General features: G+C 41.5%; 1 protein-coding gene and 1 non-coding gene across 4 annotated transcripts; both read left to right on the top strand.

Annotated features, from left to right (window-relative positions):
- Nucleotides 1–45,784: 45,784 nt before the first annotated feature.
- On the top strand, nt 45,785–106,915 carry AMOT (angiomotin). 3 transcript variants are annotated; one of them, XM_015248827.3, is made up of 14 exons: nt 45,785–46,198; nt 54,330–54,407; nt 60,735–60,883; nt 62,802–63,735; nt 69,994–70,516; nt 74,947–75,091; nt 75,702–75,794; nt 78,316–78,461; nt 91,481–91,630; nt 92,384–92,574; nt 99,839–99,961; nt 100,730–100,962; nt 102,103–102,828; nt 103,155–106,915. In XM_015248827.3, the coding sequence occupies exons 4-14, from the start codon at nt 62,864–62,866 to the stop codon at nt 103,250–103,252; spliced, it is 3,300 nt and encodes a 1,099-aa protein (XP_015104313.1). In that variant the 5' UTR covers nt 45,785–46,198; nt 54,330–54,407; nt 60,735–60,883; nt 62,802–62,863; the 3' UTR covers nt 103,253–106,915. The 3 variants fall into 3 exon arrangements, with proteins under 3 accessions (XP_015104313.1, XP_015104314.1, XP_006215488.1); XM_015248828.3 differs by lacking the exon at nt 60,735–60,883; XM_006215426.4 differs by lacking the exons at nt 60,735–60,883; nt 62,802–63,735.
- TRNAA-AGC (transfer RNA alanine (anticodon AGC)) lies at nt 74,378–74,450 on the top strand. Its single transcript has one exon. It is a non-coding gene; the product is annotated as a tRNA-Ala (tRNA).
- Nucleotides 106,916–144,179: the final 37,264 nt, after the last annotated feature.

The following is a 144,179-nucleotide window of genomic DNA, read 5'->3' on the forward strand; positions in this document are numbered from 1 at the left end:
TCACCACCATAATTCCAGTTCCTAGTATAGTTCACAGCACATAACAGGTGCTCAATAAATATTTTTGAAATGACATCAATAATGAGCAAAGACACGGGGGCAAGAAGGCATGGAACATTTTAGACAGATAAAGAACAAAGAAAAGAGTACATGAGATGAGAAATAGTGGAAGCTAATGTATCTTGCAGGCAGAGGATGGAGGGTTGAGGCTGTCTTAGATTTGCCCCTTTCCTTAACCATTCCTTACCTCCCCAATCCTACAATCATAACAAAATCAAACAGAAGATTTGACATGGTGACCTACAGTCTATCAAGTGTACACTTGAGTGACAAAACAAACTAAAAGTCATGGGTCAGAAACATTACTGTGTGGCTTGAGAAACCCAAATATCACAGACAACATTAAAATAATAAATTCAGCACCTGGAAAGTGACTAATTCTGCCTCTCAGCCTAGATACCATACCCCAAACCTCCACCCCAACAACTTTTTCTGGAGACAAGAAATATGCCAGCCTTGAGAAAGGCTCACTTTCTGCTAAGTGATTGCTTCTCTTCTGTTAACAATTTCTTGGAAAATGAGCTCTGACACCTTTAACAATATTCTTTTGCAGTTGCCATATCAAGTGCTCTGTTCTGAGACAAAACAGCTTACCAGGAGCCATTACTTGCACAAATATTAGAATTAGCAAATTAAGAATATTTTCTTCAGTGCAGTCAAAAGAGGTAATTTTATAATGTAAAATCACATATAGATGTAGTATAGTAAGCATCATCTGGAATGAGATTTATCCACACTGGAGAAAAGAAAAAGTTAAGATTGAATTGGAATGCATGAGACAGATCTAATCCTCAGAAAGTAAATTTTGCCCCTCACCGTTTTCTAATCCCCAATTCTACTCCACACCCTACACTGTCTTAATCTCTCTCCCTACAATTCTAGCTCAGGAAAGAGTCTGAAACTAATCCATAGCAAGAAATCAGTGACTGTTAATACCGACAACTACCATTTATTGAATGCTTTTTCATGTGCCAGGTACTATTCTGAGTGCTTTACACACATTATCTTATTTAATACCCACAATCCTATGAGATAGGTGTAATTATAATCTCACATTTTACAGCTGAGCAAAGAGAGGCTGAGAAAGGCAAAGCAACTTAGCCAGCATCCTGCAGTAAGTGGTAGGGCTTATATTTGAACACAGGCTTTCCAACTGGAGATTTAGCTTGTCTACCATCCTATGCTACCACACTTCTACATTTGTTTTGCTTTTTAAAAAAAATTTTACTGAAGCATAGTCAGTTTACAATGAATGTTCTGTTCATTTCTGGTGTACAGCATAATGTTTCAGTCATACACATACATATGTATATTCCTTTTCATAATCTTTCCCATTATAGGCTATTACAAGATATTGAATATAGTTCCCCATGCTACACAGTAGAGCCTTGCTGTTCATCTATTTTATATATAGAAGTTAGTATCTGCAAATCCCAAACTTCCAATTTATCCCTCCACCCTCCCCTTCCCCCACCCCCAATATCCATAGGTTTGTTTTCTATGTCTGTGAGTCTGTTTCTGTTTTGTAAATAAGTTAGTTTTTTTTTTTAGATTCCACATATGAGTGATATCATATGGTATTTTTCTTTCTCTTTCTGGCTTACTTCACTTAGAATGATGATCCCCAGGTCCATCCATGTTGCTGCAAATGGCATTATTTTAGTCTTTTTTAATGGTTAATGAGTTGTTGTTGTTGTTTTTAAATGTCAGAGATAAAATCTTTTTTTTTGGTGGGGCAGGGTGAGGCAATTTTTAGAGGTGGTACTGGGGATTGAACCCAGGACCTTGCTGTTGCTCAGCATGTACTCTACCACTTGAGCTATACCTTCCCCCACGACAAAATCTTTTAATGGAATTTCCAGTATCAGGTGTTGAGGAGGGTGTAACTGACTTGGTATTCTATCACCTTTCAGTTCACGTTGAGTATGCATTAACTAAAAATCCCCAGACTGAGCCCACTCTTACAGTTTTTTGTTGAGTTATTTTTTTCAAAAAGATTACTTGGCTCTTGAAATCAAGCACATAATTTGATTGGTGTTGCTGTGAACCATCTTGTCACAAAAACCTATCAAATTGCTCATGTGTTGACTTGGGTTTGAGTTCATGCTGATTTAATAGGTCGTCTTCATTATCTGAGTCTCCATTATCCACGTTCCCAAAATTAAGAGGCTATGAGTGAAAACAAACACAAATCATTCACTAACAAACTGACCATCTATAAAATCGTCTCTACTCAAGCATCTCTTTCCGCTTAGAATGAGCCTATGTAGATCATTATGTGGTAGATTTTCTAATATTGTCAGATATTACAATGCAAAATCAATTTCAAAGTGAAACTGCAAATCTTGCAAAACATCCAGGATTGTATGCAGTAGATGAAAGTGATGATGAAGAATCAATCTCATCACATGCAACACCACTGACAACTAAAGGTCTGGCAGAGTAAGACCAGTTAACAAGTGAAGAAAAGAAAACTAACAAGGATGATACAAAGGGAGACACATCAAAAGAAAATGATTTGAATATCAAAGTTTTAAGAAAAGTCCTTGGAAATTTTGTCCTTGACTATTTCAGTCTTTTAAGCTTTTTGTCCTAAAAACAGTACAAAATTACAAGTTTTGCCCATGTTTTGGTATATTTTGGTGAAAATAAACTTTATTTTCATATTTCTATTTCTATTTTTTTGGAAAATTGGAATATATTTTCACTATCAAGGTTTGACTTGTATAGCCATCATTTTCAGTCAAGAAGAACAGTCCTTTATTCTGCTTGGAAAATTAGCCAAACACATTGCATCTTCTAAGCCATTATGGGAAAGAATGGTTGAATTTGGAGGCTTCTTTGTTTATTTCAGTTTGCAAATATCCTAGACATCTGCAGGTGCCAAATATCTGAGCTCTAAATAAGTAGGTTTGCATTCTATTTCACTTATCTCCCTTTCCAGATGTAATATCTGGCATAATACTGAGCAGTTAGTCAGGGCCAAAAAAAAAAGATTAATTTAATTTAAGCCCCTTCCCTGAAGATTTACAATCAAGAAACTTAGCCACTTTGATTTCCCCAGCTTGAAAAACAGGTCCCAGTACACGTACAACTGGATACTTGTTCAAAAAAGAACTGCTAGGCTCTCTCTCAAGATGCAGTCATTCTGAGGACTTTGTGGTGCTACAACCTATGAGGATAGAATGAGTGATTCCTGAACAATGTAACAGTTTGAGTATGTAAGTGGGGATACTCTTTAGCTTCCTTTGATATATTCATAAAGGGCCAAAGCATGTTATTTGTTAATTAAAATTAACATTATGTAGACATGATCTGAATTGGAAAGAACCAAAGGGTTATAACTTCCTTTCTATCTTTTCAGAATAGTCATGTTTTTACAAATATATGGTATTTAGATGAACTAAATAAATTATTTAGTATCATTTGTGAAGTACAACAAATTTATTGATGTGTTTTAAAAAATGAAACATTTAAATTTCTTTTACTATTCTTGATGAAATGTCTGCAAGGACAGTTTTTATCCACAAACTTAGCACAGGGATTCATGACAACCATATTTACTTAAAAATTTCCCCCTTTGAGGAGGTTATTTCATCCATGATACAGAAGGTAAAGGGGGATTCTAAAACCACTGCTACTCCTAGAAGTATAATTTCCTCCACAGATTAGTTTTGAAAAGCACAATCAAGGCAATTAAAGAGGTTTAGACAATGATTAAGTTACCTTCCTTTTTCTTCTCAACTTCTCTGTTTATACCTTCTCAACTGCTCTGACTGAACATTCAGTGGGATTACCAATAGTAAACATGGTACCTGTCCAAGAGGGGAACCAGACAAAATAAGTCGTACATTTTTACTCATCACTGGAGAAAAGAAATTATGAGGGAAGAGAACTTTATGACAAAAGGAAATATGGATCAAAATTACTTATACTTTAAATGGACAATTGATGGCTCCCTTTATTAAATACGTGGCATCTTAAGGGATATCGATATCTATGCCAGAAAGTTCTATTATATATAGCACTTCTCAAATTTTCTCCTTCTTCAATAACAAGCAAGCAAAACAAAGCAAAACAATTCAAGCAAAAACAAAGTCTCACTATCTATACTCACACCCATGTGCTTCTGCAGCCTCTTCAATTCATCTATATTTCCACTCATGTAGGCGGCATCATTTAATGAGCAGTTTACTACTGCCATTTTAAACTGGGATTTTGAGATGGTTTAAAGATAAGTCAGTGTCCAAAAAATTTCAGGCTAAGATATTCAAAACTCTTACGATATCCAGAAAGTTCTTAGAGGTAATTCTTTCACAGGAGACGTTTTCTAATGCCTGTTATTTTAGTTCATGTTTCACTTACTCAGAAGACATTCAAAGTAAATGCTAATTTGAAAAAAAAAGCATTAGACTCATACCTCTTTTTGGCTTTGCTGTAAAAAAATATAATCCTGAGAGGAATATGTGCTCAGTGTACCACATGTTGAAGAAAGGGAACATTCATTAAGTTTACTTCCTGCAGAGCAAATCCTCCCACACCATTCAGTCCAGCCACAACATCTGGATAATTGGCCCCAGCCTGGTGGGAGCCCCCCACCACAGGATTTCTGGATAATTCTTGATCATTAGGCATGCAAACTCTCCTCAGTGCTCACCTTGAATGTCTTTTCACCCTTCTGTCTCATCTACTCTCTGTAGCTTCAGCTGCTCACCAACTAACAAACCATTTGAAGAAACTTAGGATAATGCTGTTTGAAACAAGCTCTCTTTAAGAAAAACAGCAATATCCAGAAGGATCTAAAAGTGTCTTTTCCTCATGGTGAGGGAGATGAGACTCTCTCCTTCCTAGGCACTACTCTTACGGATATGGTTAACTCAACTCTTCCTGTATAGCTCTTTGGGGCTCCAGAATGGAGAAAAATCCTAAATCCTTTTCCTACTGATATTATAAAAATGAAAACCCAATGCTTATCATTTTTAGATTGTCCAAATCATCAGGACCATAGTTTTCCATCAGCCTGCAGTATTTTATCTTTCTATACTTAAGAGAAAATTTAAGGTGTTTTCCAATCCTTACATAATTATGGAACTAGCTTATAAATTCCTTTAGCTCATAGGGCTTATTATAGCCAGTACTTTACACAGTGTGTGACAATAATAGGCTTGCAATAAATATTTACTAAATGAATGAGTGAAAGACTGACTTTATGTTTATAAAATTCTTTAGTATTCATCTGGTGGAAAGGTTATAGCCAAGGCTGATATTCAGCTGATATGCACAGTTACAGCCTTAAAAGTTTTTAGGACTTGCAGTCACCTTTGACTGTTGGTGTTCATTGCGTTCTGGTTGTTAAATATTTGAATATCTCTCTTAGCAACAGAATGCCATAGCATGGAGAACTGTAACTTTTTTTTTTAACTCCAGACATGTTTTCATTGAGTGTTTAGGACCCAGGCCCTTCCTTCTGAATAACAGTGACTGTTTATCAAAGTTTGGAAGTGGTCAGGGATCACTGGAGAAGTGAAACTACAAGGGGAAGAAGGGCAGATGGTGGGGGTGGGGGTGAAATTCTCATATCATGCCTGGGTATTAAAAAAATGGAGATAAGAATGCAGAGTTACAGTTTTCCAAAGGTGAAAGTGTCAGGGACACAGGAACTCAGAGTTATATTGCTATTTATAGGTCAAAAACAAGGGAGGTCAGATAGCTCTTTGAAATCCTGTTTTCATTTCCTTTGGGTATATACACAGAAGTGGAACTGTTCCATCTTATGGTAGATCTATTTTTAATTTTTTGAGACACCTCCATACTGTTTTGCACAGTGGCTGCACCAATTTATATTCCCACCAACAGTGCATAAGGGTTCCCTTTTCTCCACATTCTTGCCTGTACCTGCTGTCTCTTGTTTTCTTGATGACAGCCCTGATAACAGGCTTGAGGTAATAGCTCCGTGTGGTTTTGATTTGCATTTCCCTGATGATTAGTGATATTGAGCATCTTTTCATGTACCTGTTGGCCATTCTGATGTCCTTTTTGAAAAAATATCTATTTAGTTCTTAAGCCCGTTTTTTAATCAGGTTGTTGTATGCCCATCAACTGATGAATGGCTAAAAAAGATGTGGTAAATGTACACAGTAGAATATTATTAAGACATGAAAAAGGAGGATATCCTACCATTTGCGACAACATGGATGGACGTTAGCACATTATGCTAAGTGAGATAAGTCAGAGAGAAGCAAGTATTGTAAAATACCACATGTGAAATTTAAAAATTTAAACCCTTAAAAACAGAATCTAATGGTGGTTACCAGAGGGTGGGAGATAAGATTGATGTTGTTTAAGGATACAAACTTGTAATGAGTAGTAAATAGACCATAGAGATCTAATGCACAGCATAGTGAATATAGACAGCAATACTGAACATTGAACTATAATCACATAATGTAATAAACATTGTTACAATGGCAATCATATTACAATATATAAATGTATCAAACTAACCCATTGTACACTTTCAATTTACACAGCTATATGTCAAATGTATTTAATTTTAAAAAAAGAACAAGGGAGGTCAGAAGTACAAGCTAAAACTGTCCCCAGCAGAATGTTTAGCTCTGCCAACCCTAAGCACCCACTCTTTATCAGCCTAGGTCAGGTTAACCACTTGTTGCCCCATCAGCCTATTCCCCCACTTTGGACCTTATTAACATCTCAAATCTAGACTGCCAGATAAATAGAAAGTTTCAGCTTTTATCCTTCAGGGCCTACTAAATTTTCCTCTTCCAGGAAGCTAGGTGACATTTCCTACAATTTGTGTGTTGGAGGAAAGGGATGACACTCTGGTTAGTACAGTTTCTTTGCATGCTCAGTGAAGTCAAGCTTGCCGAGATATTCTATTTTACTTTGAAATAGAGTTTTTAAATGCTAGGAAGACTCATGCAGCATCCTTGACCACTGGTAGACCACCAAATATATGCCATTTTAATAGCCCTCACCTTACTAACTTTAGCTGAGGTCAATATATTGTGTAAAATTCTTGAAGTACTAAAGAAGCCTATTTCCACCCTGAGTTCAGAAACGTAAATATCAAAATCTTAAACAACAGCTCTCAGTGCTTACAACCCCAGGTTGCACCATCAGATTCAATATTGCTTGATGATTCCTTAAATAATATTCTGCAGAATCACCTTGTATATGGAAGACATAGTACAACTTTTGACTAGATTCAATTTGACATTTTTAATGGCCCAGAAAAGGGTTCTAGATGGTGAAACAGTATTGCTAAATGTCTCCTAAATCAAAAGGGTAGTTACCAATATTAATCCTGCTCAAAATATGCAGGCAGAGAGTTCTGACCAAGTGAATCAACAGAACACAGGTGGCGCCTACCCCCAAAAATCTACAAGTCATTTCAGATACACTAACTTTCGCTCTGGAGGATTATATTAAAATACTGTGCTTACTAATTCAAGATTATAGAGTGCAGATCCTCAAAGAGGATGAAACATTCTTGGAGTTCACCCTTCAAAATCCATTTTTAAAATGTCCTAGCACTAATACAACATTGTAAATCAACTCTACTTCAATAAAAGTAAAAAAAAAAAGCCTTAGTGGTATCACATAATCTCACATTACCATACTTTAGGTAAGCATTTATGCGTCAAGGGGACAAAAGAATTAGTAGCATATTCAAGCATATTCAGAGTTGACAGCAAGACACCTCTGAAAATTGTAATACTTGCAGCAGTACTAAGCAGTGGCCATGATTATAAGATGCTATGGCCCTAACTTGTTAAGACACTTTCCACAATTCCGTTTCAAACCACCACTCTCTAAGACTAATGCCCCTTCAGTAAAATAATAATAGAGTTGATGTGGCTGGAAACTTCCCAGATATATGTAGTGTGGCTCATCCACAGAGATGCTTGCACCTGTGACAGTAATGGGGTGGTACAGAAACCTCTTAGGAAGTGAGTAGGAAAACATTAAAATCCTTAGACATGCTGGTTATAGGAAGTGCTAACAAATTTCCTAAAGTGTCGTCCAGAAAACTGGAAGGTTATAGGAAGTCCCTGATATAGACACCTTTTGTATGTATTTATTTATCACCCATCTCCTTCCACCAAGGATGTGAAGTCATACGCATGTATAAAAGGAAAAAAATTGTTTAAAGAAACTGGGAAAATGGAAAATAATAAAAACAAGGAGGAAGATCAGCCACCAGAAAGGTATACCTGTGGATATATGAAGTTTTTGAAAGTCAGTTTCAAATTATGTGTTAAGCTACCTACTGGCTAAAGTGAAGAAGGAAACTTGGTCAGTTATAAAACTCACTGTGGGCAGGATATAACTATCTGATTGCAGCCTTTGCATCTACGTGCTTGAAAGTTAAAATTGTATCTTTACACGAATAAAATGTGGTCGTATCTTAGCTTCAGGAACTCGTACCCAAAGGGTTATAATAATAGTGTCCATCCTAAATTTACTGAACACAAAGGACAAATATGTGAAAAAGTAATTTAAAATCCATAAAAATAAGCTTGACACTTGATGAATTAATTCTCAAAAATCAAAATGTCTTGCCTTACAAAAACAAAAAGCAAAAAACCTTGAAAATCTCAGCAATAGAAGTTCAGATTTTAAACCACACATTGAAGATTTTATAAAGAATTCCATTGCTGCCAAAGAGCAGAATGTAAGGGAGAAATCATGAGGAACTACAAGGGAAAAAAAAAAAGCTTTTGTTACAAACTGGCCAATACAAAAGCTACAGGCTAGCCCAGAGTCAAAGGAAGAACTGAGTATTAAATTTGGTATGGGGGGAGGGTATAGCTCAGTGGTAGAGTGCACGCTTATGCATGCACGAGGTCCTGGGTTCAATCCCCAGTATCTTAGGTAGGTAGGTAGGTACGTAGGTAGATAGATAGATAGATAGATAGATAGATAGATAGATAGATAGGTAGATAGATTGATTTCATCCAGACCTAAAATGGTAAGGTTCAAAAATTGCTTCAAAGGGACGAGAAGTAAAAGGAAAGAGATCCTGAGGATGAAATCTAGATGTTAACAGCCATTTAATTTTCTATTATACTTCCTGAAAATCCTCTCATGCCACAAAGAATAGAAAGCAGTACTTATCATGTGGCTACTACAGCTGCAGAAGAAACACCCAGAAATTCTAAGCAACCTCTTCTAAGAAACATCCTCATACTAGGGTACTCATTCTCCTTACCCGCTCCCGCAACACACACACTCTTGATGATTACAAAATAGTGTTGTCGGGGGTGGCATGAGTGTTGTATATTTTAGAAGCCTAGTATAATTTACTTGTGTGCTGGAGGAAATGGGGACTACATGATTGCGTGGTTCTTAGCTGGAGTAGAATTCAATTACTGAAATCAGTTCAGCTTCTTCCTATTATAAAAATCCCCAAACTGTATGGAAAATGGACCAAATCAAGTTGAAACTTTTGGCTCAGATTCAGTCCAGTTGCTTCCATGCAGGGATAGAATGAAACCTTTCCTTCTCAAAAAAAAAAAAAAGAGGCAAAAAAGTGAAAGTACAAATCCAAAAAACACCAAAAACAAAACCTTACTAAACAGCTGTTTAACAAAGGCTGATTATACTCACACCCTGGAATCCACAGGGCTACAAATGTGATAGTTACTTTTGCAAGGTGTGTGGCTATAAAACAGTAATTTACTCATTTGAATTATTGTGTTGAAAACACTAAACCATCTCTTTGCTAGATTTAAATTGTTATTGCCTTAGTGTTGAAGAGTAAATGAAATAAAATTAATTACACTCTGCCAAAATGGCTACTGATAATAACAAACATTCTTTGAACTTGACATGATGGTACACCAATTTTTAAAAGTGCTGCTTGGTTCTTAAAAGACTTATCTATATTTCCTCCAGTTTTTGTATTAATGGCTTAAATTCTTACAAGTATACAAATTTTCTTAGAAAATAATTTCAGAACTCCAGGAATACATGAAACCCTTAACCAAAGGCTAAGGCCAATTGGCCTACTCTTCCACACCACAGATGAAAGATGGAATGTTCTATAAAGTTGTTCTTAATCTTTCCTGTTCAAATCCTCAGCCCCATCCATCCTCTCCAACACCGAGGATACTTAAACCACCTGAAGTGAGATCTCTCATGTCCCCTTTTCTATCTTCAAACTTCACCTTTGCCACACTTCCCTTGCACTCAGAGGATGAAGTGTCTCACTTGGACTCTCTTCTTCCCATCTTGTTTCTCCATCCATCCGTGTTCCACCATTCGCTCCTTCTCCTAGTGCAGATTCAATCTCTTTTCTCTATCTTCTCTCTACATAAAAACATGCCTTGTCCCATCACCTCCACATTTTCTTAAAGGCCTTTTGTTTATCCAGTGACTTCTTTCAGTTATCAACCTAATTCTCCCACCTGTATTATAACCATGTTCTCAACTGGCACCTTCCATCCTCTCATTATCCAATTTACTCTTTACCTTTTGCAATCTGTTTTCTGTCATGGAAACTCCTCTTTCCAATGTCCTTTTCACTCACTTCTTTAACGGCTTACATTGACCACCTACCATGAGTCTGGCAGTATGCTAGGAAAATGAATGTAAATATTGATAAAACTCAATCCTTGCTACCAAAAAGCAATCTCACAAAAATGAATAGACTTCTCAATCTAATCATCCTTGATTTCTCTGCAGAAGTATTTGAAACCCTTGACCCTTCTAAAAGCTATTTTCTCCCTTGAGTTTTGTGGAGGTATTCTAGTTCTACTTTTATGAGCTTTGGTACATCCTTCTCTGGCTCCATAAATGTGGGTCTTCTCCAAAGTTGAGGCCTGACATCCTTTCCTCTTTCTGTACTTTCCCCCGAGGTATTCTCTTTTCTCTTTTAGCTTCATATCTCATGTCTGTACAGCTTTCTCCTTAGTCTCTCTCTCTCAACAATTCAATTACTGATACCACTGTACATTTAAAACAAATTCCTGGATGGCACTAGAGAGTATTTTACCAGCACATTAAACTTAGCCTGCCAAAAACAGACCTACCATCTTTCCTGACAAACAAGCAGCTCTTCTTTGAGAATTCTATCTATCTGCTAATAAAAATCTTTATAATAATAATAATGGAAAAAATAATAACAGGAAACATTTATCAAGCACCTTCTGTGTGCCAAGCCCTATTATAAAATGACTTACATTTAACATCATACATGCCTCATAATAACTTTACAGAATAGAGACTGTCATTATAATTTTACAGAGAAGGAAACCAAGATATTAAAGATTAAATAACTTGCACAAAGTTAATGGTTAAGTAACTAAGGAAGGCAGACTACAAAGCCAAACATACCAGGCTAAACTATGAAGGACCAGTAATCCAAGCATCAAGAGTTTGGATTTTTTTAAAAAATTAATGCTCTGAAATGATTCATTTTCAAACAGTCCAAGGACATTATGACCCAGCAGCAGGGATTATAAGAAGCTGACTGGAGAAAGGAAGGTTATGATACTGTTTTCTTTCTTTAATGGGTACCAGTGAGACATTTAAATATATCCTTTATTGTATAATTGCCTCTGAGTTCATCTATTCATTCATTCATTTACTACACATTTGTTAAATAGCTCCGGTGAGCCTAAATTAAACTAGAATTTGAAGTCAATTTGCAATTTGCCATGAAAACACAGAGAAACAAACAATTGAGGGGGTGGGAGACTCTTTTATGAACAGGGTGCTTTTGAATTTTCATGACCAATAAATACTTTGGCACGGTAACTAAGTGACTCTGTTTGTGCCCTTTGATCATAAAGGCATTAAAGACTCTCTTTTTATGTCAATACAAGCAGTGACATATGAGCCTAACAAGAAATGTCTTCACATTAGTCCTTTTCATATGGGAAAGAGAAGAAATACATTGAGATTTATCAAATCTATGTATATATCCCACACCCATTCTGGATTCACAAAAGCCCCAAGGGAATGGATCAGAAAGAACAAACGTATCTTGACTCAACTAAGGTGCACAATGATGATAATAATTCATATTTACATTGACACTCCAAACTTCAAAGTAAGTTCACAAAGGGACATCATCTCATTTTATACCAAAGAAAACACAAAGTTTGCCTTTGGCAAAATAATAAGCTCCACTAAGTCTACCTTTTAGGCATCTGTCCAGGCCCCACCAAGTTATGCCCTCAAATTCAATCCCCACATCCTTCTGCCATATTCTTCTCATTCTACATATCCTCTGGATTTTTTTTCTGTCTCTATGGACAATCACTCAACTCAGAAGTATAGGTCTTTAAGAGAATTTGTTTTAATAAATTCATTCCTTCAACAAACATTTATCAAATTCCTACTTTGTGTCAGGTACTATGCTAGATGTTAGACATAAAATTGTTTGCAGAAACATACATTGTCTTCCTTACTTGGGGCTTGCTCTATCACCAACACAGAACACTACAAACTTGAGTATTAAGTGTTAAGTGTCCTGGCTCCTCTTTATCAATTCTTTTATCAGATTTGTCCCTTCCAACTCTGATTTTTGTTTGCTTTTGCTCAGACTTAGAGACACAGTTTCTTGACTTGGGTATCAGAGCTTGGCTTATCAGCAACTCTACTTTTACACGACATCCAGTCTTTGACATCCTGTATCCTGTCTATAGTATTCATAGAATCTACCAATCTCGCTGTGCTATTCCTACCTCAGCAGTAAGGGTTCAACTGGTCTGCAAGCCCATTACTGAAACTAAGTTCAGATCCCTGCCTCCTTTCTTTGAATTCCTGCTCTTCCATCTTTTTTTTTGTTTTATTATCCTCTCATCCATATTGGTCTCATTTCCCTCTTCCATCCCTCTTGCTTCACCTTCCTTGTTCTCTGGCCTGCACCGTTTTAAAGCCCTGGTAATCTCCCAAGTCACTCTATGAAAAGGCCTGAAAAGCCATAACACACTTCTTAATGGACTGTGCATATTTTTCAGACTTCCTGGATCCCAAAGCTGGAGTAGCTATGATGGAATCCAGCCTGCCCAAACAAAGAAACCTACTTCAGTGAGGTCATCAGAGTCTCTCAAAGCCAACTGATTTTCTCTAGATTGTAGGAATATTCTGTAATCAGCTTTCTTAAAAACATCATCATCTGGGTCATTTGCTCTTTGTGCTCACCATTGTCATTGGGCAAATATCCAAGCTTCCTGCATTGGTACAAGTAATGCTTTGAATTGTGGTCTTTCCCAAGAAGTTCTGAAAACCTCCCAGATTTCATGGCATAAGAAATGCCTGTACTGCCTGTATGAAAGGTCGGGGACCCTAGCACTCAAACATCTCTGGGAAACAAAGTAACATAGTAGAATGAACACAGATTGGATGTCAGAAAATCTGAGCTCTCCTCCTAGCTGTGTCACTGATTTACATAGAGGCTTTGGACAAGTTCTTTACTGCAGGCTTCTGGTAACTCATATGCAGAATGTAGAGGCCATTCTAGGTCATGTTTCCAGCTCATCCTATCCACAAATCTATTTCTGTAGCCTCTGTAACCAATAACAACAAATTTCTGTAGCCTTTTTATTCTATGTGAAAAGCCCCATCATGTTTATGGTTTCCTAGACTGTTGTGGCTGTGCTGGGTAGAGCTACATAAACCAAACAAATAAGCAAAACACAACAGTCCCGATTAAACTCTGGCTGCAGGTGCTTCTGTTTTACATTCAGACGCAACCGAATTTCAGAATAGCAGGGTTCACGGTGGTCAGTGTCATGGAAACTGCTGCCTGGAAGTGTAATAAGAATCATCAGAAAACCGGAAGTACTGTTGCTGGTTGACAAGCTAGAAGTGGAGAAGCCTCTGTGCAGAGGAGTTTCTCCTTTTAATTGACCCCCTCCGGTAGCAGGAACCAAACTGAAACTCCCTTAGACATTTAAATGACTTTCATAGTTTCACACTTGAACATCAGCTCTGTGAATACCTAAAATGGGACTAAGTGAAAATTGGATAACATTTGCCTGACATTGTCATCGGCCTTTCTCTAATGTCAAAGATGGATTTGCATAATTACGCTGGAAGCTAGAAACTGCACACAGCAGGAGGTTTCCTGGCTGGTGTTAGGTTTAGTCATGCTCCAGCTGTGACTCTCAAGATGAAGAAAATCTCCTTTCAGAAATGAACAGACAGTTACAGTGCACACTTTCTCAGACAGTAATAGTAACAGCTTAACGATAATGTAACTTGCATACTGATTTCCAAGGTATAATTAAGATAGGTCTGATAAGCAACTGATTGACTGAACAACCTTTTGCTTGGGCTTCAGAGAGGAGAGTTTGAGCAATGTTACAGCGTAACCCTCTTTCTCAATTAAAATTCTTTTAAGCTGGCCAGATGCCTGATAGAAGCAAACTTCTGAGGACTGCTCTATAACAGGTGTGTGCAATTGTGCAATCCTGTCTTTCCAAGGTCACAGCAATCATAAAATGTCTCTTTTGAATGTCTAGAAGGGGGAAAATGGTGAAGTAGGTGAGGCCTCTTTTCCAAGCTTCACCCCTTCTGTGGGGCTCTTAGTAACCCCAGGCTCTCTTTCCCCAAATTTTTTTTTCATGATCCAACCCTGCTCCTCTGACACAGAGATTTGCAGGCCCTTAGCCCAGAAGGATCACTTCTCTTAGGCTGCCAGAAGATCATCTTTTTTTTTCTTAACACATTCAGTTAAAAATAACAGTTCTGTTTTGTATAATCTTGAATAAGACACAAATACTTGCAGTACATGAATAAGAAAAATTATGAGAAGAGTAAAATTCATAATGTCCTGGAAAGAAGCTCCGACTAAAAGGGAACCTGCAGACTGTGGTCAACTAGTGGAAAGTCACATTTCTGAGGGCAGCAGGCTCACTTGGCACCTGGAAAATCATAGCATTTGGGTCAGCAGTAAAATCTGCTTTCCAAGGAAATATTTTCATGCAGATCTAACAATATATTGCATATTGAGATTCACGGGTTACAAAGCCTTATATGTTTTTTATATAATAGAACACAATCTATGTTTTTCATTATCTCTTTGAAAGGATTTCTATATGACACCTGGGCTTCACTACAGAATTGACAAGTATCTGGGATTATTTCATGGGGAAAAGCAAAGGTGACAGGTAACCCTTTTTCATTCACTCACACTCCTTATTAAGTTCAAAACGTGATGTTTTCTTTGTTCGCTTTTCCTGCATACGGGGCATGTTGGATAGAAGCTGCATGTGTAGTTCAGCTCTGACCGTGTTCTCCTGTCCTGTACAGAAAGAACTTTTACCAGACTTCAAAGGCCACAGAGAACACCTTCCAGCTTATTTCTGGTTTGAACTGGAGGTTACAGCTTGTGCAATTTGCTAAACAGCAATTCGCCTTGGAACAACCTCATAAACACAAAGTAGGCAGATAAACTGATTCAGAATTTCTGATTTTTTTAAAGGGCAAGAAGGCAAATGCCTAGCTTCTCTAAGGCAAAAACAAAGCAGCAGAAACAAAAGCCACATCCATTTTTTTAATAGATTACTATTATTATTATGATATTACTATTAAAACATTGTACTTTTACAACAGTGTGATTTACAAAGCCCTTTGACAACCATTATCTCATTTGACACTCACAGCAATCCTGTGGGACAGGTATTTGACAGATTAAGAAATTCAGGCAGAAAAGGTTAAATGACTCACCCAAGGTTGCACTGTGAGTTGGTATGCATAAGAATCATTCGCCTTTTGTGCAAGGTAAATGAGGAATGGAGGTATCAGAAGAACTCACAACTCTATCTCCTGTGAGTCCTGATTGTGAAGAAATCTCACAGCAGTATGTGGCATGCTCATCTTTACTTTGACTAGACGAGTGTTTTCAGGATGTTAAACATCGTGCAGAAGCAGCAGTGTAGTTCGCTCAGTGAAATTGACATGATGCAGATGTGATAGCTTATGTTCAATAATGAGCTAGTGCTCAACATCATATGACAAATAATCAATGTGCAGTGTGACCTGAACACCACAAAACACCCTGATTAAGGTGTGACTTCGTTTGAATTTCATGATTGTTTATTTTCTGATAACGTTCGTAAATTAAAATCTACCCCTCAAGCAAGTCACGGAGTAATTTTCTTAGGGTTTGATTTTTACTAACCCTCAGCCACCTCACCTAAGAAATGTCAAACATTAGCCTATTGTTGAACAGTCACCATGAGAGACACATCTCAAAACCAAGAGATTCCGCGAGATCTATTGGGATTAATTTCCAGCACCTAAAATAGCCATGTTCCCCAATCTCTCTGGAGTCTAGTAGATGTCAATTAACAAAAATATGGGGATACCTTCTGCTCCTCTTCCTGTTCAATTTTTTTCCAAAAAGGAGAAAAAGAATAGAAATGGAGATTCTAGCATATTCTAGGAAGGCAGGCTTTCAAAAATAAGAAATGGGGAAGTTTGTAGCATTTGTAGCAAACTTTGCTCTCCTTAGAGATGGTTTTAAGATAACTTGATATTCTGTATTTTAAGGGCTATTTCTACAAGGGAAAATTAAGGTTTATTTACCAAATTTTACTGTTGAAAAGTCGCTACTAAACCTGCTAGATGAAATGTGTTTATGTGAAAAGCTGCACTTTAAAGAAGGCAATTACTACTTTTATATGTTTCCATCATCACTGCTCAATTCTCAGTTTAAAAAGAAAAACAGGTTTAAATAATGCAGTGCTTATTAGCGTATGAATATGGACCTGATTGTCCCTTTTTGACTCTCAGAAGTAATTAGCAACGTCTTCTGTGTAAGTGGGTTAAGGAATGTGCTACATATGCAATTATAACTAAAAACTTTCATTTGGAAAATTGTAACCTTATCTTGTCTTTCAGTAACACAATAGCTGCCTGTCACTCTGCACTTTCCTTAGGAGATCTGTTATAAGAATATGTGTAGAACTGTGAAAACAAGTATATCCAGTGTATTGAATTATAGCAGAGTCGATCAGTGCCCTGTAGCAATCTGTATGTAATACCTCACATACTCTGGTTGCATCAAAGCCAAAATAAGAGCAAAATGGTTATTTAGCATGAAGCAGACCTTGAGATAACCCCCAGTTTTGTTTTGTTTGGATTCAGTTTCTTTTTCAACTGGACATACTGATTCAGGAAGTGGCATAGCCTGAATGTTCTAGAAGTTTCTCAGAAATCTTTTCAGTGACCTTTTCTAAGACTCAACGAAAAACGTTTCCGCCTAACACTGCAAGTTTCTTTTTCCTACCAGCTTAGAAAATGCCTGTCACATTTCAAAACATGTGCTAGAAACTGGTGAGATTTTAAATTTGCTTGAGGATTATAAACATTCATTTTTAAAACATTAAGTTCATTTTCTATATATGATTGCTCAACTTGTGAAAATGAAAATTTCTCTCAAATAACCAGATCTTTTTGGTTGCATATTGCCAAATATTAGTTTGACTGTGTTTAGTTGGTTGGTTGTATTTTTATCCAGAATGACCAATCACATTGCAATTTCATAGACCCCCCATATATGTGAATTTCAAAATATCTTTGCTATGCACACTGCATCCCATGAAGCCAGTTTTCAGTATATTTGTTTTATGTTATACTGACATCTATGGACTCCATAAAAGAAATTCAGCTTTTTAGAAAAATTCTGCTGGCTGCTTGTAAGCAACTTAAGATGTGACTCAAGTATGTAGAATAAGGGTCTCCAAATCCACTGTGAGTACACTACTGGTTGATCTTTGAACCTTATCATTTAGATCAAATTCATTACAAAGCTCTTCTACCTACCTACAACTAAAACTTAAGGGAGAAGCACTCAGGCTCCATTAGTAAAGAATTCACATCTCCTCTTTAATTAAGAGTGATCCTTACTAGTGAGACAATAAAGGGGATCCTGTCAGTGCATATATGTTTGTTTATTATACTCTTGCAATAATGTCTATGATTGTAATTATTAACATTGCACTAAACACTAGTAATACAATAATGAATAACTAGACACTGGCCCTGACCTCAAGGAACTCACAGTCTTAATGGAGGAGATAGATATAAAATAAAACAGGCAATTTACAATGGAGTATAATAAGTACTATGATAGGGTGAATTTGTCGGGATAGGCTAAATGCTGCAACAAACCTCAAGATATTAGTAGCTTAACTCAGTAAAGCTTTTTTGTTGTTGTTCATTCAAGTTAAAGTCCAATGTGGTCAGAAAGAGGCAGAGGGGCCTCTACTCCAACAAGTCATTCATGGACCCAAACTCCTTCAATCTTATAATACCACCATTTTCATCACATGGTCTCTGAGATCATCACGGAGGGGAAAGAAAGTATGGAGAAAACATCCACTCTTACCTACTTCTGCCCAGATGAAACACATCACTTCTGCTCACATTGCAGAGGGGAAAACCAATCAGGTGGCTCCACTTAGACAAAGCTGGACTGGAAAAGATAGTTCAGCTGTGTCCCTAAGAAAAGTAAACAAGCCTAGTGAACAAATATTGATAAGTAGATGTAACTTGTGGTAACTTGGTAACTAGAGGTAACTAGAAATAACTAGATGAAGCCAAGAAACTAAAAATAAAAAAAGCTTCTCAAATCTAATTTCTTATTTCTTGTTAAAATAAGTGAGAACTAGTAGAAAACAAGAAAAATAGAGGAGAAAGTTAACCAGTAACTAGCTGACTAGAATAACTGGGTAAGCCAAGAGGCTCAGAATGATACTTTATCTTCTCAACTCTAAATTTTTATTTCTTGTTGGAGTTGGTAACTAGACATAATTAGTCTTGATTAGAGCTTAGAGTAACTAGAGTAAAATAAGAAGCTAAAAACCTCATTCCTCTCCAATCTAACTTTTTTTTTCTTATCAGAACAGTGAGTGAGAATTATAGAAAACTAGAAAGAATAAATTATGTAATTAACTAGTAACAAGCTAACTAATAGCTACATACTACAAATGACCAGAATAACTGGAGTGAGCCAAGAGGATCCAAATTACACATTCCACTCAATTCTAACGTCTCCTTTCTTATTTGAATAACTATGGGTTACTAGATATAACTAGGGTAACTAGGTAAATAGCTAACTAGAGATAACTAGAATAACTAGAGGGCACAAAAAAACTGAAAATCACATTTGTCTCAACTTTAACTTCTAATGTTCATGTTCTGAGCATTGTCCACCTCTGAATTTCCTCATTATTGTAATATGTACCCTATTAGGATGCCCCATTGTTTCATTGCAAACACTATCTGCTCCTACTTCACATGATCCTGATGTTGAAGAGCAATTTCTTGACTAGATGGCTACTTTCAAAATGTCTGCTCCATTACCAACGGAGTCTAATACTGCTGAATTGGTGCTCAGTGGTAGTGGCCACAGAGAGCCAGGTATGAAATGAGGTCCTGTTTATATAAAAGGAGAAGGAGCTGCTGGAACACAGAACATATCTGAGGTATGGAGAGAGCCAGGCAACCAGATAGACAATGGAAGTTATGAGAAAGTACATTTGCAAATGACAGAATCCCAAATCAAAGTCACTTGAAAAGAAAAAGGGAAATATTGGCTCATATAACTGGAAATCTTAGGTAGATCTAGAATAACCGGACCAGAGCTTCAAATGATGCTATCAGGGATATCTCTGTCCATATTTTGGTTTTGGTACCCTTTCTTTGTTGGCCTCATTCTCTTCTAATGAGGTAGGTTTTTCCTTATGGCAGGGATGATAACTGCTTGTAGCTCCCTTTCTCCTTCTAGATTTTTGACCTAAAAAGCAAGACCAGTTTTCTCTAGCTCAAAATTGAAAACCCTAAGGAAACACTTGAACTGGCTAAGTTGGTCACGTGCTCGACCCATAACAATCAGTGTGGTTAGAGGAATGGAGTTTTGTTTGCTAAGGCCTGGCTCAGAAGCCAACCTTGTGGCCAGTGAGAGCACTGTGCCTAGCAGCTCTCTCTCAAGAATCACATGATTGGAGAGGAGAAGGAGCAGTTCCTCAGTAGAAGAGAGGGTGCTAGGCAGAAAAACCAAGATAGAACCAATACAAGGTCTAAGCACTTACAATCTAATGTTCTGAGCATAAGAATCCAGATTCAGACCTCTATTCAGAGGTTCTCCAGGAATTTGACACAAATTGAACTAAGTTTGTTCTGAAGAATATTTGTGCTGTTAGAACCTTTGTCAGATATTCATGTCTAATGATCAGCAGCGGGCCTGGTTGGAATTGGAAGATACAAAGATGAAAACCACACTTGGTGTAGAATGGAGTATTCTTGGTATATATGTAATCAATAAAATATGTAATCTTACAAGAAGTCCAATGAGGGTAGTAAGGCAACCTTACTATCTAGCATATTTTGCTATAACAGGTATAGACATGGAGTCATTGCTCAAAGATATGGGGATAATGCACAGAACAGAAGTGTAATATAGTGAGTAAGTCGTCAAAGATGATCCCTCCAGATCCAGGAGGTGAATTTGGGTCACAACTGGAGATTTAATAGTCAAGGAAAGATAGGGAGCAGGACGTTGGCATACATTTGTGGATATTTTTGAGAATCCAGTTTCAAAACAGTGAATGCCATCACAGCTCCAAAGTTGTGACACATCCATGATCAAATCCAGAATTATGAAGGCCCATGCACAAGATGGTGTTGGATACATTACTTTATAAAATGTATATAAAGTACTTAGCACAATGAGCCAATATTAAGTAGTCATTCAATAGTTCTATCATTATTATTATTATTACTATGTGTACGGCATCATGCCAGGTATTTTACATACATTATGTGAAAATAACCCTATTTAGATAGGTATTGTTACACTATTTTAAGTAACTGGCTAAGATAACAGAAGTATTCAATTTCAGAGTCAGAATTTAAATCTAGTTTATCCAACTCCAAGGTTTGTGTTCTTATCATTATGCCACAGGCTTCCCACGGAATGCTGGCCATATCCCACAAAACCCGGGAAGACTAGGCAATCTATGGTATATTTTTGATGTTTACAGCATGATGTGGACCTTGGTCATTAGCATCTTTATTCCTTATAGTATGATAAACCTTATGTTTAGAAGACTAAATTTATATTTCTGGAGGTTGTTTTTTTTTTAACATAGAATTGATGCTGTCATTAGGTCTGTCCAGAATGGGGTGTTCTATTCACTCAAGCAAGGACATTAGAGTACATCACATTTTTGCTAAAGTAGACCGATAATCCCATGCTGTTCTAGTCCACAATGGAATTCAATGTTCATAAATTTCTGGGAGACTTCTGTTATACAGAGGAGAGTGAACTGCTATTCACATTGCCTGTATTCAGTTGGAAGGTGGTTTTCTCCTCATCTTCCTTCCAAATTCATATCAATTTGTATGTCTTTCAGAGACCTACATAAGAGAAAATGTAGCCTAGGAAGTCACAGATTATTGAAGTGTCAGTAATAGTTATGCAACTGGAGTGGGAAGTAGGAAGTGGTAGGCTGGCTCTGCATTAGAGGTTTAAAAACCTGGAACTTATGGAATTGAAATGTAGTTAAACCTTCAGGAAGAAACTGTCACCCCAGGCATTTTGGAGATAGTCTAATCACACTCGAAGCTGAGGATATCTCCTTAACTTTTTGCTTATTGAGCTCAGTTTTGAAGCGTATGTATCTGGGATGCTGCCTCAGAGCAACCTCTCTCAACTCCTGGATGGCTGAGATAGCCTAGTCAAGGTGCTACCTACTTAAACTGCATTTCTGGGCTCCACAGAATACTAGGGTCCCATCACTTATACATCGATATCGCTAGGGAAAAAAGAAAAAAGTATTGTGGCCAAAATGTTTGGGCAATAGTGATTTAAATGTTTAACAGGTTTCTTTCTTATTATAGGACTTCCCAGAGGTTTTAATAAGCTCATATGTGCTATGACTTTTTAGGAGAAGCATCTAGTATAAATTTTCCAAATGTATTTGACCTGGGTTTTTTGTGGTTTTTTATTTGTTTCTTTTTGATAACTACGTATTAACATCTTAGAAAAAACTAGTGTTTCCATGAAATATAGTTTAAAGAATGCTAGTCTAGGCTAATGTAGCAATAAGTATGACATATATTAATTGGTATCTCTACCGGAGGACCAAGATACTTTCAGAAGTTTCTTGCAGCCATCCTAAAAGTTCTTAAGTCAACCCAAAGAAAGCTTGATAAGAACATCAACCCCACCAGGGAGCATGTCTGACAAGTCTTTCAAGCTCAGGAACCAGTGTGTCTGAGGAGGGCCCTGGCAACTCCAAGGCCACCTGGGCTAATAACCTCCTTCTGCCTTGCTCTGTCCTGGTCAGTGCTGAAGGCTGGGCTTCCTTGGTTCCTGGAGTATATTCCAGCTCTCTCACAGGCACACAAGCTCTTCTCTACATTCTAGTCTTTACAGCATTAACCCTGACTGCTTGCCTACTTATTGTCAGATCCCTCTCCCTGGGGACTGTAGATGAGTAAATGATAAAGTATGATCAGTAAATGAAATCACATATGTCCTAAGAAGCAAATAAAATTATGTATGTAAAGCACTCAACACCATGTCATACGGCATATACTTAGCAAATGTTAGTTTCCAAATGGGCTTCACTGAAAATCTCCTTAACAAAATCTACCATCCATTCCGTGTTTGTACTTTTCATTTTGCACATTTTGGTATTATTTGGAATTTTCTTAAACCACAAACATGAATTTCCTTATTTTAAAATTAAAATAACTAAACAGGTCAGTTACAAAAGGACAAATATTCTATGATTCCACTTACATGAGATACCTAGAGAAGTCCAATTTGTAGAGACAGAATGTAGAATGGTGGTTGCCAGGGAGTTATTGTTTAATGGGTAAGGAGTTTCAGTTTGGAAAGATGAAAAATTTCTGGAGATCAAGTGTTGACAGTTGCACAACCGCGTAAATGTACTTAATGTCACTGAACTGTATACTTAAAAATGGTTAAGGTGGTAAATTTTGTGTTAGGTATATTTTTACCACAGTTTTAAAAGATTTTAATTAAAATTAAAAAAATAAAATAACTAAATGAAAATATTTCTCTCCTTTCCTCTTGTCCTTCTTAAAAGATCTGTCTCCTTTTATTTCCCATTCAACCTATTTCCCATCCTGTCACTAGAATGGTGACTCTGACCACAACACTCCTCATTAACCACTATAGGATAAAATGCAGTTTCCAGCCTGACATGCAAGGCTCTTCACCTAAAGCCCCTGCCCGGCCCCCCCTCCTAGCCCTGCGCTATTTTGTTATCTGTGGGCAAACCATACCAAGTTGCTCTTACTTTTCCAAACACGTGGTTTTTCATGACTTCTTGTCTCTGCCCAAAATGCCTCAGAGTCCCTTATCTGCCTGATGAACACCTCATCATTCAAGACTAGGCCTAGTGTCTCCCTGTGGAGCCTTCTTTGACCCCCACCCCTCAGACCAACCAGAACACTGCCTCTTTTGTACCCCAATCTACCTAGTATAGCACTCTACCACAGCAGGTAGCACACTGCATTGCAATGGTTTGTTTACATGTCTGTGTCCCTCACTAGACTGGGGGAGACCTCAAGGGCTCATTCATGTTTGTACCCCTAGAATTTAGATTGAATTAGAATGCTGCATAGGAACTGATTAATGCATTGCTGAGTGAGTGAATGAATACAGAGAAGTGGAAGCAAGATATGTTCATTTTTATCCCAGTTTCTACCATTACTATCAGTAAAAATCCTAAAAAAAATAAAATAAAATTCTTAAAGAGGCTGTGTTGTCAGGGCATCAGGCAGTCCAATACCTGATGATGGAAAAGAAAAGGGGTAGCGAGCCTAAAATGCCTAAGAATCCTCTCCCTCGCTTCTTTCCTGCCTCTAAAGAAAGCACATCAGTCTTCAAGCCAAAGGTGTTTCCCCTTCACATGGCCTGACTGATAAAGGACTCAGAGCTGGGGTAGGGGCGGTGCTAGAGGGGAGTAACTGAAAAGAAGGAAAATTTATCCTAGTCTTCTCATGTTGGAACTGAACTTGTTTTTTTTTCTCCATAGAAATGTCATTATATATGATATACATACTTTACTTCAACACTCTATGGGTTAAATAGCCTTGGGTGGACTGATTTGGGAATATGCCCGTAATTTATAACATTGTTTTTATGGGAAAATTGTTTCTGAGTTCAAAAAAACAAACCTTTGGAACCTAACTTGGGGACTTCCTGAGTTCTTTTTGTAAGTACAGTGAGTGTATCAATGGGAATTTAGAGATCTATGAAAATGAAGAGTTTTAATCAAGGGAAAAGTGATCGTGGCCCTATTTAACTATAACATTACAGGTATTATGACTAGATTATGCCAATCCTACTCTGCAATTCTTGAAATACCCATTATCACAACTGGTAGTATATCCTATAACAAAGTAATTGAAATAAAGTTGAAAAATGTAAGTTTCTATTTTAACGTGGTCTCATAAAGGTCCACCATCCAATATAATCTAATTGTCATACATGACGCCTGCAACTTTACTTCAGGATACAAGCCGCCTGTGAAAGTGACGTACCCTCTCTCAAGCACTTTTACAGCAAAATGTCAGACCATGAAAATGACTCACTGACTTACAGTTTGTCATCAGGGTAAAATATTCCCTGAAATAAAACAGTCTTCTGTAGGGACCCTCTGTGCGTAAACAGATGCATTTGAAAGCCCGTCTGACCTAAATGGTTATTTCTGGCCATTCCCCTTCCCACAACCAAATGTTTGTGATATACGACTACGCGGTCAAAGGCTGAGAGGCAATATGCATGATTTGAGAGGAAACAGTTCATCCACTGACACTACACAGAAAAGTTGAAGAAAGAGGCTTTCTTCTTTAAAAAAAATAGACGCAAAAATCTAAGACTGCTTTTAAAAATCACCATTTTCCTGTTAGAAAAAACAATCATGGATATCTGTCAAATACTAATGACAGTCTGTCAATCACACCCCAATCCCGCCCCTCCCTGTTTTCAAGAGCTTGTCTTCTTATTGTAAAACTAGCTTTTAACTATTTCCAAAGCAACAGAATTATATTGCTGCTATGTGTGACTGAAATGTGTGACAGGTTGTTTGGATTGTAATTTCAAGGCCTCAGTTATGACCCTACCAGCGAACACACTCTCCTCATTCAATAGAGCCTTGTGTCTACATAATGTCAAACAAATGGTAGGGCACTAAACAAATAATGAGCTGATTCAGTAACCTGTGGAGCGTCTCAGGTCATGCCTACACCATAGGCTGGCAACTTGAAATTATTCTGAGAAGCACAGTCAAGCCTGCCCTACGGCAACACTGTGAAGCTGAGGAACTGTCTGGGCCAGCCTCCCACATTTCGTCTTGATACACCGTCCTGAACACGCAGAACACATTCATTTGCTAAATACTTAAATGAATGAACCTTAAGGAAAAATTCTTGGGTCGTTCTGAAATGGACTCAATTGCCCATACAGTATTTTCTTAAATGTTCCCCATAAAGACATCTTCAGCTAACGCAAATTAAGGGGACTTCTCTGGCTGTCTAGTGACTCAGGGCACGGCTATATTTAAAGGGAGTGATATATAAAGGGTGGGGCCCATGGAGGGTAGAAGCAAGCAGTGGGCTGAAGGGTTCAGGGAAGGTGACAGAGATGATATAGGCCTTGGGCCCTGCTTTTTAACAGGTAGACTTCTCTTCTCTACCACTAGCTCTATCTGTGAATTCATCTTTCCATCCTTCCTACCAATCTCAAAATAAGATGTGCACCCAATCATTGTTCAAGCTCAGGATTCCTGCCTTTCCTGTGATCATTTCAAGCACTTATTGCCACATTTGGTATGGACAGCTCTACTGACTACACAACTGGATTATCATCTACCTGGAAGAAGGGACTTTGACTTCTACCCCCGAGGACAGCTAAACAATGCTGGACATGTCCTCTCTTCCTGCTCCAGCTAGATGTTTTAACTTGCTCTTCTTTGCTTACTTACGGGCACAGGACTTTCTGACTGGTAAAAACAACAACAAAACCATGACTCTGCCTTCCCTAAGCTTTTATCACCAATCTGCTTCTCTTCTTACTGTCTGCTTTTCCCTCTGTGACATCATCCACTCTCAGAATTTCAACTCTCAGTTATGAAGACGGTTTCTAAGAGGCTATCTCCAGCTCTGATTCTGCCTGAGTTCCAGTCCTACCTCTTAAAAGTGACTGGTGACTTTGATAACTTACTGCCATCTCCTATTTGGCCTAGGAACAAAATCCCCTTCTTCCTCCCAAACTGATTTTTCTTCCCTGATTTCTGCTAATGAAGTGTGAGTCTCTAAATTATGCTATTAAGTTCAGTTTATTTCAACAAACATTAATTGGGTGCTTACCAGGAAGGAGACATTGAGCCTAGAAATCATGCTGGTGTCTTTAAATCTTCCTTCTCATTCTGTCTTCCGTCTATCCCGAAGCTCAGTAAGTTCTTCCTTTGTAATGTAACCCATATCCAAACCTTCCTTTCTATTTGCTTTGTCACGCACTCCAGCAGCCCCAGAATTCATAATTTTAAGCTTTCGTTATAACAGCCTTCTAGCTGGTCTCCACGCTCGTATCTCTCCCGCCTGCACTGCAGTAGTTCTCAAACTTTGCTGCATATTAAGAATATCTGGAGATCTTTTTGAAATCGTAAGGCCCAAGCTATATCCCACACTGCAGGGAAAATGGAGTTAGTCAGGCTCCCTCGCGGGACGCCAGTGCCCAATGACTCAGCTATATTATCCCGCATGCGCAGTACCCGTGCGTTGTTACGTAATGACCTGCGCTACGCAAGCGCACTGGTTAGCCCATAGGTCGCAGTTCGATGCCGCTTTGTTTGCCTTGCTATAGAAGGCGGGTGGGACTTTCCGGGGCCGCCGCCGCTGAAACCTGTGTATGCCTCCCGCAATAAAGGCACGTCAGCGATACCTACAGCTCGGCGAGTGTTCGGTCTGCCCGAATCCCTGAACCTGCCAGGCCTCGAGTGCCTGCAGTACACATACCATTAAATTTGAATCTCGGTGTTAGGACCGAGGCATCAGTATTTCGTAAAGCCACCTGTTGTTTTTAATATACATCCAAGGTTGCGGATCAGTGCTTATTCCGTTCTACTCACTATTGCCAGGACTTCTACAAGCACTGCTTTCGTTATGCAACTTACCAGCTCAAAATTAGCCTCCATTAACCAACATCAAGGCTCCTTAAATCTGGCTCGAAACCTAGGGTTTCTCACCTTCATGACCGTATGCTGGAATTCCTTCCTTCTGCCTATCCAAATCTTACTCACCCTTTAAGGTCCAGTTTATCTGAGAATCTTTCCCTAAGGAATTCATGCCGCAGTAATTATCTACCCTCAGGGCACCTGTAGCACTTTTGGCCTATATAGTCATCATCTAAGCATTGCCTCATACTGTAGCAATATTTTGTTTCAATGTCTCATTTTCCTAATTAGTGTCTTAAGTCCTGAGGCCATAGTCTGCTTACCATACATCTCCACTGTACTTAGTTCAGTGCTATGAATATTGCAGACATACAGTAAATACGTTGATTGGTTTATGTTCATCTTATCATAAAGGGTGCGTCAATCAACTTGTAACTAACTTTATATGTTTGTCCCATGTTGTAATATTATAAAACTAAGCAGTATGTTTAATCTCTACTCTTGTCGGTAGACAGACTAACAGAAAACAGGACAGCATTACTTTCAGGTGGGGCTGCTTGTCTTGAGTTACATCCTGGGTATAGTAAGGCATGTAGATACACTACACATGATAAACCCTAGCGAGGCTATTAACAATTCAACATTTCCTGCTCGTGTGAGAATGCTAATTCCGTTTATCAAACAAGGACAGAAACATTGTTCCTTTAGACTGATCCTCCCTTTTTGGCTCCTCAGGACTCAAGGCTATAATCACTAGCAGCCAGAGAGGGGAGAAAACCCTCCCACTGACCTTCTGACCACTGAGTCGGAAAGTCAGGCTGATAATAGTTAAAGATGTCTATGTTCAGAAATGTTGAAATGGACCACTTGTAATTGGAAGTAGTTGTGACGTAGGGTGAAAAGTACTAAACTCGGGGTCAGAGAAGCTGGCTTCAAACCCCAGCTCTGTCACATAATTGTCCTGAACTTTAAGAAAATCACTGGGCCTCTACTGATCTCAGTTTCTTCATCAGTAAAATGGGATTAAAAATAAATAGCATAGAAGACATACAAATGGCCAATAGGCACATGAAAAAATGCCCAATATCACTAATTATCAAAGAAATGCAAATCAAAACTACAATAAGATATCACTTCACACCAGTCAGAATGGCCATCATTCAAAAGTCCATAAATGATAAATGCTGGAGAAGATGTGGAGAAAAGGGAACCCTCCTACACTGTTGGTGGGAATGTAATTTGGCACAGCCATTACTGAAAACAGTATGGAGATTCCTCAAAAAACTAAAAGTAGACTTACCATACGATTCAGCAATCCCACTCCTGGGCATATATCCAGAGGGAACTCTAATTCAAGAAGGTACATACACCCCAATATTCCTAGCAGCACTATATACAATATATATATAGTGGAATACTAGTCAGCCATAAAAAAGAATGAAATAATGCCATTTGCAGCAACATGGATGGACCTGGAGATCATCATTCTAAGTGAAGTAAGCAAGAAAGAGAAAGAAAAATACCATATGATATCACTCATATGTGGAATCTAAAAAAAGAAAAAGAAGACACTAACAAACTTATCTACAAAACAGAAACAGACTCACAGACGTAGTAAACAAACTTATGGTTCCCAGGGGGGAAAGAGGGTGGGAAGGGATAAATTGGGAGTTTGAGATTGGCAAATATTAACTACTTTATGTAAAATAGATAAAAACAAATTTCTAATGTATAGCACAGGGAATTATATTCAATATTTTGTGGTAATCTCGAATGAGAAAGAATATGAAAATGACTATTTCCACAGCTGTTCTTTGTCTTTTATGACATTGGATGCTCCATAAATTTTAAATTTTAATATATGTATGTATATACATATATATGTGTGTGTGTGTATATATATATATACTGAAGCATTATGCTGTACACCAGAAATGAACACTTTGTAAGCTGACTATACTTCAATTAAAAAGATAATAATAAATAAATAAATAAATAGCATAGTGTTTGGAGGAATCATTAAATAAGACAATATATGTAACTGTTCCTAGCACATAGTAGGTACACAATAAATGTTAGCATCTTTGAATAATAAAGTGAAAACATGTAATTTGTTTGTTTAGCATAAAATGCAAATATCTTAACAAAGGGTAGCCATCTAGTTCCCCAATGAATGTTCTACACATTCAAAACAATAGCTTTTTATTTGGAAATAGTTTCAAACTTAGAAAAATTGTGAGACTAAAATGGCACAAAGAACATCCACACACCCTGTATCCAGATGCACCTATTGTTAGCATATTCCTCTATTTTATCTGCCTGTCTATATAATCTGTATTCCTGAACCATTTGAGAGTAAGTTGCATACATCATGACCCTTTGCCCCTAAATGCTTTGGTGTATATTTCCTAGGTATAAGGATATTCTCTTACATACCACAATACAGTTAATAACTTCAGTGATATTGACATTGGTACAATATTTTATCCAATCTACTATCTGTTTTCTAGTTTTGTCAGTTGGCCCAATAATGTCCCCTATAGCATACTGTCCTCCTTGAATACAAGACTCAGTCTAGCACGGGGTATTTAAATTAGCTGTTTTTTCTTTTTAACCTATTTCGATAGCTGTTCTTTATCTTTTATGACATTGGATGCTCCATAAATTTTAAATTTTAAACAGGTTCTTTCATAAAGTATAGCAGTTAGGAACATAAGCTCTGAAGACAGGGTGGCTGAAATGAAGTCTTTGGAACTGCCCTCCAGAAAACAACAACAACAACAACAACAACAACAACAACAACAACACTGTAATGGGTTCAATGGTGGCTCCCTAAGAGATACGTTCATGTCCTAATCCTCAGAACCTGTGAATGTGAATTTAACTTGAAAAAGAGTCTTTGTAGATAAAATTAAATTAAGGATTTTGAGATAAGGAGGTTATCCTGGATTATACAGGTGGGCCCTAAATCCAGTAACAAGTGTCCTTACAAGAAATGCACAGAGGAGACAGAAGAGAAGGAAGCAATGTCAAGATGGAGGTAGAGATGTGGCTAAAAGTCAGGGAATGCTGGCAGCCACCAGAAACTGGAAGAGGCAAGGAATGGAATCTCCCCTAGAGCCTCTGAAAGGGAGCACAGCCCTGCTGACACCGTGGTTTTGGACTCCTGGCCCCCGGAACAATGAGAGAATAAACTTCTGTTGCTTCAAGTCATTTAGTTTATGGAAATTTGTTACATCGGCCACAAGAAACTAATAGAAACACATGTAGTTATTCACAATCTTGTGGATTTCAGTTAGTTTGTGAACCCCAGATTGAGAAACACTGATCTTATCCTACTTTTTCATTTCCTGATCAGCAACCAGGAATTCAGGACCCAAAGCTACATAATGAACTAAGAGGAGGGAGGGGTGATTATGGCAACCAAAAGGCCCTGATATGGGATAGGATATGGAAGAATCTACAGGAACACAGGCATCCTAGCTGGGCTTAGCAAATCAAAGGGTAGGACTGGAACTTTTCCCATGTACTTTGTCAACAGCTCAGTACTTCCTGCTTCCTCAAGAGTCCTCCTTTCCCCATTCCAATATTTGCAAACTAGAGAAAATAAACACACTGTCACACTGAAAGAATTTGAACAAAGAGAACTCAAAAAAAAGAAAGTAAGCAACCTAACACAATGCGGATGAGTAGACCATTTGACCAAGTAAATTAAGATATTAAAAACATGGCCATTCAAAAAAGATTATACATATTTTTTTCCCTTAAAAATGTTAGGGAGTGAAAATGAGAGCTTGACTGTGGTAGAGATCAAGCTTGAACGTAGGTTCAGAGAAAGTTTATGCTTTCCAAACTTAATAACCAGGAAATGCTGTCAGCCACCTGGGTTAATTTGGGCCCTATTGTGGCTTGAACTATGTTCCCTAAAAAATATATTGGAGTCCTAACCTCAAGTACTTGTGAATATGACCTTAGAAATAAGGTCTTTACAGATATAATCAAGTGACCATGAGGTCATTAGGGTGGGCCCTAATCCAACCCAACTGGTATTTTTATAAGAGGAGGAGAAGAGATGGAGAGAGACACAGAGAGGAGAATACTATGTGGTGACTCAGTGCCACACAGAAGGAAGATGGTCACGTGAAGACAGAGGCAGAGGTTGGAGTTGAGCTGCCAAAAGTGAAGGAATGCCATAAGCTAGAAGAGACAAGAAAAGATCCTCCCCTAAAAGCTTCAGAGGGAGTGTGGCCCTGTCAACACCTTGACTTTGGACTTCTGGCCTCAAGAACTGCAAGAGAATCAATTTCTGCTCTTTTAAGCCACCTCATTTGTGGCACTTTGCTATGGCAGCCCTAGGAAACTAAAACAGTTACTGAACCTCCTATGTGCCTGGCACTCTGGTAGGAACTGGGGAAACACAAAGAGAAGACAGGGCCTATTGCTTTAATGCAGACTTCAGTTTTCTGTGATGGATTAGTACATTTCCAGGGCCTCACAGATGCCTTTCAGATGCCCCATCTTATTTTTGTCTTATTTGCTCATATATGTAGAACATGTAGGTGCACTAAAGACCAGATTTCTCCTGGCATCTCTGCCTATTCCATTTACTCAATGACAGGGTCATTCATGTAGCTCTCTGTCCCTCTGAGGTGCTCATGGAAGGAGACTGGGGAAGGGGAAAGGAGGAAGGTTCTAAGACAGCTTTCATTTTGTTTCCTTCCTGTATCTTTTCCAGTGAATCCATGTTCCCAATGACATACCTCCTGCTCTAAAATGAAGAGTTCCTCTCACATTTTATGAAACATTATGCAGGGACCACAATGTGGCACTGTTTTCATTCCCAAAATTTAATAAAAATACACAATTCAGTTAATGTCACAATATAAACCTCAGGGTTTATGATGTGGTGCCAGGCAGTGGGGGAGACTGTAAATCTAAGGCCAATTACATGTCAACCTCAGTAATAAAGCCCAGGCTGGACCTTGCTGATGCCATGATAAGCCTTTCGCAAACTGATGAAGGAGGCAGTATTTGTTTTTATTCCACTCCCACGTTCATAGCTAGAGATCTCATTTTCTATCATGCTCCACCTTCTCCCATCTGCCTACCCCTAGTTAGGTGCCCTTACTCATGTCCCTGTCACATTCTTATTTTGGCTGGCTATCGTAACCTTGCCTACTAAGTTACTAACTGATAACAAGATATCAGCTTGAGGTATGACCCCCTCAGAGAAGTTATTTTATTTTTAAAGGGGGCTATTTTAGAGATCATAAAGCCCTCAAAATCAAAAAGAATATAGCTCTAGTGATGGACTGACACACGGTGGATGAATCCTTTGGGGCAGGGGTTCTTTAATCTCCCATATTCATTTATTCAGTTCCAACTGACATGTATTGAGCATGTACTCTTTGCCACATATTTTCTTTCACTTACTCAGCTCATTGTGTTCTTCACAACAATCTTGTGAAGTAGATATTGACATCTTCATTTTAAAGAAAAAGAAACAGAGACAGAGAAGTGAAGTGACTTCCCATGGTCAGACAGCAAGAATTTGTAAAAGTTAGTACTAGTTCCCAATGTCTCTCTGACTCCCAGTCCAATATTCTTTCTTCTCTACTACACTGCTTTGTTAAACATGCTATAAATCTAAGGAATGCCTCCTTATGTACAAGACTCTGCCTTGTGCCTTATGGGATAATGTAGAAATGAGTAGAGCATCTACATGACCTCTAAGAATTTAAAATCTATTTCCTTCAAATTATATCATGTAGTCAGTGCCTCAAGGCTAGTCCTGCATCCCTCGAATATCACGTTGATGGTTTTAGACACAGGTCTAAGGCACTTGTTTTCCAGAGAGTCACTCAGGGTTGGGGGCAAAGGGGGAGATAGTTGATGATACCTTCATTTGGATGCTTTCTTGAGACCAAAAATCTGAAAGTCTTCATCCTTGTCTAAGCACTGCCTACTTCTGCCTGAGGAAGCAGTAGCCTTCTGTTTACACCCAGCATCCTGCTAACCTCCTAACTCTTTCTCTGTTGTAACAGAAATGCTTCTACTGTCAAGGCTGGCCCTCTCCAATGATGGGCAGTTTCCATGGAACCTTCAATAGGACCTTTTCTCTGCTCATAGCATCCCCTAATGCTCCACATACCAACATCCCCAACCCCATATTTTCAACCCTCTGTCACCATGATTTCCCTGCTCTCTACCTATCAAACCTATTTTGCAGAGGGATCAGGTATTGAACCTTTACATATCACTGTGAATATGTTCAAATTCACTTATTCACCCATTCCAGTATTCCATTCCAAACAAATACTTTGAAGAATGTACTAGATGAAGACATCATTAATGGAAAAAAATTCATGGCACTTTCTTTCATCTTATAGTGGGAAAGATAAACAGACCATTACAGTATAGTAGAATGTCATTAGCTTTATACTCAAAGTATAACCAGAGTACTGTAGAGGCCACAGAGGAACATCTAACCCACACTCAGAGAACTGAAATAGCATTTCTCAAAAAGGTAATGGCTAAGCTTAGTCTCAAAGGATAAGTATTAAATAAACAAGCAAAGAAAAGGTAAGGATTTCTGGAGAGAGAGAGAGATTGATTTCTGTAGGTCAGTGATTCTGGCTTGGGTAAGTAGGCAATAAGGTAGATGGTGATGTCATTCAGGGAGGTGGATGATACAGGAAGAGGCAGATGAGAATTATGGGTAGGGATGCAGGCAGATGATATGTTTGGCTTCGTACATGTGAATTTTGAGATACCTTTGAAACATTCAGGGGATTTCAGCAGGCAGTTTGATACATATCTTATAAGAGATATGACAAGTGGTATTGATTTTGGAGTCAATCGACATGTCCCCTTGTTGTTCTGTTAGATCATGAAAAGTCATTGGCTTCTGAATTCTCAACAGCAGGTGGAAGAAACATTGTTAAGGGGGAACAAAGTTCCAGGTATCTTCAAAATGCTTTCATGATCTTGGCCACTGGCTGGCCTTGCGCCCCCTCCTCCCCAGCTCAGTCTAGATGCTCTTGACCCAGGATAGGTGTGTGGACTTTGGTTGTGAAATATGATGTATGCAGTGGTTAATGTATTCTTCGAGGGGTGGTAGTAGACCCAAGAAAGTCATACTTGGTACCTGTCAGTCTTGGTCCCTCACTAAATGGCATTTATGCATCAAGGAGAACTGGACAGAATGAACAAGAGGTTGTATACTCCTGGTTTTGGCCTTCTTTGTTCTTAATGCTTTGTAAAGTCTTCCTGCCCTCCAGTTTTACATCCTCTAAACCATTCTGTACCACCACAAGGTTACTCTTCATGAAACACCACTTTCATCAGTCTCCCAAACCTCCAAAAGAACAAGTTTCAGGGGGAAGGATGTAGCTCAGTGGTAGAGTACACGCATAGCATGCACAGGGGCCTGGGCTCAATCTCTAGTACCTCCATTAAAATAAAATAGTAAATAAGTAAATCTAATTTACGTCCTCCCAAAATAAAAACAAACAATAAATAATATAAAATATCTTTAAAAGAGAGAGAATATGATTTCTTTTAAAAAGTTCCAGTTGTTCTAGTTGGCATTCAAGTTCCTATAGGATCCAGTCCTCTCTTACATATCTGAAGTGTTTCTAGCCTCTATACAAACTGTTAACTCACTTGTGCTGAAGACAAACCAGTGTTTTTCAGGTTGTGAACTCTCACTAAGGCAAAAGTTAAAGAGTTATTCTATGAGCTTGAAATGTCCTCTACTAACTTCTCTACCTACAGTCATTTAAGGAATCTTAATTGAACACATACCATGCACCTTTTTTTTTTTGCCAGTTGAAGTTCATACAGCTCCCTCCCTTCTCTTTCCTATTATATAGCAAGCCTGGTTACAGCAATCATATATTCAGGTTAAAATAACAGTTTGACAAATACATGTGTGTTATGGGACAATCAGGAGAGATTATTTAAAAATTGAGGATATTTGCTCATCTGAATTGCATCAGAGAATCCCTTACATACTTATTTTTAGCATTTTGTCTTTCTAGCTACTCTGGAGTTTCTGGAGGCTGAGCCTAAGTTTAGACTTCTTGGTACCCGACATGGCACCAATCACGTGCTAGGTATCTGCTAGTTGTTCAGTAAATATTTGTGTTTGGACTAACTGTTGATGTCCTTTGTTTGAGTTTGGTAACATTCTTTAGGTGTGGCCCACCCTCAGTAACTAGGAAGGTAGTGCACAAGGAAAACCAATGAAAGATTAAATTCAGCAGAAAATACATTTTAACAGAGGAGATTAGCCTTTCTGCTGAGTAAGCTGAGCCCTAGTAAACTGATCCTGTCTTCTTCCAAAGAGCAATGGAAATAAATCACCTTGTGGGTGAAACAGAGTTAGTCTCCATTTGCAGGGGGATTTTAAGTGTCTCCAAGGTTTAGTCCTCCACAAAAATCTCCCCATATTTAACATCTGCTCTGTCTTCAAATTACCTTGGGCATTTTTCTAAGACTCTGAAAATGAGCAAGGAGCTCTCACTTTCCAAAGTGTCCACCAAAGCCAAAGGAATATTAATTAGAGGCAAGAGGGGAGGGAGCAGGGAGGTGGTCTCACCAAAGGAAGTTAGTTTATTCCCTGGGAAAGAACTGAAATGTGAGTTCAGGAGGTAGGACAGGAACCTTTTAAACTCTTCACGGCTAGACTAGAAATTGAATGGAAGAGATAGATGGGATGGTAAAATGTGGCAATAAATAAGTCAGAAATTTCCTGTAACCTTGGAAGAGAAGGTGATAGGGTCAAAACTGCTTCAAATTGTTTTTGGATATAGAGGAAAACTCTAAGAGTCAGCAAACTTTTTTGTAAAAGTTTGTAAGAAATACTTACCAGTTAGTAAGTATTTCAGGCTTTGCAAGCTACAAACCTATAATCTCGGTCACACATTCTCCTTTGTTTCTTTTGACAACTCTTTAAAAACGCTTAAAGAAATTATTAGCAGCAGTTTGTCCACCCTTGGTCTAGAAGGTGGTGTGTGTGTAAATTTCCATTCTATTTCAACTTGAAGAATATTGATGGTGAAGAGGATTCTGAATGAGGGAAAGACTAAACCCAAGGCTAACTAAACAGGGATCCTCAGCCTGCTAGTAGGGCAACACTCCTAGCACGAAGCACTAGCTGGAGGAGGGGGCCAGATTCGAGTGAATCTAACGGTCTGGGCAAAAGCTATTCAAAATGGAAAAAAAATCAGTGAGTGCGATTTGAGCAGGACACTGAGCATCTGGCCAAATTAAAGCCGAAAAACTCCCCCAGGAGCTTTCAGAGCAGACCCAAACGCAGTCTGGAAGCTGGGGTCAAGGAGAGAGGCAAACGCTCAGGGTGTTTTTGGACCACAAAGGCAGGGGAAGTCCTGGGCTTTGTAATTACCAAGCAGCTGAGACTGCACTTTGGGAATAAGTGAAATCTCTGCAAAATGTAACTTACCTGCCTGGGATCAGTCTAAAATACCCTGATGGATGTAAAGAAATTATGCCTGAAAAATTGGAGTCTGGGGACCCTGGGAGTTCTGGTGCAGGAGAGGAAGAGGTTAGAAATGTTCCCTTTCCCCTTCCCCCACAGGAACAACTTTTCACTAGGGAGGACAAAGCAGGCCTGAAGGTAGAAACTACAGAATATCTAAAGAGCACCTGACAAATATGCTTTTGAGAAACCAAGGGAGGGGCTCCCCCCAGATGTTGACTGAAAAGACCTGAGGGCAACAAGTCTTAAGCTGAGATCAACTTGTCAGGAAGATAGGAAGAACAATGCCTCCCCCACCCAGCTACAACCTGGGGCTAGAGCATTTAAGACTACATAAATGCTTGGTGCCTAATTGGGAGGAGGAAGGGTTAGTGTGGGTTAGTGTGGGTGGTAACCACACTAACCACAGGTGTCCTGAAAATAACGATATATTTCAGTTTCCAAGGTGTTTTCACAACCATTGTTTGATCTGAAGCTCACAGCAAACCAGTGTGGTCCTAAGACATGACAGAAATCATTTTCCTAGTTTTTACAGATGAAACGATTGAGGTTCAGAGGGGTTGAGCTACTTGCCCAAGTTTGCACAGCTTGTAAATAGCAGCGCCACACTCAGATCTCTCAAGAGTTCATATCCAATGCTACTTCTACACCGCTGCCAGTGTCCTTAGTGAGAAAACGCCACGGTGAGAAATGGCTGGCAAAGAAGTACATCCACTGGGAGACGTGACCCATTTGGGAGCTGGAGAAGGTAGGACAGAAATGAACAATCAGAAGGTGAGAACAGCAGAACTGTGGAGAAAACTTAAGGCTTTCAGAAGGCTGGGAATTGAAAAGGCTTTTAAACTGAAATTGTTCTGAATCCAGAGTCTGCGTTCCAAGGAAACAGGGAAATGAGTTTCAAAAATGTTGAGAGTAGCCCAGGAAAGCCACCAAGATGGGGTTGGGATGGCTTTGAGGGGTTTTTACATGAGGCAGAGGGGTACACCAGAGCAATGACTTTGCCTGCTCTGTTCATCCCAGATACTGAGGAAAATAGCTTTTATTTTGGATTTAAATACAAAGTAAGATGAGGAATTGAAAAGGATTATAAGTGACTCATTTACACAAAAACCTGTGTCATGAAATATTTCCTGGGTTCCCACTATGTGCCAGATTTAGTGTGTGCTAGGTATTGGGGATACAGCAATGAATAGGACACTGTCCATGACCTCGGGGGAACCTAAAGTCTAGTTGGGAATTCAGAGAATAAATAGCCATGAGACAATGTGATAAGTAATCTGATAGAGAGAGGAACTAGGATGAGAACTGGAGCCCAGGGAAAGAGGGGGGGAGCTAGGGACTACGGGTGCTGCGAGCCCACAGCACACCACACACCAAGCTTCCCCAACACCCTGACTTGATGCCTGCCCCTCTCCCGAGGGAGGCGAGCAGTAATTGAAATGCTGGAAACATGATAGTACATGAAACATGACACTTCGTGAAATGAACTACAGAAATTGTGAAACATAAGTCGTGGTTCTATTGTTCTGCAACTAGGTAAAAATTGCATTTTTAAAATCAAGCTAGAAACCATGAACCATGAAAAACTAGGAGCAGCATTTCCTTTTTTCCCCTTCTGACACGATGCTTCTGGAAAGGGGGCTATGGGACTAGAGGGATGGGACACTGAACTTACTTTAAAAGTTTGGTTAGTAATGTTACCTAGGGGAAGAGCATGTAGGAGAACGTCATGATCCCAGGTTTATACTCTTTGATCTCCTGGAGATAATGAAGGAGGAAAGTTTATCCAAATGAAGATTAAACCTATGGCTTAGGGCCACCCTGGGTTTAATCCTGCCATGGATGGAGCTATTACTAAATAGTAGGGGAAAAAATATTGCCACTTAGGATGGAAAAACTCATACAAACCACCTGTTATTACAAATTGCGAGAATCTCAAGTACTTTGTTCAAGCCATCTATTATCTCTCATAGAGAAATTACCTGGCTTTGCCTGGGTTTTTTCCTTTGTTTCTTTTTAACAACCCTTTGTATAGAAATTTGAGTTTGTATAGACCTGGCTTCACAGATGTTGACTGCTTTACTAAAAATACGATACCAATACTACTACTTACCACTACTGCTACTATTTATGGAATACCTACTATGCTCCAGGACTATGCGAACAACATTGTGAATCCTCACATACCTTTAAATGTCTACTCACCATTCCCATCTCCTGGGAGTCCCTCTTGTCGCTCATCATCTGCCAAAACACTTTGATAATCTTGGAGGGGGTAGGAAGTCCAACTGCCTGGAACTGAGGCATCTACAGCTCCTCGAGCACTACCCCAAATTCCTTAGCCAAAACCAGGAAGCCAGGAACACCTAGCTGTCGTTGCTTAAGGATTTTCAACACTCTTGCTAAAACCATTCATCGGTTTAGATTAGAATTGCTTGGTATAAGAGCAAACTCTAGTCAGCCCACAGCACAAAATATTACAAATAACAACATCAGCTAATATTTGCATGTGGCTGTCATTTCGTCCTCCCCATCCCACCCTCCACAAAATCCGTGCTGTTGTTACTCTTTTACAAGTGAGGAAACAGGCTCCAAAAGTGCCCAAAGTCACATAGCTAGAATGATAGAACAGAGACTATGACACGAGGTCTTTTTGGTGATAAAGCCTGCATGCTTAGCACCACACTGCCCTGCTGAGCAGGGTTAGTAGGGAAAAGTGATTACAGAGCCTTAATCGCTCTAGGCTACTAAGTGAACCCATTGTCCTACACCCTGGAATTCCCTAAGAAGATTGAACTGGGGCTGGGGGGGGTGGGCATAAAGAAATAAACTGTGTTAAATGACTATTAAAGCCAGGCATCATGATAAGGTCTCTAAATATGTTATTTCATTTAATCCTCTGGGCAACCCCCTCTTGGTGGAGAAATTATTAGTCCCACTTTACGGACGAGGGAACTGTGGATCTGCGTGGTGAAGTAATTTACCCCTTTGGTTAAGTATGTGAGCTGTGACTGAAATCCAGGCCCCAGTGACTCCAAAAGTCTACACCCTTCCCAGCAGAGCATACCAAAGATGGCTTAATATTTAACCCTTCCTGGGTTACATATTTACCCTTTAACAGGGGTCTTTCCTGTGTGAATCTCACAGGACCGTGGCGAACGTGAAGAGAAGGCTAATTGAGGACTGCAAGGTGGGCCTGCCTTAAATCACACCGGAATGGCATTGACCTACCCTCACCCTGTGGTTCCTGAAGCAGGGCAGTGGGCCAGAGAAGATAAATCTCTACTCCAGTCACAGCCTTCTTCTCCAACTGGGATAACAACTCTCAGACACTCCGGCAACTCCAAAAACAGAGAAAGTACCGAATCAATCAAGAGTTTATTTGCAAAGTGTAATCTCAGAGGATGAACTTCCTTTAAATCCTGCTAACTTTGTACATTTAAAGAGCTTACTGGCTCAGGAATGTGATTTCCCTCTAACTCACTTTCAGCGATTTGTTTTTCTTTTTTTTCTGGGCATATATATATATAGTCAGTTTACAATGCTGTGTCAATTTCTGGTGTACAGCATAATAGTTCAGTCATGTATATACGTACATATACTCCTTTTCATGTTCTTTTTCATTATCGGTTACAGTGATTTGTTTTTTATCAGTGACCAAATCGTCTTCTTCCTCTCATCCCACCACCTTTTAGAGTGTAGACTTTGATGTGCGTTCTTTTGTCTCCTTACCCCCACCCTAGCACCAGCTAATGTGCGACTTTGCAAACAAACCCTACTGAGAAGTATGGACAGTCTGGGCCTTTCCAGAAACTTACGCTGCTGAAGGAGATATGATATTTAGTTAAGCTGAAGTGAAACCCCCCATAAATCATAAAGAGGCGAACCCAGGTTACTCAAACAGGACCCTAGGAGGTGCTTGGGGAATAGACTTGCAGGCAGCTTTATTTTTCTACAGCTGATTCACTTCCAACATGCTGGGGCCCACAAGTACCCCAGGAATAACTTGGCTCCCAAATGCTGGAGCAGGTCTTGGCCTTCGAACACAGTTCTGGTGTTGTTTCCTGAATTCCCACATTGCTGTTTTCCACACATGGATCAGGCTTCAAACTTTCTGTGTCTGGACCACGTGTGTGTGTGTGCATGCATGTGCATGTGTTTATATGCTTGGGAAGGGTGGAAAGGGGACTGGAGGGAGACCCAAAAGGAAGCCAGTTAACCCAACGCTCATATTGTATGGGCCCCTTTGATCCTTTACTGTGCAGATAAAGCCTCTCTTTTCTAATCAGCTGGCTCTGTATGGGCAAGGGCTAGTATCCTTGTGAGTAAAGAGGAGACTGACTTTAAGAGATATCCCGGAGAAGGCTGCTTTTCAGAGTTTGTTGAAGGTATGTGTAAGGTGTTTTTCTTCTGGGATGGAGGGGAGAGAGAGAGTTTATGCGGAGCCATAAATCCTTAGGATTTATTTTCCCTGGTGTATGTGCTTGCCTCTTCTTTTGTTTCCAAATACATTGAAGTGATTGAGTTGTTCACCAGGCAATTAGAGGAAGATGTGCTCATTTCACACTCCCAGTTGACTTGGTGAGGGGGGAGAATGTCACTCAATAAAAAGCACTATGGTTCTGTGGCCTTTCCTTCTAGAAGAACCTAACCAGGGATCGAGGAATGGACTATCAGCCGTGTTCTCCTTCCTTCTTTTCCTGTACACTGAGGAAAATCGTGCGTGCAAAGGGAAGACTTTTTAAAACTAAAATGATTATTAGTGGCCAAAATGAAAAACTGGAAGGTTTTACACTTAAACATTTGACTTCTGGTTTCTCTTCAAAAATCAGAAATCCTGGGCACATTGGGCCTGCATTTCCCATGGTGTCGACCAAGCTGCCTGCTTTAGAGGGGTCCTGCCTTCTTCTTGGCAGCCTCCATCACTGGTCTTGTCTCCTGACACTGAGCCTAAGGGTTGATATCTTAAACATTTTTTTTATTTTGGTAAAATAGACATAACATAAAATCTACCATTTTTGCCATTTGTAAGTGTACAGTTCAGTGGCATTAAATACATTCAAAATGTTGTTCAACCATCACCACTATCTAGTTCCAGAACTTTCTCATCGTCCCAAACAGAAACTGTGCTCATTAAACAATAGCTCCCATTCCTCCCTCCCTCTAGGCCCTGATAAGCACCATGCTACTTTCTGTCTCTGTGAGTGTGCTTATTCTAGGTGCCTTAGATAAGTGAATCATACAATATTTGTCCTTTTGTGTCTGGTTTCTTTCAGTTAGCATAATGTTTTTAAGGGAGACACTGATTTTTTAATGCCTTTTTTAGGGCATAGACATTGATTTCTATTGCATATTAGAGGAGGAATTGCATTTTATTGAAAAAAACTCAAACAGGACAGGTAATTCGGGATGGAGACTCTCAACTTCTACACTTAAAATAATCATTATATCCATTCTCGATATATGGTGCTTCTTAATGTACTTAGGCAACCCAGTGTCTTGACACAGGTGTTTTACAGTTAGTGATTAATGCTCCTGGTCTCCCCCAGAGGCTTCCCCATATTTTACAGTCACGATACGAAGACACAGGGATGCTCTGGGGATTAGTTAAATGTGTGTGGCATACTTCTCTGTATAAACTCACTCTCTGGAACTAGTTTTCGCTCCCTGCTCTCAACTTCCACAGCTTTTACTGTCAATGCCATTCATTTAGCACTTAGCATACGCTTGTTAGTTGTCTTTTTCTGTACATACCCTTGGAGGCAGGAGCCAAGCCTCATCCTTCTTTGTTTTTTCAGCCTTGCTCATAATAGCAGCTCCATCAATGTTTGTTGATGTTGGCCCCCCTCCCCCTTCCTTTTAAGTAGAGCTGGTAAAGCATAGCTTTACATTCAAACTCAGTTTAAACAAACTGAAGGGTTTTCAGGGTAAAAACAGAAAGAAGTCTTGCGTGGCAGGAGAGAAGGAACACCTAAGATGCTCAGAAGACCAGGGGAAAGACAAAATAGTGAAAACCTGGGGTTTGCCACAGGCTAAGAAAGGGAATAACACGCGGCCTGATGCATCATTAATTTCAGAGCTGTGCTCTGCTCTACTCCATCAGAATTCAAAATCGGAAAACAGTAATGCCCAAGGCAGGATTTGAGGCGGGGTAGGAGGGGAGTATTAAAACAATTAAGTGTTTTAGAGGTTTCCATTGTATGAAGTCCCCAGTAGCTGTGGGGAAGGCAGGTTTGGAAAAGTCTTTTGAGGCAGCTTCAAGGCTGGGGGCAGGCATTCTGCAAACACACCTGCTAGGACTTCGCTATTAGAATTTGTTACCCAGCCTCTTCTAAAATGACAAGAGATGGAAAATGGCCTATATCACCTCTCAAAAGGGGGACGAGTAAAAGAATTTTGGCACATCTAGGCAATGGAACATGAGCTAGGGTGAAAAAGAATGAGGAAAAGGAAGTTATCCTGATATGGAAGGATATTTAAATGACACTGTTGAGCAAAGAAATGCAAAGTGTGTGTGTGTGTGTGTGTGTGCAAATAATATATTTTGAAGATTATACACAGGCATGGAGAGAAAGCAGAAAAGGGACTATGAGAGTGTGGAGAGGAATTCTTTATGGTACTACTTTCTGTACTGTTTTAATTTTACCATGAGTGTATTTTACTTTTCCCATTTTAATGGCATTATTCATTTTAACAAGTATTCTATTGCCATTCTGATCAGTAGTGGACTGCAACACATACTCACCCTACCCAGCTCTGCTGTCCACCCCTGCCAAACAACAAGGCTGGAATAATCTTCCTTTCCTTCCCAAACCAGGTGTCTCCATGTCTTTAGTACTCAAAATCAATCATCTTCCCCATGAAAAATCACCCAAATAACTTCACCTCGCACATAAACTGAATCACACCAAGAATCCATCGCTGCCCGTGCTCTTGCTTCTGAATCTTTCAGCAGCTCCAGCAAAGCACTCTGTACATAGAGGCTACCCCGCAACATGTCACTAGCCCACTAGCCCATAATCTTCCTGCACCTGGTTATATCCTGGGGCCTAGTTCATGATGAGATGGCATTTCCTTTGAGAACACTTTCTCTTGCATACCTTGGTCCATGGCCCCTCAGAAGGCCCTCATTAGGCAAGCTTGAATTGGATGTCACTTTCTCATTGGCATGAGTTCAATATAATAGTTCTGCCTTGTCAAGGCCTTACATTTAGACTCGCTTCCTCCTCGTAGTGTTTTCTAGGAAATATGGATCTGTAGAGAATGGTGGTTTCCATGGTAAATGTTCCCTCCTATTTGTTTTCTCAAGTTCTCTTTGGAGACACACAGCATGATTTCTGCTTTCAGTACCAGCACCACAATAGATTCAGGTCGTGGCACCACTGCAGAACAGTTGAAAAAAGAAATCTCACCTACCCCGGTTAGAAAAAGAGTGATTTATTATTCTAACTGCAGGGAGCCACCTTCATATCCACCCCCAAAACGGTAGGAAAAGAGTTGACTTTTTAAAATAAAGTCACAAAACCTACACACCTTGGCTGAGAATGCTTAAAACAGATGAGCAGAATTTTTGATTCTCAAATACATATGAGAATCTCCACCATGTGACCGACACAATGAGGAACACATACATGTGTGGAGTGCTTTGTGGTTTACAGAGATTTCACACACAATTCACTTTATTTCCATAAACCAGTGCCATTAAGTTAATAGAGCATGTCTTACAGCCTTAATTTACAGACAGGAAGTTAAGCGACTTAACCGAAGTCACACACACACAACTAGCTAGTAAGTGCTTGAGTGCGCCCAAAATGAGTTCTTCCTTTCGTTCCAAATTCCATGTTATTCTGCTATTTTTGTGTGTGTGTGCTTTCGTTTCCTGGTCATAAAATGGTCGAGTTTCATTGTCCCAGATTCCATTCTCAACCCTCTGTGTTCTTCAAGCAATATCAGTTTTTCACAGCCAGGAACTATGAACACCACATTGACACTCATGAACTTTTTTCCTCCCTCTTGGCCTAATGAATTGAGGAGGAAGAAAAGTTACCTATTCCCAGAGGGCCGTTCAGTGCCATAAAGGTGTACTGGAGCCGGCCGGCACACTGTCGCACTCTCTTAGGGGACTGAGAAACCAAGCGTCGCATCTTTCTTTTCTCAGCTCGGGGAGAACCGAGAGCTAGACAATAGCCTCTTGTTTAGTTTTATTAATTTTGAGGGTGGGACAAAAGGATCGGATCGACGACGCAAGTGACCAATCGCAAGCGAACCCTAGGCCAGGAATCGCCAACCGGCGGCTGCCAAAGAGAGGTGGGCGGGATTTACTCCTCGGGACAGGCTCCGCCCAGGCCGGCCCTCCCAGCCCGCCCAAGAGGCGGAGGCTCCGCAGAGCCCCGCCCACGCCGCCCCGGCCGCCAGCGCGGCCCGCCGCCGGAGGCGGGGCGGGGACGCAGGGTTGCGGAGGGGAGGAAGGGGTTGGCTAGGGAGAGCGGTGGAAGAAAGGACGGTGTCTCAGTGTTGCGACCTGGGTGGGGGCCTGCTGGTCATAGGAAGCAAGAGGGGAAGGAAAACGCAGGAGCGCTGCTCCTTCCTGCATTATTTTCAGCAAGCTTTGCAAGAAGCTGCTTTTCAGCATTTCTGTTTGTTTTTCTTCCTCCTGCTGTGGGGCGGGGAGCTGCACTGGATCTCCCACGCGACTCCGCTCCGCTGTTGCCGTACATTATTATTGGAGTCTTTGCAAAACCCTTTCCTTCCTCTCAGCCAATCCTTGCGTAGACTCTCAGGGATAGTGTACCCGATTCGTGCCACGTTAGTGAGAGAACGAGAGTGCGGGCCCCAGCTTTCGCGGGAGCGGCCGGACCCCGCCGTTCAATTGTTTGAAACTTCCCCGCCCCCTGACCCCGCCTCTCTTCCGCCCCCACCCCACCCCGGGGTCCTGGCCGGCTCCCTCCCTTCTTTCCCCGCCCTTTACTCCGCCCCACTCCCTAGTTCACCGCCCCACCCCCCCGCTCCTGGGCGGTCCTAGCCGCTCACCGCAAGAAGAAAAGCCACCCATTCGTCCCCCTCCCCTACCTCCCATCCTTTGCCCAGGAGCTGCCTTCATCGCAGTCACGCCCCTTCCTTCCGAGGAGCTTTCTGGCTGCCCAAGCTGGTAGACCCCTGATTTATTCCTCCATCTCCGCTCTCTTTCGCCTCATCTTCTCTTAGTGCTCACCGCCCCCTCTACCCCCACCTCCAGTCTGTCTCGCCTCCGACCATCCGCTGCTCCACCCTCCGGCCCGGTATCCTGCCTGTCCACTGCCACCAAGGAGAGCCCGGACGGAGCAGCAAGGAGGGGAGCAGCCGGGAGTTGGGGCTTCCCTCCTGCCCATCCCTGGCCTCCGGCCCGGGACCGAAGCCACTAGAGAGAGCAGAGTCGTCACCTTCTTCGTTGCCTTCGGGGGTAGGAGACGCATGGTTACTTTTCCTGGGGAACTGGGGCAGGAATCCATGGTGGCATGAACTTGATCGTGCCCTCGGCGTGAGTGAATCGATCTAGATGCGTGTGGGGATGCCTGTGCGTTCTACTTTCTCTACAGCTGGCCGTGAGTTTTCCGGGATGTGCAGCAAGTTAAATAGGTTAAAGAGTATGCGCTCCTTTCTCGTCCTACGGAGATGCTAGTGGGTACCACTACTCGAGGGTACTTTTACTTTCTTGCCTCCTGGGGTCCTTGTAGGTCTCTAGGTAATGAAGCACAAAAGGAATTAAAGACCGGAGGGAACTTGAGGTCTAGTTTAGCTCATCAGGAATGTCCGTGCTTCTCTCATTGTTAGATGCGTTAACTCCTAAATGCTTCGGGTTGGGGTGGTGGTTCACACTACCCTCCCCGGGGGGCCGTGAGTTCTTGAAGTCTTAGTCTGGAGTAATCTACAACGTTACACTCTTTTAGGCGTGTGTGTGTGTTTGTGTGTGTGTGTGTGTGTGTGTGTGTGTGTGTGGTCGTGAGGAAGGGGTTGCCCCTTATCTGCTTTATGGATGTTAGTAGCTAGCTTTGCTGATCATACAGGTGTCCTGAGGGTCCTGAGCCTGGGTCACTGTACGTTGGTGCTTCAACAGCAGGATGGACTTACCAGTGTATGAAAATGAAGAGAAGGAAAAGTGAGGGGGAAAGTGACAGTCTTTGTAGACTGTAAGCAGTCCCTGGTCAATTGCTACTACTAATAATACAATAATAATTTGCAGCAAGGGACTGAATAGAATTAAATGATAGAGGAAGGGTACAATTTGTGAGAAACACCATTTCCAATCTCTAGCGTGTATTTTAGGAAGAATTTTCTGACACCTTGGAGTGTCTAATTTAGTTTTCCTTCCTCCTCCCTCTTCTCCCCTACCCCTATGAAGAGTGGAAGTTGGGAGGCAGATTAAAACTTTTTAAAATATAACCCTCTTCTCCCATTCAGAGAGGAAGATAATTAGTCACCATAATCTTCAATAATAGAGGGCTAAGGGTATTTAAGTCTCCTTGAACTAAGCTTTGTGAAAAGTCCTTTCTCAGGCCAGTCTTTGTGAAGCTTTCTCAGTTAGACCTTTCAGTACCCTCATTTACTTGCTAAGAATAGCTTGAAATACCATTTTGGATGCAGGATAAATCTTCACCCATCTCCCACCTATCTCCAGTTGGGCAAGCATGGCAAACTTAGAAGAATGGTCATGTTCAAAGACCTATTAAGATATTCCCAACCCGTTGCTTATTTGGAAACAAATTATTTACTTATATTTTTTACCTAATTTCATTGGTTGATTTTAATGGGGGAAAAGAAAGCAGGAAGGAGAGAAGGAACGTTACAGGGTGACAATTTTAAAGGCTATCATATTTCAGATCAGCTGGGAAGGAAAAGTTGGCCCGACCAAACTACATTTTATAACTGGCCTGGGACATTTTAATAGCCAGGTGGTTGTAGAGTAGTTGCATCTATTTACAGATGATAACTCAGGTTCCAGCTATTCTGTATGGGTTTATCTGGTGTCATTTACAGACACTTTCTGGCACTACATCATACTTCATTTTAAGATACTTCTTTCTTTGGAAAAGTCTGTGGCTCTGTAAAATTGAAAATGCTTTTTCTTACTTCATAGTCTAGATATGAAGTAAACCTCTGACCATGGTTATATGTAGAGTAACTTTTACATGAACATTGTAGATCTGTTTACCTATTTGAAAAATTTTAGAAGGGAATTTTAAAATTCATATTCAATACTGTTTTAGATTTGGAAATTGAAATCTCATTTCTGGTTTACGAAGTAGGATTTATAAGACTAATGCATTACCAAGGCATTTTGTGGAGTTGCTTTTTCTGAAGTCTTGTAAAGAACGAATGTCTCTTTCTTGAATGCCTTAAGAACAGTCTATTCAGAAAGCAGAGGGATGGATGCTATGACCTTGAGGTCCCATTGAGTGCCAGAATTCTAAGTGGGTACATCTGCTTCTGTGCCTCTCCTAAAAGCCCTCTCCCAGGGCCTTCGCCTTCTTTAAAAGGGTGTCTTTGTAATTAAGCAGCCCTTCTCCCCCATCCCCCTTTCTTCCTTTGATCCAGCTTTTTAAGGCCTTTTTTCCATTTGGAGACAAGAGGAGTTTCTCACACTCTCCTACTCCCCTCTTAAGGTTTTCTTTTCTTTCGCCCCAAAAAATGTGCCCCAAAGTTCTCCAGATGGTTAGAAATTGTTTTGTTTTGTTGGGGTGGGGGGGTATTACCAATGAGGAGGTGTAGAGGATATATTCCCTCTTGAGAAATGTTTGTGTCCAGGTAGCCTCCTCCATGGAGACTGAGCATTTGGAATGCATGAGAACAGTCTATTCTTAGGGACTGTCTGGAAGAAATTGTCCTTTGCACCCAATAAGCCCAGCTTAAACCCACTGAAAGGAGTGGAGAGAGGTGTGTGTGGTCGTGGCTGAGCCTTTTCGGATGGTAAATGGGTAAATGTTCCCAAATCTCCTATTACATCACCGCTTTCCCCCATGGATTCAGTGGGTTTGGAGATCTGCTTGACAAGTTAATTAGCTTGGGACTAAACCAATTTGTTTAGAATTGTGCTCCATTGATTTCCTGTCCCCAGGAATTTTTGTTGGTGGTTTACTATGTTGTGTTGTCTTTAGTCTTGCTTGCTTCTTCGTTCCTTGCTGCCTTTTGTGGACTTTGGTCCAAAATCTAGGGTCCCACCCCCGAGTCAAAGGTTAGAATTTGGTCCCAGGAACTAAGGGGGTATTAAACAAGCTGCCCCTACTGCATTACTCTCCTCCATGGTGGGCTCCTGACCCCTTTTAACACAGAGAAAGGAGGGAAGTCTCCCCTTCCACATACAACACACAAAATCTGAACTAGAGAAAAAAGGAAAAAGAAGGAAAATAGGAGGTCATTTCCTTTAAAAAAGAATCCACTACAGGTTTCTTTGAAAGAACTAGCTTTCCTGGTTAGTGCCTTTGAACTATGACTTGATATATAAAAACTGACTATAACTAGGACTACTCGGAAACATATTTATTGCATAAAGGAAGTCATTAGAATTTTGCTGTAATGATTATTGCTTGAATTAAGTGAGGCCATTATTTGGCCTTTGAAATCTTTTTGTTACATGGCATGGAGTTAATTGTCTAAATCATTCTGGCTTGTGATAATGCTGGCCACGTTTAGCCCCAACCTACATCCTCTTGTAGAAGAGAGCTAGTATGACTTTCTGCAAATAAATCAGACTTCATGGATTTTGGTAAGTCAAAGGATAGGACTCTATCCCATAGAGGTAAATGGTTTAAATTCCAGTTATTGTATTTGAATAACCCAAGGATCCAGATTTTTTTTTTCTGGTATTCTGTTCATGTATCTAGCAAGGCTATTGAAAATGATAGCAATTGATGTCATTTTTAATCAAAGATACCACAATACACTTTCCTAGTGAGCCTGTTGGTGAGAGGAACCTGGGCTCTGGGCACAACTCTAACTCAGTTTATCACCCTTAGCAAGTTTCCTCCTCTGTAAATTGTTGAGGGGTTGGACAGGGTGATTTTGAGAAACAGCTCTCCAAAATTTATAGTTCTTTTCCTTGGCCTCGGTTTCTGGTGTGAATGTGAATGATTCCTACTAGAATGAGTTGCAACAGCTGTTAGGAATACAATCATGTAGTCACCTGAATGTAAAAAAAAAAACAACAAACCTGTAAGTACATATCAATGTAAGTGCATTGTGTTTTGTCTTTTAACAACATATCAAATTAAAAAGCTAAGACCCTGCCCAAAACTTCATCCAGAATCCCATCATCCTAACAGATCACCTGCTTTCATTTTTCCTAGTTCCTTTCAAGTCCTTGTTTCTGTACTTATATGAATTTTACGGAGTGATGGTCACAGAAATGTAACATGTTGCTTTTAAATTAAAAAAAAAACATAGACCTCACCTAAGACTCAGCTTTGTAAACCTAGGCGGAAGAATGAAGTCAGAACCTAACTGAGTATGCATGAGGAATCACATACATTTGTTCCTCCACTGCCGGGGGAAATGAACAGATTTAATAAGTAATCCCTAAGCCATTTCTGTAATTTAGGGGTGTTCATGTATCCAGCAAGGCTGTTAATTCTACTCCTTTGACCTCCTGTTACCCTTCCCCATTCTTTTTAAGTAAAAAGAAAACTAGGGTTCACTGTTTCCTTTGTTTAAATCATCAGCAATGATTCTTAAATCACTGTATTACGATATCCCATCAAGAAAGAACAAATTTGGGTAGACTATGAAATCTCCCGAACAGGAAAGAAAAAGCAGGAAAGCACAGATTTTTTTTTATAGCTTTGAAAATAATGTGTTTAAATTAGAATTTTAAAATTCTAAGGGAACTAAGGACTTTAGACAATTAAGTAAAAGACATGTAGGTGTAGCAGAATGACCTCTTCATCTGAGGCTTTATCATATAGTGGAAGTTCAGTTACACGGTCCTTTAATTTTCCTTTGCTAGCGCAGGTATAATATACATATGATCTCTCTCTTTTTTTTTTTAACATTTTTTATTGAGTAATGGTCATTTTACAATGTTGTGTCAAATTCCAGTGTAGAGCACAATTTTTCAGTTATACATGAACATACATATATTCATTGTCACTTTTTTTTTATATTTCCCTGTGCTATACAGTATAATCCTGTTTATCTATTCTACATTTTGAAATCCCAGTCTGTCCCTTCCCACACACCCCCGGCCCCCTTGGCAACCACAAGTTTGTATTCTATAATATACATATGATCTCTGACTTTGGAAGGAGTCATTCCTGAAAACCTATGGCTCTTCATAAGTTGGATTAAATTTTGTTATCGAGGATAAGAAAGTGAAGTATGGGTTTTTAGTACCTAGAGGGTACCAAGTTAAGTACAGGAACTTGTTTGTTTGTTTTTGAGGGGAGGTACTTAGGTATTATTATTATTATTTAACAGAGGTACTGAGGATCGAACCCATGACCCCAGGCATGCTAAGCGTGCCCTCTACCACGGAGCTATACTCTCCCCCAACCAGGAACATTTTTTTATGATATGTGTTCATGGGGAAAATGCAGATAGATTTGCTAACATCTCCTAAGGTAATTTTTCAAAAAATGTTTACTTTTTAAAAAAACTCTATAAGCTGCCCTTGATGTTTGTTCTGTCGCTTCACTATTGCCCCGACTTCACGAAATATCATTAGACTGCGAGACTTGAAGCCAAGCTCTGGGTTTCTCTGCCCAACCCTTTCTGACTTGCCATGTGACCAAGGGTAAATGAATTAGCTGCTCTGAGCTTCAGTTATCCTTCTGGGAAGCAAGGATATTAATATTTCACAGAGGTGTTTAGGCATGCTTCATATTGGGCGCACATGCTTTGAGGTCATTGGATGAAAGGTGTCTGCATGATGGCCGAGAAAACTTATTATAGGGTCCTGAGCAGGTGCTCACTCTTAATGAGCTTTGCTCTCAACATACAGTGCCCTTTGGTGCCTCATTGCCTTACTATAATTGATTGTCCCAACATTTATGTTATTGACCCTCTTGGCTTTGAATAAAAAAAAAATTAAACATTTTCATTCTATGTAGTAAGCTGAAATTCTAATAAAAGGACTCTAGCATCTGCTGCAGTGATGAAAAATAGCTTCAAAAAGAGGCATTAGTTGGAATGTACCATAGAGATCAGTGAGTTTTTCAAAGTTCTTCCAAAAGATTAAAAAGAGTAAAGAATATTTCTGCTTGTGTGTGTGTGTTTTAAGGAGAAAGTTTTGAGTAATATTTGCTTGTGACACATACTGATGATAGCCAGTAACTGAAACCCAGCCATTGTAGTGTTTTATACACAGCTGGTTTTTATTAATGATGGAATATTTATGCTTGCCGTACAATTCGTGGCTCATTTCCATGTGTATGTCAGAACCTAAATACCCCCCAAAGCAACATTAAGATAACATTAAATATAAATGTGGCCAAGCTAGAAAGGGTGGACTGGGGAGAGGGGGAGGTCTCCTTTATTCTGATTGGTGTTGCTTCAGATCACAATAACTGCCCCCCCCCCACTTTAGGCATTGATGCTGATCTTTTTTTTTTCCCTTTATATATCCCATAACAAACTTCACATTTTGATCCTTTTGATATGGACAAATGATCTTCCCCCCTCTTCATCATGCAGATGAAACTGATGTATGTGTTTTTTAAGAGCATATTTTCCCTGCACATGCTTCTCATTATCCGAGAGGCCTGGACTCAATCAGCAAAGGAGCAGAGAAACCACATAATTGAAAGGAGAATGACGGTGGTGCATACTTGGAATATTTGTGGGAAGGAGATTGCTGACATCAGAAAATGTAGTGGCCTGAGTGTTAACAGCATTGAAGAGAAATGAGCTTTCTGTGTTTCTATGCATTGAGAATTATTTTTAAGGGGATAAAAATATGGGCCAGGTTTGACATCCTTTTATGAAGTTGCCCTGGAAACTTCGATGAAGGTTGTTATAGAATGGTTCAATTAAAACCTCCCCCATTAGGAAGCTAATTAGTACATCACTTACTCATTTTGGTTGTTTTTAAGGGGCATGGATTTGCATTGAATTAATGACATTCTTTTCCATGTGATAGCAAACTAAGATAAAAATCCCAGATGGGGAAAATTATTTAGATTGCCTATTTTAGAGAAATGTAATTTCCTCTTCATTACATTTAGGTTTTCAGTTCAGATTTTTGTTTCACTGTTTATATACAGTGATCACATTTTAGTTTAGTAGTCAGTTTTACTTTCTGGATCACGGGCTGTGAACCAAAGCTTATTAATTTGAGTTTCCCATATGAATTGGAAAAATATGACAAATGACAATAAACCATTTTACTAAGGTAACATTTAGGTTTTTTTCTTCTATAGTTACTCTTTGTGGGGGTGTGTCTTTAAGGGAGGCAAATAGCTTTTTTTTTTTTAAAGCAAACAACTTTTGGAGCTAAGAAAATTTTGGTGACCCCCCCTTTACACCCTAGAACATTCTGTCTGCCTCAGGCTCTCAAGCTTCCATTAGGACAATGTGATGACTTTTCTGACCTGGGTACCTTTTGTGACTAGGTTAAGTGGTTCTCCCTTGGCAGCCTGAAGGAGAGTGGTTATGATGGGAATCAGAGTGCAGGACTTCTAGCATGTTCTTTCTACTGTACTCCATCTTATTTAGGGAAATGAATATTTGCCCCTGAGGGCCATTTGCAATAGAATTGGTGCTCTGTAGCTAAATATGTATTATGGGTCTGCTGTGGTCCTCCTTTTCCCCATTACTAGTAGGGGATGGTCATTCTGTACCTACGTTCGCTGATGCTACTCCCGCAGCATATGCCTGCGCTAGCTCTGGAGAGTGAGTGGGGAAGTTGGCTGGGTTATCTGATTTGTAGTTTCACTGATTTCACCCTAGCCCTTCCTAAGAAGATAGGGTCTAGATTTAGTTTTCCACTGGCAACTCAGTCAAGACAGGTTCCTGGGGCTTGCAAGTCAGAGGGAGGAGGAGTGGCTGCCTTTGGCGAGTGACTCAAGCCCTTTGGTATGAAGATATGAAACGCTGGCTCTGGTCCATGCACCTGCTGGATGCCACACCTGCAGTCAGCACCTGAGCCCCACTCAGACACAAAAACCAGACTGAAGGCAGATGGGGCTCCCTTTTAAAGGGGTACAACAAAACAGGGAGCTCACAGTTATGTTAGTGGGGCACGACTGTGAATGACATTGAGCCATTCCAGTGTGGGTCTGGGGAATACGTCTTAGCTATTTTCTTATAGGCGCAGTGCACTGGCTTTCTCAAGAGACTGTTGGAGTCCCGAGGGAATTTGCTTTCCTAATGAATCTCTCCAATGAACAGACCTCTTCCTAACTGGAGAGTCAGTTCTGTAGAGGTTTGTGTCTAGTAACCCAGCACAGGACAGGAAGTCACAAGACTTGGGTTCTGATCCTGGCCCGACCAGTTAGCCACAGTGAAACCTTGGTCAAACTAATTATCATTAGCTATCTGTCCTGGACTTAAGCTTCTCCAGTTGTAAAATGGAATTAATCACATCGGCCTTTATTTCCTCACAGAGCTGCTGAGAAGGACAAATAAGATAACAGAAGTGAAAGAGCTTTTGTCTCCTTAGAAGAAAGGCTGAGAAACTAAAGGTAATAATATTACTGTTGTTGCTATTCTATGGCTTTCATTCCTTTTCTTCTTTTTTGTTGCCTCTAGCAAAGTCTTTGGGAAGTTATTTACTCAGTATGCAATTATAAGCATGTTTTATGTACCAGTTAATATTTTAGATGTTGCCCTCTAAGACCTTGCAGTCTAGCAAGTTCCATTTCTGGCTCAAGCGGTGATTTCTGCTTGAGTTCTTAGAAGCATAAAAGATAATAATTAACTTTTCTTCTCTATGCATTGCAACTGGGAACTTCTGTCCCTGGTACTACAAGGTCTAGATTGAAAGTATATTGGGGGAAAGCTGTGCAGTAAATAAAGGAATTTCTCTCTCTCCCACACTTGCAAACTATCTGACCCTTGAATGATAACTTTTTTTCAGGGGTCTCTCCTTAATTTCATCCTTGGTTCTGTTCTGCTCCTACTCTGTGTGATCCAGCCCACTCTTTGATCTTAGCAGTTATCCATATGCTAATGACTCCCAAAGACCTATCTCAACCTAGCTTTGTCTCCTCCCTTCCCAACTTCCCCAGCATTGGTTATCAGATTCCTTGTCTCCTACTCAGCTGGTAGGTTTTTTCCTCTGGGAAGCTTTGCTCAGGTGGCCCAGGGATTTTGGCAGGGTCTTCTCTGGTGCCAGAGCTACCTACTCATACTTCTGGCTTCCCATTGGATTATGCCCCCTCTGCTTCACTGGGAGCTCCTTGAGGACTAGACTATTTTTATTTCTTTTTCATCTGCCCTAGGGCCAATGGAGTGCCTAGCTATAGTAAGTGATCAATAAATGTTTGTGGAAAATATGATATGACAAAATGTTGTAATAAAGATGTGTCCAAAGTCCAGTAGGAAGACTAAGGTGAGAGAATTAATTTTCTATATTGAGCAGAGCTGGAGGCAGGGGGAAGGTGGAGAAGGATTAGGGAAAATTCTCCAAGGAGAAGGTAGAAAGTGGAACTGCCCCTTCTGAGAGTTCTGACTAAGCAGCCAAGGAAAGAAATGCTTGTTGTGTCTGCTTTTGCTAAGCCAGGAGCATCTCTGGCCAGTTGCCTCCCCTGCCTTGGGACTGGATGACTTTTATGGTTGGATCTGCAAATAAACCTCTGTCTATAACACATTGACCATTTAAGACAGGTGCCAGTTAGTCATATAATATTAAACAAGGCTGACCTTAAATGTGCCTCCTTAACTGTGGCTGAAAATAGTGGTACACACACAAGCTCATTGGTTATGTATGCTCAGCTCTATTCAGCAAAATACCCTTTAAAATGTATTGAAGATTGGTATCTGAAAATTAACAAATTGAATGCTCAGAATGTAGCAGGTTGGGTCACTAGAACTGAATGTCTTCGAGCTGACTATCAGATCTTTCCAAGGGCAAAAATGAAACATGATATAAGCCATTACAGGCCATGAACCTGTTCTCACCCACCTGATGCTTTTACTAATAAGCTTCTTGGCCGGGTGGCAATTTGGGGCAAGTGCATGCAAGCTGGACTCACAGGGGAGCCCACATTCCACTCTGCCATTTCGCAAGCCACTGGGATACTACACTGCTTCTCTTGGCTTCTTTCCCTCCCAGGAGTCCTGCTCTGGCCTGGTGGAAAAATGGGAGCAGGAGAACTTTTCATTAAATGAAGGAGAGATTTCATGGGGCTTTGGTGTTTTGTTAGTTTTATTTTTTTTTTAGTAAGTTGTCTGAAAACATTCATGCTCCTTGACCCATGAATTTCACTTCTGGGACTCTTTCATTAGGAAACAATCCAAAATATTGGGAAAAAAAGGCTAAATCACAAAGATGTTTTTGTAACATTATTTAGACTAGCAGAAAATTATAAGCAATTTAAAACAATTTAAATGTCTTGATAATTGGAGAATAGGTTAGTGAATCTTGATACACTCATTTAATGGACTATTACACAGCCATTGCAATGTTATGAAGTCTATGCCACAACATGGAGAAAGTGCTTATGACTAAGTGAAATATAAGATCCAAAATGATATGTACATGAATATTTCATTGCTTTGCAAAAACACATAGAAAACAACTAAAGGAAATGCTCTATAAAGCTAACAATGCTTGGGTTGAGGTACTGGGATTATGAGTGCTTTTATTCTGTTTGTTATAAATATTTGCATGTTGTGCTTGTATCGCTTGTAAACTAAAGTAAAAATAAAGGTGAGTAGTATGCCATTAAAGATAGGAGATTGCTAAAGCTGGCAGCTTCTAGGTATATTCTTAAACTTTTCTCAGTTTATGCTCAATCTGACTTCATGGACTGCTTATACTTTTTCTGAAGCAAGAAGAAACGGGATGTGATGGTGTGATCTCTTCCTCCCTTGGAATGGGTGTGTGTGGAGGGAGGTGCAGGAGTGGTGGCAACAAGATTCTCCTTGTTATTCAATATTTCACTGCTTATGTACACTTTAGGGTTAATCACCAATTAATGTGTTCAAGTTAATTGTTTTAGAGTACAGAAGAGTAAAACTGGCACCAAACTGACCATGCTGTTTAGTTATCATCTGAGAAACAGACAACTGACACTGATCCTAAGATTTGGAAATGCCAAAGACTTATCGTGGTTCTTAAAATAATTTTCCAACCTAATCTAGATAGAAGTAGAGATAGGAGCAAAGAGGCGGGGCTGACTCAAGCCTGTTCTTAAGCTAGTGCTAGACTTAAATAAGAGCAAATGCCAATTTGGTATGATATTGACACGACCTAGAACAGGGACCTGGAAACATTGATCAGTGGAGGTTCCTGTTACTCTCCAACCGACTTGCATTATCTTGGCCTAAAGAGGAGATTTTGCGAGGCCCTTTTGCCGTGCTTCTGGCTAAACACATCCTTCTTGCCTTTGAAGTTTTCCTCCCACCATTAACATTTTATTTTCAATGGAATTGGAAAATTGGTGGTAACGTTAAGCCAGTTTTATAATCTCTTAAAACTAGAGCCAATTCAATTTAATAAATATTTATTAAGCATCTTCCATGTACAAGCTAATGTGCTAAATAATATGTTGTAGCAGAAATGCTGTTACCCTAAGAGTAATATAATCTGCATTTTAGTTCTGGCTCTAACCACTTTTAAGCTTTGGCATCATCTATACAAAGAGGGGCTTGGATAACTAGATGGTCTCCCAAGAGTCTTTCTAGTTCTGGCCTTTACTTATTTAAGGACCCCTGCATAAAAGACTCAGTTGCAAATAAAGGATTTTTTTTAAAAGAGAAAAGAAAAAAAACTTTACTTCATAGAATTGTTGCACCCTTCCAGAAAAGACCACTTTGAAATAATAATATTAATAGCTAACTTTTATTGAGCCTTTACTATGTGCCAGGCTCTGTGCTTAGCACTTCACATTGATTGCTTCCCTCAGTCTTCATAACATCCCTATGAGGTCTGAGCACCGTTAGTCCTATTTTGCAGATAATGAAATTGAGGCTTGGGGAGATCAAGAGACATGTACGAGGTCAGTTAGTAAGCCATAGATCCAGGATTTGTATTTGGACAATGTGACTCTAGATCCAGGCTCTTAACCATGGTATTTATACAGCCTGTCCATTGTTCATTGAAAGTTAGGGATAACCTACAAAGGGACCATTGTTTCTTACCTCCCAAATGAAGCAAATTAGTACCCTGGGTGGCAAGACTTTGGGAAAGGTGTTGTCTAGGGCACGTCAGGCCATAATATGGACCAACATGAGAAGACAGAGAGAATTCAGTGGGCTGTTTGCCTCTCTTTGTATGGGAGTTGTGTGTGTGTATGTGTCTGTGTGTGTGTGTTTTATGCACAAATAGATGCATATAGATACAGGGAAAACTTTGGACTGGTTCCTTTCCATTTAGCTGGAAGTAAAATGATATGAAACAAGTTGACCAAGATTTAGCAGAGAAACAGGTTTCCTAGACTTAGGTTCTTCAGCCTGGTTGGTGGAGTGAGGGGTGGGAGTAGAGTAGGAGGAGGAGGTAGAAGGAAGAGAAAGAAGATCTTACAGGCATATTTCAGAATTTATTTGGAAGGTGGGAATTTGGTCTGCCCTGGCCACCTTGTACTCTTGATTTTCTGGGACTTGGCTTGGGAAACACCTGGGTTCTCACTGATGTGTTTTGTTTGGGTTCACCCTCTCAGATATCCTAGGAGAGGCCAATGACTGCAAATGGAGGCAGAATTTAGCTTGGCCTTCCTGCTCTGTTGTTACAAAATAGTTGAATATATAGATTCAAATTGAATTTTTAAAGAGAGAACACTGATATCCTTTCTTCCTCTATCAAATGTCCTCAGGGATAGTCTGTTTGTCCAGGAGAAACAAGGTTATTTTATTGATTGAAGATGATGTCAGACCCCTGGCAGTGGTGTGATTAAAGCCATGGGCAGATTAAAGGTTGTAAAGTTCATACTATTTTAGTTCTTGTGTATGAGACAAGGAATCTTTTCCTTTCCTTTCTCTAATAAATAAATGGAGTAGTGTTTTCCTTCTTACGTGACTCTGGTATTACCATGTAGATGAACATAAGTTCTTTAAGGAAAAAGTCAGTAAACGGGAGAGGAATCAGCAAAGCTTTTTCCTTAGGCTGATTTCTTTTCCTCTTCTAAACAGAAACAAAAAAGGCCAGGGGTGTGGGGTGATGGGGAGGGCCAATTTGTGTCCGGTTGACATAAAGTGATTTGGGTTTTGAAAAGGATATGGAGGAGAGGGGACAAAATTGAAGGAAGAAAGGAAGATTTTGGACCAGGAAAATTTTTCTGGTGAGGAGCTGGGTGTTGGGAGCAAGCCAGTCAAAATCAGCATGAAGACTCTAAATCGTACTGGAAAAGAATTGTATGGTGGTTTCTCACCAGGCGCTCAAGTTTAAAAGCCTTGGGCTGTTTTCTGCATGTTTCAGTTGAAAACAAGACAACTGTTTTGTTCAAAATTGGGACAACAGAAGCACGCTGGTTATTTACCATAGCTCCGTTTACAGCCCAGCTTTGATTCCAATTGGAAGTTGTTCCTCTGCTTTGAAATTAGGGGAGACACCCTAAAATAATGACCTTGCATATGGGAGACGATTTTGCTTTTGACGGTGATTATACGTTGGACTGAAACAAGATGGAAAGACAAATTTCCTTGTTTGTTCACTCTATATCTGTTCACTTTATTTTTGGCAACTTTGCAAGGAAATAATGTTAAATTAATCACTGTGTGGTTTTTGTGGATTTTTTTTTTAACTTGGATGTTTTGGACATGCTCCTAAAATACAGAGATGCTCGTATGCTTCCTTTGCATTACCCTGCTCCTCAAATGGCATCTCTGGTGCGGATTAAAGGCTTTCCTTTAAGTGATATGAGTCATGGCTAGGCCAGGGCAGGAAATAGGAATGCAGATCATGTGCCTCCCACCTAAACACAAACCCCTCAGTTTTCTAATCATTTTGGTTGGACCTGCAGGGCTTTTCTGAGAGTCAAAGCAGCAATTAGAAATGAGGACTGTCTCAAATACATATCTGGTGGGTGTTTGCATCTTGTCTGTATAATGTGAGTCTAGCAGTTGCCTTTTGCGGAGATGCTGGGGCAGTGGACGTGCTGAGAAAGCTAGTCGAGGCATCTTCTTGGAGAAGAGTCGCTGCTCTGCGTGGAGAAGGGCAATCATCTTTGCTACTCCAGTGAGGGTGGACGGGCCATCGATCAGATTGTAAGCTCTGGGAGGGCAGGAACTATATGTTGTGTCTTTTGTAGCCCTTGTTGTGTTTGGCATGAGGCTGGCAAATGTCTGGAATAGCCAGGATGTGATAAATACTTAATGACTTGCTTGAAAAGAAGTTTTGGTTTCTTCTGCCCATCTGAGGCTGCAACCGTTAAATCAGGAGTTTCACTGAGTTCTTTTTTTGACCAAAAACCTACCTTCTGATGACTGCCTTCCCTTCTGGGAGGTGGGGCAGTGGGCCTCGCTCCCCGGCCCTGCTATTGATAGCAGTTTAAAGGTTGCACCCTAAAGGTGACAGTGGTTATGGCTTTAGTCATCACCTACCATTCCGACTCAGATTGCAAGCAGTGGCTCTTGGGGGCTATGAGGCTTGAACAGAGCAAACTTTTCCGGCCTCAGACCTGAACATTTCCCTCCCCTGGAGACTGGCAGACCTCCTTTACACAGCTGCTAGAGAGTGAGGTTTCTTTTTGTCCTTGTGGAAACGGACTCTGCCACTCATGTGAAAGGCAGGCACGTGGGAGGAGAAGTCATTTGCTTGGAAGGACTGGTTTGGTTAACTGTTGGCCATTGGTGGCAAACTAGAAACGACGTTTTTATTTCTCCCTCCCTCCCCCTCCTGAACATTTCAGAGTGACCAGTGGTTGGACTCTTGGCGGCGCTTACCCTGAACCTGAGTGTTAGGGGAGAGGGAATCTGCCGTTGCGGTTTCTGGAGCTGCTCATAAGCAAGAATTCCCTATCCTGATCAAGGCTTTAAGCCTAAAAGAAAGCAGAAATAGGTATGGACCATCGGTATGTGTGGGTGCCGGTGTGTGCGTGCGAGCCTGTGTGTGTGTGCAGGGTGGGGCGGGTGTGGAGGGGGAGGGGGTGGTGTACTCTTCAGGGGCCGGGGGAGCTCAAGGTCTAGAGTTCCCTGCTTTTGCAGGAGGGGTTTGTAAGTGATTTTGTTTTAACCATACATGCTCCCATTTCCTTGATTTATTTATTGATTTATTTATTTATATTTTGAGAGAGAGGAAAACTAGTTCGGTAATCATCTTTCCAGTTTCAGGCACCAAGAGATTTGTATATTATACATGTCAGTCTAACAGACAATCCCAGTCTGACAGTTTAAAATACAGGAGTCCCAGAGGAACTGGAAGGGAGGGGGAGAGTACTTAAAGGCAGGCTGCTCAGCCCATTGGTGTGCACTTCCCCGAAGAATATGATGAATGGAATTTTAAAAAAGGCCTTTGGAAGGTTCACTGTGAGGTCAAACTGCTCAACAGAACGATTGGAAACCAGGTAACAGTAATCATGCAAAGTACAAAAGGAGAGAGGATGGCCTTTCTCCATCTACCACACACGTCTTCTGGGCCACTCCCTGCAAGACTAAAGGAAAGGGAGTCATGTTTCCAGAGAGATTGGAGACTGTTTAATATCATAGAAATCAGGGACTGGGGGCCAGTGTTCCAAAGTTCTCACCTGGAATGTGAGGCAGGTTAGGTTGATCTTTATTGTGACTTTTTGTGTGACATCATGTCCATTCTCCAACACTACTTAAGATCCTTGGAGTGAAAGTTTAATTATTGAGTATCAGTACTGAACTGCAGTACTTAAGATGACAGACGATTCTTCCAAAGATTTTATGAGCCTCTAAGGAGTTTGCATATACTATACTGTACAGAGAGAGAAGAGAGAGAGGTCACCTACTTCTATTTTTCAAGTGGGAAAACATAAGACATAAAAGAGGAATCAATTGCTTAGGTTGACCTGTAAACCCATAGCATGATTAGAATTTGAATCTTAAGTTATCTTGCTTCTGATAATCTGTTTCACTCAACCCATATTACTTCCCTAAGAAGAATTGGGTGGGAGGGCAGGGATATGGTAATCATACCCTTTCCAGAAGGATGACCTTTTTATTTTTCAATTTCTAAGTGCTGTCAGAGGCACACTTCAAACAAAAGAGGGCTTCCCTTTTAAGCTCCTCCTACCCAACAACAACCACAACAAATTCTCAGTGACTATTCCTGGATGGCTGAAAGGGAAAGTTTGTCAATAATCATTATCCCAAGCCCTTCTCTTATTAAGCCAAGAAACATCCAAAATGGACAATACAAAAAGGATTAAGAAAAACAGTTATGTTTCAGAGTTTTATGAGATCAGGGAAAAAAATTTGCATTAAGCAGAAATCATTTCGATCTAGTGCAAGCCAAACTCTCTTCACTTTCTATTTATTTTAGTTATTTGGCATTTTGTAGCTCCCTCCGCGGGGTAAACTGCTTTACAGATCCTGCCTATCGGGTAATTTCCCCTATGGTCCTGTCCCCACCGCCGCAGCCACAAGAATTGGAGTTTTCATTTAAATAGAATACAGAGAGATGAACTTTGTAAGGACCTAGGAAAAGTGCCCTCTCTGATCACCCTACTTGACTCCTTCAGGTTTCCCCAGTCCTTTGAGGAATTAAGTCAAGTTTGAGTACTTAACCCATGCTAAAAGTAAAAGAGGAAACAGAAAGTTCTGATGCCTCCAAGTTCCTCATCATGTCAATGCTAGAGCCAGGAGTCGCCAGCAATTAACCTATTAATTCTAGATTCAATTCTCTACTTTGTCTCTGCAGTGGAATCCTCAACCCCAAATACCCATTTTCTCCCCCTTTAGAGGAATGATGTATCCATCAACTGGGTGTTAAGCTTCCTGTTTCCCCTCCCCAGGTCAAGGGCAGCCCAGGTGCCCAATTTCTCTCTCTCTTCACAAGGCACCACCAGCAATAGAGATGAGAAATTCTGAAGAACAGCCAAGTGGAGGAACGACGGTCTTGCAGCGTCTGCTGCAAGAGCAGCTTCGCTATGGTAATCCGAGTGAGAATCGCAACCTGCTTGCCATCCACCAGCAAGCCACAGGGAACGGACCTCCTTTCCCCAGTGGCAGTGGGAACGCAGGCCCTCAGAATGATGTGTTGAGTCCTCAAGACCACCACCAACAGCTTGTGGCTCATGCTGCTCGACAAGAACCCCAGGGGCAGGAAATCCAGTCAGAAAACGTCATCATGGAGAAGCAGCTTTCCCCACGAATGCAGAATAATGAAGAGCTCCCGACCTATGAAGAAGCCAAGGTCCAGTCCCAGTACTTTCGGGGCCAACAGCATGCCAGTGTGGGGGCTGCGTTCTACGTCACGGGAGTGACCAACCAGAAGATGAGGACTGAGGGACGCCCATCAGTTCAGCGTCTCAATCCCGGAAAGATGCACCAGGATGAAGGACTCAGAGACCTTAAGCAAGGACATGTCCGCTCCTTGAGTGAACGGCTCATGCAGATGTCACTGGCCACCAGTGGAGTTAAGGCCCATCCGCCTGTTACCAGCGCTCCCCTCTCCCCACCACAACCCAGTGACCTCTACAAGAATCCCACAAGTTCCACTGAATTCTACAAGGCCCAAGGGCCACCTCCCAGCCAGCATAGCCTGAAGGGCATGGAACACCGAGGCCCCCCACCAGAGTATCCCTTCAAGGGCATGCCACCCCAATCTGTAGTGTGCAAGCCCCAAGAGCCAGGGCACTTCTATAGTGAGCATCGTCTGAACCAGCCAGGGAGAACAGAGGGGCAACTGATGAGGTATCAGCATCCCCCTGAGTATGGAGCAGCCAGGTAAGAGAGTTCCCTTTCTGTCATTCCCTGACCTCATCCCCAACCAGCTTCTGCTGGGTGTTGGGAATCTGAAGGGAAGGAATGGGCAGGTGTTTTTGGTATAACAAACTCTGCCATGCATGGCTGGCCCCTGGCTTCGTCAGTTTCCCGCCAACCTGAATTTCTAGGCTCTTCAGCCATTATTTGCCCAATATTAACATTCCCTTGACTTTATAGGTTGAGCATGTCCCCAATCACCTAGTGGCTGAACAGGAGCACAAGTCTTGATTTCAGCAGCTTTTCATTGTCCAGTCTCCTAGGATATTGAAGGAAGAGTCAGTGTTCCTCTTCTTGTGAGTTATTAAGCCCTTCTGTGAGGGGAAGTAAATTATCTGGGACTTCAGTCTGGGATATCCTATCGCTTTCATTTATTCTCCTCCACAAAACTCTCTTCACTAATTTTTGTAAACAAATCTTTCTGCAGAATTGCTGTGATTCTCTTGGACACTAAACAAACATCCAGATATTAATGTTGAGGGAACTATATACATGCAAGTTCAGAATGTTACTTGCCCGGTACTTCCTTGCAGTTCCTGAAATCTGGATTGCTTCGTCTTTCTTCTGTAGAGTTTGTTACTTGCCAGTGACATTGCTAAATATCTAAGTTAAATTCATATCACATCATATAGAAGTTTTGATCAGATGCTAAAATGCAGAAGGAAAAATATTCCCGTGACTTCTGTCCAACTTGCCATTAGTTCAGAAGGACTGTTTTGTATATTCAGAAATTCCTAAATATACTTCTGAATTATTCAGGAGCCCATTCACTCACTGCTGCATCAACCAGACCTTATGATTCCATGATTCTGTTCATTCTATTGCGGCCGTGTCTCCGATCAAGAGTATTTCCGCATATGGGACAGAGGGAAGGTTTCAACCTTGGGCCAAAATGATGGCAGTTGTGTGTGCTATTCCTGCCGTGTGACCATGGGTAATTAATTATGGGTGGCCTTTTTCCTTAGGCAGCCCCCAGACTAGGCCTGTGACCCCTCTGATATCTAACTTTCTGCCTCCTGTCCCCTTCTCACTCATTTGGGGCAGAGCCTCTTGGCTTGAAGTACAGTGGATGACTCAGGAGAGGAAGAAGGCAGTCAGGGGGTGGAGTAGGGTGAAGGTAAGAGAACGCACCTGGCATTTCCTGGTATTTCATTTTTTTCACCTCCAGGTCCTGTGTTTTAGCCAGAAGCAATTCACTTTGGGCTCCACCCCTAACTTTGCCAGTTTAGGATTTTTTTTCCTTAACCCAGATTGATTTCCTAACCTTTTTCAACCTCCTCTGTGCAGCTTTCAAAGGGCAGGAGTCTAAATTCTGATAAGTGGCTTGGAACAGGAAATGGGGTAACGGACAGGGCCTTTCCGCTTTAAATGAGCAAGAACCTGATTCCCATCTGCCCGATGAAACGGAAGACCCAGGGAGGGGTTGGTCCATTGGACTGCTTAGCTTAGTGGAAACCCATCCAAGCCAGCCAAATGTCAATGAAGCTGGGGGTTTTTGTTTTGCTCTTCCCATCAGCATGGAGGATCTGCGGGACTCCCTCCTGTATGTGGATGGGCTATGCATGTGGTGTGTTGCCCTGTGGGAGGGTGGGTGTGTTGGCCGGGTGTGGAGCACAATCCAAGTCCCGCTCAGCACATGGCCTGCCTTCCCAGGAAAGCTATTTTCAGAACTCATTCACCAGTATTGTTTGTGATCTGAAATGACTCCCACAGTGTTTGAAGCTAGATGGAAAAGCCCTTTGATCTGCCTAAATAAATACTAAGGAGCCCAAAGCAAGATTTTTTTTGCTTCCCAAACCGATTAAACCACCAGAGAAATTTAGCTGCATATATCTTACAGGAAGATATCTGTATTTTCTCCTCCCTCGTACGTTATCTGTGTATCTGTTTCTCTGTCCTCAACAGCAGTAGAGCTCACTCTGATTACCCTCTCTTGAGCAGTATTTTAATACACAGGTTTGCTCTAACAGTTTTTTTTTTCCCTCTATGGGAGAGGAATTGGGTGCTTGATATGCACAATGAATAATCAAACCCAAAACCATCCTAATTAGAAGATGCTCTTTGTGAATTTTTGAGTCTGCAGCAGACAAACTCAGGGTTGGCAATAAAATTTTTGCCAAGCCTGGGGTGAGGGAGGGGCACCTATTGACAAAATACTGTTAAGGGAAGGTAGTTGGACTGCTTTCCAGAAGTGTACCCCTTTTAGGTGGTGACATATTTTGCCTCCTTTATTTCCTTTAACCAACTAGCTAGGCAGTTTGTGAGCACCCTTCCAAGTAACTGCTACTAGCACCAAACAATTAGAAGACAGAATTCTTAGCTCTTAATCCACAAATTATAGATCAGGATGTAGAGTGAGCTCTTTGAACAAATTACTGTTCCAAAAACCTTTTGTTGGCCTTTAGCGGTGCAGTGAAATGCTCGAGATTTGCTATTAAAGTGAACAAAATGTTACAAACCATTTTTTATGACTTCATCTTCCCTATGCCCTCCTCCCCACTTAAAAAAATAAATATCCTGAATGCCCAGAACTCCAGATGGGAAACAAGGCCAAGCCATCTGAAGAATTAAAAATTTTCTGAATCTTTGTCTTTCTCAGTGCTGAGCCTTTTCTGCATCCGGGGTTTATATATTTATCAACTGCTTTAAAAAATTCAATCCTTTCTGTTTGTAAAGCAGCCACCTCCTTTCAATTGTTGAAATCGTGCCCAGATCTGAGGTTTCTTGAGATCCTTGTTTAGTGGAATCTAAGGGTGACCTAACTCTGTAGTTCAGAGCAGAGCTGGTTGTGCAAGAGAAACAATCAGGAATTTGCAGTCCTCTCCAGGATTCAGAGACTGACCATCCCAGAGCCTGGGAAAGGCACAGTTTCTGTGGGGAGAATAAATTGGGTTCCAGGCTGTTGGCACCTGCTCTGGTGAGAGTGTGCATGTGTGGGCTACACACATGTGGGCCAGGAGTGTATAGTGTGTGCCTAGGGGTGGGCTGTGGGTGGGTGCGTGGCTGGAGAGGGCAGGGGGTCCCGTCCGTGAAGTGGCAGCCTAGAGGGCACTACGTCAGCTCAGGGGGCCTGCTTCTGCTTTCCTTTTGTGTTCTCACAAGCTATTTCTGGGATTTCCTCCCCCCACCCCCGCTTTGGGGAGATGCTGATTTTGGTCATTGGCCTCCGTCCTGCATGTATGTCACGTCTCCTTTTCCACAGAGCACCGGGGGCCCAGGTTGTCTTAGGAAGGAGAAGGCTGAAGGGAGGGAAGGAGCGGGGAGGCAGGTCAGGGCTTCCACGGGGTCATGTGGTTCTGTTGTCAGCAGGCGGCTTGCTGTTCCTGGTTAACGTGTCAGCGGGGAGACTTCCATGCCGCTGTGCAGCAGAAGGACCTGGGCAGGGTGCAGCTCAGCCGGCTGCCACCTTTATCATGACGATTCTTACTCTTACTCCTATTATGACTTAATCCTGAGTGTATTTTTGCTTCTCTCCCACTCCTGTCATTCCTTAGGCCTCTCCTCTCAGGGGGAAATTCACACGAGTGTTAATACTGTCCCACTTTTTTTGTGGTGGGCGGATGCTGGAGTCCAGATGGAGTTCGTTGGCTGGAGGGCTCTCTCTCCTTTTACGACTGCCCAAGCCTTGCTATGTGTTTGCAAACCTGCCAGGGATGGACTGCCTTGGTTTTCCTAACATCACGATGCACTGAAATCTGCTTCCTTTTTCAGCCTGGGGGAACCTGAGGGGTAGCTGCCTTTTCTCCACTCATCTCTAGGCAGAGCACAGTCATGGTTGGGGCCACTGCCATCCCGGGCTTATCCCACTCTGGAGACCTCCTTCCAGAGACTTTCTGGTCTCCCTTGTCCTGAGGCCTCTGGGAGGCCTTGTTCTGTCTGGGACACGGTGGGGCCTTTTCAGTCTCCAGGCAGAAGGGAGGCCAGTGGCTGGTCTGTTTGTGAGAGAGGTGTGGGTTGCTGGTGGGACCCAGGGGAGCTGTGGGGAGGTAGCCCAGTTCAGAACTGGGCATTCAGTCTTTGAAAGAGAACGCCTCCCAGGTCTTGGGTTTCCAAATCCTGGCAACGAGGATGAAGATTAATTCAGTCATTTCCCTCTTAAAATTTGAGAGCTGGATTGGAGAACATGAAATTTAAGCCCCTCTTTTCTGCCCAAAATATCCAAAAGCCCCAGCAAATCCCAGGACGTTATATCGTAACTCTAGGTATATATATAAATTATAATAGCTCTTACTCAAAGTGGAAGGAAAGCACATCGTTTGTTTTACCTCGGAGGAAACTGCAGATCTACAGTATGGAAGACAGAGAAAGACTCTTCCCCAAATAAGTTTAGAAACAGCTTCAAGGCTTTTGATTGGATGAGTGCTTTGAGCTCTAGGAACTAAAGGTTATGTATTGTAGCAACTTTCCAGTTGTAATCCCCAAAACCATGTAAATTCTTCTGTCCACAAAGTGTGCATGCCCCCTTCAATCTTCAGCAATTAATTCTAGTGACATATGTACGAAATTGGAAGAATGTGAGTACACCAGAGGCATTGATGGGGCTGAGAGACAGCCTAGGACTTGAGCGGGTCTGGGGGCTCTGGGGAACATCTGGGTTATTGGGTATCTATGAGCAAGTGTTTGGAGTGACTTTGTAGCTGTAAAAAGCCCTCAAAGTGAGGGTTTCTTGTAGAGGTAGATAAATGAACAATAATGATAACCGGAGCATGTGTGGGAGGGATGTGCTTTAGCATCTGGAATGCCAGTTATAAGTTAATTGCTCCTGGTGATTTGTCCCAGTTTCACCACAAATTTTATGCAATTTAGTGCAAAGATTAAGTGGATATCCCATAAGTAAAATCCCTAACAAGGTCAATCATTCTCTTTGGGAGGTAAATAAAAGACTCTTCATAATTCCTACTGAGCTCAAAATATGAGAGGAACCCAGTATTTTTGTAATTCATCTGTGACCTCAGGAACGAGATAGGCTCATGCAGATTAAGTAACTTGAGCAAAGTTACATGGCTAGTAAACAGTAGGAGAGGTCTCCAAACTCTGTTGGGATCCAAATCCTATGCTCTTAGCCATCTGTCTTCCCTGGACTGAGAAAATCAACTGTAGGACAAGCATCCACAGGATGTGGGAGTAGATGAGGTTAGCTAGGCCATGGGCTGGCGGGGTAGACACATGTTTTTGTTTTCAGTGTATACCGAGACATATTCTTCCTGGTCACGGTGATGGTGGAAGTGATCCATTCGCAGACGCTGATTGTTTCCCTTAATGGCTAATAGTCCAGTATTAGGTACAAAAATGGGAGAGCCACATTAAATAATATACCAAAGTTCTCCTTCTGGAACTTTCCATAAGCAATAAGCCAAGAATCTGTACATCGGTGGAAATCAATGCATTAAGGTAGTAGAAAGAGCCTGAAAACGGAAGTTAGTTTCTACCCTAGCACTACCACTGACTCACTCTGTAATATTTGGCAGATCACTTCTCTTCTGTGGCCCTCAGTTTACCGCCCTTGTCCAAAGACAGATTTGGACTAAAGGATTTCTTTCTTTCAGGCCTTTTTAGTCCTTACATTTTGTGATTCAGTACATCAAAAATAGTATGATAGTGTTACCTGTAATCCTGTCCAAATCTAGGGATTATTGCTGCTAAAAGGCATCATTCAGTTATTAACAACTGTAATCTACAATAATCACTTGAAATCTCTAATATACTAAGTATCTCTATCCTCAAGTAATTTTTTGCGACTATGTGAATTATCAGAGAGAGTTACAAGTAACAAGGTGAAGGGTGGTGTTCATAATGGTTTGCTGTTTACTTCTGGGCAAGTGAAACATAGTTTCTGTGTGCTGGACCACGTAAGATTGTCAGAAAAGGGTTAGTTTAAAATAATGAGGGGACAATTACCTTATCAAAGACTCATCTAAAATGCTTAGAGTTGAGTAACAAGCGCACATGCACACATCACTTAGATTTTCAGAGTGACCTTTGAGATCACCTGGTTCGGTCCTCCACGGGATCACACCCCTGTCTGTCAGGGAGTCCCAGAAGGCCAGGCCTGGAAGGGACTGGAAAGGTCTTGGCCGAGATCCTGCAGTCTAACCCTGTGTGCTCCTGATGTTGCAGGTGTCCCGGGGGCACCAGGTGCCTCCTCGTCTCCCTTTCTTGTGCCCCTCTCCCACAGTGCCTTCCGAGGGAGCTTAACCTGAGCACACCTTCCATGTTTTCCAGGCCAGCGCAAGACATCTCGTTGCCGTTGTCAGCCAGGAACTCTCAGCCTCACAGCCCTACTTCTTCCCTCACATCTGGGGGTTCCTTGCCCTTGCTGCAGTCTCCACCATCCACTAGACTGTCTCCTGCCCAACACCCCTTGGTCCCAAACCAAGGGGACCACTCCGCTCACCTGCCTAGGCCACAGCAGCATTTCCTTCCTAATCAGGCTCACCAGGGGGACCATTACCGTCTCCCCCAGCCTGGTCTGAGTCAGCAGCAGCCGCTGCCGCCACCACATCATCACCACCATCACCAGCCACAGCAGCAGCAGCAGCCACCGCAGCAGCAGCCACAGCCCGGAGAAGCCTATTCAGCTATGCCTCGGGCTCAGCAGTCGTCTGCTTCTTATCAGCCAATGCCAGCCGACCCTTTTGCCATTGTTTCCAGAGCCCAGCAGATGGTGGAGATTCTCTCAGATGAGAACCGGAACTTGCGGCAGGAGTTGGAAGGATGCTACGAGAAGGTGGCGAGACTGCAGAAGGTGAGGTCCCCGTTTGGGAATATTACAGTCTTCTTGAAATCTTACTTGTTTCATACTGACACTTGTGGGTGCCCACATGACTTCTGGGCAGGTCCTCAGGATGCTTGTATCTGATGGTTATGAGATGGATCAAACTTTGGCAAAGCCTATCTTTCTAGGAGAAGTAACATTTTACAGACACCATAGCCCTAAAGAAAGCTTAACTGAGTATTTTAGAATTCCGAAAGGCAGAGAAACGTCTTCATAAGGTCAAGAACGCTGGTGAGGTCTGTGTAGGTGAAGGACCTGCCAGCGTAAAGACTTTTTCTCTTGATTATATTTTCCCAAATACTGAATTTGAATCTTAAATATAAATCCACAGTTCCCAGAAAAATCTCACCACTGAAGTGAGATCCTGCCCTGTCTTGTTCTGGAAAGGGCTTAGAATACTTTTCCAAACGGTGGTTCTCATAGTAACCCTTTTTCGACACCCCTTCCTTTTCCCCCTTCTTGCTTTGGTCCTTCCCTGCAACTCTAATTCAACATCTGCTCTTTCTTTCTGGTGTGTGTGGCGGGGGAGTGGGGGAGCAGGAGGAGCTTAGCACCACAGCTGGGTAACAGGTGACAGCCCTAGGCTGAGGAAGTAGGAAAAAGGAATGATGTCCCAAGTTCATGTTCTTCCCTGGGCCCCTCCTGCCTCTTGCAGCTGAGACTTTAGCTCTTGAGTGCCCTAAGCTAGGAACCTTAGCTCTTGGCTTCCAGTGGCTGTTGGAGAATAGGGTTATGCCTTTGGCAGCCTCTTTGCAGCTTTTGTCATTGTGGCGCTCATGTGGTTTGATCTCCCAACAATGGGAACTGTTCAGGGAGGTGAGGGTGAAGGTGGAGGAGGGAGGAGAGGTTGCCTCGTATTGCTCAGCAACTCTGTTCTTAAGAGACACCCAGAAGTGGAAATTTCAGGGGCCTGAATGAAGCTGACAATTTATAAACATGAGATCTGGGTCCTAAAGGAGAGGAGGGCTTATCAGCTAAGATTTTTTTCTGTAGCAAAAACGCTTCCCCTAATCCAGTGTTCCCAAGTCTGGATGGGGGTTGTTGGGTGAGAAATGTTTCTCCTCAACTTTGTTCACAATTTTACATTTTCTCCCTCCTCTCTAACTATTCCCCCCAATCACATTATTACAATAAATTAATCACATTCACAGTTGACCCCAGTCCCCAAACTCTATTCAGAATAGCCCTGATGCCATCTTTGATGCAGTAACCGAAGGATGAACCTGGATCTTCCATAGACTCTCTTTGCCAGAGGATGCTGAATGTTTGTTTGTTTGTTTGTTTTTTTGAGGGGGTGAAGGGAGAGTGGTAGGGAAGTAGAGCAGAATAGGATATAGGTTGTTGTGAAAAAATAAGAAGGCCTAAGGCTCATGAGGAGAAAAAGTAGACAGAATAAGTCTGGAAACCCATCACCATCCTCCCTCGCCCCTGTTCATATCATCACAAACCATACCAATGGATATGCCCTTCTGTGACTTATTTTCCTGGAAGGTCCTATTGAAGGTACAGCTTGCCCTTTTGGAGGAGACAGTATCTACCCAGGGGGTAGGAAAAGGATTGGTACAATGCCTTGAAATAGTACTCTGAACAACTTGAGTAAAGGGACTGCCTTCCACGAGGATGTGGAGAAAAGGGAACCCTTGTATGCTGTTAGTGGGAATGTCAATTGGTGCAGCCACTGTGGAAAACAGCATGGATGTTTCTCAAAAAGCTAGAAATAGAACTACCATATGACCCAGCAGTTCCACTTGTAGGTATATATCTGAAAGAAACAAACACTAATTTGAAAAGACACACAAACCCCAGTGTTCATAGCAACATTGTTTATAATTGCCAAGGTATGGAAGCCACCTAAGTGTCCATCAGCAGATAAACGGACAAAGAGGATGTGAGATATATATATATATATATATATATATATACACACACACATACATATATATACACATATATATATGTATATGGAATAGAATATCACACAGCCATAAAAAGGAATGAAATTTTGCAATTTGCAGCAACATGGATGCACTTGGAGGGCGTTGTGCTAAGTGAAATAAGTCAGAGAAAGACAAATACTGTATGATATCACTTATATGCAGAATCTAAAAAGTACAACAAATTAGTAAATATAACAAATCAGGAAAAGACTCACAGATATAGAGAAAAAACTAGTGGCTACCAGTGGGGAGAGGGAAGCGAGGAGGGGCAATAGGGGTACAGGAGTGAGAGGTACAAAGTATTAGATATAAAATAAGCTACAAGGATATATTGCACAATGCAGGGAATATAGCCAATATTTTATAATAACTGTAAGTGGAGTATAACCTTTAAAAATTGTGAATCACTATATTGTACATCTGTGATTATATAATATTGTACAACAACTAACTATACGTCAATAAAAAAACAATAAACAAACAAAAGGGACTGCTTCCAGATGTGGCATTCTGTGGGGTACTGGAAAGCCTTGCATTCTAAAGGCTGTCCAGAGCAGACCAACACCAAGCCTGCTCTTTCAAATGGAAATGTTTGTTTTCTCTACCCAGCACTTGAATTTCATGCAAAAGCTTTATCAGGCTCAGGCCTTGCAGATCTTGTCTCTAAATGCCATTCACCAGTTTTCACCTTCTGTGCTGCTATCTTGGTGCCATCTGTAAGGAGAGAAACACTCTCAAGTCTGCTCTTTTCTGTGGTGTAAGCCTCATTTGTTTGCAGGCAGTCCTGCCTCAGGCATTTTGGAGCTGGGGCAGGTGGAATCTGAATTGTTTGGTAACCCCACCTTGTCCCCAGTCTCCCACTGAGGGCCTGATATTTCTCCCCTAAAGTACCCTGGGCTTTGTTAAGGAGGATAGTGGAAAACTGAAAAGGAATGCCGAATGGTTACAGGAGTCACGTTTAATTTGAAAATTGCTTCATAGGCTGTGGGGTTTACTTGTCTTATACAAATCGTATGCAAATATCTCTGTGGTTATGATATGTGCAGTGAAGCTCTACTGGTTACAGAAAGACTCGAGTCTAATTTCTTATTTTCTTCCTGATTTGGGCTGATTCAGGGCAGGACCCTTTCTCTTTGAGGTTGTGTGTGTGTGTGTGTGTATGTGTGTGTTTTCCGTTGTACAAGATTTGCAGGGGTGTCATAAAACACAACTCTGATCATGAATTTCTGTTAAAAAAAATCTGTTCTGGTTTCCCACTGACTACGGGATAAAGTCCAAATGCCTGGCATTAAAGCCCTTTCATGATCTGACTCCAGTCTATCTTTGCAGCCAAATCTCACCAGCTTCCCTCTGTGTACCCCACAGTGTCCAGCCAAATGAGGCTACTGGTCATTCTGGGAATACATTTCCTCACTCAGAATAGAATACCCTTCCCCTCACCTCTGCCCATTGAAATCTGACCCAGCTTTCAGGATCTGACTCTAAGTGCCACCACCTCCCTGAAATTGTTCCCTCTCCCTTCACCCCCAAGCAAGGATAACCTCTTCTTCCCTGACACTGTATAACACTACTCCTACTTTTCTTCATAATATACCTGTCCCTATATTCTTGACTTGATTAGATTGCAAGCTACTTGAAGACAGTTATAACATTCTCATTCGTATTTACACACCCCACGGTGCTTTAAAGAGTTCCTGTAAATATATGGCCCCGGGTAAATGTTTGTTAAATTGAACTGAACTAACTACATGAGGCTGAGGCTTAGGGTTTAAGGGTTCACCTCTGCCATAAACATGTTCTAGGAAAGACAACTGAATGCTTCTCTCTGCTAAAATGGGGAGAGGTACCCTTGCGTAGGCAAGTATCAATGCAAATCGAAATAAACATGCAGAGGGGAGAGTATAGCTCAGTGGTAGAGCACGTGCTTAGCATGCACGAGGTCCTGGGTTCAATCCCCAGTACCTCCATTAAAATAAATAAGTAAATAAACAAACCTAATTACCTCCCCCCAAAACAAAAACAAACCAACCAACCCCAAATGAAATAAATATGTAAAAGTCCTTTGAACCCTCTGGAATAATGTTATCTGTATACTATATGCATTATCATTAATATTTTCAAAATTAAAAAGATTCTTATTCAGAACTGAAAATCATTTATAACTATACTTATCAAATTTATTCTCTCCTACCACCATCTCTGAAGGCAGAAACTTGTATTTGTTTTTAACCCGAGGAAGTCTCGTGACCCAGTGAGTTAATTCCTGAGCTCAAGGTTGAACTTAGAAATTCTTCCAGGAAACTTTTCTCATCTGACTGTGTTATGCTTGCCTCCTGGCCATCTATAAAGCCCTGGGAGAAGCTGTCATTAAGGATTTGCATATGTGTTTCTAGATCATCTTCCCCCATCAACTTCCTACCATCATCGCTATCTTTCCTTTTTGTTGTTATTGTTGTTGTTCAGGTGGAGACAGAAATCCAGCGTGTCTCAGAGGCATACGAAAACCTTGTGAAGTCATCCTCCAAAAGAGAGGCCCTGGAGAAAGCCATGAGAAACAAGCTTGAGGGGGAGATTCGGAGGATGCATGACTTCAACAGGGATCTGCGAGGTGAGGGAATCACTTCTGAAGCATCACTCAAGATGGTGAAGGGAAGGGCTAAGGAGCACATGGTGAAGCTCTTGGGTCTTATCCAGCCCACTGGGATGGTCAGCAAATTGCAGAGTATAGACCAAGCTAGGTTTTTGTGAATACAATAGTGCTCGGTCCTAAGCTTGCTTAATCAAAGTGGGATGAGCTGATGAGTTAATCAGACAGTATCCCTCCCGGGTCTCCTGGACCCACCTGGCCTATCCCCACAGTATATGCTGCCTCTCTTCCCTTACAGGTTGAAAGACTTTATAATAACTTTGATGCTTTTTTCCTTGGTGAATGAAAGATATCATATATTTAGGGGTGGATTCCTTTGTTGAAATTTAGAAATCTGCACTTAGGTTTTGTCAGTGAGGAATGAAAGTGTTCAAATGCTCACCTCCTCCTTCCCTGCCATGGTCTGGTATTGTTTTGGGACCCACATTTGTACACCTATGTCTGTGTCGCCCATTCTTGTGTAACACGAAGAGACAGGCTTGTTTTGCCCGTGATTAGCATTTAGAGGGCACATAGCATGTGCCTGGAAGTTTGTACTTAGGGTCTTGTTGATTGTCTCCACATTCCACAGAGCGTCTAGAGACTGCCAACAAGCAGCTTGCAGAGAAGGAATATGAGGGATCAGAAGATACCAGAAAAACCATCTCTCAGCTGTTTGCAAAAAGTAAGTCTGAAAGCTTCAGGGGCAGGTATGAGCGTGTGGGTGGCAGTGAAGTGTATGAAAAGGTTACACAGTTCTATTTAGCCTTCTAGAACAGCCAGGGCAGAGTGAATTTCATTTAAGGGTTCTTTTTCCTGTTCAAGCATGAAGTTAGGAGCTTGTGTTCTTTTCCTTTGAGGCCAAGAAGGCTCCTTGCCACAACATCTAGTCACATCAACATAACTCCTTCTGTATTAAAACGGAGAAGCCCCTTGAAATCTCTGCTTTTTGTCATGGCTAGCTGAAAAGGACCTTGGTGAACATGAGGTCCCTTATGTTGAAGGGATTTATTGTTGAAGGCTCCATGTGTTGGCTCTGGTGGAGATGGGATTAACATGCCAGATTGATGATTAGTGCTTAGAATATCTAACCTATATCTGGGGCTCCTTTAAACACCCTTTGTTATATCACATCATTACATGTTGGGGGTTCCTAAGGAGAGCTAGAGGGAGACCACTGCTGAGGCCTGAACGAGTGACTCTGGTTGCGGATTTGGAGGGTGTGGGGAAGGGCAGAGCTATGTCTTCCTCCTAATAGTGTTTCCTTTGTCTGGAAATACTTCTAGGATCGTGACAATGAATTAATCCTCGTCTTTATCGGTCCCTAATGGACTCCACCCAGCTACACAATACCTCATTCTTTCCAATTACCACAATAAAACCAGCAATAAAAACTACACAGCGGATTGAGTCCATAGGGAGAATGCGTTCTGGGGAAACAGATGAACTGCCCTTATTTCTGCAGATGCCCATAGCTGGTGTCTCCTACCCCCGGCCTCCATCAGCGTGGCTCCCAGCTGGAGCAGCGCTTGGTGGGGAGTCATCAGGCCCCATCTTCGCTGGGCGTCCACATGACCCTTTCAAGTCATTCCATGCATCTTCCAGTCGGCTTTTACAAGTTTGTTTGATCTTCATTTACAGTATCCCGCTCCCTTCCTGGGTTGCTCTGTTATGCTCTGGCTTCAAAACAGGGGCTTTTTTTTCCCTCCTCATTTCCCTGAGCCTCCTGTTCCTTTGTCAGTACATCTTAGAGGAAGGAATGTAGTTTTTCTGGTGTCATCAGTGCCTAGTGTAAATTGTTGTGAAGTTGCTTTTGTGGTGTCACGGTTACCCTGGAAGCTACTTCACTGGTGGAGATGGTGACAGCCTCCCAGGACAAAACAAAACAAAACAGAAAATGTATGGATTCTTGGCTCTGGATCTGCTACTTCATACTTCTCAGCGTGTAGGGAGGGTATTTCAGGTGTCCTCGGATCTCTGCTGCTGGTTTATAAAATATGCTTATTTAGTAGATCACACTGTATTAACAGCAGGGTGAAAGACTGTCAAATGGTTCTAGAAGGAAAATGTGGACTCCACCTAGTAGGCAAGGAAGAGGGCATGGCTTGTGTGGCCCCTTCATTTCTTTTGCCTTTGGGCATCAACAGGGTTGGAAGTATGCCAGGAGCCAAGAAAGCCCTCTTGAAAAGGCCCCTGAAAGAGGCCAGACCAACTCAATCCTAGGAGAAGGTGGTCTGATATAGTGGGAAGAGCTCAGAACAACCTGGCCTTCAGTGTGGGCTCCACTGCTTCCTTACCGATTGTGGGACCTGGTACAAGTTACTCAAGCCCTTAGAGGCTCTGTTTTCTCATATGCACAATGGAGAAGAGAATAATACAACACCTGCCCTGTATGGTTGTTCTGAGGATTAAGTTAGTACAATACTCGGTATGTAGTAAGTATTCAACAAATGTTTATTTCTTCCCAAGGTGCATCTGAATAGATACGTAAAGCCCGAGTGGGAAGGAAGGCGAGGCTGCCCTGTTAAAATTTCTCCTACAAACTTAAGTATCAGTGTCTTGAGAGAAAGGGCATTCTCCTTCCCAATGAGCATCAACATCGCTCATTTGAGTTTCTGGTGTGAGGTGGGGAAGGACCTAGAAAAGCATGGGACATAACTACATGTGCCATGGTCATCTATAGCTGCAGTGTGATCCTGGATTGACCTCATTTAGAAAAGCACGGCAGTCATAAAGGGTGGGGTTTGAAGTTTTCTACATTTGATAAAATTCCATTTTTAGATTGATTTAATATACTGTCATGAGGAAACAATGGGGAAAATTTGTGGAGGCTCAGTTGCTCATTGGCCAATTCAAGACTGAAGAAATAAAATAAAGGAGACAAGCCTAGCTGTTCTTCTGATGTGTGTGTGTGTGTGTGTGTGTGTGTGTGTGTGTGTGTGTGTGGATTCTTCTTTGGCAAGTACTTTTCAGAATAGTTTTTACATTGCTTCTGCACAACCACCATTGTTAAGTGACTTCTGAATTTACACAGCAAGTTAGTGGTGGAGTCGGTGATAGAGTTCAGATCTCGGGTGTCCTGGTTCTTGTAGCTGTGTGTTAGAACACTAGAATGTCTAGTAATGGATGTGATTGTCAGCTTTGCTCAGGTCAGGCTGTGAGCCAGCTCTGGAATGGCAGTATTGATATATTTCATGTCCTGATAGATAAGGAGAGCCAGCGGGAGAAGGAGAAACTGGAAGCGGAGCTGGCCACTGCCCGTTCTACCAATGAGGACCAAAGGCGACACATTGAAATCCGAGACCAGGCCCTGAGCAATGCCCAGGCCAAAGTGGTAAAGCTGGAGGAAGAGGTATGTGTCCTTTTCTTGGGTAGCATATGAACCTGGGGGTAGAAGAGGTGGGAAACCAAGGGCACTGGGGGTCCCCATTTTGGTGAACTGGAAGCTGCATCATTCTCCAACAAGAAGGTACCACCTACTACTTCTAGTTAGAGCTGTGCTGATGTGAGTGGACTTTGATTTCTTTTCTCTTCTCTTCAAGTCCCTTCCTTTTGCTCCAGAATAGAAAGCCACCAAGGTCAAGGTGCAATTTTCATTCGCTCATTGGTATAATAAGCTAACCACTCCCCACTAAAGTTCTTACTATGTACCTAGCCCTGCCTCAAATTAAGCCACTGACAGATATATATATATATTTATATTTATATTTATATATATTTAATTATATTTAATATAATATATATTTATGTTATAATATAAATATATTATATATAAATATAAATATTATAAATATAATTATATTTAAATTCCTGCTCTTATAGGGCTTTAAAGCTGTATTTTGGAAGGGCTAGAAAAATGATTCCAGATATTTTAGAGTACTTCAAGGATCTTGAAATCAGAATGGTCCTTGTCTCCCTAGGCTCAGTGGGAATTTGGTTCTCAAGCAAAAAAAGAAAAAAAAAAGAATCTTGATGACTATGTCTCTTGTCATTGGATTTATTTTGCAGATTGATTTTGGAATAGAGGCAATCTCGGGGTACCTGGGACAGGATGGGATCAAGGGATAATTTACAGTTTATGGCAGGTCAAGAGCTATAGCCTGGGTCTGACTGGCTAGGTTCTGGAATGTAGGTATGTGGTGGAGTGAAGTTCTCAGTTATTTGTGTGCAAGGATGGAGCCTTCCCTCAACAAATGCAAAGGCCCCCAAACTGCTAAGCATCTTATTAATATGTATCTGGTCGCTCTCGATGTAGATGTTACTTGATTGCAACACTAAACTGTGTTCATGTGAGATAGAACTTTGCTGCTGGCCTATTATTAATTAATGTTGGATGTCAGTTGTCATTGTATCAGAGTATTAGTAGTCCTTAGATGTTTTACAGTTCAGGAAATGGGTGTATTACAGCAAAAAAAAAAGATCTAAAGTGTAACTTGGTAAAGAAAATTTCACATCTCACTGACTTCTCTATTCTAACATTTGAATTGCTATAAGAGAAAAAATAGCCTCCATTATAACAAGTTGAAATCTTTATAAACTTGAGACAAAAACAAAACACCAAAAAAGTGTTTAGTGGCCAAACATTGTACGTAGGTATGTTTCCTACTTTCATTCACTGCCTACTTGTCTCCCTCGGTAAAAATGTTCTAGTTTCTAGAAATCTCCTGACTGACAGATACACTTTGATTTCTTTCGTGGGTGTTAAAATGCTTGTTGGAGCTGTATTTGTCGGTTTATCCTTCTCTAATAGGTAATGCCATCTAACCTATGATATCCTTTAACCTGAATTGGTTCATCATTAAACTTCAGGTTGTATAAAATCAGGCTAATGTTCTGCTTCATCAGCTATCGAGACCACAAGTACTGCCAAGTTGCTTTCTTGAAAATGAGGAATACTTGTACATTCCTGGTGTCCAGGTCTAAGGAGCTTAGCACACACCCTTTAGCCTTTTGCCACAAGTCATATATCCCCTTCCTTTCCCCTTTTGAAAAGAAAACAGAGTAAGGGACCGGGATAGGACTGTATTCTTTTAGAGAAGGGAAAACTGAGAGATCCGCCGAGAAGTCGCTTGCTGGTGGTCACATGGCAGGTCTTGGACAGAGCCAGGAATAAAACTGGAATCTCATGACTCTTCATTCCCTAGACCCTGCTGCCTGTCTCCCTGGCTGAATCATCCTTTGGTTCCATTCCTAAAAAGAAAATGTGGGCGCTTGTTCAGATATAGTAACCTCTGCATTTTTAATTTTTTTAAAATTCCTTTACCCATTGGGCCCCTCTTTTTCTTTTCTTCTATTTTTTTGGCCCCTCTTTTTCAACAGACTATGAGAAGCTTATCCAGATTGCTTTGAGATTGTGGTATATATACAGCTCCACTGTCCCTCCAGGAAGGGCGCCCATCTAGTTGGGGATAAATGGGGACAAAGACTCTGCAACCATCTCAGTTTGCAGCATCTGAGGGTTCAGTGGTAACTGGTTGTTAATCATGGAAATAATATACATGTATGGAGGGGATGTTAATCTGTAGTTCCCACTGGGCAGCCCTCACTGAAACAGTTGCCTGAAATATGTTTCTGGCTTCAGACTTCTGAGGCTTTTCTGGACATTTGTTCCAGAGATTTCTTTCTTGTTTTCCAGGGCTCTGTTCCAAAATATGTAGATTTACAATTTAAAGAAGAAGCTCTAAATATTGGGCTAAGATTGAATGATGGCATCTTGTGGCCAGATATCTCACATGAGCTCATCAATTATTGTTAATTTTTTAGTCCCCATCCAACTTGTACTTTTGCATGGAGTCTAGTTGTTGGGAAATTCTGAGTTGCTGTTGCTAAAAGAGGTGGAACATTTGACAGGGAGGGCAGGCTGGGAGCCTTCTACCCGACAGAATCACAGAGGCGAAGGCCATGTAATGTCTTCCAGGCTCTCAAGCCGAATCACCTCTAGCACATACAGGGGCTTGAAACCACATTTCAGGGAAACTCCACTGATTCCTGTTTTCCTTTTTGTTTGAGCAGTCTGTCAGAGCTGGGTTTGCTCCTGGGTGGTATTTGTCTTATCTCCTCCATAATATTCAAAGGAAAACATTCCTTTCCCTTATCTTCAACTACAGGAATTGATAACTGAAGTTTTACTTTTGTGCTGTGACTCAACCCCCATGAGGTCTCATTTTTTCCCTGGGTTAAAATTTTTAAAGTATGGAACATTAGGGAGGTATTTAAGTTAAGTAAGTCACTCTGGAAATAATCTAGCAAGGAGTCTTCATTGTAATTCTGTTACAAAATTAGTGAGCATTTCTAAATCAAGAAGAGTATTCATGGATAGAAAATATATCCCTCTATCTGTTGGAGATAGCTCAGTAAGGTCATGTCTGAAGGCAGAGGGATATATCCGAAGCCTGCCTATGTCTCAAAAAAACATAATTTAGTTTTGACTTATATATGGCACCATGGCTTTTCCTAAGAAGTTCTTCCAGGGGAAACCTCTCTAGTTTACTTAGCAACTGAGAATTAGGGAAACTTTCTCAAATGAACCCTTTTTTCTAGGGAGTATTTTCTTAGACTGCTAAGTACGAGGTCACTCACGTTTAACTACTTTGCATTGCATCAAGATGGTCAGGTTGATACATATACTGAACAGCATGTGGTTCACCTGAAACTAATGTAATGCTCTAAGTCAATCATCTCTCAATAATAATAATAAAAGATGGTCAGGGAAAGATTATGACTACTTTAATGGTCTGAGGACCCTTGTATGTATTTGTGCCTTTCTCTTTACCATGTCCTCATTTAGATGATTTTCCTCAAGTCCATTCCATCTTTCTAATCCTACTGAGTCTCTTGCCCATGACACTCTACTTCATTATGCTCTAAGTGCTACACAGAAATGGTGCCTCGGGTTTACAGAGAACTTTCTCATGCAATCCCAACTTCCTTCCTCTTCCAAGTTCAGCACAGATTCTCTCATGGACCCTGTTTCGCTGACATGGAGGGATACAGTATCTTGCTGGGAAGGGGGATAGCACTCTGAAGAGCAGACCTGGTTTTTGGTGATTCACTATGATCCAGGTCTTGCCACCAATCTGCAGCTCATGCAGCAGGCAGCCACCAAGGTAAATGGTGCCTTTCCATCCCTGCCTTTATCTTTCGGGACACGTAGGTCCTATTGAAGTGGAGTCTCATTAAACAGCAAGTCAAAAGAACTCTGTGTCTTACAGCAACCATGGTATTCTCCCATTCAAAGAGACCTCCCTCTGTCCCCCACTAATTTGACCTCACTGGAGGGTTTCGACAGATGCCTGGCATATCCACTCACAAGGCTCAAGGCAGCCCAGGCTTCTGGCCGGCTGCTGTCTTACGATGATCCAGAGCTGAGCCACTGCTTGGGTAATTGTTTCAGGGACAGTGGGAAAAAGGCCCTGGCAAGATCAAAGAGGGAAGATGCTGCGGGTGGGCTGCTTACTGAGCAGAGTGCACAGGAAGGGAAAGAGCGGAATGTGGGAGGGCTGGCAGAAAGAGCCAGTGAGCCTTGTTCTTTGGCTTTAGGCTAGATTGACAGCCACAGAGATTCAGGGGAAAAAAAAAGGCCCAAGTGTTAACCTTTTCCCAGCTGCAGTGTCTGGCAGTGATTTAGACATGGCTGTGAAAACTCTTGGTGGTGGTGCATTTTCCAGAATCCTTTCGCCACTCCACTCAGTTCTTCAAAACTAAATTCATACTGTTTCACTTCCGTTCTACCATGACTCTTCATGGTAAATATTTTCTCTCATTTCTAAATCTCTTGCCACTTATTTGATTTGTGTTTTTGGTTTTAGAGTTGCCTAAGTTTCTGCTATCACACCTATCCACACAGCACTTTAACTAGTCTCCTTCCTTCCCAATATTAGAGGAAGATGTTCTAGACATAGACATTTATATGTCTCATCCAAAATAATCCTCAAACAGTAGGATTTTGTAGGTATAGGTAAAACTCACAAAGTGGTTGTGATGGAAGATCTAAGGGTATAACTTATGTGTGCATTTAAAGTATTTACAGGAATTCAGATAAAATACGTATCTACCTAGGAATCTTTCAGAGTGTTCTGCTGATGAATTGTTGACTTATTGGAAGGGCATTTCATCTAAGGATGACATTTCCTATATTTATGGTAGTGTATTTTCTTTGAAGTAAGTGTTGGTCCACCAATATAAGGCATTATGAGGTGGAACTACCTCTCAGAGCTTGATTTTCTCAGGTTTTTCCTATGATTTTGGCTTTTGAAATTCCCAAATTAAAAGTCTTGTGTATTTTTTAATTTTTCAGTCTCCTTGACAGAACGGACTCCATTCCCTTGGTAGCAAGTTTCTAGAGGTGGTTTTTTACTCTTCAGTTCTTTTAATATCCACCAGTGGACCACATCTTCTTGGCAGTGGACACAAGCAACTTGCTAATACCAGGGTAGTGTTACCAAATTGCTTCAGAGGGAACTCTTATTCGGAGCCACGGGCTCCTGGGTACAGCTAAATCAAATCAAATGGAAATCACTGGAACCTCATGGACCAACCTATAACTTAGTTGTATGAAGGAAAGGAACAAAGAAAGTACATTTCAGTTGTGACATTTGTGACACCGTGAGTGCTTGGAGTTGTGGGCAGTAGAAGGGAAGATGAAAATCAGACATGAAGGCTGGCCTCTGTGACACTAGCTCTAGTTCTGTGCTATTAGTCTCAATGTCCTTTAGCCAATGGAATGTGTGTATGTTGGTGTTCATCTAACTAATAATAATCGTCCACCCCCTCTACCTATCCATATGTATATTTTTATTATTTATTAATACTTTACTTTTTCAGGCAGTTTCATGTTCACAGCAAAACTGAGGGACAGGTACATAGATTTTCCATATATCCACTGCTCCCACATATGCACAGCCTCCCCTACTATCAACATCCCCCACCAGAGTGCTACATTTGTTACAATTGATGAACCTCCACTGACACATCATAATCACCCAAAGTCCATAGTTTACACTAGGGTTTACTCTTAGTAGTATACATTCTGTGGGTTTGGTAAATGTATACAATGACATGTATCCATCACTATGGTATCACACAGAATATTTTCACTGCCCTCCAAATCCTCTGTGTTCTGACTATTCATTCCTAACCCCCAGCATGTACTTTTTAACCTTTTGAAAATATTTCCAAACACTTAATATATCCCCACTATGAACCTTGCAATTTTCACTAGATTATGAAATTAAAGTGAAGGCAGATTATACAATTAGTAATACATCTAGAAGAAAGCCCAAAGCTCTTCATTCCAAAAGAGCCCACACTATGCTTTGTCTACCAGTGAATAAATGGAGAAGGTTGATGATTAAATCACTTCCTTACAAATGGCTGCGGCAAATGGATAGCTTTAGGGGCCCTAGAAGTAATTTTGTATGTAGCCATCCTTTAAAAAATAAATTTGAAAGACATCTGCAGTTGTTGGAAGGAGGGAAGAGATGCCATCACGTGGTATTCATTTGCAGGGATCAGATTTTCCTGAGTCAGAAGGGGGTTAAGAGATCTGCCAAATGCTTGGGAATGGGTTCAAATTGTTGCAGAAGTGCAGTGGAAAAATATGATGGATTGAGCTCAAGAGTATTTGCCTTATTCTTCAATAGGTTGCCTTCCCACTGTTCTTCCTCCCAATTTTATGATTACCCTTTGAAAACTTATGTCTTAATGAGAATGATATGAAACCCTTATCTTGACTTGCCAGGCAAATACATTTATGAATATGTGTGTTTACTGGTTTTATATTTTCAGTATTTCACTAAGCTATGCTATGTTCATTTTTGTTCTTGTGTAACAGTTATTTAATATTAACCGGTCACCAAAAGTGTAGTGAAAAATGAACTAGAACTAGAACCCAAGAGAGAGATGAAGGAAAATAGAAGGGCCCTGCCCTTAAGGGGCTATGGGATACTGCCCCTCAATGGGGCAGGGGCTTTGTCTTGCTTCCCATTGCATCACTACTGCTCTCAGATGTAGAATAGGGCCTGGCATGTGATCAGCATTCAGTAAATATCTATTGAAGGAATAAATGAATGAATGAATATGAACACGTGAACAAAATCTTATAAAATGACTGTTAATAGAATGCACATCATAAGAAGCTCTAGGAAAAAGCAGCAATCAGGCTCAGGTCACATTATTCCAAGAAGAACTCCTGGAGAGTTTAGGGATATGGTGAGAAGGGATGAAGAAATGATCAGACTAATACAAAGGTTAATCATTTGCATAGTAGGCCTGGTACAATCATAAGGTAGTAGGAGCCTAGAACATTGATAAAGGCATTTGTAAGAGGCATATTTAGATGGGACAAGAGACAATGAGACAATAGATTGAGGGGTTAATTGACAAGCATCAAGTGGTTTAAAACATGGATGAGAAAGGGTCACTCTGGTATAAAGAAGTGAGAGAGGAGGTATAAAGGTACCCTGGATATGTAGTAGGAACATAATCAGAGGCTAGTTGGATGGTGTGCTAGCAGTAGATTGCTTTCATTCTTAAGTAAGGCAGTGCCATAATTTACTACTTGAGGAGTCTGTTATAGCAACTGTATGTAGGGTGGTTGTGTGTGTGTTGTGTGTGTGTGTTCATCTGTGTATCTGTGCTTACATATAGATAGGAGAAGGTAACTGAAAGTAAGGAGATCTACTAGGTTATAATAATAATGTAGTTGTGAAATAAGGGCTTAAACTATGTAGGCTATGGAAATATAAGGAAATGAAAGAATATAAAAGATGTTAGAATTAAGACATAGTGATAGAATGGATATGGTTGTCAAAGGAAAGAGGGAAGAAAGGACAATGATTCTAACATTCTGAGACTGGAAGAACAGGATAGGTGATTAACTATCAAAAGGATATCATTTTGGAGAGAGATGAAAGCAATCTAGGGCGCACTGTGTCGGAGTGGGAAATCTAGCCCTCAGCTATGACTAAAGAGGGCATAACAGCATTAAAATATGAATATAAGCAGTTGTTAAAATTGTGGCATGAAAGAAATCTCCAGTAGTGCTGAAGTGTAGAGCAAGGTTTTTCAAACTCAGCATTATTGACATTTAGGGCCAGGTAATTCTTTGATGGTAGTGATGGAGGAGGCTGTTCTGGGCACTGTGGGGGTGTTGAGCAGTTTCCCTGGGTTCTACTCACAAGATGCCAATAGCAACCTACCCCTAGATGTAACAACCAAAAATGTCTCCACATATTGCTTAATGTTCCCTGGGGGGAAAATTGCCCCCAGTTAAGAACCATTGGTGTAGAGGTAAAAGAATAATCTACCATAGGTTGGACCTTTGGTGTACGGCAGGAGGTGGGGATGAAATTGGAGGGGAATGTGGGTCTAAAAGTTCAAGACAGAAAGTAAAGATGATTTAAGGAGCCGCATTAGCAGAACATAGAATTAGGAAAGCAAGGAATAGGGGACTCTGAGAGGTTTTTGAAAATTGGCATTTTGGTAAGAAAACTTGAATGGATGAAATGAGTTCTTCCATTCACTGAATATCCATAGGGAATTTGGTTAAATGATGGATTTACCTGGCTTCTTCTAGGAGCCTATAGGTACTTGTCTCTAGACTCAAGCCACTACCTTGGCTTTACAAACTTTTCAAGTGAACTTTCACTTCCTTGAACCCTGAAGCTGTAGAAAAATAAATCATCTAGGGTCTTATGGAGAGTACACACATTATACGTGTGATAAACATACAGATACACAAACTAAGGCAGGACTTTTATTTTGTTTTTACCTCCAAGAATATGCCTGTACAGAATTCTAGGATCCCATTTTGTCCAGTCCTCTTAGTTACCATTCAGTATTGAAGGTGAAAAAGGGAACCTTAGATTTAAACCTTAGATTTGTGAATTGAAAGACTATTAAAGATCATCTGAGATCATCCATCTACCCTAGTGTTGCTGTTTTATTTTTTTTAACTTCTTAAAATCTAGTGAGCAGGGTCTTCCCAAAGGCAATTAGAGCTGAAATACCAGGGGGTCCTCAGGAACCTTAAGTTATTTATCTATGCTGAAGCATCAATTGTGAAAAGGTGATGGAGTGATGTAAGATGGGAAGCCCATTTTTTTAGGGCAAACAGACAAAACACAAGAACACATACAGTTGCCCCTTGAAAAACATGGGTTTAAACTGTGTGGATCAACTTACATGTGGATTTTTTTTCAGTAGTAAATACTATAGGACTATATGATCTGCCATCAAATGAATCTGTGGATATGGAACTGTGGATACGGAGGGACCACATACACAGGGGGCTGACTATAAAGTTATCAGCGGATTTTCAACCACAGGGAGGGCTGGCACTCTTTTTTGGAACTTAAGTTTTATTTAGAACCCTCATTATAAAACACACAAAACAGGAGCCATTTGATACAACTCACCCATGGTCTTGACTTAGGAAGCGCTCCACACAACACTCAGACTCTGGAACACAGTTTGAAAATCACTCCAGGGGCTGGCACCTTATGTGAAGTACCAGATAGTAAATATTTCCAGTTTTGTGGACTATACAGCAGCTTTTGCAACTGCAACTGCTCAACTCTGTCACTGTAGCAGGAAGGCAGCCCCAGACCATATGTACACGAATGGCTGTGGCTGGATTTGGCCTGCTGCTGACCATTTGGGTTTGCTGACTCCCCAGCATCCCCTCATTTTTTTTTTGTTTACAAATGGAAACTCTGAGGCTGAGAACAGGGAAGCAAATTACCATTAAGAACAGAGCTAGGACTAGAACCCAAGTCTCCTGATTGCCATCTTGTTCCTTTACCTTTCAATTTGCTATCAAATAGAAATTTCTGATGTGTATGTGTGTGTGTGTGGCAGGGAATGAGCTCTGCCTAAGGGTCTTTAGTTAAATAGTACCTTTGACCATAGGTAAAATATTTCTTATAAAGTAGAGGTGCCCTCTAAATTGTGTCATTTAGAGAGAATATGGTGTCTTTGCTGCTACTCAGAACTCGCTTCTAATTGTATCTCCAGTGAATGGCTTTGCTCTATAAAGATATCTGAAGCTCTACTTCATGAAGTGTTTGAGGCCTAGTGTTATATGTCTTCCTGGGGGAAAATGACTGTGTTTTTAATGGCTTAATTGATGTGATAATTAGAGTTATCAAGATAATGAGAACCATGTCAAGGCTGTCTGGGGTGAATGTTCAAAGTTGAGGGGACTAGAGCATGTGTGACTTAGCATTAACTTTGTCTTTAAAAAAGAAAAGCAACTCTGAGTACTTTTTGCACCAGATACTCTACTAAGCACTTCATATGGTTACCTCATTTGATCCTTCTACAGGTATATCACATTATCATCATCTCCATGTTATTGATGAACTAGTAAATGGAATTCAGGGAGATTAAGTAGCTTGCCTAAGGTTGCATACCTAGTGAGTGAGAGAACGAAGATTCGGCCTTGGATGATCAGAGGCCAGAGCTCATGACCTTAACCATTTTACTGTATGGCCTCTCTCTTTACCTAGAAGGAACCACTGACATTTTTGATGACATTGGAGGGTGAAGTTAGGGACCCAGGATGTCCTAATTACTGACCTAACATTTGAGGAGCTTAGCATAGGAATTAAGTTTATAGAAGAGAGGTAGAAAAGAAAAAGGGATTTACTCTGATGAAGGTAAAAGTAAAGCATATCCAGGATAGTAGGGGAGTTAATAAAGCATATAGACCTTTCTTGTATAGATGAGATCTAGAAAACATAGAATATATTGCTTAGGAGATAGCTGACTTTGTTGATTGCATCTGTACTGTCTTGCACTGCTAGCATCCAACAGTTGTCCTTTTGCATCCTAAATTATCTAGGGCTTAAGCATTTACTAGGTGATCCTGGTGTTCATGGGTGAGCTGCAATCTTTCTTCTTTTAAAGGAAGCGGAAAAATTTTGCCAGCTATCACGGTACTGGTACCTTGTGGAAAATCATCCCAGTGGCAAAGCAGAATAGGATTTTTCTTGGCCTGCTTTGTGAAAGTTGTCTGACCTGCATGCACAGCTTCAGCCAACTCAGAAAACTCTCTGGGCCTTTATTGTTTTTCCCTTCCAGAGGGTTGTCACAGTGACTTCTACTGCTGGGGGTGCTTTTGCTAAGACATTGAGGGTTCCTTTTTCAGGAAAGGCAGGACATGGAGAAATCCACCTGGCCCTGGACTTCTTATTTTTCAGTTCTCTGAGCTTAAATTGCAGTACTTTACCATCAAGTCAAGAACTGCATGCTATCTAACTTTAATTGCCTTTAAGTAGAACTGCTGTAAGCTTCAGTAATTATAGTTAACATTCTCTGCATTAACATTGCACTGTTCCCCTAGGGTTTTCAGAGCAATTCACAAATAAATGCATTCAACTTTAAATAGCTCATAAGGATTATAGAACCCAGAAGGTGAAGGATAGAGGATATTTCCTGCTCCCCAATTATCTAAAGCTTAGCAAGTAGGAAGGCAGAGGCATCCATGGCCTACAGGTCTTGATTGCCTTAGTGCTATTACAAATAACCATGTATCCCAAGAAAGAAGGGTTTAAGCTGATTGACAGAAAGAGAATGACAATTTTCCTTGTTTTATTTCCTAGGAAAAAGTAAAATGGATAAAAACCTTTGGACTTATAACTCTCCTCAGCTGCTTTACGAGGCTAGATTGAACTAGGCCTTGGAATGAAAGGAAATATCAAAATATATAGAACACATTTTTAAAGTTTTCCCAGTCACTTAGGCAAAGCATAATACAGATCTGGTGGGAAATTGTAAGCTTTCCTCCACCTGGAGAACATTCAGCAATTCTAATTCGGGGAGAGTTACAAGACAAGGAGAATCTCCCCATCAGCACGTGCCATTGCAGTCTGGCCGGATATTCTAGATGGCGGTGATTTGGACACATTACCATGAAGGAGTTGCCTGGTTTCTGCAATGAGGAAGTCAGGTTGGTCCTGCTGGCTTGGTCCCAGCTAAGTGGATGTGGGCAAAGCTGGTAATGTGGGTAACCTCTTATATTGTAACTGTCTACCTAGGTATCTCAAGGACTAGGGAATTTGTTGATAAGTTAGAGTTCTTGAATTTCCTTTTGACCACATTATCAATAATATTTTCATATTTAAATCTTAATAGTGAAGGTATCCCTAACCTCAGCTTCCATGAGAATGATAATGACAGATGTGACCAGCTTGGAAGAATTTCTGCTTTAGAAAGAGTCCATGGATTGATTTTATTAGCAAAAGAGTTACCCCATAAGTATTATGGGAAGCATCATCTGCTCATTTACTAACAAGTTGGAAAGGCTGCACCTTCCCCTATCTTCTTAAATGTTGAGGACAGTATGGATGCCTTCTTTAAAAAGCTCTGAAATCCTCCTTATTCCTTAATTCCAATGGAGTCAGGGATTTACCATCATGGATTTGCCTTGTAACTTACAAGAGTACAAACAACTCAGATTTTTAGTCCCAACCTGTTTCTACCTTTGCTTTTGGTTTTGGTTCATAGGCGGCAAAGAGGAAGAATCATATTTGACTCATTTCGTCTTAGTTTTGATTCATTAGTTTGCATCTTTAGATCTCTTTCAAGGTCCCAGAATGAAAGCTGAGAGATTACAGTCCAATGTTATCAACTCAGGCCCATGAGTGATACAGAAGTTACAAATAACCTGTGTTCCTTTAATAAAGAACTAGTGGGGCAGTGCTGATCAATGAAGTGACTAAAGACTTTTGAACCATTGCATGGCAGCTTCAATTTGTGGAGTAGAAATGTTCCAGCAGGGCAGTGATGACTACACTGAGTCATTACCAGGACCGTAGAGTTCAAAAAGACAATTTCGACCTCCTGTGCCTCCAGCAGTTGACCACCCTTTTTCTCTCTCTTGGAGAGGAGACAGCTATATAAAGGGGGGTAGGCTTCCTTTCTATTCCAGATTAAACTCTTCTCCCTGGAGAGTCCACCCTTCTGTTTGTTAGCATTCTTCTACTATAATGACCAAAATAAAATATACCTTCCCCCAGAATATTCCAGTTTAGAGTGAAGAAGAACAGAGGTGAGGACATCCATAAATGGGAGTCCCAAAGTTTGCCATCTAAGACAGAATCTATGATAGAAAAAGACTTGGGAGAACACAGAGCTGAGGAAGGAAGGAGAGATGAAAAAGGAGCTCCTAATTCCTATCCCTTGAGACATTCTCTGTATGGTAAATACAAGGCAGCTTCCTACTCATCATGAAGGAGCTTCTCGCCATTCATTCTCTTCTGGAGCTGGACAGGAAGAGATCTGGACACAAGGCTGGATTCGGGGGATGTAGAACTGACCCTGTTGTTCTCTTTCCTTCCGTCTCGCATCTCTCCCAACCTGGATTTTCAGCTGAAAAAGAAGCAAGTATACGTAGATAAGGTGGAAAAGATGCAGCAGGCTCTGGTACAGCTCCAGGCAGCATGTGAAAAGCGTGAGCAGCTCGAGCACCGTCTCCGGACACGACTAGAGAGAGAATTGGAATCCCTCCGAATCCAGCAGGTACGGAGAATTTAAAGAAAGTGAGATTGCCCCCGACCTCCGCCCCCACTGCCAATTGCTTGTTTTTCAGATAGTGTCTGCCCTGAAGACCAGGCACACACTCTGGCTCATCTTTTGGTGTTTTGCCCCACCTGCTGTTACTCCAGAGGGCCTCCCAATTGTAAAGACGAAGTCTGCTTCCTTAGCTTCCTATCATAACACAATCCTTAATGCCAATTATCTTGCACTTTTTATTTTCATATGAACCCCAGAAACAGTAGGCACTCTAAGAAGTGAAGATGCTATACAGAGAGACTCCTGGACATTTTAGAATTGAAAATGGCCTTTAGAATCATTTGGCCGTATGCCTCCTCACTTTTTGATGAGAGAAAATCAAGACCCAGGAAGTACTGCATGACTCACTTAACGTCACACAGCAAGTTTAGGGGTAAGGTAGAGGCCAAATCCTAGATTTTTAATTTCTGTTTTTATTGTGTACCATGCTGGCAGGTAGGAATAGTGCTTTTTAAACCATTGATCCACTTTCTGAGCAGCGTGACAATTTGCTGTGGCAAGGGGAGTCTCCTACTCAGGCTCAAGATAGAAAGTCCTATGGCCTTAGGAGGAAATCTGAATTCCTCTTGCTTCTGAATCGGAATCCAAACAGAAGTGGCTTGGGCAGTAATCTTTTCCAAGAAAAAGGGGTCTTCAGATGGGACTTGGCTACCGTGGTTCTCTCACTAACCTGAGGGGTGTCGGCATCTCCCCCAACAGCGCCAGGGCAACTCTCAGCCCACCAACGTCTCAGAGTACAATGCTGCCGCACTGATGGAGCTCCTCCGTGAGAAGGAGGAGAGGATCCTGGCCCTGGAGGCTGATATGACTAAGTGGGAGCAGAAGTATTTGGAGGAGAATGTGATGAGACATTTTGCTCTGGATGCTGCGGCCACTGTAGCTGCTCAGAGGTATGTAGCTGGGAGAGTCACGGCCTGAAGGGCATGGATGGCAGGGGGAACAGAAAACTGACTGATTCAGAGTTTTTCCAGTGTTTTTCCCCATAATATTCTGTTTCTTTTTTCTCAGTTTCTGCTTAAGTGTGTGTGTGTGTGTGTGTGTGTGTGTGTTTCATCTGGTTATACAGAGACTGAACGACTAAGAGGGCAGAGGGTCAGGGATTTGAAAATTAAAGTTACTTATGAACTTACTGGAATCCTAGCTCAGCTTTCCTTGGGAGCGAGAACAATTACAGAGAGATCAACCCAACGTGTGCACACCTTCTTCCCCAGGGCCACAGATTCTTTCAGGCACATACGTAGATTTCGTTGTTTAGGCCCAGCACTAGAGTGAAAGCTTCCCTCAGAAAAATGCCACTCAGAAACTAAATGTCACTCAGGAGTGGCTACTGCCATTTGATAGCTCTGGCTCAGCCAAGGTATGCCGAAGGCTGTACTGAACATGAATCCATCCCTGCCCTTTGAGAAGGTCTATATTTGAAGCCCACATTCTCTGTGTCCATGAATTCATCACATGTAAGCAGTCACATTCCATTTGGTAAGAGAGAGAAAGTGGCAGGAGGCTTTTTGATTTTTTTTGCCTTTTACATGTTCCCCTTTTCACATTATAAACATTTATTATTGGTCTCTGGAGGACACAGTGCTCTTATCCAGTTTGTCTTCCTGCTGTTCATAATCAAAGTTGGGAAAGAAAGAAAGAGCAAACACTAAATTCAAGTCAGGAGATGACGTGGATTGTTGGAGATACAGACAGCCATGGTCTGGAGTTAGGGAGCTAAGGCGCACTACAGCATATTGCGCCCAGACAGGTCTCTATTCAGAAAGTTTTTAAAAACCATCATGTTATTTGTTAACATTCTCCTAAATGCAGTGAGCCGGTCGAGTCTGGGAGCACTTGCCAAATTTGGGCTGGGTATGAGTGTGAAGGGGGCGGTGGATACATTTATTTTTGGGTCCTTCTCATGCCAAATCAGAGGGAGATCAGTGCTTAAGAGCTGGACTGGTGGTTTGTAAACCTCCCAATTCTCCAGGAAGACCTCTTACATTTCTCCAACAGGCTCTGTCTGTCTCCAGATATCCCCTATAAACCTTAAACAGGTTGAAAATGCCTGTGCCGTGATTTTGAGGTCCTCATGGGCTTAAGCTTCCTTGTCTTTGTTTTCTGAGAACAGTGTAGTAAGAGAGTACACAGAAACCCCAGCTGTGCTAGAAGATGGTCGAGAAGGCATCTTGTAGGCAGATTAGAAGCAGAATGAAGTGTAATTTTAGCTGCTGGTTCCCAAGAAAACCTGTGCCCAGTGTTTGTTTAGCATTTATTCAGGAAACCCTAACACTGAAAGGGAGATACAGGGCAATTTTGTCATCTTTGGGCAGAAACTTAGAATGATCTTGCTCATGAAGGTGTGCGGTGTGAGAAAATATTGGAAAGCCAGGGTTCTTGGTGCTGAGAGGTTCGCTGCTGAAACTGACTTCAGGAGAGACTCCAGGTCAAAATGCAGGAAAACTAGGAGGTTGTCACTGGGGACCTTGTGTAAAGAAACTACCCCCTTTCTTCCTCCCTGGAAAGTTTTGAATGTTGGGAGAACTTCCTTTCAGATGGATTTCTTTCCAGAAGCTGTTGCCTCCCATAAAAAATTTTTAATTTAAATTGACTTCCTTCAAATCACCAGGTAGAAAGTTTCCATGGAATCACTGTTTTCAGTAACATGTGCATGCTTATCATTTAATAGATAAAAAAGCAGCCAGTTCCCACCTAGTAGGAACACTTTGTAATAGTTCCCCAGACAAACATTCTGTATCTGGACTGTGTACCTTTTGCATGCCTATTAATACAACCCACAGGAGAGATGGAGAGATTGTATTCAAATTCCTGTAAAATGAGAGAATTGGATGAGGTGATTCCTCCAGACCCTTCTTTTTCTAAGCTTATGCTATTTTTCCAAAGATAGTGCCTTGTATATTCTGCCACAGAGATCAGTTTCCTTCCTTCCTTCCTTCCTTCCTTCCTTCCTTCCTTCCTTCCTTTCTTTCTTTCTTTCTTTCTTTCTTTCTTTCTTTCTTTCTTTCTTTCTTTGATTTCAGATTTGGAAAGTAACATTCAGAAAACATCATTGCAGAAACTGTGGGTTCTTCTGCCTTCCCTTCCAACATCTCTTGCCATTTCTTTTCTGTCCAATGGTTTCACTTTCCCTCCTCCCAACCCTAAATGTATTGACCAAGGTTCTGCTCTTTGCCTCTTTCTGTAGTAAAAGCTTTACATCTTATTTTCTTCCAAAGTAATTTTCAAGTGCCTAGAATATTGGCTACAGATGGAAAGTGCTCAACATGTTTGAGTAATGAAGGAAGGAAAGAAGGAAGAAAAAGGGAGGAAGGTGAAAGAAAAAAGTAAAAGAAGGAAGGAAATGATTTCTAACTCTGTAACTTGAATCTCTAAATCTAGTGCCACATTTTAATGTCCTGCTTGGTTTCTGTGTATTCTGCTGGTATCCCAAACTGAATATATTCCTATTGGAACAGCTCGTAGGTAAATAACAGGTTGCACAATTAGGAAATGTTGCTTGGGTGGTATCAATGGTAGCTATAGATTTTTTTCAATTGAAGTATTATTCACATATTAAAAAACCACCTATTTAATGGTTTGATGAATCTCGGTAATTGTATACAATAACATAGCCACCACCAGAATGAAGAGAGAGGACACATTCTACAGTGTCCTTATGCCCCTTTAACTCAAATCCTTCCTCCTATGTCTGACCAAGGCAATATCTGCTTTTTTGTCATTATAATTTGGTCTTTTCTAAAATGTTATATAAAAAGAGTCATATCATATGTACTCTTTTTGTTTGATTTCGTTCACTTAGCATAGTTATTTTGAGCTTCCTCTAAGTTAATGCGTGCATCAATAGGTTACTCCTTTCTCTTGCTGAGTAGTGTTCCATAGCATGGATGTACCACAGTTTATCCATCCACTTGATGGATTTATGGATTTCCGGTGTTTGGCCATTATGAATAATAAAATACATATTTTAATATAAGAATAGGCAGCTCTCTTTCCCCAGGTGAGATGACATGTTAAGTTGCGTATTTATACCCTTTCCAGAACTTTGATTCTACAAAGCAACTTTTTTCAAGGGGAAAGCTCTCGATGCAAGAAATCCCACGTAGTGTTTACTGTATAAAGTACTTTTCCGAGCACTTTACAATTATTGCTTATCTTCACAATAATTCTTTGAGATAAGTACACTAGTATCCATTCTACAGATGAGGAAACAGGCACAGACAGGTTAAGCAATTCCCCCAAGATCACACAGCTTCTGAGAGGCAGAAGAACCAGGACTTAAATCTACACTTTTGACACCTTAACCACTGCACTCTGCTGCCTCCTAAAAAGGGTGATTTCAGAGATGGTGAAATAGGGATTATTACCTGTTTGAGAGTTACTATTTGAGGCTTATTATTTAGTTGCTTAGAAATATTATAAATAATGACCATAACGTGGCCTATATTATAGCTTCATATTATTGTGTTCCTAGAGATTCCTCTCTAGATGCTTAATATACATGAGGGGAATTACTACCAAGTGGGAGTTCATGTCAGAAAAACCGACTTGGCAATGCAGGGTTTTTGTTTCAGCTCACAAGTGGTGATTTATTTCTGAATAGCAGAGAAAAGATAAAAAAGTAACACATCTGATCAACCATGTAATGTATTCCTTTGCATTTACTGAATCAGGTTGTTACCTTTCTCCAGATGTGCAATGTTATGCTTTTACTTGGGGCAAACTAAATCTGGAAAAGAAGGAAGTAAGAGAAAGGGAGAGCAGAGGTAGCAGCTGGTCTCACACGTTACACGTCTACCTAGTCTTTCACTGTGGAGGCCTTTCTCGGGTTCCATTCTCAGTTTTCTTCTCATTGTACCTTCTGTCTTCATCATCTTGTCTTATACTAGAGCTTCAAATAGTAACTCTGCCATCGATGAGATTAAAGTTAGAATTTTCAACAACTTGTTGGATATTGTCATCTGGCAATTCATGAGACACTTTCACTTCACTCTAACTGAAATCAAAACCCTTTATACTGACTATACCTCAATAAAAATATATTTTTAGAAACCCATTATAGGATTTTTCCAAAAAAACAATCTCCTTGGTTTCCTATCACAGAAAACAGCAGTATGCCATCTTTTCTGGTCATTTGAACTAGAAACGACAAAGTCCTCGCTCGCTCTGCGCTCTCCCTAACACCCGCGTTTAAATGGTCTCCGTGCTCTAGCAGTTCTGCCTCCTGTAGCCTGTTCCCATTTCCCCTGTCACTTCACCAGGCCCTGTTTTCAATATCTCTCGCTGGGATTATAACCTTTCTGACTGGTCCGCCCGATTCCAGGATATGGCTCCTCTAATCCCTCCATCACATTTCAGAAAGAGATAATGCTATCTTCTTAAAACACAGCTCAGATCGCTTAATTCCCCTTGAAAAGCTCTAATAATCTTCAGTGCCTATTGGAATAAAGTCCAAACTCATATCTGTCATAGTTAATTATTTACTTTTTGTTTTCTCCCCTTGCAAGTTCCCTGCAGTTGGGGACTAGTCTTATCCATGTCCGTCCACCCTCCAGCCTCCCAGGAATTTCAAACACAGTGTTCCACTCATGGTCAGGTTCACATATTAAATAAACAAACGGGTGCCACTCTCAGGAAAAGATGGTCTTGAAGTTGAAAAGGCCACTCGATGTTTTAATTAGGAGCTCATGAGTGACATTCTAGAAAGTGATGTAAATAATGTGACAGGGCTGGCTTCGGCAGACGGACGAAGGAGAGGGATGGCTGGAGGGCCAGTTGTCGGAAACCATTTACTTAAGAATTTGGAATGTAGGATATGAAATTCAGGGATATACAGTTTGGGGTGTGTAGGTCATAATTGCAAGCCCAGCATCTCATTACTGATGTGCTTAAGGATGGCCTCAGAGTGTTGGAAGTTAGCAGGTCGAGTTGCTCCTTCAAACGCTGTGCCTGCTTGCTTCTGCCTAAGCCATTGGCTTCTAGAAGGAAGACGAATGTTGAAGGCTGCCCTGGCAGTTCAATAGGAATTCACTAAGTGCCCCACATTTTCAGGCTCCATTCCTGAGGAGTTCACAGTGTCCATATCAATTAGCTGGCAGGGCTCTGTGTCCCCAAAATGGTCTTTTATGCAATGAAAGTGGCAGTAAGCCAGCACTGACTCCCCCAGTGACAAACCGAACGCTCAAGCCCCTGGTGTCCATAGACACCATGCACTTTTTAAAGAGGCCTGGCTCTGAAGCGTCCGCCATCACACTGGAACTCCGCACTGCAGGAACTGCCTCCAGGATCACACCAAGAGCTGGAATCCAGTCAACTCATACTCTCTTGTATGTTATTCTCCTTCTACTTACACTTTTCTCTCTTAATAATAGATGACTTTGTTGAATTTCTTTTTTTGCTGTGCCTGGCACTGTATGTTTTACTTGCACACATTTATTTTATCCCCCTCCCCAAATCCCATGAGATCTAGGTATAATTATTATCTCAATTTTGCAAATGAGGAGACTGAGGCTTAGAGCAGTTAATCAACTTCCTGAGCTCATAGGGTTTGTTCGTGGCAGAGTACTCGGGAAAGTGGAACTTGCCCCTGGTATGATCTATCAGCAGGGCCTGTGCTCTCTACACTACCCAGTGCTGCCTTCTCTTGGGTACTTTGGGACACAGGGGCCATTCCAAGTAAGAGAACTGCACTAGACCAAGTGTAGAATTCCGAGATGGTAAAATATTTTGAATCCAGCAAATGATGAAAGCCACTGTGGTCCTTTCCCATCTTGTTCTCCAATGATTTCATCATTCAGATAAATTGTTTCCTCCTTGCATATGAGGTGCCAGTATTTGGGGGAACAGTAGCTTTGCAGAAGCTCACCAAATCTCCCCAACTTTAATGCCAACTTTCTGCCTCTTCATTCCCCTGCCCCTTCACTGCCATATGCACTGGTCACAATCTCTAAGCTAACAGAATTTGGCCAGCTGCCAGCAGAAAAGATGCCTGGAGTTCTCCTGCAGATCTTCGTTCTCACAGGAAGTAGAAATGCAGCAGTGCCAGTTCATTGTTTTCTCAGCCTATGAGAAACCTATGTCTGGTCTTCTTTAAGACCAATATAATTACATCAGTATTCTTCCTAATCCCTTTTTCTGTCCCTCAAGTTACTCAAATAAGATCCAGTTTTCTTCATTCCCTTCTCTCCTTTCTCTAACCCTAAATGGACTAAAGAAAGAGGTACAACCTCACTTATCAGGAGGATATAGGGTTCCCATATGTCTTTGACTTGTGCTATTTAAACATTAGCCTTACCCATGGGCTAGACCCTCCCCCCTCCTCCCCTAACTTCTCTTCTCTCATTCTCTCTCTCAAAACACACACACACACACACACACACACACACACACTGTTCTTATTAATTACTCTTTGAGTCAATGGCCTGAAACACTTTCAGATGGAACATGATGGTCCTTCATGCACTTGGGATTCTGGCAAGAGAGAACAGTCTCGTAGTTGGGGACACTCACTGATTTGGCACTAGAATGTTTCAGATGTAGCTGAGATAGGAATCAAATGGCACTTACTCAAAGGCTCTGCTTCTCACTCAGCTTACATGCCCTACCTGGTCTTTGCAGTGGGCATGTCTGTAGTTTGTTTCTAGCACTCAGGTGGACTTTACTGCTATTGACTCCAGCAATAGCTATTTAGTACATTCTCTGACGTCCTTCAAAGTCTAGCCTTTTTCCCCTTCATGACTGCCATGAAAATAAAGTGGGGATATATAATATCTGATATATAATATAAATAGTAATATAAAGTAGAAATATAAATATCTTCCTATTGCCTGGCCATGATTTAAAAACTTGAGGGGACTCTCTGCTGAAAACTTTTGGGGGGGGGTATCTGTCTAGTTCTGAAGGCAAGCCTCTCTACCTCTCATAGAATCTATCACTGATTTTTGCAGTTATGTCCATGTCAGTAACCTCGTCTAGCTCTGAAAGCCGTACCTGCCCATTCTTGGAGATTCTTATTAGTAAGTCACTCAGAAACCAATCATTCCTTATAAGTTTGATATCAGGGTAGGGCTTTCCAGCAATACCTTTGACTTAGGAGGGAGGCAGGATTCATCAATTATGTTGCCCTCCCATCATCATCACTGCCACTTTCCTTCCCAGGGACACAACAGTCATCAGCCACTCTCCTAACACCAGCTATGACACAGCTCTAGAAGCTCGCATCCAGAAGGAGGAAGAAGAAATCTTGATGGCCAACAAGCGTTGCCTTGACATGGAGGGCAGGTAAAAATGTCAGTCTGACTCTGGTGGATCTGAGAAGTTGGTATGGAGACTAGATAGGTCAGTATGGAAGGGGAAGCGTCTTCATTCACAACATGGAAACCTGATAATGCAGCTTTCCCCCCACCTCCCTGCCAGCCTGATTTAAGATGCAAATGACCTTTACCTTGATCATTCCCACTAACTGGAATTCCAAGTAATACTGCTTTCCCCATTGGCCTTATAATTGCTTTCCATTTGCCCTCTGCCAGAACTGAATTATTGATATTTACATTCTGGGGTATTCTTTCTAGCATTGCACCTCAACTCTGTGGTCCGACAGTGTGCTCTGTAGAATATCCACTCAAACTGAGAGATGGGGCATCTGATGTCTCTTATAAAGTCATGATCATTTAGTTATCAGCCGAAGTTGTGGCCCATGCTTAGAAGTTCTCGTCTTCTCACTCAATACATCATTTTCATTGACTCAGATTCTTCACTATATCAGCTTTCTCTCTCATATACAGCCTTTCTTTTCACCCGTACTTTTCTTTGGCTTCCTAAGATTTAAGCAACAACTCTAGGATGTTCCGCTGTGCCCATTTGGGTGCTCAGAAAGGTATTCAAAGTTGTTGCACACTATCTTTTGTCTTACAACTCAGAAATAATTAGATCACCCTTTAGTTGAAAAGATAATGGAAGCAAAAGTCCATTTAGGTAGTGAGACCAGAACCTGGAGGTGGCAACAATGTTTTATACATTCTTTGTATGTTCTTTGTCTTTGGCTCCTAGGATTAAGACCCTCCATGCACAGATTATTGAGAAGGACGCCATGATCAAAGTACTCCAGCAGCGTTCCCGGAAGGAGCCAAGTAAGACAGAGCAGCTGTCATCCATGAGGCCAGCAAAGTCTCTGATGTCCATTTCCAATGCTGGATCAGGCTTGCTCTCCCACTCTTCCACCCTGACTGGCACCCCGATTATGGAAGAGAAGCGGGATGACAAGAGCTGGAAGGGGAGCCTAGGTAAGGACAGTAAATAAGGAAGGTTAAAGAGACACATTTTACAGAGAGCCCTGATTAAGATACATGCTCACGTGGCAATGAAAAGGAGTGATGGTCCCAATTCTAGAGAAGACGATATAGCAGGTCGGCTTTTTGTGCCCCTGAGAGGCTAGCTGCATATTTAGGAGTGCCTTCCACCCTCTGATGTCTCACTGAGAGAACACCGGTTGAAGCCAAGGCCTTAGATGATAAGAATCCTGAGTTCTATTTGGGTGGGAAGGAAAATAACTTCAATTTCCTCTTAAAAATTCTCAGCTTTGGCCTTTGCCGTGCGGGACCTTTTGTCTTTGTCCAAAGCCCATGTGGCCTTTGTGTCATTCAAAATTGTAGACTTCCAGCCTTTTCTGTGTTCTTTCCCCCCATATAATAGGAATACACAGAGTTCTAGTTAAGCTAAATGGAGCTGGGTGGCAGGTTTTCATTACCAGAATGATCTGAGATGAGAACAGAATGTACTTTTTCATTCCATTCCTCTCCATTCCTTCCCCTCTAATCAAAGCCCCAGAAGTATTGTGGATACCACGAGGAACATTTTTAGAGCCTGAGGAAATAAGCTATATATATTTTTATTTTAGCTCTTTTAGTTGCTTCTAATACCTTTCTTGGCCGTCTGACACTTACAGTGTCCTTTGGTTAGGGTAGGTATTTGGAGGACCATGGTCATGATTAGAACCTTAGATTACACGGTTACTCTCATCCTCATCTGTGACCACAGACTTCTTTCCCTGATCCTTTCCAGCTGTCTGGTAATGAATGGCGTTGGTTATATGTGGAACTGAGTAGAAGCATTCTAACAGCTCAGTGGAAATCAATCACCATTGGAGAAAAAATCAAAACAGATAGTCAGGACACTTAAAGGTTTAGTATACCGTGCTGGGGGGTGGAGAATGAGAACCAGAAGGGATCTGGCAAGTGTGAAAGAAACTTAACCGTAGTGGGAAGGGCCTGACAAACTGATACCTGGGTTCACTGGAGGCAAAAGTAAAGAATGTGGAACCACTCATATTTCTCCCGAACCTCCCACGAGGGAGAAGACGCAGTCGGGTGTCTGTATGTGACTAGTATATAGTTTTCTAACCTCTTTCCCTCTTTGCTTTGCAGGTCTCCTCCTGGGTGGAGACTACCGCGCTGAGTCTGTCCCTTCCACGCCGTCGCCTGTGCCGCCCTCAACTCCCCTGCTCTCGGGTCACTCCAAGACCGGCAGCCGAGACTGCAGCACCCAAACGGAAAGGGGAGCGGAACCGAACAAAACCGCAGCTGTCGCTCCAATCTCTGTTCCTGCTCCAGTTGCTGCTGCCGCCACTGCTGCCGCCATCACTGCCAACGCTGCCACCAACACTGCCACCGCTGCCACCAACACCACCACCATGGTAGCTGCTGCTCCAGTGGCTGTGGCTGCTGCTGCTCCCACCGCTGCCGCCGCCGCTGCCGCCCCGTCTCCGGCCACTACTGCTGCTGCTGCTGCGCTCGCTGCTGCTGTTTCTCCAGCTGCTGCTGCTCCGACTCCAGCTGCTGCCGCCTCTGCTGTTGCTGCTGCTGCTGTTGCTCCTGCTGCCGCCGCTGCTGCTGTTCAGGTTGCTCCAGCTGCTCCGGCTCCGGTTCCAGCTCCGGCTCCAGCTCCGGCTCCGGCTCCGGCTCCAGCAGTGGCTCAGGCTTCTGCTCCGGCTCAGACTCAGGCATCAACTCCAGCTCCGGCTGCGGCTGCTCCTCCAGCTCCAGCTTCAACTCCAGCTTTGGCTCAGGCTGAGGCTCCTGCAAGTCCAGCTGCTGGTTCGGGACCCCGTCGTTTGTCTATACCAAGTCTGAGCTGCAATCCAGATAAGACAGGTAATAATTCTCTGTGGGTTCTGCCCGGAATCACAGATTTGGTTGCCAGCACCTGCTGCGTAGGCACAGTTGATCACTTGGCCAGAGTTCTAAAGCAGATTAATCAGAAGAGATAAGGGCAGAGAGTCTGTGACTTCTCCAGGATAGGAACAGGGATGAGTCAAGGCCATTCTCCCAGTAGAAGTAAATGCTCAGTTGAACAAGAAGGGGAAGGGAGCGAGCAAATCTCACTTTGCCATTGGCTTGATGGGGGCTCTCAAGCTATTTCTAACATGTAACTTTTTACCTTGTCCCTAAGTGTTTTCTCGCCCCTTATTTCCACGTAGATGGCCCTGTTTTCCACTCCAATACTCTGGAAAGAAAAGCTCCCATTCAGATCCTGGGACAAGAGCCTGACGCAGAGATGGTGGAATATCTCATCTAAATGGCCTAATCCGGAGCTGCAGTTTATCAGCAAGAATGCTTTTTATCATTTTTCCCTTTTGTTTGTTCTTATTTTGAGGGTGAGGACAAGGGTTGGGGTGGGATGTTTTTTAAAGGGACTTTTTATTGAAACAACATAGTACTTAGGTGACACCATTTGAACTCCAGTCTATTCTGGTACACTTAGAGAGTACTCTAAAGCCAGATCAATCAGAATGTGCTCTGAAGTTTATTGTTTGGATTTATACAAATACTGGGACTGTTGATAGCTAGATCTACATCAATGTTTTCAATGCTGAAATTTGTTTAGCATTTCCATATTCCAGATCATTCTTTTATTGAAGAGCACAGTATGTTTGGAAGACAGTGTGTAACATGTAGTTCAGAAGTGGGAAGCTGGAGAGAATTTGCGTGTGTGCTGTTTTGTATAGTTACCATCTAGGCAGCATCCAGAGAGAGCTCTCATCTTGGGCTCACGAAAGGGAGTAGTTTTAGGAGCCACGTAAACTGGAGAAAAGGTAGGGAGTATTGGGGTGTGGAAGGGTGCTGGAGCTAATTTTCCCTCCCAATTTCCCAGCTACCCTGGGCCAGGGGATTGTGTTTATCTTTATTTCAGTGGTGCTTTGGAAGTGGATTCTTTTGGTTCCCTCGTGGAGGTTCATACATTCATATATATACTCTGGAGTAATTTATGCACTTGGAGAATTAATATATTGCTTTCAGATGCTAGGAGAGTCAATTAGCTGAATGATGTACAACTTCCTCTCTCTTAGGGAGTTAGACCATCAGAGGCCTTGATGGAGAGTTGCATGAAGTGCTGTATGCAGACTTACGTGGTCTGTGTGTAGCCAGGAACACAGCTCGCTTGCCTTTCCGGAGACCATTCTGCCTAGTGTTTATTTCTTCTCCAGCACAAATTCACTGGCTGTGTCCCTAGTCTCAAATTGCCAATTTGCAAAATGAGGAAGCATTTTTGTTGACGGGTTGAATGCTTTGAATTTCTGATGACTACTTTGAAATAACTCATGTGGTTTTCCCAAATTCTTAGCAAACATCTTAAACGGTATCTTTGCGTATCACCTCCAAGGGAAATGCATCAGAAGCCCAAAGTGCTATGCTGCAGTCGGGTGGGGAGGGGCTGTGGCAGCTACCTCTTCTCACTGCCAGTGACTCCATCTTGGAATGCCTTGGGAGAACAGCAGGAACTGCACACATGGGCAGGGACCAAAGAGGCCATGGCTCCAAGCTCTGCCTTAGGGCTGCCTCCGGGGACATGGAAGGGCTGCCTGTTGCCACAGGTCTCTGCTCTGTGTCACCTCTCTGCCCTTCATTAAGGTGACAAATCCACAATGTCATTAAGATCAGTTTTCAGGGGTATGGGGAGGTGAGGGGAGTGGGGGTTGTTAGGTAAGGGTGGGGGGTAGAGGTTTGGGGATACGTTAGTTAGAAACGAAATTAATAGAAGAGTAGGCCTGATATATTACGTTGTGAGGCATAGTGGCTGCAAGGAACTTTAGCAGTATAGCCCTACCCCCTCATTTTAGTAATGAGGAATCTGAGACCTGGAGAGGTTAAGTAACTGTTTCTAGATCACACAACACACCTTTCCACTCTGCCAATTACCATGCTTATTTGGGGAAATCCTTATGTACAAAAAGCCCCATTTTAAGAAAAGACATTGACACGGTCCAGGGCATATGCATTTTGGAAAATGTCCCTGGCTTGAGTAGTTAGTCCAGGGTTCTAAATTCCGATCTTGCCTCTCCTGCAGTGCCTTTTGCAAGGTTTTCCCTTTCCTGATCCTTATTTCAACACTGAGTCACATGAAACATCCCCCCTAAGAAATCAATCAAGTTCACTACTTCCTATAGCAAGAGGATCATCTTACAGGCTTCCTCTGGGAGTACAGACATGGTGTGTTTAGCAGTATTCTTGTGTCGTTCCTAAAAGGAATGATTTTGTACGTGGTGGGAGAGAGATAGGAGGGAAGGTGATGTGATTTGCAGCCAGTCTTGACATTTCCAATAATGAACTAATCATCCTACATATCAATCCTCAGTCATCAAGTGAATCCCAAATAGAAATTAAAAGGGCAGTTGTGTTAATACTCACTCATACTACCCTGTAGTCTATAAGGAAAAAAAAACTCTCAAATAATAAAAGCAGAAAGTAGCAAACTTCGGGACTACTACTTTCTAGCCAAATAAATTTTTAAAAAAGAAAAAGAAAGCTTTCATCTACTCCTTTTGCAGTTACAACACATTGCCAGAATTTTTGCTAGCTCTGGGAGCCATCATTTTCATCACATTCTGTAAGGTGACAAATGTCATACATTCCACACTGTGTGGCAGCCATCTCTTTAGACTCATATACTTGGGAGAAAACAGGAAGTTCTTGGCCAAGTCCTATTTGGAACTTTCCACTTCTCTGCCCCTCACACCAGAGGCAGTCCCTCTTGGCTCAGTTTTTAATCCCAGGTAATTTGCTAAAAGAATATGGTACATCTAAGAGATGGAAGAAGCCCATGTCAGTGTATTATGTTTACGAGGATGAGATTCAGCCTTTTCAGAAAATCTCTATTAGGTGTCATTTTAAACTTTCAGGTTTATGGGGGAAATCTCAAGTTAGCCGCCCTTTCGCGATTGTGTGGATGTAACATTTGGGGGATCTTTCTGGACTCCCATCTATCTATGCATTTTACTGGCACCTCAGGACAGGAGGGTGACCTTGTTGTCTTAATTTGTACTGCCTGGTGGTCTCTGGGGACCTTCTAAGTCAATTGTACACCAGTGTCCCATGTACAGAAAAACTTCATTAGAACAAACTTTACTTGATATAAAATTCCTAGTAACAATTTTTTTATTAAATAAGACTAGCTTGAGCTTTCTTTTAAGATCATGTATCTCGATTGTTGTTTTAATGAAGGATTTATTTTCAGTGCTGCTTTTGAGCTTCAGGATAACAGGATAGCAAGATCCTGAAATACCTGCCATCATCTGCCATAGGAAACACACCAAGGGACCCATCGTGCTCTTTTTCTTGTTACGCAGTTGGGTGGGGACAATTGGAAAAGGAACAAACTGATTGTGCAAACTACTTTTTACGAAGAGCCTAAACTCTCATGATGCGGCAGCTTCAAGTGTATACATATACACTAACTTTTATAAATTCTATTCTCATATCTGTTAGCCATACAATCTCCTAGTATCGCAATCGCTCATTCACATATGGAATGTGTTGCTTAACATGTGTGCATTCTTACTGAACATGTTTTCAAAGGAAGGCATCAGCTATGGGCTAATTGCCACCAATTTCAGCCCGCCATGATCTTGGAAATAGACCTTCCAAGTACCATCCATCATCAGTTGGACAAGTGTTGGGAGTTTGTTTATTTTTTTCCAGTAGCAACGATGGGTTCCATGGAGCCATCAAACCTCCTTCTGGCCTCCCTTGTGATTGATGGCTTGTGTTTGTAAAATGGATAGCTGGGGTTGGCAGATGGCTAGACAGGAATCACCTTTGGTTTAAAAATGTATGTGGCCCCAGAATGATTGAGACCCCATTCTGTAATCAACTGAGTTAGTTCCAATAAAGTTAAGCAGGTTTGAATCCACTTTGTGCCTATCTTTTCACTGACAATAAAGTTAGCTATTTTAAAATGCAATGCTGTGTGGAAAATGCTTTGGTGTTTACCCAACAGAGGCTTCATTTGTGCTGTACCATGATTACTTTCAAGTCAGTATGCAGTGAAATTGCCTTTCAAGGGCAGCATGTGGCAGAATTTGCATTTGCTTAAAGTATGGAATGTGATTATAAAGTCTTAAGACACCACCACCACGGGCCACATGGTCTAATCGGTTCCTTTATATATTCCGGCAGCATATATTAAAAGCTTTGCATCTTTTTATCTCTTGCTTCCAAGGGATAAAATGATGACCACCCAAAGCAGAGAATTCATCCTTTGGTTAGTATTTTGGAAGGCCCCTTGATGTTCCTTTTGTACCCTTGTTCTTATGCCAATTCATCAGTTTTGGTTGAGGGAGCTTGTTATTAAAAGCAAATCAAAACCACAAACAAGTTGGCTCTTTTCACTGAAAATGTTAAAGCTGCCTTTACACTGCCCTCTCTGTTCCTCCTCTTTACCACTGAGTCCCAGCCTGACCGGGGAGACTAAGATCCCACAGGCTTTGAAATGACACTTTTCACAGTGAAACTGGGCTTGATGGGTGTTGCAAAATGGATGGGGAGAGGGTCTAGAATTCATTCAATTCTAAATTTGATTTTTTAAAAATTAAATTGGACTACATTCCCTCCATATTTATGATGAGTACTTTGAAAACTGTACGTGCGAAAGCCCACTCCTCTTTTTTAGGACACACCTTCTCACAAAGCTTTGCAAAGTATTCCTTTTAGAAATATATCATGCCTAATTCTTAAAGAGCCATCACGTGTGAAGAGAAAAAGCAAGTATTCCTTCAAAAGTGACTAAGACCGCATGGTAGGAGCATTCCTACATACTCTCCAGTATTATAACTGATCTTATTATCTGTGTGGAACTTCACATTCCATCGTGTGGGCCTCCCCTCCATGGTAAGTGATCTGCACAGTCTATGAGTTACACATTGCAGAAAAAAGCACTCCCTACTTCTTGCTTTCTCTACCACCATCTTATCCCACAGGAAGTTTTTTATTGGAGGAAAAAAGGATAGGCGATTTGGTCTTAGAATACTTTCTACAATAATTGGCAGTCACCCTGGTATTTGAATGAAGACCCTCAAATGACAGGACTTAGTTTCCAAAAAGAAAAATGTTTCCCACAACACCAAAGTTTCATACCACATCCAACTACTTCCTCCTCAGATGCACAAACTGGCCAAGCCCAGGGTATTTATTTTGGCTTCCATGTTTTTTCATTTGCTACTGTCTCTACCGAAGGTTTTAGGCATGTGCAAGAGTTGTTGAATAACTACATATTCCACGTTGCCATTGTGTACAGGGCCCCAAAGTTATAAAAAATACAGTCCATGATTCTAGTTTATCAGAGAAAACCACACTCACACACACACACACACACACGTGCGCACGCACACATAGACACATTTACGATTCATTGTGATGTGTGAAATGGGAACAGTGAACAAGATACAGAACTAGGACAAAGGAGGGAATGATGGGATGGAACAGAGAGTGTATGTGTGTGGGAGGATCTAAACTGAGCTTTGAAGGATGCACAGGTGTTACCCTGATGAACTAGGTCATGGGGACGAACATTCCATGCAGAAGAAATAGTACGTACAAGGCAATTTCACTTTGTCAGACATGCCATCAAATGAAGACTATGTTTCCAAGATCAAAGTCTGTAGAGAACTACTCTGAATTTTAACAACCTCTTAATGGAAACTTAAAAACTCACTCAATTAGGTGGTAGAACACACTGGTCAAAAGTCAAAACATGGAGTTCTAGTCCTAAATCTGCTGCTAAACAGATGTTTATCTTTGGATACATCCCTTAACAGAATCAAAGAAGTTTATCAGTAAAATGAGGATAAATACCTCTCCCTGTGGACCTCCTGGAGACGGGATAAGAGAACTTCACAAAGTGAGAATATAGAAAGGCCAGTCAAAACAATGGGCCAAATCTATAGAGATGAAGTGGTTCATTTAACTTTTTATCAAAGAACAATTCAAATTTGCACAAAACCAGAATGGTATAAGGGACTTCCATGTGTCCATTACTGGGCTTCAGCAATTGTCAACATATGGCAAGTCTTGCTTTATTTATCTCCCCTACACATCCACCCTATATTGTTTTGAAGCACATCTCAGACATCATAGCATTTCACCCCAAAATATTTAAGTATGCATAAAGATGACATTTTTTAATAATGAAAAATTTAAAGTGCTACTCTTGGAACCAAAATGTCTAACCCACCAACCAATCAAAATGATAGTGTGTTTGTGCTTTGCTGCTTAACAAAACTTTGATACCACAACTCTTGCCTTAAACTGAAACTTAAAGTCTCAAAAAATGGAGGAGTTCATCCTCCCATAATTCACATATCAAAGGGGAAGATATTTTCTTTGAAGGCCACCCAAGCAGGTTCTAAGCTACTACTCCTCCTCCACTCGTAGAAAAAGCTCCAGCTCCTTTAGAGTCTGTCATTCATCTGTTCCTTGTTTCCTCTCCTCTACCGATTTGGTCACTATGCTAAGTGCACTGATGATGGTGGCTCCCAGATCACAGTTATTCTCTCCAGGTACAAAGACCCAGTTAGCATCCTGCCCTATCAGCCCTTTCCAAAGCCACAGACTGCTACATCCATTCCACTTGAATCTGCTGTGCCCATGGCTAACCCAGATTTTGTCATCATGCAGAACTGCTCCACCACAGAAGTCACATACACCAGTACCCCACTCTCTAGCCACTGTCTTCCACCCTCCTGGTTCTCCTCTTCCCACTCTATCTGCCTTTTGACTTCCAAGAGACTTCAAAGTCTTTTGATGCCCCCATTTCCTCCTAAGTATTTAGCCCTGACCTACCTGATCTGGACCTCATGAACTTTCAAATCATCCGTACCCATTAAAACCTCAGTCTCTCATCATGAGCCAGGAACTCATGAGTCATGACTGACACTTCCCTCTCCCTCATAGCTGATATCTAATCCATCACTGATCTTAACAAAAGAAATCATAAAACCATTCACTACTCTCCAACTCTACTGCCAACCACCTATTTTAAGCTATCACTATTTTTCACCTAGACTATTTCAATAGCATAGTAACTGATCTGCCATGTTCACCCTTGCTCTACTCTTTTATTATATCTATTTAGCAACAAATTTTATATTTATTCAGCAGCAAATATAGTTCATATCAAGTCATTCCCCTGTTTAAAATCTTTCAAAAGTTTCCCCTTGCTAAGTGAATGAAGTGAGACCACAAGAGTCAAACAATTAACCTGAAATTTTCTAGTTGATGGACTGGAAATTAAAACCCAGATATCTTGGACTCTTACTCCAGTAGAATCATTATCATGACTTATTCTGATCATCTTCGTTTTCTTATGCTTACAGGGCACTACTGCTCTGACGTCATTGTTTTCGCTGATTCTCATCTAGAACAGTACTTCTTGATGTCCTCTCCAAACTTTCTTATCAGAATCACCTCAGGGAGGTGTTTATTCTGTGCACACTCCCTGGATTTGCCCTCAGAGTACTTATCCTGTAGTTCTAGGGTAAGGACCAGGAATTTGTAGTTTAACAAGATTCCCAGGAGATTTTGACGTAGTTCGTCCTGAGACTATATACTTTGAGAAACACTGGCTAAGGATATCCTGGCATTTATCTTACTTCCCTTCCCCTCTTCAGTTCCTCTGCTACATAAAGACTCTCAACTGCACACAGTTAAATGAATAAGTTCAGTTTGAACATTAGGTATTACGTACACCCTTACTTCAGTAGGCAGCCATTTTATTTTCTTCATTCACACTTAGTACCTATGGTGGTTGGATTTACTGCTCTGATCAAACAAGACATACTGTTGGTTACTTCTGTTATAGGTTTACATGGTTTATGGTCCTTGAGACAACCACAGCCATATGTATGATCTTGGTCAGCTCATTTAATTCCAATGGCTGTTCTATGTGACGTCACTGGATTATGATCTCTAATGTCCCTTTTGATTCTTATATTTCTTGATTCCAGGAGACTAAATACTACCTCTCAGGTCATAAAGTCTTTCACATGGATCCAAAATTGGTTATGTGGCACAGAGAAAAGACCTTAAAATCTGAATATATTGAAAATATTCTACAGGCCTAAAATCTATTCATCAAACTCAAAAATTTTTTTCCACTGGTTCTGCCCGCACTTGACAGTTTATTTCCCCCATCTTGGCTATACCTACTTCATTCTCCTATTATATGTGTCATTTTCCCAAGAAGACATGTCCACAAGAATACATTTCCCAGAAAAGTCTTAGGAGATCAAAACAGAGGGAAGGTAGAATAGTTTACGTTTCTTTCAAGCCATCTGTCCATGGTAATTTGCATCTATCCAGTTGAAGGGGGTTGAGTGGCACAAACAAGGGAGGGTAAAAGAGAAATAATCAAGGCATGAGTCACATTGCAGTAGATGGCTAAGAGAACGGTGGCATTTGCTGAGCCACCATGATACCCATGGGACTAACTAGATCTAGGAAAAGGAGAAAGGGAAATAAATATTTTGTAACCTGCTAGGTGTTAAAAACTAGTTGTGTGACAAACGCATAACATATGTATCCTCCCCAACCACCAAAGTTAAAAGATCCAAAAAACAAAAAGAATGTATCTGTTAAAACTCTTTTCTTCCTCTCACAACTAGAGGCAAATCCACATCTTGTGCCTTTTGAAACAGACAATTTGGAAAGCCCTCTTTATGAAAAAGAATTTTTTAAATTATAAATAGCCAATCAGAATTAAAGTACTTATTTGGAACGAGAAGTCACAACTAATTACAAAATTTAAAAAGCTGACAAATACCACAAACATAACAATAAAAAAGCAGTATTTTTTAAAACCCACACCTCTATAATCCTTTTTTCCTACACTTTTGGCTTCATATTTGTGTTGGCTTCTTCATATGACAATAGTTTTGCCATATCATTTTCTATCTAGAGAATAGGAAGCATGGAAGCATCCACTAGCATGGTTAATCCAAATGTATTAATATTATTGATAGTTGGAAAGCTAAAGTAGGCAACTTCACACACTTGAAGTACAACTGATGCTTACAAAACTGATTCAGGTTTGTGTTCTACATACATAAGAATTCTGATAAATTATATTTTATGCAATTCTAATCACAGAATAAATAAAGTACTATGCATAGTTGTATACATTGTGTTACTGAGTGTATTTCTAACGGAAGAAAACTTTCTCTGTTTTTAGACATTAATGAGAACTGAATACTCTGCATACCATTTTGTACATCAGGGGGTTAAAGGACTTTTCCACAGATTAGTATCTGGATCCATACATTTCCAACCTTATTTCAGTACCCACGCACATTCAGTGCCAAGAACTACAAGACACATTCATATATCGATAAGACCTTTGGCTTTGCACCTTTGTATTACCATGCTGGATAAGTCAGCAGAGTGAGCAGTAGAGGTATTTCTGGAAGTCATTCCTTTACCAGGATGATTTAGCAATGATTTATCTATACACAGGACTGACTGCAAACCACATAAATATGTCACTGAACACAAACTAAATGTATCTCCCACTGAACTTTCCCTTTGCTGGATCATGAGAGAAAGTGTAAGAGATGGAATGACAGTGGCATGAGACAGCAGATATACAAGTCAGGGTTCTGCAGAAAAACAAAACATAAGAGAAGGGGGAGGGAGGGAGAGAGACAAAAGTGGATATTGGGAAGCTATCAAGTCTGAAATATTGAGGCAAAATTGTTTTTGCTCTGAGAAGCCTCAGTCTTTGTTCTTAAGGCCTTCAACTGATTGGGTGGGGACTACTCATATTATGAAAAATCATCTGCTTTACACAAAGTCAACTGATTTAAATGTTAATCAGATCTACAAAATATATTCATAGGACGCTAGACTAGTGTTTCACCAAACAACTGGGCACCGTAGCCAAGTTGGCTCATAAAGCTAATGATCCCATCAGTCTTAACCAACTTTAACCAACAGGTTAAACTCTCCCATTTTTACAAATATTATAGAAACACACTACTGTGTGAACCGATTGCTAGGAACCCTCCTAGGGCATTGGAATAGGCTTGTGCAATTCATATCCTACATCCAACCCATCAGTACATCCCATCAGTTCCATCTTCAAAATATACCCAGAATCTGATCACTTCTACTGAGTTCTGCTAGTTTTACCATCTTCTGTTGTAGCACCATCTCCTCTAGAATTTGTTCATCTCCACTTTGCGTTCTTCATTCAGAGAGTTGGTTACCTCATTATTTTTTAATTTTATGGAGGAATTTTTGGAAACAATTTTCATCTACTCAGCGGCAAAATTGCTTATGGTGTTTTGTTTTTGTTGGACATTTCCACCTTTTAAAAGATAGTATACTTTTATCAATACTGTGTCAGTTCCTTTTTTATTATCCATCCTTGAGTGATTTAGATTATCCTGTCTCAGCTATTTGCAGGAGATTCCCACGATGGAAAACGAGCCAGGGTAGCCTTCCATGTTTCACTATCCAAAAACTCTATCCGTAAAGGCAAAGAGATGGATACCTTATAGCAAATATGGCTCCTCTCTGAGGTTCTTTGTCTAGTCATGTTTTGTCGCTTCTCTGAGCCAAACTTAGTCTAGGAGGGCATCTGCCCCTGCTCTACTCATCCCAGTCCTTGGGCCTGTTGTTGCAAACGAGGGGATTAGCTTTTACACGTCAGGATGTACCAGTAACCTTCAGGAAGTATATTTTTGTTGAAGCTTCCTAAGATCTGCTGTGTTTTTTCTACTCTCAGTGCTTCTCTTCACTTCCCATGCCTTCTTCCCATTCCTCCCCTATCTCAAATACTTTTGGCAGCTGCAGTTTGGAGTCTGGAGATTATATCTGTCTTAGTAGATAAATGGAGCCCGGGGTGGGGTAGGGGGAGGGTGGGCGTTCCATTCTCCTTTTTGCTCTTGCATGATTTCCAAGAAGTGCAAGGGAAAATGCTGACTGATGCAGACATATTAATACTGTAAATGACCCTATTTTTGTTCATTACAATATCCTCAGAGCCTAGAATGGTGCCTGATATAAAGTAGGTGCTTACTAAATATTTTTTCGATGAATGAATAAATGGAGTGAATGAATGACACTGCATTCTACATTCCTATATCTGAGCTTTTATGGCTGCTGGAGAAAGATGAATAGTTTAGTGCTACTACACACTCAGAGGCTCTGGTTCTAGTTGAGAACTTCTGTCTTTGCCCTTGGCCAGTTTGGCCAGTTTCCTGTTCTCTGGAAAATACTCCCCACATAGCACTCTCCTCACACAGTCTGCAATTACCTGTCTCCCTCCCTCACAGATAGCGTCAACTCCCACTTCCATGTGAAAGCAGAGTTGTCAATTGGGAACCCAAGGCTCATATTAAACATATACAGCAGTAGGTATAGGGATGTATTGTGCAACATGCTAAAGATAATTAACATTGTTGTATGTTAGATATGAAAGTTGTTAAGAGAATAAATCCCAAGAGTTCTCATCACAAGGAAAACAATTTTTTTCTATTTCCTTATTATTGTATCTATGTGAGATGGTGGATGTTCACTAAACCTATTTTGATGATCATTCCATGATGTATGTAAGTCAAAGCATTACGCTGTACACCTTTAACTTACACAGTGCTGTGTGTCAATTATATCTCAATAAAACTGAAAGAAAATAAATAACAATAGATAGAGCACAGCCACTGACCACTCAGAAAGCACGTCAGCTTTCACAGCTGATACTGCCATGCTGGTTTAACCAGCTCAAAAGCAGCCTCAGGGACGATTTCAGCTTCCAGCCCTCTCCAACAGCAAACTTATCTACATCTCCACTCGGCTCACCATGTGCCTTCAGTCTCTGAGGATAAGGCATTCTTCTTCCAGATCAATATCAATCCCACCCTCTCCACTTTGGCTCTGGACTTCACCCTTATGTCCCCAGGCACTTTGATCCACCCATGAAATCTCCTCTTTTCCTTATCTGCAACCTCTCCTCTACTCTCCTGCTCAGTTCCCCCTCCGTATGTAATTAATGGGCTCAAGCTGCAGATTCTTTTTCTTTTTTCTTTTTTTTTTTTTTTACAAACTAGGGCACAGGTGGGAAAGAAGCTAGGATTCAGAAACTATCAGAACAAAGAGAGTGCCCTAATGCAGAGTCTCAGTGATTGGAATTTGGAATGGAGAAGGCTTAGACTGGTCATTTGGGGTGCTTCCTACCTCAAGCATCATTTGCTCTGGAAACTGGGACAGGGCTGAGTTCTTGAGGGTAGATCAACAGGTCCAGCTGTGGGGTTGCCAGGACTAACAGAGGCAGAAACAGGAAGGCTTAGGAGGGCATGACCGATAATAACAGTTGTCTTCAGATATTTGAAGGGTTGTCAAATGAAAAGGAAACTTTACATTATGTGGCCCCAGGGCTAGGACTGCAAGCAAGGGCTGGAATCAAAAGGGGTATAAGGTGAGGAAGAGCTTTCTATCAGAACTATCTTGAAAACAAAATGAAATGAGCTGCTTAGAGGACAATTAGACCTTCCTGATTAGAGCACAACAGTCCAGAAGCCAAATGATCACTAACAGGCATTCATCAAACCGCATTATAATTATTTAGTCACAACACTCCTTCAGGGCAGGGACACATACGATTTATTTTTGTATTCTCAGCATCGGGCCCAGTGCCTGGTTCAATGCCTGTTCTATAGTAGGTGCTCAATTAGTGTTAGTTAGTCATGATAAAAAATAATGGTAAGTTCTCAGTAAATGTTTCATAAAATAAATGTGTTAAAATAAGCACCATGAGAATGAGAGGACAAAATGATCTTTCCTAAAATGATATTCTGGTGGTTGTCATAAAGACAATATAAAATAATATATGTGAGAGCACTTTGCAAACTGTAAAGTGTTATACCAGCATTTAAGTATTTTCAGTGAGTTCATCCTCTTGGCCCAGCTGTATGCTAAGCCTTATGAGCAATTCAATAGTACACAAACCTAGGTCTCTGACTTTGAGAAATTCACAATTCAAGGAGACCAAATAAATATACATGAAACAATAGGGAAAAAACTTCAGTTCTGAATTGTGTGGTGCTGTCTATATAACAGCACTTCTGGTGTGCAGGGGGCCAGTGGCCCTGTTAATTTATAAGTCACTGCTGACATTCATTAAGACTTCAGTATTGATTCCAATAGTAACTGGGTTTGTGATCTTGGGCACTGTCATAGCTCATCTGTATTTGTTTCCTCATCTGTCAAATGGGAATAATTCGTGACTTACTTTGATCAAATGGGGAAACGTACTAGAAGGTACTTAGTCAAAGCAAACCACACTCTACAAATACAATAATGATCATCATTATACAAGCATTTCATGTCTCTGCTCTTGTGATACGTAGCTAATATTCAGTTTTCTTCCTTATGCTGGTAACTGATACTCAATTTATCCGACTTCCCCTTCTCCTTGGAGGGAGGATAATCGAGTCTTAGAGACTGTAGATGTACTGGCTGGGGTACCTGTTAAAATGAGGGTTAAAGCAGACACCCTTTGGCAGAGTGTACACATCTCGCTGCTGGGGATGGCAACAGGGTAGGGGTGGGGATGGAGGGTGGGGGTTAGGGAGTACAGGCGGGCTGGCTTGGTGGCAGTTGAGTTTGGGCTCTCTCCTGTGCCTGACAGGTGTTTCTCTTTCCTGGTTGAGCCTTTCCAGAAAGGGCTTGCAGGCTGGCCTAGGTGTCTGTTCTCAGTTTTCCTACGCTGCCTTCTTGCTATGGACTGAATTCTATCTCCCCATCCCCAAATTTATATGTCAAAACCCTAGCCCCAAATATGGCTGGATTTGGCAATAGGGCTTTTAGAAAGTAATTAAGGTTGAATGTGGTCAGAAGAATGGGATCCTAATCAGATAAAATTTGTGGCTTTATTAAAAGAGGAAGAAAGAGAGAAAAACGTCTCTTTCCATGGGCAAGCACCGAGGAAAGGCCATGTGAGCACACCGTGAGAAGGGGGCTGTCTGCAAGCCAGGAAGAGAGGCCTCACCGGAAACTAAACCCTGCTGACTCTTGCTCTTGGACTTCCCAGCCTCCAGAACTTTGAGAAAATAAATGTCCGTTGTCTGAGCCCCCCAGTCTATGGCATTAGCTATGACAGCCCATGCTAAGACACTTGCCAGCACACTTCAGGCACATGTAGATGTGCACACAATGGCCACGGAGGAAAGGGCTACAAATCAAGATGAAACTCCACCCTGATCTGAGGCCCCTAAACACAGGGAGCAGTGGTAGCTGGTGTGGGAATGAGTGGTATCTGCCTCCCTAGACAAGGAGCACTGCAACTGTTTTCCAGCAGGGGGTCGTTTGTGTTTTAAACTAAAGGCACATTTCTGAGCAAATCCCCGAGTCCTTCTGTGGTAAGTCTGGCTCGACTGAGCCATGAGAAGCTGAGATGCTGAAGCGAGGAACAGCCTGTTTCTTTTTTTAGTGGTCAAGTTCTGCAGAGGCCCTCTGCAGCAGATGGATTATTTCTGTACCTTCTTCTGCTATGCTTTTTTCCCCCCGTTTTTTTAGAACTAGAAAAATTAGAAATTGAAGATGATTTAGAAATTACACGATTTTCCTTTTTCTTTCATTTTAAAAGAAAATGAAATTGCTGCTTCTGCTTCTGTTCTCCATTTAAGAGATCTGTTTATTTCCAGGCATCCGAAAGAACAGTGGCTCCTTCAGACTATCACTTTAGCAATCAGTGCATCAAGATGGAATGAAAAACCACAGGTTTGGGGACTGCTTCCTGCACAGGCTGCACCAAGCTTGCTTCAACAAGCTGCCCAGGAAAACATTTGGTTTCCAGATGCTTTGCATGACAGGGCCCTTGTTTTCTCTCATGGTCCATGTGACCTGAGCTACGGATGCCTCTGGGATATGGTCAGAGCTACTACAGACAGTTTTCCAAGTAAGTATGTAAAGGTTAGGACAACAGGTAGGTGCCATAGGCTAGGAAGGATTCAGTGACATCTACTGGCCAATCTTGACTATCTTTAAGGCACTGCTTTAGAGTAATTTGGGCAGATTTCTAAAAATGCAGGGTCCTGAACCTCTGTTCCCAGAGGATATGATTGAGTAGGTCTGTTATGGGACCTGGGTATCTGGATATATAATAAAATCCCAACTTCTTCTGATGCACAGTCAGGATTGAAAACCCTTGCCATGGAGAGCCTCCAAAATTAAGAGGGGGACATAACCACAAAAGCCAACCTCCGCTGTCCTCAGCTAGATCAGTTGCAGACCCACAGTCTATCACGATTTGAAAAAAGGCTGCTATTTCATGCTTATGCTTGATCTGTAAGGCGAAATGGATGATCTGTCCTGTTTGCTTTCAGATGAAGGACTATGAGGTAGCACATAGAGCTAAATGGAATGGAATGTGCCATTTGCCTATTGCTATGTAAGTGCCATTTATTAAATATTTAATAAGTCCCCAGAGTGGGCAGGAAGGAATTTTCCATTCTACTGTTTGGTCAGATAAATTGGTCTTACCTGCTGATGTTATAACAGCCCCAGAACTTCAACCAAATTTTTCATTCTTTTGTTTGTTTATTTATTCATGTTTTGATTCAGATGCACTCACTCATTCATTTATTCATTCACTCATCAGACCATGTTTCAGAGATGGTGCTGGCTTTCGGTATATAATGAAATAGTGAAATCTCTGCCTTTAAGGACATGAATGATTTTTTTTTAAAGCAGAAGCTGTCTGGCACAGACGTTACCAAAACAAAGTTGCATATAGGGTGGACCATACACGTGGGCAGAAGAGGCAAGAGCCTCCAGGAAATATGTTTGTTATCATAACACAACAGTTATGTAGATACTGTTCTAAAAGTTTTACAGCTATTAACTCATTTTATCCTCAAAATAATCCTAAGAAATAGATACTATCATTATCTCACTTTATATATAAAAAAACTGAGACACAGAAAGATTCAGTAACTTACCTAAGGTCATGCGGTTATCAAAAGGCAGAGCTAGGAGTCCAAGCCCTTTTCTTAACCACTTTTCTATATTCCCTTTCCTTTGATATATGGAATTTCCACCATTAGAGTCATTGTTTTTACTCACTATAACAATCAACAATGGTAGTACTTATAAAACCTTAATGTGTATCAAGTTCTGTTAACCTAGATTGACATATATTGCCTATCTCATTGAACCTTTAGAATAACTATCTTCATTTTACAAAGAGGAAGCTGAGAATCAGAGAGGTTAATTCACTTAAGGTCACATAGCCAGTAGGTGGCAAAGTTTTGAGTTGAAACAAGTTCTATCTGAAGAGCCCACACTCCTAACTGCTACACCATACTCTCTTCCCCAAAATGGTGACATAATTAAGGCAATGTGACACCAAGAGGACTGTGGTTAAGAGCATACACTCTGGAGCCAGAATGCCTGGGTTTGAATCTCTACATCCTAGTAGCTGTTGTGACTGTGGTTTAGACCCATAGTGTTTTCATCTAGAAAACGAGGCTGCTGGTAGTACCTATCTCATGGGGCGGTTGTGAAGATTTCCTGGGTTAATATAAGAAAACACTTAGAAGAATGCCTGTCACATGGTCAACACTATATAAGTATTGGCTATTACTAGTATTATTCTTTGACAAGGAGCAGCCACCAGCCATCTCAGTATGAATGTCTATCAGACGTTAGCTAGCTAGTCATCTAGCAAAGCGCTGACAAGCTATGCTACAGGAATTATGGCGGGGGGTGCGGAGGTATTAGGAAGGGCATTCTAGACAAAGGCACACAGGTTACAAATAGCATAATGTGTTTGGAGTTGAAGAATGCAAGGTGGTCAAGACAACCAGGGCAGGATATATTTGAAGAAGTGTGTCCAAAGCAGAAGTCACATCATATGGAATTTTACATGCCACACACAGGCATTTAGACTTGACCTTCTGCAGAGTTATAGGTTTGAAAGCAGGAAAGGAACATGACCTGCTCTGCAATTTAGAAAAATAACTCTGGCAGCAGCCTGGTGGATGGAGGGAAAGAGTAGACTTGACGCAATTTGTTGCCAGAGTTGATTTTTTTTTCTTTTTCAGTGAGTAATAATGAATGCCTGAACTAGGGGAAATGGTAGTGATGAGAATGGAGAGGAGGAATGGATTGCAGAGGTCATTAGGAGATGGCATTTGCAGGACATAGTGAGTGTTTGAATGTGGTGGGGGAGGTATGGAGGGAAAAATCTAAGAAAACTCCCAGGTTTCTGGCCTGAGTGTCTTGGACAATACAGACACCATGAACTAAGAGTACACTGGAAGAGAAGAAGGTTTAAGGGGAGGGAGCGAGATCATTGATTTAGTTTGGGATGTTGAGTTTGAGGTGCCTCTGGGGTATCCAAGCTAAGGTGACCAGTAGACAGATGAATACATGGGTCTGAAGCTCAGGAGAGAGATCCAGACTGGAGATAAAGATTTTGGATTCATCAGCCATATGTTGTCTTTAAGATCACAAGAGTGGTTGAGACTGCATAAGAAGAGAGTATAAAGTATGAAGGCAAAAGGGGCAAGGAAAGAATTTTGGGTCACAGCAGCATGTAAAGGATGGGTACAAGAAGGAGGGTTAGTAATGGAGCTTGAGATAAAACAGACTGAGAGAAAAAAAAAAGAGTCAAGAGAGAAAATTTTTGTTGGGAATTGGGGTGAAATTTTGCTCATATTTAGATAGTATTGGTCTATAGTACCTGGGGATGTTGAAAATTTTCACTGCCAATCAGTCCTTTCCCCTCATGTGATTCCCTAGGGCAAGATTTGCAAAGAACAGTAGCCAAATGGGAGACAAAATATCACCTTAGTAGAAAAGCTGAACTATTTACAATGGCCAGGTTATGGAAACAACCTAAATGTCCATCGACAGATGACTGGATGAAGAAGCTGTGGTGTATTTATACAATGGAATACTACTCAGCCATAAAAAAGAATGAAATAATGCCATTTGCAGCAACATGGATGGACCTGGAGATTGTCATTATAAGTGAAGCCAGAAAGAGAAAGAAAAATATCGTATGATATCACTTATATGTGGAATCTGAAAAAAAAAAAGACAAATGAACTTATTTGCAAAACAGAAACAGACTCAGAGACAGAAAACAAACTTACAGTTACCAGGGAGGGAAGAGGGTGGGCAGGGATAAATTGGGAGTTTGAGATTTGCAAACTACTATATATAAAATAGATAAACAATTTTCTACTGTATAGCACAGGTGAACTATATTCAATATCTTGTAGTAACCTACAATGAAAAAGAATATGAAAACGAATATATGTATGTATATGTATGACTAAAACATTATGCTGTACCACAGAAATTGATATTGTAAACTGACTGTATTTCAATTAAAAAAATAGAAAAGCTGAAAAGTCAATGCATGGGTCTCTAGGAAATTCGGGCTGGAGTACATAGCTTAGGTCAGAGGCTTAAGTAGGGCTTCCACCACCTTCTAGAGCCTATCACTGTCTGGGTAGAATATGAAGGAAACTGCAAGAACAACAGAACCAAGGGCAAATTCTGTGACCCCTTGATCCAGTCAGGTGCCTGGAAGAGTTGACAATAGGAGAGAGAGAAACCCAGTTTAATGGGAGAAAGAAAACAGAAGAGAGCAGAAGAGGAGCCAGAGAAAGAAATAGTAAAACAGGCCAGAGATGGAGGAGAAAATGTGGAGAGAGTTTCAAGAAGAGAGTGGTCACCAAGTGTGTAAAGTCACCAGAGAAATCACATGGATAAGACAGCAGAGGGACATGCTGAACTTCTCTCCTCATTTTCATTTCTGATCTTCGCCTCCAAGCCCTGAGGTATCTGAAGTGGAGCAGGCTATCTTTCTTTTCTTTTCTTCTTTTTTTTTTAATTGATGTGTAGTTGATTTAGTGTTGTGTTAGTTTCTGCTGTAGAGCATAGTGATTCAGTTATACATATGTATATTCTTTTTCATTACAGGCCATTACAAGATATTGAATATAGTTCCCTATGCTGTACAGTAGGACTTTGCTATCTATTATATATATATAAAATGATACAAATGAACCTGTTTACAAAACAGAAACAGACTCACAGACATAAAAAATAAACTTGTGGTTACCGAAGGGGAAAGGTAGGGGTGGGGAGGGACAGATCAGGCTATCTTAATGAGCTCACTTTTGTTCTTTGTCTGCACCCTTGGTGTGCAAGGATGGTGGAATGTGGGGCTCTGACTTACAACCTGAACTGCCCCCTTGCATGTTAGAAGTTCTAGAGGAGGAGTCGTAAACTGGGAGTTGACAGATGATTTATTTGACCTGAGCAGTGTTTGCCAACTTAAAGAAATCAGGACAGTTCACATAAAAATCTGGATTTCTGTCTTTTCTTGAAAAATTAGAAGATTTGGCAAAGCTGGGCCTTCATCCTGAATGATTGTAAGTGTGGCTGTCACCTTTAGATAGACATGTCCTCTTTAGTTTGCCACATCCTTCCCTATCGCTGTATGTCCAGGTTACTTCATTCACTTATCTCAATAGCCCGACACTTGCCAAGTACAGAATTTGGGGAGAACACTAGCAATTAATAGATGGGAATTCACTAGAGAAAGGGTTGGCAAATTTTTCTGTAAAGGGACAGATAGTAAATATTTTAGGCTTTGCAGGCCATGCAGTTTCTGTATCAACTACTCAAGCCTGCCTTGTAGTGCAAAACCAGCCACGTAAACTAATGGGTGTGGCTATGTTCCCATAACGTTTTATATATGGACTCTAAAATTGGAATGCCATACAATTTTCATGATTATGAAATATTATTCTTTTGAATTTTATACAATAGAAAATGTAAAAAAAAAATCTTAGCTCATAGACCACACAAAAACAGGCTGCTTATGGGGGGAAGGTGGGTAGAGCTTGGTGGTAGAATGCGTGCTTAGCATGCATGAGGTCCTGGGTTCAATCCTCAATACCTCCATTAAATAAATAAATGTAATTGCCCTCCCCCCAAAAAGCTTAAAAAAGAATATAAAGTTCAATTTTTGAAAAATAATAAAAATTTAAAAATAAAACCAGGCTGCTTGTGCAGATTTGACCCACAGACTGTGGTTTGCCAGCCCTTGGCCTAAAGAATCAGTGTATTTAACATGGTAGCGGGCATGTAGATCAGAGGCCCCCTTTCCCCAGTTAGAACATGTAATATTGCATATCAGCTGGGAAAATATGGTTATGGCTGTAAGGAAAGACTGGCTTGGGGACACAATTTTGGATGGATAGAGGTGGGATACTACTTGGACATGGCTTGGCTCTATAAACAGTCTCCACTGTCTATGAAAGTCCCAAAGGCAAGGCAAAAATAAAGAACCCAGAAAAAGACCCATCTGAACCCAGTCAGGCAGAAGAAAGTGGGTGCCAGACAATGACCCAGGATCAGGCAGACTCTTATTAACCTCTCTAGCTTTCCTCCTTTTGATAAATGGCATGACCCAGGTATTAGGGGACTTCAAATGGGCAAGCATCTTAGAGAGAGCGTGAGAGAGAGAGAGAGAGAAAGAGAGAGAGAGAGAACAGGCAACTCTCATGAAGAACATACCAAGAATAAAAAAGCTATTAAAATGATTAAGTAGCCCCAAGCTGACTAATTTAAAGTAGAATAAGTCAGAAGGGAAGGTGTGTGTGGAGCCAGGGACAGAGAGAAAAAGGCTTTCTGATGAAGGCATGGTTCAACTTGGGCTGGAGTTTATAAAATGGGTATATGATAGAGCACACCTCTTGGCTAGCAATGCTTCCCAGGGACCTTGTGAGAATCCACTAGGGTACCATGTGGAGGGAGGTATGAACAAGTGCCAAAAGATGTCCCCTCATCTGCATGTAGAGACGGAAATGAGAATCCTTCCTGCTATCGGCCAAATGTGTGTGTCCCTCCAAATTTCATATGGTGAAACCCTAACCCTCAATGTGATGGTTTTAGGAAGTGAAACTGGTGGGAAGTGACTAGGTCGTGAGGGTAGAGCCCTCATGAATAGGATTAGTGCCTTATAAAAGAGGCCTCAGAGAGCCCTCATCCCTTCCACCACGTGAAGAAACAGAGAAAAGGCACTGTCTCTCGAACCAGGAAATAGGCCCTCACCAGACACTGAATCCGCTGGCACCTTAATCTTGGACTTCCCAGCCTCCAGCCCCGTGAGAAATAATTTTCTGTTATTTAAAGGCCACCCAGCCTATGGTATTTCGTCATAGCAGCCTGAATAGACTAAGATACTTTACTCCTAGCTAACTTAAAAAAAATCTTGGTCCCAATTTTCAAAACAATACAAGCTCCCTGTAGAAATGTAATCAGCATAGTACAGAAAAGTATTTTTAAAAAGCAGATAAAAGAACATTCCTTATTTTTCCTCTATCTAGACGCAGCCACTGTTCACGCTTTAGTCCAGTATTATGATCTGGTATCTTTAAAACACCTCTAGGTAGTTGAGAATTATATATAATATTTAGCTCGCTTTTTTCCACTTGATCTTAAAATTTTCTCTGTATCATTTCGCAAACATGCAGTACCACACCTCAGCAGGGTTGGGCATTTAGGCATTCTCAAAGGTTTTGCTACTATGAATACTGTTCCTACTGATATTTTTATTTATCAATATCTACACTTAAAATGTTTTCCTTAGGAAAAATATAGCTAGGAGGGGCACTAGAAGGTCGAATCATATAATATTTCTAACTTCTCGCCACATGTTTTTGTCTGATTTTGAAGACGTAAATGAGGACCTTCATGAGGGTTTTCATCTTCATATTTTCATATCATCATTTTTTCATTATCTTTATTATTTTTACTCATTTAACAATCATTTACTAGCACTTACTATATATCAAAGCTCTGTTCTTTGGAGTTTGAATTCTATCCAAAGAGACAAGATCGAAACACATGAAAGTTTACCAAATTCTATTGATAGGAATTTCTCCTACAGAAAGAACTGCAAAAGTTAAGAAATGTGAAGAAGGATATTTCCTGCAACTTTGTAACAGCAAAACAAAATGAAGCACCCACACAAACCTAACCCAAACCAAAACCCCACACCTGGATATTACTGAAATATTCACCAGTAGGGGATTCGATAAGTAAATATTGCTACAGCCATACATTGGAGTATTGGGGGATAAGTTACATCTGTATGGGCTGACATTTAAAAGTCCCTAATACATGCTATTCAGGAGAAGGGGAAGCAGGGAAGAACAGTATGTATATAGTACCCTCTCTATGTGTGTGTGTGTGAGAGAGAGAAAGAATATGAATATAAAGACAATTCCTTATTTGCTTTTCCTTAATCTTAAAAGCTCTGAAAACAGAACATTTTCCCCAAGAATTTAGCACAAATTTGTTTGGGGGAGAAACCTGATGCTAAGTGACATGTGGCTATTTGTTCATTTGTCCCCAGATAGTGTGACTATTCAAACACTATGCTCCTTCAATTTTAATGTGTTTGATTAATACTGAACATGTCTAATCTGTGTCTTTGCTGTCCCAAATCCCACTGTGGGAGTGACATACTCAATGTCACAGGCACTATATCACCATGTTAAAATCTTTAAAATGTTGAATTTCAACATATTTCTGGCCTCAAGGGTTTAGGATAAGGGATTATGCTCTGTAATATAGATACACATATGAATGCTGACATATATTTATTTTTTTCTGGATGATATCACATGCAATATTTTATAATGATCTTTGTGAAAGGGACTAGGGATGGTGGGGAGAGCCTTTTGCTTTTCATTTGGTACCATTCCATAGTTGGAATTTTCTAACTGTTATATGTGTATTACTTTTACCAAAAAAAATCAACAGAGTTAGAAGGGGGAAGATTATGTCTCATTTTTGTTTTCTTCTTTGTATATCTCCATATTTAAAATCAGTATAAAAGTAATTAAATTTTAAAAAGAAAATGTATTTAAAACTATAAAAATAAGGGTGGCTAAAATGGGAGAGCAGTCTATGATAGCAATTAGGAGGTGGACATCCCAAGAGCCACACGCATTCAGAAGCGTGAGTCTCTGTAGCCTATGAGAGCTGTGAAGAGCCTCTATGGGGCTGATGGAGCTTAGGTTAGACTTTGCATATATGTAGGATTTGGTTAGTAGAGATGATAGGGAGTTCAGATGGGGGATAGCGGTCCACATAAAGGCGAGAAAGTGAGACTGAGTCCCTATAATCTAGAAATTTGGGAGACTGAGTGAAGTGAGGGATACCACCTACCCAGAACGTACAAAAGACAGACGAGTGAAAGGTGGCTCCATTTCCCACTTATATTTGACCCTGAGTGTTCTTCCAGCAAACTGGAGGGTATGAAGTTACAATCTGTCTCCTACTCGCAGCAATCCCCAACCCACCATTTACTTCTATTCTCCCACTCCTTTCACAAGCCTTTCATTAAACAGCGTCTTTTAAAAATTCTCAGGTTGCCAGCTGATGCTCTAGAAACAGTTACCACTGAGATTTCCAAACACATTAAAGACATGCATGGAATCATTTTGAGGAGAGAAATGCCTTTGGAAATCAGCTAGCCCAGCCCCCTTGCATACTAGGAAGGGACTATGAGGTCATGAGAGGTGAAGCATCTTGTTAAGTTACAAAGCCCACTAATGCAGAGCTTCACATAAAACCCAGTCTTCCACCTTACAGACCAGTTTTAGCCTACTCTTCTTCCCTTTGTGTTTACTGGAGGTACAATTGTTACCCAGACTAGCCTGTGATCTGCTAAGACTCCAGCATGTTATTTACGTCCAGAAAAGGTGAAATCAACATAAAAGCTGTGGAGCTGGTGGTCACTGGAGAAGCATCATGCTTGTGTAGATCAGAGCCTGAGTACTAGTAAGTTACCATGGCAACATCTGGGCATGCATTTCAGGCTCAAGGGAGAAGATAGAATTCTCACATACTGCCTGGCCTCTCATTCTTGTCAAGATGGGATTTGATGCTCTAAGAGAATGGGCCTTCAACTGTCAAGTGTCGAGAGGGAGGGCAGGGTGGGGGTGATAAAAAAGCACACGGTCTCTTTTCTTCCTGTTTGCAATGTCCTTATTTTGAAGGTGAAGGAAGGGGTAAAAGGAAGAAAAGAAGGAAGAAAGGAAGGGAGGAAGGGCAGAGGCTTTTCTTTTCATTGGTGTTTTGCTTGTAATATGAAACACTGTGCTGCCATTAACCCTTCCTAACCTGGAAAAAACTGTTCTGGCTGTATCTCCTTCCTTAGAAATGCAACTCTCCTTACTCCTCTCTCCTGATTCCACACGCTGCAGTAGGATTCCTCCAACAGTCTGACATGGCTGAGAGATTCACAAGCTTTTGTAGCAAAAATAAATATTATTTTTCTTTTAAAAATTTTAAAATATATTTACTGAAGAATAGTTGATTTATAATGTTGTGTTAGAGGTGTATAGCAAAGTCGATTCAATTATATTGAATATATATATATATATATTCTTTTTATATTCTTTTCCATTATAGGCCATTACAAGGTATTGAATAGAGTTCCCTGCGCCCTACATTAGGACCTTGTTGTTTATCTATTTATATATAGTAATTAGAATTTACAAATCCTGAACTCCCAATTTATCCATTCCCATCCCCTTTCACCCCTGGTAACATAATTTTGTTTTCTATGTCTGTCAGCCTATTTTTGGTTTGTAAATAAGTTCATTTGTATCATTTTTCTACATGCAAGTGATATCATATGATATTTGTCTTTCTGTGACTTACTTCACTTAGTAATGATATGATGTATCATTATATCATATATCATATATCAGTATGAAAATCTCTAGGTCCATCCATGTTGCTGCAAATGGTATTGTTTCATTCTTTATTATGGCTGAGTAATATTTCATTGTATATATACACCACATCTTTATACAGTCATCTGTTGATGAATATTTAGGTTGCTTCCATGTCTTGGCTATTGTAAATAGTGTTGCTATGAACATTGGGGTGCAGGTATCTTTTCAAGTTATGGTTTTATCTGGATAGATGCCCAGAAGTGGGATTGCTGGGTCATATGGTAACTCTACTTTTAGTTTTTTAAGAAACCTCTATACTGTTCTCCATAGTGGCTACACCAATCAATTTATATTCCCACCAACAGTGTAGGAGGGTTCCCTTTGCTCCACACCCTTTCCAGCATTTATAATTTGTGGACTTTTTAGTGACGGCCATTCTGATTGGTGTGAGGTGATACCTCATTGCGGTTTTAATTTGCATTTCTCTAATAATTAGTGAAATTGAACATCTTTTCTTGTGCCTGTTGGCCATCTGGATGTCTTCCTTAAATGTCTATTTAGTTCTTCTGCCCATTTTTTACTGGGTTTGTTTTTTTTTTAGTATTAAGGTGTATGGGCTGTTTATATATTTTGGAAATTAATCCCTTGTTGGTTGCATCATTTACAAATATTTTCTGCCATTCCATAGGTTGTCTTTTTGTTTTGTTTATGGTTTCCTTTGTTGTGTAAAAACTTTTAAGTTTAATTAGGTCCTATTTGTTATTTTTGCTTCTATTTCTATTTCTATTACTCTAGGAGACAAATCCAAAAAAATATTGCTGCAATTTATGTCAAAGAATTTTCTGTCTATGTTTTCCCCTAGGAGTTTTAGAGTATTTGGTCTTACACTTAGGTCTTTAATCCATTTTGAGTTTATTTTTGTATATGCTGTTGGAGAATGTTCTAATTTCACTGATTTACATGTGGCTGTCCAGCTTTCCCAATACCACTGGCTGAAGAGACTGTCTTTTCTCCATTGTATATTCTTGCTTCCTCTGTCATAGATTATTCGGCCATAAGTGTGTGGGTTTATTTCTGGGCTTTCTATTTCTGTTCCATTGATCTATGTGTCTGTTTTTGTGCCAGTACCATACTGTTTTGATTATTGTAGCTTTGTAATATAATATGAATTCAGAGAGCATGATTTCTCCAGCTCCACTCTTTCTCAAGATTGATTTGGAATGTTATTTTTCTTAGGGGCTCCCCCCACCCTGGGACAAAACCCAAGAGTCATGGTCAACAGTGAAGCAAGGAATTTAAATGAGGGCAAGAATGGGGGATTGGTAAGATATTGGCATGAATTTGAACTGCCTTTGGATCCTAAGGTAGCAAGTGGATCCACTTTACCTCAGACCTCTCAAGGCTTACTCTCCTGACCTAGCCTATGCACCTTGTTAAATCTCAGTGGGAGTGCTGAGAAGGAGAGATTTTTGGACTTGGAAACTAGGAGCATATTATGTGGCCATGGTGGGGGGAGCCCAAAGGGATGATTTAGAAAGCATGATCATCTACAGTGGATCTAGAGTAGGGGAGAAAAAGAAAAAGATTGCTGCTTCTGGTTTTGAGTGGCTGTTCAAGGATCAAGGCTCAGTTTTTCAATCCATGAGGTGGGAAGGCTAATGCAATCAGCCCGAGTTCTTGCCTTTCTCTATCATTGGCCTCTGGACCAGTCATGACAGTCTTTTTTCTTTACTCCACACACACCAGGCTCATTTCCACCTTCCATTTCCTTGATTTCCTCTACTTGAAATCCTGCCTCCTCTTCCCCTTCCCTCATCTAAATTTTAGTATGTGATCCAAAATTAGAGTTCTGTCTCCATCACAGAGCATTTCTTCATTGCCCTAGTCCATGACAATTACCCTTTGCAGAAAGCTCACTTAGATTTTACATTACATATTGATTTAATCTCTCTGGGCCTTGATGGGGTAGGTGAGGAAATCAACAGCATCCACCTCTTAGGTTTCTAGTGAGTGTTAAAATAATGTATGTAAAGTGTTTAGGGAAGAGCCTGAATCATAGTAGGTGCTAAATAAGTCCTACCTGTTATTATTAACATGGCAGGACATTGCATGGCCCCAAATTAAGGCCATCACACATTGCTCTATAGGATACATAGCAATGGCATTGAAAGCAGTAGGTAAGGTATCTGCTTGCACTATAGATACACAAAAGGATTCTTTGCTTCCCTGGATAGGTAAAGATTAATAGTTAACATTCGATGAGTGCTAACTATAAACCGAGCAACGTTCTAAATGCTTTACTTATATAAACTTGTGGAATCCTTGTAACATGGAGTTCAGGGCTATAGTTACTATCTCCACTCTACTGATGAGGAAAGAGGCCCAGAGAGGTTGGGTAATCGGCAGCAGGCCACACCCTTCAGCTAGCAAGCAGGAGCAGAGCTGGATGTGAACCTAGACAGTATGGCTCCAGCACCCGAATTCTTAACCACTATGCAATCCCCTTGCAAACTGGAAGCTGAAACCCTAGGGAAGGCTATGGGGGGCAAGCAGGCCATTGAGAAAAGTGAAGGGGATTTAGCTGGAAAGCATCCAGACTCTTAAGAGAATGCAGAATCTGGACGGCTCCTCTCCTGGAAGGAGCAAGCCTTGCCTCTGAACCAGGTGTACCCATGCTCTCCTTGCCATCTGTCCCAGAGTGCTTTCAGTTGCACTCGGAAAGCCCAGCCGGAGAGTCTGTGGCCGTCATGACTCACTGTGAGGAAAGGGATGGGAGTCAGGGGAAGGGAGAATGGCATTCCAAGGCTGCGGGCACCAGAAGAGCCCTGGCAAACCCTGGGACGGTGGCAGCGAAGCTGGAAGAGAGAAGTCGGCCAGCTGCTGCCCGGCCCCTGAGGGATACGAGCAGCTTTCAGAAACTCGACTTCATAAATCAAACCTCACCGTCTTATCTCTCCCTTCTTTCTGGGCTCCTTCTTGGCCATAATCCCGCTGTTTATCTGGAAGGAATTTCAAGTGTTACACAAAGCTGAGAGGGAACATAAATACTTGGTTTTGATGAAATAGCACTCAGAGGGGGATTGGAAAGCTCCTCAGAGCCAGGGTTGGGTGGGGGCTTTTGGAGAAAGGGAAGCTGTCACAGCTCCCAGACTTTGAACCACAGGAGCTGGGTGGTTAGGAATCCCGGCCTCCCTCAGAACTCACAACTCTGTGGCGAGCTTTCGTTGCTTGCTTTGCTTCAGGCTATTCTCAAATCTCTAGTGACTTCACAAATACTTGGAATATTAGGTTCTGCTAGAGACATACAGGTCTTACCAGTGGGACACGTGGTTTTTAGTCAAAGGGGATATTAGAGCCTTGTCCCTAAAATATTGGCCATCGCCACCTATCTGTCATCTGACTGTTGGCATTTCATGTCTTTGAGTCCAATGTTTGTCTCCATATTCAGGAATGACCATCTAAGAACTAGAAGGGCATCTGGAGCTCACCTGATCACCCCCAGCTAACCTCTATTAAAGCGTGACTACCCTTTGATGCAGGTACCGTATAAATTAGCCTGAGCGTTATGAGTCCACAGAATTCTCTGAAATTGTATGCAAAGTTGCATGTGCACGTGCTTACATGCTTTTCTTTCTTTTTCCCCTTGCAAAAGTCTCATCAGGCCAGTGTATAGTCGATTGTGTTAATACTTCGGAGTCAGCGTGGCACAGTGGGAGACACAGGCTTGAGAGTCAGCAAGACCTGACTTTGAATTCTGGCTCTCCCAGTTACTAGTGGTGTGATCTTGAACACTGTACGTAACCACTCTGAGCACCATCTATCATAAAACGGGGAAAACAACAGCGCCTCACTTGTGTTGCTATTGTGAGGATCCAATAAAACAAAGTAGATCAAGAACAGAACAGACTTCCTAGCACAAAGTAGGTGCTCAATAAATATTCATTCATTCAACAAATATTTATTGAAACGCCTACTCTGTGCCATTCACTCTTCTATGTTCCAAAACTACAGCTGAGAACAAAAATCCCTGTTCTCATGGGGCTTACATTAAAACGTCAAGTAAGTAAACAGGTAAAACGAGGATAAGGGCCATGAAGGAAGCAAGCACTACGGGCTGAGGAGAATAATGGGGCTGAGGGAGGAGATTCATCTTGGGTAGGATGGTCACACTTCGGACATGCTGACATTTAAGCTGAGATCCAAAAGATGGGAAGGAGGTAAGCATGAAAAGGGAAGGATGATGTATGAGTATTTTATCGCTGTTATAACACATCACCACAAACATAGTGAATGAAAACAACATTGATTTACTGCCTCACAATTTCCGTAGGTCAGTGATCCAGGCACAGTTTGGCTCAGCTAAGTTGTCTGCTCAGGGTCTCCCAAGATCAAAACCAAAGTGTAGGCTGGACTACATTCCTTAGTGGAGACTCAAGAAGATCCACTTCCAAATTCATTTTCTCTTTGTATTTTCCACACGGCCTCCTCCATCTTCAGGTCAGCTAGTGTCGCTCAAGTCCTTCTCAAGCTTCAATCTCCCTGACTTCCTTTTGCACACCTCTCTGCTTTTAAGGGCTCACATGATCACATTAGGGCTACTCGGATAATTAATCCAGGATACTCTCTCAATCTTAAGGTCAGCTTATTAGTAACCATAATTACATCTGAATAATTCCTTTTGCTATGTAATGTTACATAATGACAGGTGTGACACCAGGGGCTGAAAGCTATAGGGCCCCAAATTCTGCCTAACCACAGACAGAAAGGGTATTGCAGGCAGAGGGAACCGCATGCACAAGCACAATAAGCTGGCCTCCAGCTTGGTATATTTGAGGAACTAAAAACTCAAGTATAGCTGGAACATTATCAGGAAGAGGGACAGTGGGGCAAGATGAGTTTGGAAAGGTGGGCAGGAGCCTGCATTTTAATCTAAAGGCAATGAGAAGCCGTCAAAAATGTTAGAGCTGGACAGACTGGGATTTCAAAATGTAGAATAGATAAACAAGATTATACTGTATAGCACAGGGAAATATATACAAGATCTTGTGGTAGCTCACAGTGAAAATAATGTGACAATGAATCTATGTATGTTCATGTATAACTGAAAAATTGTGCTCTACACTGGAATTTGACACAACATTGTAAAATGACTATAACTTAATAAAAAAACAATAAACTATAATAAATAAGTTAAAAAAATGTTAGAGCTGGGAAATGACATGATCTGGTTGACAGGTTAGGAAGATCATTCTTGCTACTTTGTGGAGAATGCACTGGGAGGGAGCAAGCACGAAAGGGAGAAAATCAGCATGCGGTGTCAAGATGATGGTTTCAATCCTTAGTCCTAGGACCTCTAAGCCTGTGTTAGTGGCACAGCACTGAAAACCACAGAGCTCTTTGTGGAGTATCGTAAAATATCCCTATCTAAATCATAAAATACCTACAAATATAATTCCATGCTAATTCAGATGCTAACTTTTATATCCTAGCATAGGCACACGGGAGCAGGCTACAAGGAAGTTGGCAAAATTTATTGGAATGCATTCTATGCATTAACTTATTGTGGTTTCTTGAAAATTGTAGGGGAAAGACCATCATTTCATTTCATGTTTAGTATCAGAATACTCTGGTTTTGTCCATAGATAGTTTGAAAAATATTGTTCAGAGAAGAGCAACTGATAGGGGCACAGATAGGCACTGATGCAGGCTAGAATCAAAACCAGGGCTGTCCCTGTGTCCTTTCAGTCTCCTCTGGGCCTCTGGGCTGGGATTCTTAGCTAGCTGTTTGCATTAGTACAGTGGGAAGAAATGCAAGGGTCAAAGGTGACACACAGGAAAAGCCTAAGTTCGCAGTCCAGCTTAACTCATCGGTTGGCAGCAAGATCCTTTCAGCTTGATTCCTAGGTGGGTCCTTTGGGCCCAGGTAGAAACTGTCCTGAATCCAGCCACCTGGCAGCCTGATCAGACAGGCTCCCATGGCCTCCCGTCCTGGAGCTGTTTGAACACAAAGCCCCCAGCCTCGGGCAGTTTCCCACCACCCAGGCTCCTCTCCTGCTCTCTGGCTTTCAAGAATTCTCTGCTCTGTGCCCCCTGCAGGCACTCAGGCTCCTTTCCCCTACTTTCTCATGCTGTCTCTCCATTGACACACCTCTCATGGAGCCCTTCAAATGTCCCATTTTTCTAAAGAGCCCTTATGTTTCCTTTCATCATTTCTCAGTCCCCTCCTCCCAACATCACACATCTGGGGCACTGATGGCACTTGTCCATTCCTGCCCCTCACACCGACTTTGTTCAGCTCATCCCAACTCAGAACAGACATTTGCATGTCTAAAGTCCCATTAACATCATGATTATGCCTTCCCCATTCATCCCGAGGGTTTTCTCAACATCACATACACTGAGAAGAGGGAAAGAGTTTCTATAGGAGCCAGGATGCAGGTGTCAGAATTGTGAGGGCGGCCTTAAAGGTGGCACTGTTGGACTCCTGAGAGCCCGGGCTGAAGTAGCTAGGAGTGGGCTGAAGAGGCGCTGGAATGTCCACTTCAGGACTTGTGGGAGATTTTAGGGTCTGAGAAACAAAAGCAATATTGTCATCCCTTTTGGACAAGTCTACCCAGCTTCAAATGAAGCGAGGCCTGGGTCCTGTCACATCTTTATATCTATTTGGAGGATTGGGGGCTTCTCTGGTGGTGGCGGGGGGAGGAGAGGAGGGGGGAGAGCACCAGAGAGCGTGAGAGAGCTGGAGAGGGCACCGGGGCAAGAGAGAGATTGATAAAAGAAAAATCTTTTCAGTATTTTGAGAAAGCCTTTGAAAAAGTATGGAGGGTACGGGCTAGCCTGGTTCTGGCAATCCCTCTGAATGAGACAAGACATTTCTGCGAAATATGCGGCTCAGGTGGCAGCCCTTTCGTGTTCCAAATTATGAGAGTCATGCTGAACGTTCATTGAGTGCCTACTACCAGGCCAGGCCTTTAACTCGTCCCAACCCATTTAATCCTCACAATAACATCAGGAGATGGAAGTTATTATTATGTTTACACGACATGTGAGAAAACATGTGAGGCACAGAGAGAGGAAGCAACTAGTTCAAGGACATGCCTGGTAAGTGGCAAGAGCCAAATTCAAACCCGGGTCTGGCTGACTTCCGCACCCAGACTCGTAATGACTGTATTATACTGGCCTTGTTGGCCAGCCAGGGAGCCACTGAAGAGGCCAGGAAGTCCCTTCTCATCCTGCTCACCTCAGTTCTGAATCCCTCTCCTCTTCTCCGCTCCTGTCTCCGGGTATTTCCAAACCCTTCTGAGGGCCCCGAAGCACAGGGGATGGGAAAGACTTGGAGCAGGAGGAGAGCTGGTTCACAACAGAGAGACACCCTTTGGTGTCTGCACTCAGGGAAGCACTGATGACAAAAGAAATCACAAGCTGTCTTCCTGTGAGCCAAATGCTTATTTGGTATTTTTCACAGAGGAAATTAAAACTCTGTGCACCCTTCCATGTCTGCTCCAGGGTCAAGCATCTGCTGGATGTGTGAAGCCCAAGACTCCCATCTGGATTTCTTCAACTCCTTGTCCTTCACCCGGCCTTCCTCCCCTTTGCCTCCACTCCGTCTTCTGCCTCTCTGTTCCTTTATCTGTTTCTGTCTCCCACTTCTCTTACTCCCTTTTCGTACTTACTCGCTAAGCCGTAGCCAGCAAAGAGGGTTGTATTTTTACTCTCCAGGGCGATTTCCTGGCTGGTCACCTTCTCCTCCCCTGACCGCCTCTGATCATCATCTTCTCTCAGCAGCCACCCAGACATAGGTTTAAAATTTAGGGAGTAAGTGGCGCTCTTTCCTGTTCAGTGGGGACAAAGCTGAAAATTAGTCTCTTCATTGAAAAATCGGGTGAAGTGCCAATGAAATACAATGTTAAAATACTACGTTCATTTCTCAGAATGTTCTCTCAGACTTCAGTCTTACAAGACAGAGTCAAGAATGCAGCCTGCAGAACCAACTCTAGGACTTTCCATTTGTGCTACTTTCTCTCTTTTGGGCAACAGCTCTGTGAGGCAGACGACACAAGTTTAACTCCATATACCTACAGGCAAGTGACTTGCCTGCCACGAGAGAGGCAAAGGTAGAACTCAGGTACCCCGTCCTTAACTCCAGAGATCTTTCCACTGTTCCGCACCCAGTGGACATGTTCCTTCTCCCATGCACTCTGGATTTTAGGAGGGTGCAGTTGGAAGCAGCCCATGGATGGCACTCTTGAGTGACAGGAGAGAAATAATAAAAGCACTAACAGTTTCTAGAAGTTTCCTGTGCTTTACAGGCATTTTTCAATTCCCACAAAACTAGCTGTAGTAACTGCTATTCTTGTTCCATTTTATAGAGGAGACAACTGGATTACAGAGAGGTTGAGGACAGGGGTACTTAGCAAAAGTATTCCTTGACTAGCTCGGGCTGACGTTCCTGAGTCCAGAATGCCTGATGGGAGGGGTCCCTTGCTCCAGTTATAACCTGAGAATCTGTGTCGTGGCATCAGATGTCCCTCTCTCTCAGTTCCCACTTTACAGGCAGAAGTACCACCCCAGTCCTCATCTCTCAAAATCAAAGAAGAAAATTATATTCAGATTGAACACTTCCTCCAGACAAAATGTGGAGACCATAAAGTGTAGAATTTAGTAACAATACCAACAATCTTACCTTATGGAATATAGTAGGAGTTAAAAGCTCGAGTCAGTACAGCTGGGTTCAAAGTCCGCCAATTCTTGGCTGTTTGACTCTTAACAAGTCAGCTTCTCTATTATGCAGTGTTCTTGTCTGTGACATAGCACAGTAAGAATACTAATCACATGGAGTTTTATGGGAATTAAATGAGAACATGCGTGTTCTCAGGAAAGCTTCTAGAACATGTTGGTGCTATTGTTACGATAGCTTTTAGCATATTTTCTCTGGTTACTTCTGAAAGTCTCACTACCCATTCTGTGAGGCAGAAGCTGGGCCGGAGGGGGAAGCGACTCGCTCAGGACCGCTCAGCGTCCCGTGTGCCCTCCCGACAGGGTGGCGCTGGCCGTGGAGGCAACAAGAGCTCCCCCTTGGGGCTCGGGCCCCCCGGGCCTGCGTATGTTCGAAAGGACTCCATCGAAACCATATGTGCTGTGTTCACCCACCCCCTCACCCCTTTTTCCTCATCTTTTCTTTTCTTTTCCTTCGGGGAGGAGAAATGAAACCAGATGCTGTAAGACCAGGGCAAAAAAAAAAAAAAAAAAACAACAACCCAGGAAAGTCTTGTTTTCAGTTAATTTTGTATATTTTATTGGCACAGTCTATGTCTTTCTCTTCATTCCTTTTGCACCTCCATTGCCTTCAGCTGCCCTTAAAATGGCCCCGGCAAACAGCTCAGTCTAAAGGCAGTGGGGGCGGGGAGGTGTCCTCTGGGTTTCCAGGTCCGGGCTGGGGTAGATTCTGTGTCCTTGGAGAGCGGCTTCCTTTTCTGCATGGCTTGGAAGTGTCTCAGTCTCTTGGGCTTCACACAGTCTCAGGTTCCTTCCCTTAGATTCTTTGGGCCTCCTTTGGGGGCAAGGAAGAGGCCGGCCCCCTGGCCCTGGCCTCCCTCCCCCCTCCCCCCAACACCCACTTCTTTATAGCAGCTGCAGCTGCCGGGTCAGCCTGGGAGCCCAAACCCCCCCCCCCACACCCCTTTCCCCCAGGTAAAAATAAATAAAATGTCAGTGAGCTGATTGCTTTTTGGATTGCACCTCACCTCTTTCTTCCTGTTTTGAGCTTTCTGGTTTCTTAGTGGGAGCTACAAACCTTGCCTTGACTCTAGTGTGGGTGTGACTTCCTTCTTCCTGGCTCCGGTCCCGCTCTTCCCCGACTCCCTCCTTTCCTGGCTTGACTCTCTTATCTTTCTAATTGGGATTTCTCACCAGCAAAGGGTTTCCATTTTCTCCAAAATTAGTAAGTGTCTGGAAAGGACAGTGGAACTAAGTTTTCTGTAACCCAGCAATTGGGGCTGAGAAGTGGAAACTTCTAATTTATCTTTTACCCAGGACTTGCTATGTGACCATGCGCCATTCTCAGTGACAGTGCCATTTGGCTTGGGGAAGGGGATATTAGTCACCCTCAAGTTACCCCAAATAAGCTTAGAGAAAGTGTGCTTGCTTGCTCTGCAAATACACCTTCAAGACAAATCCCTTAATCTTTACCAGCCCCACCAAGCCCTTTCACATAAATAGAGAATGTGAACACAAACAGTAAAAATAAAATACATGAAGGAGGGGGCAGCTTCCCCGTATAGAAATCCTGGAGCTACCGCCGACCATCCCTGTATATGCTAGTCTCTTTTTCAAGACTGCCAAACAGTCACACCATTTAACATCTTTGGAATGGCCTGAGATGTCTGTAGAATGTGGCTGATGTATGTAGGTCCCAGATTGTGGACTGGACATATCAATCAGGGTAGTGGTGTCTGTGGTGCATTTGTAGTTCTGTTTGTAATCGTTATAAAACTGTACTCAATAAAACAGTTAACAAACACTGATTGAAATCATTATGCCCTGTAGAACCCCATTCTAATCACCTGCAGCACACTCGGGCCTCCTCAGGTGACTCTGGAATGCATTAGAGTCCTGGAGGCAGCGTGAAGCAAAGCAGCAGCTGGAGACGGGCTTGGAAATGCAAAGTGTGTTGGCTGAGGGTGCGGTGGCCCTACTGCAGAAGGCAGCTGAGCAGGGGAGTAAAGTGCTGGTGGTTGTCCAAGCAGAAATGAGAGCCCAAGACCCGTGTCCTTGTCTCCTAATGGGAGCAGAGTTGAGAAAGTGAGAATGGTGAGTCTAACTTTGGGATGAAGGCAGGAGTGGTTCCTGTCTTAGAGGAGTTCATGTTTAGTACAGATGAGAAAACTGTACAGAGGTGTATAATGCTTAAGAGCATGGTCCTACTGCCAGGTCACGTGGATTCGACCAGATCTTCCACTGACCAGCCGTGGGACCTTGGGCAAGTCATTTCCTCCTCTGAATCACTGTGTCCTCATTTAGAATATGGAGGCGGTAGCTGTATCTACCTCATGAGGACAGTGAAACAAGGTCATACGTGTGACGTATCTGGTACATATACTTTATCTATGAAGAGAACCCAGCTGATGTCAGCTACCATGTATCCAGTGCTTACTATGTGCCAAAGTCAGTGTTGCACGCTTTCCTGGCATTGTCTCCTTTACTGTTTACAACTCTCCTATGATGTAGAAACTATTATTATCCCCCATTTTCCAGATGATGAAACTGAGGCTCAGAGAAGTTAAGATGATTATACTTGAGTATAGAAGGTGCTATAATAGATGCAATAGGAATAGGAAGACAGACCTGTCTAACCCCTCCTGGGGAAATCTGCTGAAGGCGTCACACAGGAGAGCCCATACATGGTGGGCGCGGAAGGATAAATAAGGATTCATCAAGAGGGGTGGAGAGTGTGCATGGTAGCTTAGCCTAGCTGGAGTGCAGATGTGGGCAAGGCGGGTATGGGCAGGAAATAGGCCTGAAAGTTGACAGAGACCCGTCTGTGTGTGCTACGTGGAGGAGTTGGGACTTTACCCTCTAGACAATTATCAAAGACATGGAAAGGCTGCATCCAGGGAGGGAGATCAAACTGGTGCTAATGAGGGTCTGTACTAACATAGGAGCAGTGGGACTAGAGAGAGAAGTCCAATTGCAATGTTGCCTCTACTCTCACCTCAAAGACTTCACAGTACAGTGCGGAAGCCAGTTCCCAAATCAAAGACAAACCAACAGCTACAATACAATGTGGTACACTCAGTGGGAGAGCGACACACACAGGCTGCTGGGAAAGCACAGAGAAAGAACATTGTTCGGTGGGAGGGAGGGCGGGGGGAGGTCAGAAAAGGCTACTCATGAAAGGAACCTCTGGAACTGTCTTGAAAGGTGGAAAGAATTATCCAAGCAAAGAAAAGATAGGACTAGGGTTGTCATTCCAGTTGAAGGAATAACAGGACAAAGGGGCAGAGCCATGCAACAGCATGGAATGGGGCAAGGGGGAGGAACCACAAGTATTTCAATATTGAGGGAGCAGACAGTACATTAAGGGTAAGGGGCAGGATTGTGGTAGGAGATGGGGTTAGAGAGAAAAGCAGAGGCCACGTTTAGGAGACTTTCTATGCCATGCCAAGGAGTTTGGACTTAATCTAGTACGTGAAGGGGAATCATTGAAATAATTTACTTAAGGACCTATCAGATGTACTGATGTATCTATTAGCCTAGTACTAGTGTGGAGGGGAGGACTGGAGGGGGTGAGATTAGAAGAGGCAAGACCAGGAGCAGTAACACCTGGTAGGGAATTATTGTAACATTTCACGCTAGAGATGATGACTGACTCAACCAAAGCAAGGCAGGAGTGATAGAGAGGAGGGCAGTGACTGAGGAAATTAAAAGCGGTGGGACTTGGTGGCTGACTCAATGAGATGGTTGCTGGAAAAGGAGTTAAGGAGGACTCTCAGGTTTCTGGCCTTAGTGATGAGTGAGTTTGGGGTTCACCAACCAAGAAAAAGAATGGAGAACAGGATTTGGAAGAAAACTGCTGAGTTTAGTTTTGGACATCTTGAGTTCCAGATGGTTGTGGGGTGTCCAAGTGGAGATGTCCACTGGAAACTTTTGGATATATGAGTCTAGATAGAGCTCCAGGGAGCTATCAAGGCAAGAGATTTAGATTTGAAAAGCATCAGAATATGGATGATGGGAAAAATCATCAGAGGAGATGAGATCACCTAGAGAGAAGATGTATAGTGGGAACAGAGGAGGGCCAAAGATAAAAAAAATTGGACTATCAGCGTTCAATGGGCAGACAGAGGAAAGGGTTCAGGACAGGCTGGTGCTGGCCCTGGAGTATATATTTTAGAAACTGTGGGATTTAATGAAAGACTCCAACATAGTAGCCCCAATCTTTCTTTCTTGAAACTTTCTAAAACTATTTTATGGCCTTTCTTAAACTATTTCTAAACTATATGATTGAGAATTTTAACAAATTTTAGGGTTACATAGTTTTTAACTTCTAATGTAGTAACTTTCTCTGAAGATTGTTTCAATTTTTTTGCAGCAATGCTTATTGTAAAATTTTCTGAGTTCCTTAACTAAAAGCCCCCTTAAGCAGAAAAATTGTATTTATTTTGTCTCATATACCTAAAACGCTTAGAAGTATCACATCCCTTTGATCCAGGAAGAGTTGCTTCGTCTTAGTTTTAACCTAGAAAAAGCACTAAGCACCAGGCACAGTGCTTAGGAACATAGTAGGCGGCCAGCACAATTCAAGTGGCATTACCTGAATTCACTGTTTTTATCTAAATATGCACATGGTATCCTGTAGCTACGCACACAAACACACACACACAGGTGAGGTCTTTCTAAAATAGTGATGGCTCGATTGAAATCTTGCCTTTCAGGTTTTTGTTTTAATTTCTTTTGGCACTGAAGGGCAAATTAGAGAAAGAAAAAAAAGCTGGTATGTAGATTCCAGGGGCTGTTTCCCTTCAGATTATTACAGCATGTTAGAAACTGATCACAGTGGATATACAGCAGCTTGCCGGGGTCCCTGCAACATGCCTCAAATGCAAAAATCCTTGGTGATGGACGATTGTGGGTAAAAACATACATGCATCAGATTTCTTCTCTGATAGCTTCCAGACCCCATTTTAGTGGGTTTGGCTCCCAAGGCGAACTCCATTGGACAGCACGGGAGTAGCGCTCAGTCACTTCCCCCACACTTGGCCTGCGTTCAGCGGGAGGGCCTGACTAGCTGCTTACATCGTCTCCCTCCTAAGGGAGAAGGGAAGTTAGAGATCTCCCTGCGAGTCCTGAGTCGCCATCTGTGCGTAGAGTTTTATCTGCGGGAGCCAAACTGCTCTGCTTTCTCCCTGCTGAATTGTGCTCCATCTCCGAGGAGACGCTCTGGTTGCATTACCTCAGAGAGAGAGAGAAAAAAGAGTGAAGTGAGAGGAGAGAGAGAGAGAGAGAGGGAAAGAAGAAAAAGAAAAAAGGAGGGAAGGAGGAGGGAGGAGACAGCCGGCACCCCTTGCTGTGCGCTGCTTTCCAGGGTGCGCTCCGCCCTTGTAACACTCAGTACCCACACGTGTCCTAAACCCCATGAAGCTCTTTGCTTCCCAGCGACTAGTAGTAACAGTCCAATCCAAAGGTGACCCCTGATTTGTTCATGAGGAGAGGATAAAGTCCCTTGTTTCCTACATATCTTTTTTTTTAAAGTACAGTGTTGAGTTAAAAAAAGAAAACTTCTGGGAGTTCGAGATTTACAGGTACACACTACTATGTATAAAATAGATGAACAACAAGGTCCTACTATATAGCACAGGGAACTATGTTCAGTGTCTTGTAATGGCCTATAATGAAAAAGAATATGAAAAGGAATATCTGTATGTTCATGCATGACTGAAACATGATGCTGTACACCAGAAATTGACACAGCATTGTAAACTGACTATACTTCAATTAAAAAATTAAGAATAATTAAATTAAAAAAAGAAAAACTCTAATGTTCCAGGAACCTACTCCTCCTTTCCTCCCCCTACTGTCCAGTGCTGTTTGTGGCTTCACAGGTAAACCGTGCTGTCACCCTAGGCAGAGCCTTCATGCATCAGCTGAGGGTTGTTGTCCCCTGGCCAGGCTGTAGCGACCACACAGAGCACATCAGCCTTCATTACCATCGAGTCTCTGTGGCTGTTGCCGCCTTATTCACTTCTGTCTCCAGAGGATGAGGGTGAGGGAAGTTGGGGTTTTTCTTCAGCCTTTGGCACAAAAAGAAGAGAAGAAAAGGAAAGGTAAGGTAAAGAAAGAAAAGAACAGGAAAAGGGAAAAGGAGAGAAAAAGAAAAAGATGGGAAAGGAAAAAAAAGAAAAAAAAAAACCCTGCAACAATTGTCCCAGGCTCCACACCTAGCTCACGTGGCTTTCTCTGCTTCTCTGCTCAGGAATTCATTCAATGAATGATGTTTTTTTGAACCACAGACTTTCTGTTCCCTACTGTGGGATAAGGAAAGTATATGCACTGGAGAGAGGTCAGGCAGTGGAATGGGACCCCTCTGGGTTCTCATTCTAGGACCTAGCACAGGGTGCTGGGGTCGAGGGTCTTGAGTAGTTTAGAGTCGGAGGCATTAGGCATCGGGCTTTCACAGGAAGAACAGCCCTGAAAACAGGTAAGATGAGACGATGGGAAACATCGCCAGCTTTATAAGCTTCCCTCCTTTGGGGTGTGACTCCCATCATGCAATGGAACAATCTGATCAAAGGAAAATCTGAAGTCCAGAAAAGGAAGGGCTTTGCCCAAGGTCACACACACACGCGCGCGCACACACAGCCATTTAGAGGCAGAGCTGGAATGCTAGCCCCTAGCCCCCAGCTTCCCAGGACAGTGTTCTTAATACCCTAGTGCCTCCACCAATGGAACAAACCAGGCCAGGACCTCTGCTTCTGGCCCCTTCCGCTGCTACTCTAGTCCCTGTGCCTGGACTGTCAGCCTTACAGATCTCTTCGGTCCCTCAAAGGGGACCCTTTCGTTTCTTTTTCTTTCTCTCCTTTTCTCTTTTCCTGTTTTTTTTTCCCCCTTCTTTTCGAGGAGACACGTAAGAGCTTGGGGGCCTAGAGAGATAGTATTCAAACTCCAAAGAGATCTGAAACACCTGAGATGATAGTTAAACATGTCAGTCTTTCCCAGCTGTTACTGAAACTCAGCGAACTCTCAGGACCCTTTTAAGAAAGGTTTGCCAGTCAATAGAATTTATTGTGTTTACACGATCCCTTTCCTTCCAATGCAGCCCTAAAGCTAGAGGGGAAACAGTCTTGGTTTTTTTTCATTCTTATTATAATGTCTCTGTTTGACTATAACACTCATACGCATTTCATAGCAAAAATGAATATTATGGAAGAATATCAGAAAAACTATGAATCAACAGATGTCCTTAAAGCCTTTTTGCTAACTGTCAAAGAAATCCCCTTTCTGGACACAAGAGGGAGCTTTTAGCTAAAATGAAAATAAAGGCAGTTTAATGCAGGCTCTACCATCTTTATTTTCTTTTCATTAAAAAAATCTAACTTTGTTGACTTTGAAAAGGCATTTAAGTTAACTGATCGTGGAATCGTTTAACAATAGAGCTGACAGGCTCCTTGACCACGGTGACCGCTCTTCAGTGGTTGATATGGTTGTCTATTTATTTATTTAAAGGTTTTCCTTCCTTGGCTCCTGAGACACAACTCTGTCCCTGGCTCTGCTCATAACTTTTTGACCATGCTTCTCTCTTTGCTCTCCCCTTCAGTGTAGGTACTTTCCTGACCACCTCCCCGACCCCACCCCAGCTCTCTTATCTTCTTATTCTGCAATATATACATACTTTTCTCAGCTGACCCCATCCAGTGCCGTGGTTTCAATTCCAACTACGTGCTGATGAATGTCACCACACGTATC

This window comes from Vicugna pacos, chromosome X (genome assembly GCF_048564905.1).
Source record: "Vicugna pacos chromosome X, VicPac4, whole genome shotgun sequence".
NCBI lineage: Eukaryota > Metazoa > Chordata > Mammalia > Artiodactyla > Camelidae > Vicugna > Vicugna pacos.

Bases quoted from the DNA above. Each gene is read 5' to 3' on its own strand.
- AMOT (XM_015248827.3), top strand. From the start codon at position 62,864: ATGAGAAATTCTGAAGAACAGCCAAGTGGAGGAACGACGGTCTTGCAG. The intron at 63,736-69,993 runs GTAAGAGAGTTC...CATGTTTTCCAG, and splicing joins CCTGAGTATGGAGCAGCCAG to GCCAGCGCAAGACATCTCGT. The intron at 99,962-100,729 runs GTAAAAATGTCA...TTTGGCTCCTAG, and splicing joins TGCCTTGACATGGAGGGCAG to GATTAAGACCCTCCATGCAC.